The 133832-nt window shown below is 31.9% G+C and overlaps 10 protein-coding genes and 2 long non-coding RNA genes across 12 annotated transcripts; 5 read left to right on the plus strand and 7 right to left on the minus strand.

The window, feature by feature from the left end:
• Positions 1 to 6772: 6772 nt before the first annotated feature.
• LOC122591130 (probable beta-1,3-galactosyltransferase 2) lies at positions 6773 to 10886 on the plus strand. Its single transcript, XM_043763345.1, has 11 exons — positions 6773 to 7147; positions 7805 to 7901; positions 8009 to 8076; positions 8166 to 8374; positions 8787 to 8850; positions 9254 to 9326; positions 9413 to 9533; positions 9793 to 9880; positions 9970 to 10095; positions 10195 to 10304; positions 10394 to 10886. Exons 1-11 carry the CDS (start codon positions 7011 to 7013, stop codon positions 10540 to 10542), a joined length of 1242 nt encoding a protein of 413 aa, XP_043619280.1. The 5' UTR covers positions 6773 to 7010; the 3' UTR covers positions 10543 to 10886.
• Positions 10887 to 31577: 20691 nt separating this feature from the next.
• On the minus strand, positions 31578 to 33364 carry LOC122593564. Its single transcript, XR_006322842.1, has 2 exons — positions 33257 to 33364; positions 31578 to 31957 (listed from the first exon to the last, which is right to left on the minus strand). It is a non-coding gene; the product is annotated as an uncharacterized LOC122593564 (long non-coding RNA).
• A 16765-nt stretch (positions 33365 to 50129) lies between these two features.
• LOC122593969 (transcription factor MYB97-like) lies at positions 50130 to 52244 on the minus strand. The gene is made up of 3 exons (XM_043766445.1): positions 51824 to 52244; positions 50892 to 51714; positions 50130 to 50655 (listed from the first exon to the last, which is right to left on the minus strand). The coding sequence occupies exons 1-3, from the start codon at positions 52166 to 52168 to the stop codon at positions 50357 to 50359; spliced, it is 1467 nt and encodes a 488-aa protein (XP_043622380.1). The 5' UTR covers positions 52169 to 52244; the 3' UTR covers positions 50130 to 50356.
• Positions 52245 to 56213: 3969 nt separating this feature from the next.
• On the plus strand, positions 56214 to 60403 carry LOC122594185. Its single transcript, XR_006322948.1, has 2 exons — positions 56214 to 56417; positions 60042 to 60403. It is a non-coding gene; the product is annotated as an uncharacterized LOC122594185 (long non-coding RNA).
• A 5104-nt stretch (positions 60404 to 65507) lies between these two features.
• On the plus strand, positions 65508 to 68357 carry LOC122592591 (L-ascorbate oxidase homolog). Its single transcript, XM_043764860.1, has 8 exons — positions 65508 to 65796; positions 65915 to 66024; positions 66271 to 66541; positions 66647 to 66749; positions 66883 to 67228; positions 67320 to 67685; positions 67781 to 67859; positions 67960 to 68357. Exons 1-8 carry the CDS (start codon positions 65662 to 65664, stop codon positions 68170 to 68172), a joined length of 1623 nt encoding a protein of 540 aa, XP_043620795.1. The 5' UTR covers positions 65508 to 65661; the 3' UTR covers positions 68173 to 68357.
• Positions 68358 to 71581: 3224 nt separating this feature from the next.
• On the plus strand, positions 71582 to 78728 carry LOC122591892 (glycine-rich cell wall structural protein 1-like). Its single transcript, XM_043764118.1, has 2 exons — positions 71582 to 72203; positions 77710 to 78728. The coding sequence occupies exons 1-2, from the start codon at positions 71582 to 71584 to the stop codon at positions 78726 to 78728; spliced, it is 1641 nt and encodes a 546-aa protein (XP_043620053.1).
• A 2865-nt stretch (positions 78729 to 81593) lies between these two features.
• On the plus strand, positions 81594 to 83580 carry LOC122592423. Its single transcript, XM_043764640.1, has 2 exons — positions 81594 to 81978; positions 83041 to 83580. The coding sequence occupies exons 1-2, from the start codon at positions 81702 to 81704 to the stop codon at positions 83421 to 83423; spliced, it is 660 nt and encodes a 219-aa protein (XP_043620575.1). The 5' UTR covers positions 81594 to 81701; the 3' UTR covers positions 83424 to 83580.
• Positions 83581 to 87849: 4269 nt separating this feature from the next.
• Positions 87850 to 89235, minus strand: LOC122594297 (mitogen-activated protein kinase kinase kinase 18-like). Its single transcript, XM_043766774.1, has one exon. It carries the CDS (start codon positions 89167 to 89169, stop codon positions 88120 to 88122), a length of 1050 nt encoding a protein of 349 aa, XP_043622709.1. The 5' UTR covers positions 89170 to 89235; the 3' UTR covers positions 87850 to 88119.
• Positions 89236 to 97917: 8682 nt separating this feature from the next.
• Positions 97918 to 99331, minus strand: LOC122593961 (mitogen-activated protein kinase kinase kinase 18-like). The gene has a single exon (XM_043766437.1). It carries the CDS (start codon positions 99179 to 99181, stop codon positions 98075 to 98077), a length of 1107 nt encoding a protein of 368 aa, XP_043622372.1. The 5' UTR covers positions 99182 to 99331; the 3' UTR covers positions 97918 to 98074.
• A 2525-nt stretch (positions 99332 to 101856) lies between these two features.
• Positions 101857 to 103175, minus strand: LOC122593715 (mitogen-activated protein kinase kinase kinase 18-like). The gene has a single exon (XM_043766162.1). It carries the CDS (start codon positions 103102 to 103104, stop codon positions 101983 to 101985), a length of 1122 nt encoding a protein of 373 aa, XP_043622097.1. The 5' UTR covers positions 103105 to 103175; the 3' UTR covers positions 101857 to 101982.
• Positions 103176 to 109340: 6165 nt separating this feature from the next.
• LOC122592365 (cyprosin-like) lies at positions 109341 to 113455 on the minus strand. Its single transcript, XM_043764572.1, has 13 exons — positions 113100 to 113455; positions 112933 to 112993; positions 112764 to 112858; positions 112574 to 112686; positions 112320 to 112488; positions 112172 to 112211; positions 112032 to 112096; positions 111610 to 111723; positions 111383 to 111453; positions 110956 to 111112; positions 110364 to 110483; positions 110128 to 110216; positions 109341 to 109515 (listed from the first exon to the last, which is right to left on the minus strand). Exons 1-13 carry the CDS (start codon positions 113445 to 113447, stop codon positions 109431 to 109433), a joined length of 1527 nt encoding a protein of 508 aa, XP_043620507.1. The 5' UTR covers positions 113448 to 113455; the 3' UTR covers positions 109341 to 109430.
• A 4156-nt stretch (positions 113456 to 117611) lies between these two features.
• Positions 117612 to 120339, minus strand: LOC122592475 (WRKY transcription factor 6-like). The gene is made up of 5 exons (XM_043764714.1): positions 119989 to 120339; positions 119642 to 119740; positions 119007 to 119525; positions 118736 to 118849; positions 117612 to 118631 (listed from the first exon to the last, which is right to left on the minus strand). Exons 1-5 carry the CDS (start codon positions 120190 to 120192, stop codon positions 117930 to 117932), a joined length of 1638 nt encoding a protein of 545 aa, XP_043620649.1. The 5' UTR covers positions 120193 to 120339; the 3' UTR covers positions 117612 to 117929.
• Positions 120340 to 133832: the final 13493 nt, after the last annotated feature.

Here is a 133832-nt window from a genome sequence, read left to right on the forward strand (position 1 = left end):
ATTTAAATAGTAGTACTTTCTATAAAATAAAATTATAAATGTGTATAAAGTATTATTAATATTTATATAAATAATAAAAATATTATAAAAAATAAATATTTTTATAAAATAATAAAACTTTTATAATCTAATAATATTATTTTATAAAATAAATAACTATTTATTTATTAGTTATTTTATATAAAATAAAAACCTTTTATAAAATAGAAGAAAATTTATATAAAATACTGACTTATTGCCGAATAATAATAAATATTATTTTTATAACAATAATGATATTAATACTGTTATATATTAATTATTTTAATAATATTAATTAATACTACTACTACTACTAATAATAATAATTAAATTATTGTGTTATTTATATTTGTTATTATTATTATTATCATTATATTTATTATAATTATTACAAATTATTATTATTTTTATTATATTATTATATTCATCATATAAGTAGATGTTATTTATATTGATAATAATTATTTTTATTTGTTATAATACTAATTATTATAATATTAATAATAACTGTTATTTTAATTAATATAATAAAAATAATAGTGTTAATAATAAATAATATTTATTTATATTTATTTATTTGATTCTAATAATAATAATTATTTTTATTATTATATAATACCTATTATTTTGACTAATAATAATATTATGTATAAATAAAATTTTATATGATAAATAATAATAATAATAACTGTTTAATATAAAAATAATAATAACTAATAATAATTATTATGATATTAATTTTATAAATTATAATATGGATAATTATTATTTTATTCTTATTATTAATAATAATAATATAAATAATAGTAATAGAAAAAATAATATCTATTAAATAAAACATAATAATAATTTTATAAGAGTTAAATTGTGAATTCTTTTATATGATGGAATTCAAAAGATTCCAATTACAATTCCTTACAAACCAAACAAGTCATGGAATTGAATCTGAATTTCATTCTGTCAACCAATTCCTTTGAATTCTAACGAATTTTGCAAACCAAACACCCCTAAGAAGCGAGAGGGAGAAAATTAGGTGGGTGATAAATTATGATAGTTGTTGGAGATAAAGTACTTAGGTTTATATCTAATTATATAAAACGAAAGAATTCAATTCAAATTTTTGGAGAGTTAGCGGCAACTGAAAAGTTTCAATCGAATTTAATTTAATTTTCATGGATATAGAGACCATTTAGTCAGATAAAAGCAGACCTCTATATATCAAAAGTATAGAGACCAGTTTTTATCTATCAAACAGGTTTCTATAATCAATTTTAGTGGGCCCATAAATAGAGACCTGTTATTTTAGTGTGGGTCCTATTTCATTTGACATAAAGACCAGTTATCATTTAATGAACGGGTCTCCATGTAAAATATCGGTCTCAATTATTTAAATTTTGTAGTAGACAACTTAAACCCTGTATAACAACTAAGAGGTTACATGTGTAAAACGTAATACAACCGGACGATCAAAACCTATACTGATGATGGCTGCGATGAGATGTGAAAAGTGAGTGGTGACTGATAATAGTAGTGGCAATGGTGATGACAATAAGGACGTGTATTTAAGGGGTTGAAAAATAAATAACGTATGATTAACAAATGAGAAAGGTATTTTTTTTTTACCTTTTAAAGTCTTAATTTGATGATACAAAAATAATAAAACCTCAAAGACGTACTTTTATATGTATTATAGATAGATACAACATTTAAAGATACACAATCACTTTGCACTAGTCAAATAATATCTAGTAAACTATTAGCTATAAGCAAACTGAATATCTTTTAGAAATGATGCAAAACAGAAAGTTGTATATACGTAAATAAGGGGGTGTTTGGAGTTGCGTTTACAAAATATATCTTTCATTTTCAAAATAGATTATGCGTTTTCAAAACTGCGTTTTGAAAAAGCAAGTAGGTACATGCTTCTCGAAAACTGCGTTTTCATAGCAAATAATCATTTTTTCACACAAACACTTTTTTAGATTATTTGCGTTTTACAAACGTAATAATCAAATAATCACTCTATATCGTAATCCCAAAAACCCTCTAAGTACATAAATCGAGAGGTTAAGCATTGACGTGCTACTTGTAAACAAGCCCACTACTGCTTACATCTCTCGGATTTAGAGGGTAGCCAATGGGTTCGTCCCTGGGCTCGTTCGACATATAGGGACGAGTCCACACCGTTGGGTGGAACTCGTTCCACGCTCGTCCGCCATGCTCGTCCGGTGCTCCCGTTCCTGGAGGGACGAGTTGTTAATTACGTTTTTTATTTTTATTTTTTCTTTCCTATATATATATATATACACACACATAAATATATAGATATATGTGTATGGAAGAAAGTTATTTTGAGAACTCCTAAAAAAAAAGAACTCAGGAAACAATCTGGACCACTCATTTTCTTATATTTTCTCTCTCCTCCATTAAATAAGAAAATTCACCCAAATCAATTAAAATGCTTTATCTCACAAACCGTAAATCGTTAGATGAAACAAAAAACATGGGTAGTCTTATAATTTCATCCTCTTTCATTAGAGATCCAATTCGATATAACTTTGATGACTTTTTAATTTTCATTTTTTTTCCCATCACGTTCATCCTACACATGTGTAGGATCATTGTTTTCACATGTAAATTAGTAAATGAACATATGTACACAACAATGAAGGTCAAGGGCGGAGCCCATCAATTTATGGCAGAGCCATGGTGGCCAAGGACGGAGCCCGTCAGTCTATGGTGGAGCCATAGCGGCTAAGGGCGGAGCCCGTTAGGTAGATCACCCCTCACTGGTCACCCCCTATGACCTATCAACCTCTATGACCTATTACCCTATGACCTATCACCCTCTATGACCTATCACCCCCACTAGCTTTGGTTTATGAATATCCTTAAGGGCGAAGCCCATTCCGAATCATAATTTTTGTTCAACCTACACATGTGTAAGTTCAATCTACCCATGTGTAAGTTATGTGTAACAACAAAAAAAAACGAAAATTAAAAAGTCGTCAAAAGTATACCGAATTGGATCTCTAATGAAAGAGGACGGAATTTTAAGACTACTCATGCTTTTTGTTTCGTCTAACGATTTACGGTTTGTGAGTTAGAACATTTTGAATGATTTGGGTGAATTTTATTATTTAAATGAAGAGAGAGAAAGAGGGAAAAAATGTGTGGTCCAGATTGGTTCCTGAGTTTTTTTTTTTAAGAGTTCTCAAAATAACTCACCCCTATATGTATGTATTTAACTATAAAGAAAGATGGTGGCTTTTCAAAATTTTCCGGCGGTCGGAAAAATGCAGCAATGCAGTAGGCCGAAGTAATGAAGAAGAAGAAATGGGTTTTATGCTTTTTTTTTTTTTTTTTTTTTTTTTTTGTCTTTTTTCACTTTTAACCTTTTTATTTTATCATTTTTTAGTTTAGGCCCTCATATTTTTTTTAACTATAAAAAGCTATTTTTTAAAATTATTATCATCATCATCATCATCATTATTATTATTATAAAAGTAATATAAATAGATATTTAAAAGGGTAGAATTAAATAGTTGGTGGATCCAGGACTAGTCCTTGAGGGATGAGTCCATTGGGTGCATTTTGAGGATTAGTTCTTGGAGTGTTTTTTTCTGATGTGGCGCTGACAAGGACTAGTCTTTGGGGGATGAGTGGTCACCATTGAGTACCCTCTTATAATGTTTACAATCAAACTCGAATAGACCAATTGGCTTTTAATACTAACAACTTTTAAGTACGTTTTAGACTGAATCTATATTGAGGTGTTATATCACATATTAAACGCGTTCTACATGCACAATGTAGTATGTACTACTTACCTTATAGAGAAGTGCCTTCTCCACAAAAGACTTTCAATTCCAAATATGGCATTATGTGTTTCACTAGGCCACGCAACATTTTAAAACTTCTACCACTTATATAATAACAATAAAAGTATATTATTGCTAAGTATTTAAATTTAAACATTTGGTTAGTGATGAGTGATAGTGTAGCAAATAAACATAGAGGGAACAATATCCATCAATAAGGACCACCATATAGAAAGTGAGAGCTTAATATACCCTTTAATAACATTACAATATTATACTTACTATTTGCACGGACTATTAGGATTCAATATCTATTAGAGATCGAGTTAATTATATCAATAGTTAAATGGTAATATTAACTTTCCAGTTTTGAACATATACACTTTTTTTAGGACTACTCGAAAAGAAAAGATGGACACTTATTTGTGACAATAGACTCAACCCGGTCTCACTCGGCCTGGTCATTTCGGGACGGAGGGAGTACGAAAATGGTATCTATTTTCTTGCTACTCCAAAATGAAAATAGGATTAAAAAAATAAAAAAGTATGAGGTAAACATGTAAGATGTATATTTATATAGGGACTAAATATGTAACTACTAAGGTCGACAAGCACTGGGTAACAATGAGGGGCGGACTTTTGCAAAACAATGGGACACATGTTGCCATCTGGACCAATAAGCCAACACAGCATCTTATTTACTAAGCTGTCAGAATAGCATCCCCTGTCTACATAACTGTTTAATCCTTTGGACCTATAGACAGTTACGCCATAACTATATTTATAAGACTTACCCCCAATATAAGTTCCATTCATATGTATTAAATCCAGGCTTAAAGTAAGAGACATCAATTAAAACAGCTTATTTGGTTTAATAACAATCAAAACATGTCTGACTTAATTAATTAGTTAATGGGGAATAATATTGCTATAACAATATTTAACCATTGACAACAATATCTACATTATATAGTTGTATACGTTATAATAAAATTTGTATATTTATTGTAGATGACTAATTTATGTTGTAACAATATCATTTTTTTTAATTAATTGCGAAACATGTACATTTTGTTTATATATATAAAACTTTATATTTATATATGTCAAAATAAAGACAAATGCAAATTTTCTTATCTTAATTTATTCTTTCAATGAGCATTTGCAAATAACAAACTCACATACGTACCCTGTGATCTTTGACCCGAAGTGAACTTCTGTTCAAATTTCCTACTACTAAATATTCGAAAGTATGAGTTATACTTCCAGTAACCTAGTGGTTGTGGACTAAAAAAAAAATCGGTGAAGACTTGGGTTATAATCTCCACCCGTGGTGGCCCTGAGAATTTTAACACTCCGGTCGAGCAAATAAAATTATGCCCTCAACTTTAACCAAATTCAAATATATAAATAACTTTTTTTTATAAACGGTAACTAGCATTATAACAAAAAATTATATATGCATAATAAGATCATAATTTTAGAATTACATACCATAATAGTTACTTATTTACCCGATGAATCGTGAAACTTTCCTAGCATTCTTCATAGCAAATTGATTAATTAGCTCTTCACAGTTTATGTTCTCTAAGATTTCGTTCTCGATAGCTATCATGGTCTACTAAATCTTTCTTGAGACATTGTTGATCGTAAATAAGATTTCAATAATTTTTAACACATCATTTAACAAATTATACATTTTATATATAATACATACATAAAAAAGATTCCAAAAATTTATGCCCCTCAAAAATTATGTCTCGGCCGGAAATCGTGTTTGCATACCCTCTAGGTCTTCCCTGATCTCCACATGTTACAACTTTAGAGTTACTCTCTAGACATGTGGCTTATTTAAAAAGTAAATGACACCACGGATTACAAAAATAGACATTTAAAAAAAGTTTAAATGTCTTCTCTCCACCTTTTTCAACTCTCCACCTTGGCGTTTTTGTGGGTGATTTGGAAACTACGTAACGAATGCATCTTCTCCAGGAAGCAACCATCCCTCCGTTTCGCTTTCATTGAGCTCAAAAGAACAAGCTTCCTTTGGCTATCTAATAGATCGTCCTCGGATATTTCATGGTCCCTTTGGAACTCCTTTTCAATGTAATTGTTTACTTTGCTTGTTTTCCTCTATTTATTTTCACCTTGTATGTACTTACTAGCTTCTTGCTAGAAGTTTCATATTAATAATACATCCTTTTAATGTTAAAAAAAAAAAAAGTTTATGGATGAACTACACTATCCTAAATGGGGTGTCGAGTGAGTCTCAACATCACCTTTTACATGTTGTCTTTGAGGGGAGAGGTAAAACTACCATTAAAGATGTAAAACTACTATTAAGGGGCTGTTTGGTTTAAAATTTTCAATTGAAAATACAAAGAAATTTTAATTTTCTTTTATTGATGGTTAACTTAACAAGACGACGAAAGAAATCCAAATTCCTTTCTATTAAATTCTATTAAATCTTTAAATTAGTTAAATAAAATTTGAGTATATGATTATTTTAAGAAAATTTTTAAACGAAGTTTTTCGAGTTTTACTTAACGTGCATAAAAAAATTATACATTTTCATATCAAAAATCCAACCCTGAATTTTATGTTAAGTGTATAATTATTCAATGCATTTTAACGAAAATACTTAAATCTTAAGACCTTTTATTTTAGTGTATAAATAAATAAAATACAATGTGATTCCCATTTTCTCATAAATAAGTAGATTGAAACTGACCCTTCAATAAATGAGGGACCATTATGTACTTTTGGAATTGTTTAGGGGGTAGTAGTTAGTGGGTCTTCCTTCACTTCTGTTGGAAGTCCCTTCTCTGCAAAGAGAAAAATATACATATACATATACAAAATTTAGAGTATATATGGAGTATATATATATATAACTATATATATGTGTGTTAGAGAGAGAAAAAAATAAATAAAAAGAAACCAAAGAAAGAAGGAAAGGTACAAACTAGAATAAGTACATGGCACCTCTTTATATATTCTCATAACACATATCTCTCTTTTTCCCTCTGTTCTTTAGACCTCAAATTTCAAATAAGTTTGTTAATGAAGTAAACAATCTTGTATGTTTCTTCTTGGTCTTTATGAAATGGGTTTTCTTAAATAAATAGTACTATTCATTGGGGGCACAAAAGTCAGTTTCTTCAAGATATGAAAGAAAAACTAATTATGAAGAACAGAGGAGATCATCATCAGCAACAACAATCTTCAAGAAGCTTTATATCACAAAAATGGACACTTTTATTATGTATTGGAAGTTTTTGTGCTGGTTTACTCTTCACCAATAGGTATTATTTATATATCATCTCAACTATTTTCTTTATTAGTACCCAAAAAGTCATTTTTTCATATCATATAATAAGGATTATGCTAACACACAATAAAATATTTTAAATAAAATAACTCCCTTCTAAAAATGGCAAGAGCCAAGAAGTTTTATTCTTAGAATAAAAGTTTATATAAAAAAATGCAATGAAAGTACGAAATTGGATGTATTGAATATTGATGTTTCTATTGTTATGGTAACAGTTTAATTCAAAAGGAAAAAAAAAATGGTAGTTGAAACTTGAAAGTGTACTAGTGTTGTTTCAATAAACATTTTTGTGGTGTAATATTGTATGAATCATGGGCTTTCTATATTTAGAAGTTTTGTGATATATTCTGTTACATAAGTCCCATTCCTTGTAACAAATTTGCAGATCTAATTTATGATGCTTTTAGTGCTTTTGGTCTTTGATGTTTAGTACTGTAATTTGTTTATGAAGAAACTTTTTCATGATTGGTTTCTGCCACTTGATCATTTTGTGTACTTTTTTCTAAAACAAAATTTACCTTTTGGGAAATAAAGAGATATATGGGCAGTTTTGTATATGGTGACTATTTTGGAAGTATGTTACAAATTATAATGATGTTGGATTTATAAGTTATTAAGAAATTGGTTACAGAATGTGGGCAGTGTCTGACTCTAAACTTATTACAAGACCAACTTTTCTAGAATCCGAAGGCCTAAAGTTAGTATCGGAAGGATGTGATCTAAGTAAGGTATGTGTTAATCTCTTTAAGAAATTTTGAAGTTATATTTACCCCCCTTTTTTTTTGTTAAAGATTCATTGTTGTAAATTTGATTAATTTGAGTTGTTTGGTTACAGATTAAGAATGTAAAGCGCGATCCAAAAGAGATATTTGGGGAGGTATCGAAAACTCATCAGGCTATACAGTGAGTCGTAGCTGCATCAAATTTTATTTTTTTTAGCTTTTGTTTTTTGTGAAATATATGTGTTTATGATGACTGGTTTGTTGATATAGGACATTAGATAAAACAATATCGAGCTTAGAAATGGAGTTAGCTGCAGCACGGTCCATTCAGGAATCAATTGCGAATGGATCTCCAATATCAGAAGAAGACACAAGGAGTTCAACTGAGAAGAGAAAGTATTTAATGGTTGTTGGCGTTAATACAGCTTTTAGCAGTCGTAAAAGAAGAGATTCTGTGCGAGCTACTTGGATGCCTCAAGGTTCATAAGACTCTGATCCGGAAGAGGGAAAATGGATGGGTTGGGTAACGGGCCAAGTTAGGGGTTGACCCGAAAACACCACATCTCCAAAAAGAAAAAAAAAATAATAATAAAGTGTGTCCAGGGATTACAGAAACTAGTTTCATTTCTAAATATAATCTATTTCTTACAAAATAAAAAGTTTTAGGTGTGTTTATGAACTAAAGATACATTTTGAGATACTTTCGACATGTTCAATCTATATGACTCATTTGCAACTGATTTAACTTTTACCATTTGACCCAATAGTCATAAAACAAAATGTGAAACGATAAGGAAATGGCCCCAAATTGGCCCATGTAATTTGCATGATTATTGCTTTACTTCTTGGTTCATAGTCTAACCTCATTATCTTTAACTTTGGAATGTGTAGGTGACAAAAGAAAGAAATTAGAGGAAGAGAAGGGCATTATAATGCGTTTCGTCATTGGCCATAGGTACTTTTTTTTTTCCTTAATCACATTTGTAAATAGTAATTAACATTATAATCTATTGTAATTAACTTCCACGTTTGTTTGCTAATTTTTGGATACAACGTTGTTGTGATATTTCAAAACAATAATAGTTTGTTTGTAACAATGATGGACAAAGTCAGGTCCCTCCAACTATATCAACCAAAGAGCTTTTGTAAAAATAAAGCATGATAATGTTAACTTTTCAGAATCTCATGTGCCTAGATTTTGATACTGTTAATCATTTGAGCTTCATGTTTAAAGTTTATCAGATCTAAAGTCATGCTATCAATTTTTATTTATTTGTGAATCAAAAAAAGTTATGGAACTTGAAAAAGTAGGTATGGGTGCAAATTAACCCAATAATCTGTATGTTTGCTTTTGCCAGTGCAACGAAAGGGGGCATACTAGATCGAGCTATTGAAGCTGAAGATAGAAAGCATGGTGATTTCTTGAGACTGGTGCGCCTTGTTGATCTTTTCTTAATACTTCGTAATAAATTGGTTAATCTATCTGAAATTCCTAAAAACTAATTGCGTATGTGCAGGACCATGTAGAGGGATACCTAGAATTATCCGCAAAGACAAAACAATATTTTGCAACCGCTGTTACTATGTGGGATGCTGAGTTTTACATCAAAGTGGACGATGATGTCCACGTGAACATAGGTAACTTTGGTCTCTCCATACTTAATAGTCCATGTTAGATTCAATTGTGACATATTATTAACAACTACAAAAGGTTTATACCGCTCTGCTTACAAATTACTCGTATTACTTTGCTATTAAGAGCTACTGTATATAAGTGCTTGATTTGCATTTAGGACGTTTCAGTCCTAAAACTAGCATGCTCATAATTTGACTATACTGATTCTAACGTGTATCAAGTCAATTATGCAACCTAACCCGTGTTGAATCTTAACTGCAGCCACACTAGGTCATACTTTAGTTAGACATAGGAAGAAAAAAAGGGTATATATTGGATGCATGAAATCTGGTCCAGTACTAGCTCAAAAGTAAGTCAACTAATCTTCTTGTATATTAAATACATTTATTGAAAGCCTTCAACTTGTTGCATTGTATTGATTAATGTTTGATGTAACAGAGGAGTAAGGTACCATGAACCAGAACATTGGAAATTTGGCGAGTCAGGAAACAAGTATTTCCGACATGCCACAGGACAATTATACGCTATATCAAAAGATTTGGCTACATATATATCATTGAACCAGTTAAGTTTCGCTTGCTCAAAACCATTATTAACTCATTTAAGTACTCTATAATCTATTCCTTTTGGTTTCTAACATCTGTTTTAAAACAAACATTTCAGACACGTATTGCACAAATATGCAAATGAAGATGTTTCTTTGGGTTCTTGGTTTATCGGTCTTGATGTGGAGCATATTGATGACCGAAGATTATGTTGTGGAACTCCCCCTGGTAAGTTGAGAACTTAATATCTAACATTAACAAATGACATAAACGACGTTTTCTAACTTTGGTTATATTGGTAACATGTTGGTCTATAGATTGTGAGTGGAAGGCACAAGCGGGTAATGCGTGTGTAGCATCATTTGACTGGACTTGCAGTGGCATTTGTCGGTCTGTCGATAGGATTAAGGAAGTCCATAGACGATGTGGTGAGGGCGAAAACGCTGTTTGGGCAGCTACATTTTGAGACTTGACCAATGAGTTACATTATCTTTCTAAATTTGGAAAGAGTGTAAGATCAAGAAACTGAAGGGAGGTTTGTAAAGAAGGAAAAAAAATGTATATTTTGACACCATTTGGAGTGGAAAGTTGGGAAGCCAATTGAAGAGATGCCCTGCTATGCAATATTTCGTCAAAATATTACAAAGAGGAAATCAAGCAAAGCAAGAGGCTCTTTGCACATTTGTTTCTCTCTATTTTTGGTATTAATAATTTCACTTGAACAGTTTTAAGGTAATATGGGTTCAAGTTGCAAGTGCATAGTGGATTTTGATTCTATATATGGTATATTAAGATCAAATTATTTCGATCTCTTAACTATTTGTGATGAGTGGCAAACAAGTTCGGATTAGAAAGGTTAACGAACACAAGGGTCATTATCTAGATATAGTACATAGTAAAGAAATTAATCCTTTCCATTTTAAATGAATCCGACGAACCATAAAAAAAAAATAATAGAAAAAGTAAATAAGTAACTCCTAATGCCGTCTTTCACGGGTTTTGGGTCCCAATACCGTCTTCGACGGTGTATGGGGGAGGTTGATATGTAGACAACGTTACCCCTACCAAAGGTAAAGAGACTGCTTCCAGGTTCTACCATAGGTAAGATAGGACCTCCAGCCTTGCTGGGCATGAGGATCGAACTCATGACCTCTGTTTTCAGAGGCATGGGCTTCAACCACTGATCCAACCCAGTTGGTTAAAAGAAAAGTAATAGGTTTTTGCTTATTAAATTTGTAATACATAATTAATTTTCTAGAAAGAGATTAGTTAGAAAACTACTACTATTATTGTTAAAAAAATATGACGACAAAATGGTTTTGTTAAAACCAATAATGACAATTAAAAATGGAAATAATAAAACTACGTATAAGTCAATTTATTTGGCGGCAGCAAGAGGCAACTTATACACCTAATTAAAGTACCAGACACCATAAATTTTGTCTTATGAAGCTTGTGTATTTGGGGTTTTCCTTTTGACTTGGTTAGGTCGATCCACTAAATTTTAAAACTTAATATTTAGCATTCATTATATAAATTTAAGAAAATTAAATTATAAGAAAATGATACTATATATTATACTTGCATAAAGTGGGACTTGAAAGTCGAATTCAAAGACCAACTAAAGATGAGTTTGGTGGCCAACAATTGCCTGTGACATGTGACCTAAAATAATAGCCACCAAATGGTTAGTTGAACATTTGAACCCTCTCTCGATTGAAAGAAGCATTTATCACCAAAAAACAAAATAAATATCAATATATCATATTAAAAGTTCAGATAATTATTTCATTAATAGAGATTTTATTTTGTCGCCATTATTATTTTGTTTTTAAAAGAAAGCATTTTAAGAAGGGATTTGCTAACTATTGCCCCTAGTGCATCAGTTAAGTAGCATTTAATGAAGTTCAATCTTTATAAAATATGAAAATATGTATTAATTATTCATTTAAAAATAGAAATTGTTATGTTAAATTAATACACATTAAAAATAATTTTTGATTAATAAGGAAATAACATGTTCATTAAGTATTTCTTAACTAGTGCATTAGGGGCACTAGTTAATTATACTTTTAGCAAGTCCCTTTTAGGAATAATTGGTCCTATTCCGAAGTTAATTATAAGAAAGGAAAAAGAAAAAACATGAGACTTGTGTGAAATATTGAATTACTAAAAGTATGTTTTTAGGCACTCCAATTAATCACATACGTCTTATGTCTTATTTTAAGTGTCTTAGTTTGACTTTCAAAGTCATTTCTTTAATCTTTGACCGTAATTATAATTTGTTGTGTTATATAATACTTAACATAAAATATATGAATGGATTGAGTTTTCACTTTATTTTTCAATGATATAAGTTTTATCAATTATTATAAAATACATACAAAAATATTTACGGTCAAAGTTGAAAGAAAAAGACTTTAAACGTCAAATTAGGATACTTAAAATGAGACGGAGGGAGTATATGAATACTCTAATTCTTACAACTTTGATAACATAGTGCATGAAAAAAAATAAGGCTTTTACATAGGATAACAATGTTCACTTGATCGGTGGATATATCTTTTTTTTTCCGATTTATTTGAAGTGGATGTAGATTAATTAGATTAAATGCATGTAAATATTCACTTATTCACCACCTAAAATTTTTTTAGTATCTATTATAATTAAACTTATTTGTGATGTTTTTTGTTAACGCTTAGTTGATACATTGTCTTCTAGCATCTTTTTGTTCAATAAGTAAAAATACAAACAAACAGGGTTAATCCCATAATTTACAACCTAAAGCTACCAACAACTTTTATTAGATTTATGTTTATAAACTTAAAAGCTACCAACACTTATAAGCATCTACTATAATCCTTCCAATATCAAAAAGTCTTTTTTTTTTTTACATATTGAATTTTCTTTGTTATTTAAATGTTTAGCATAAAAAGTCTTTGATTAGAGCATTGAGGATGCTCTAATGGCAAAGCACATTTTTTTGTTACTAGCACATCTTTGCGTCATTGCGTCTACATATTCAAAAACTGGTATGTAGTAATCAGATACATTGACTGAAGTTTATAAACATAAATATATCTATACTATATTATAAAGCATATATTATCTGTCTACATTTTAAGTTTCAACATTTACTTTCTCAAAATGCTTATATATCAATTCTATATTTACCTAACACATTTTCTCTCTCCCCAAATCTCAACCCATCATTTGTTTTCTCTTCCCCATAAATCATTTAGTCTTCTAATTTATTCAAAATATTTTATCTCAAAAACCGTACATTGATAAATTATAAAAATTATATGGGTGTTCTTAAATTTTCATGCTCTTTCATTAGAGATGTCATTCGATATATTTTTGACGAATTTTTAAATCCAAGGACGGAGCCCGTATGGCTAAGGTATTTGACTATCACATTTTATGACCTATCAACCTAACCATCTCACCGCCGCAACGCACGAATACTTGCTCTCGTATATTTAAAAAAGAGATAAATGAGACATAGCATGATCGAAGATGGAGATGGGGAAGAAACAAAAATAATAAAATCCATGTGTCAGTAATTAGTTAATTTAACATGTTTTAGCTTATAAATATTAGGTCTATTACGTATCATACTATCATTAGCGCTTGCGAGTTGCTTACTGTAATATTATTCTATTTTTTTTTAGAGTCCAGGCCCATTTTTCTTGGCTGCTTTAATCAAAAGAGCAGGCTTGTAACATATAAAACCAAACCAAAATCCATCTGTATAGTTAGCAAGCCCAATTCTTTTCTTTTCTTTCTATTTTTTTTTTTTTTTTTTTTTTCTCTTTTTTCTTACCCTTCATTCAAGTCGATACTACTTTCTACAAAAATCATCATAATTTTGAATCTTTATTTCCTCTTCTTTTCCCTCCCTAGCTCTAGCTAGAAAACCTTAAACACCTTCAAAATGATTGTGTTCATTTCATCTTCTTGTTTTCACTGCAACTTTTGCATGCTTTAAAAGAAACCCTGAGAGTCCACCATACCTCAAATAAGACTTGGCCCAACTGCTCCCTTGAGGCCTTGACCCTTCCCATGATTTTGAAAGCCTTTTTTTTTATGGAAATTCTTTTTATAAATAAAAGCTAAAATTGAAAATAAAAGTCAATATTGAAATTGAATATATATTAGCTATTATTTTATTAAATATACATTAACTATTATTCTATTGAATACATATTAGTTATTAGTTATTATTATTTATTTATTATATTAGAATTTTGATTAAAAAGTGTAAATTTGTGATGTAAAATAAAAAAGGTTAAATTAAAATCAACTTTAAAAAATTGGAGAGTTGTGATTGGTTAATAAATTATTAAAACAACTATGCTTTAATATAGTAAAAGATTTACACCATCATTCTCTTTTCTACAGAAATACTTCCACTACCCTTTTAGGTCGATTACATTTAGATGAATTACGCAATACATTGCTGCTTTTGCCACTGTCATCACGGGTATTTGTCTAGTTATTTTCAATTTTTCTTTTTAACGGACATTTTGAGCAACATACCAGCACTCTGAAATCAATAGTTCGTATAATTGTTTATTTTACCGTAAATTGCAAAAAGTTTATAATAAAACAGTTAAAAAAAGTACTGTAGTACCTTTCAACAAAAGAAAAAGTACTGTATTAGACGTGGTGTTTCCAACTGAAATTAAAAGCATACCGTAGTTTGTGTCTATGTCGTTGCATTTTAAATGCAGGAATTTAATACAGCCAAGACATTCCATGCTCGATTTTTTAAAATAATTTAATAAACAAATACTCTCCCGTCCCATTTTAATTGTTCAATTTTGACTAGTCAAGTCTTTTTCTTTCGACTTTAACAATAAATATTTTTGTTTGTGTTATATATTAGTTGATGAAAGTTATATCAATGCATAGAAAGTACATGTAAAGCTCAATCAATTCATATATGTTATATCAAGTGTTATATAATACAAACAAAAATATTTACGGTCAAAGTTGAAAGAGAAAAGACTCAAAAAGTCAAAATAGGACACTTAATATGGGACGGAGGGAGTATATAAATACTTCGTATTATTTAGTTTCTTTTAATTAGTCTATATTAGTTAATTGGGTTGGTAAAATACATTTAACATATTAAATTATATATTAATATTAACGAGAGAAAGGTACCCGCGCGTTGCGGCGGTGATGGCGGTGATATGGGGTGATATTGGGGAAATTCGTGAATAACGAACAGATAACCGGATATAAACAAACTCTGAAAGGCATGTAATCACTTTCAGATTGAATCAATTTGGCGGTTCACCCAAACTATTCAATCAGATACAATTCAGAGAATTAAGAATTTTCTGTGTGTTGATATTTGAGAGAAGAACCAGGAAAAAGAAAGAAGAGAATGATCAGAATTGATTACGGGATGTATTTATCCAAATATTAACTGTCTAAACGATAGTTATTGGGGTTTCACGAATTGCCAATTTTGGTCCCTTAAGTTCCAAAAATTAAAATTTCGGAGGGATTTTTACCACAGCTCGACCCCAGCCAGGGGCTCTGCCCCTTGGACCCTGCTCCCAGGGGCGCTGCCCCCGGACCCCCGTACCTTAGGAGCTTCTCCCCTAAGGTCATAATAAATTCAAATAGGCGTGCACTCCGCACCACCAGTCCTATATGATGTATTATTATGACGTTATTGATCAAACAAGTTAACCCAATTACACTAAAATATCCAACAATCCTCCCCTATTTTAGTGTAATCCATGATTAACTAACAAACCGTCTCAAACATTCAAACTTTTGCATAAATGAAATGTCGTAACGATTGAATTTCACATTAGTACATTACACATTCCGAATATTCGAATTTCATGGTGTTGTAACGATTGAACCATGGGAACTTTAATGAATACACGAAGATAATGTACACAAAAGTTTACACACATAGTAGTTCTATCTTGACATATGTTTTACTAGCCTATGTCCCTATCCTTCATAAGCATGTCAAAGCCAAGTCCCAGCTTCTTGAAGCGGCTAAACTTCATGCTCACATAGGTAGCTCCTTTAATCTTGCACCTACATATGCAATTTGTCAAAAGAGCTATTAAGAATATAAACATTCAACCTCCTTATCTTGCAGGTCCGAACATATACCTTGGGATGAATCTTTAAATGTGTTCCAATCTCTAAACATTAAGCCTTCCACATTGAATTCAGCATCTAGCGTCATACTAGATGGGAATTGGGTATCTCAATGCTCAGAGATTTCTGACGGACTTTAATCCCACCCCTATAGCCGACTTATTCACGAGATCTCTATTCAACCCTTTGGTTAAATGGTCGGCTAGATTGTGTTGTGTTTTCACAAACACCACAGATATCACACCATCAGTGATTAACTCACGTACCATGCTGTGTCTAACACCTAAGTGTCTAGACTTCCCATTATACACTTGGTTGTATGCCTTAGCCAATGTGGCTGCACTATCACATCTGATAGATATGGGTGATATCGGTTTAGGCCACAATGGAATTTCATATATCAAATTCCTTAGCCATTCAGCTTCTTTACCAGCTGCTGCTAATGCCACAAACTCAGATTCCATTGTTGAATTAGTGATGCAAGTTTGTTTCTTTGATGCCCAACATATAGCACCACCACTAAGAAGGAATACCCAGCCACTTGTGGAAGAGTGATCTTCCAAATTAGTAATCCAACTTGCATCTGAATAACCTTCAAGAACAACAAGAAATCCAGTATAAGTCAAACCATAATCCTTGGTTCCCTTCAAGTATCTAAATACTCTATTAATTGCTTGCCAATGAATCAAACCAGGATTGTGAGTGTACCTACTCAGCTTTCTAACAACAAAGGCTATATCAGGCCTAGTACTAACCATGGCATACATGAGAGATCCAATAGCCTTTGAATATTCAAGTGGATTCACTGCAGCTCCCTTGTTAGGCACAAGTTTTAGAGTAGGATCCATAGGAGTATTTATTGGAGAACTATCTTTGTGATTGAATTTATCTAATATCTTCTCGATATAATGAGATTGAGAGATAGTAATTCCATGTTCTCCACGTATGATCTTAATTCCAAGAATCACATCAGCCTCCCCCATGTCTTTCATATCAAACTTTGATGACAGGAATTACTTAGTTTTATCAACTTGATCTTGGTGAGTACCAAAAATCAACATGTCATCAACATACAAACAAATGATCACTCCTTTACCAAAAGTGTCAAATTTGCTATAGACACACTTGTCTGCTTGGTTTAATGCAAAACCATTAGACAACACCACCTCATCAAACTTCTAATGTCATTGCTTAGGGGCTTGCTTCAGACCATAAAGAGATTTCACTAACTTACAAACCTTATGTTTATTACCAGGCATGACAAATCCTTTAGGTTGTTTCATGTAAATCTCTTCATCCAATTCACCATTTAGAAAGGCCGTCTTAACATCCATTTGGTGAATTACAAGATTATGTGTAGCAGCAAGTGCTAGCAATAATCTAATGGTGGTAATCTTAGCAACAGGAGCATAGGTGTAAAAGTAATCGATACCTGCCTTTTGTCTAAAGCCTTGGATCACCAATCTAGCTTTATACTTGTCTATGCTTCCATCCACCTTCATCTTCCTTTTGAAGATCCATTTACTACCTAAAGGCTTACACCTAGGTGGTAAATCAGTCAGTTTCCAAGTGTTATTGTGCATGATAGAGTCAATCTCATCTTGGATTGCCTCTTTCCAAAATGCAACATCCCTTGAAGCCATAGCTTCACTGTAGGTCTTAGGATTATCATCAACATTAAAACAATATTGATATTGAAAATCAATTCCATCCCTTGATCCTTCCACCAAATACAATTGGAAATCATCCCCATAAGACTTGGGTTTTCGCGCTCTTTCACTCCGCCTAGGCTCAAGAGGTGATTTTGTCACTTGTTCATTTCCACCAGTGCCACTAGAGCTTGCCACTGTGTCTCCAGGTCTAGGTAAAGATGTGAACCTATCCTCATTCTCAAAATCAACATCCCTTGACTCAACAATAGAGTGCACGGATACATAGTCATTAGGTTCTATGACATAGAACCTATAACAAACAGAATTTTTAGGATAACCAATGAAGATACAATCTAGACCTCTTTGACCAATGTTATGAATTTTAGGTTCAGTCAGTCGTACCACTGCTCTACAGCCCCAAACTCTAAGATAACTTAGATTTGGTATCTTTTTATGCCAAAGTTCATAAGGGGTTACCTTGTTGTTCTTGTTAGGAACTCTATTCAATAAATGACAGGCCGTCAACATAGCCTCACCCCAAAAACCTTCACTAAGGCCAAAATAGCATAACATGGAATTAACCATTTCTTTTAATGTCCTATTCTTCCTTTTGGATATACCATTTTGCTGTGCAGTGTAAGGAGCTGTGGTCTGATGTACAATTCCAGTGGACTGAAAATACACTGGATCATAGTACTCGCCTCCCCTATCAGTGCGAAGGGTTTTAATCTTCACACCATGATAAAGCTCTACCTCCTCTTTGTAAATTTTAAATTTATCAAGAGCTTCATCTTTTGAATGACACAAATAAACATGGCAATATCTAGTAGCATCATCAATAAAAGTAACCACATACTTTTTATTACCAAGTGATGAAGTAGAATGGAAATCACACAAGTCACTATGCACGAGTTCTAATACCTTTGTATCTCTAGTGACGTTTTTAGTGAAAGGTTGTCTAGTAATCTTAGTCAACATGCAAGTTTTACACCTTTCATTATTAACATCAAAAGAAGGTATTAGACTCATCTTTGACATGTCAACTAATCTCTTGTAATGTACATGTCCTAGTCTAGCATGCCATAATTCTGATTTGCTAAAATTATTGCTAGAAACGGTAGAAGTCATGCAAATAGAATTATCAAAAGAAGAAACATCCAAATTTAATTTAAACATTCCATTCAAATATCCAAATCCAATAAAGGTTTCATGTTTCGACAAGATATACATGTCACTTTCTATGACCTGCTTGTATTCACAATTATTCAATACAATACCAGATATTAAGTTCTTACGAATTCCAGGTACATATAAAATATCACTTAAGAGTAAAGAGTTTCCAGAAGTAAATATTAATAGAACAGATCCTATTCTCTTAACAGGTTCAGTTGCAACATTGCCCATCTTCAATAAAGATCCATCTTCAATTGGTTTAAAGTCCTTGAACCATCGAAGATCCTTGCAAACATGACAAGTTGCTCCTGAATCTGTCCACCACGAAATATCATCATCCTGCACATAAAATGCTTCAGATATTACAGATATATAATAAATCTGAACGGAATGATCACATGGCACCAAAAACGAACCTGCTTGTTTTTCTGGATCCTTGGATCCACTTGAACCAGCCTTGTTTTTGCCTTTTCCTTTACCCTTACCAAACCTGCATTCACGCTTTAAGTGTCCAGGTTTCCCACACTTCCAGCAGGCCAATTTTGGTTTCTTATCAGACCCTTTATTGTTATTGCCTTGAGATTTTCGTTTCCTTTTACCAGCCTTGGAGGTTTCACCCTCCTCCATCATGTTCACAGAAGAACCAGTCATGGCTTTAGTACCACCAACAGATGCCTTTTCCATATCACGTATGGATTGTTCAATTTGGAAACAACTTCCAAGTTGAACCATATTCATATCCTCTTTCTTATGTTTCAAATTATTCTTAAAATTTTTCCAAGAGGGGGGCAGTTTATCAATCACACTACAAACAGAAATAGATTCATCCATTTTCATATCGTATTGTGCCAAGTGTCCTAGCATCCTTTGCAATTCATGATATTGTTCCATGACAGGCCTAGTATCTACCATCTTATAATTAATGAAATTACTAACGATAAATTTCTTACTAGACATATCTTCTACCATGTATTTGGCTTCAAGGGAATCCCATAATTCTTTTGTAGACTCTACGTTTTGATAGACATCAAACAAGGAATCAGACATACCGTTAAGAATATGACCGCGACAGATGTAGTCAGAATTTTCCCACTTTGAATGAGCGCGAGTTTGTTCCAGGGTTTCATTCTCAACGGCCTCAGGGCATGGGGTACTCAGAACATATACCACTTTCAAATTCGTCAGATAGAAGTGCATCTTTTTCTGCCATTGACGAAACTCCTGCCCAGTAAACTGCTTCAACTTCTCAAAGGGTTTCATCATATCCTTCCCATAATCGTTGTTCATCATCTTCAGTAAATTGATTCAATCTTTATTGAGGAAATTCGTGAATAACGAACAGATAACCGGATATAAACAAACTCTGAAAGGCGTGTAATCACTTTCAGATTGAATCAATTTGGCGGTTCACCCAAACTATTCAATCGGATACAATTCAGAGAATTAAGAATTTTCTATGTGTTGATATTTGAGAGAAGAACCAGGAAAAAGAAAAAGAAGAGAATGATCAGAATTGATTACGGGATGTATTTATCCAAATATTAACTGTCTAAACGACAGTTATTGGGGTTTCACGAATTGCCAATTTTGGTCCCTTAAGTTCCAAAACTTAAAATTTCGGAGGGATTTTTACCACAGCTTCACCCCAGCCAGGGGCTCTGCCCCTTGGACCCCGCTCCCAGGGGCGCTGCCCCCGGACCCCCGTACCTTAGGGGCTTCTCCCCTAAGGTCATAATAAATTCAAATAGGCGTGCACTCCGCACCACCAATCCTATATGATGTATTATTATGACGTTATTGATTAAACAAGTTAACCCAATTACACTAAAATATCCAATAGGTGATCTACCTGACGGGATCCGCCCTTAGCTGTACGGGTTCCGCCATCGGATTTAAAAATTCATCGAAAGTATATCGAATGACCTCTTTAATGAAAATTTTAAAAATACCCATATAATTTTTATAATTTGTCGATTTACGGTTTTGAGATAAAAATTTTTGAATGAATTAAAGTAATAAAATGATTTATAGATGAGAGAAAAAAAAAATGAGTAGTTAAAATTTTAGGATAGAAAAAGGGTATTATAATTATATAGAATAGATAGTAAAGGCATTTTCATAAAGTAATTGTTTGAAACTTAAAAATTTTAAACTAAGATATGACGATGATATTAATGTTAAGTTTAGATAACTCAAGTTATATATTGATATAATTAATTAATACGAGTAATACTTTTGTGTATTTTAAATTTCATAAAGTCAATTTATTCTTATAAAGTATGTTTTATGTAATTTCATACAGTAATTGAACGCAATAAATTATCTTCTTGGTAATAAACTAGATTTTAGGTCCGTGTTGAATACATGGGCTTACGATGTTATCAATATTTGAATTTAATTTATTATGGTTTAGAATTTAGTTTATTATTTTTAGTAATAAAAATTTGTTTTTATATATTAGAATTTTGAGTTTTATATTGAAATAGTTTTTAAAAATATGTTCATCGAAGTTGTTTATTGTGGGCTTGTGGCATGTTTAGCGATATTTGAATATTACAAAATTATAATATGTTCATCAAAATTGTAAATTAATTGTGATAGACTTTATGATATTTGAATAGTAAAAAAAACATAATATATAGGTCATTATCAATTTATATATTTTATTGTTACACATGGTGTATTACTTTTTTATTTTACACTGTTAGAAATAGAATATTATTTTTAGATGAAAGATATCTTAAATATTAAAAGTTTGAATATGACATTGCTATATGTGTTTCCTATGATCATTATATTTATACATGTTTTATTTTCTTATACATGTTATCACAATTAATAAAAAAAATTTAAAATAAGGATTATAGTTACTTTTAAAATCCTAATATATTTACATTAAGTTTTATTTATTTTTAATAATTATTTATATAATAGAACATAATATTAATATGTGTATCAACTATTATTCTATTGAATATACATTAGCCCACAATTCTATTGGTATATATTACCTATTGTTCTTAATTTATTATATTAGAATTATTATTGGTTTAAAAATGTAAATTTGTGATGAAAAATTAAAAACTATAAATTATTCTATTGGATATGCATTAGTTATTATTTTTTATTTATTATATTAGAATTATTATTGTTTATAAAGTGTAAATTTTTTATGGAAAAAAAAAATTATTAATTTAAAGTCAAAATTAAACACAAAAGTCGACTTTAGAAATCTTGGTTCATTAGATATTAGATCAATTGTGTTTTAATATAATATAAGTTTTTTAAAATATGTTTGTCGAAGTTGTTTACTGTGACATGCTTAACGATATTTAAATATTACAAAATCATAACATGTTCATCAAAGTGGTAACTTGTGACATACTTAGTGATATTTAAATATTTTAAAATCATAATAACTCACTACATTTTATTTATTTTATTTTACACATGGTGTATTACATTTTTAATTTTACACTATTATAAATAATATCTTAATTTTAGATGAATATTTTAAATATTTTAGTTGTTTAATTAAGTAATATCTTATTTAATTATTTGTTGAATATAAATTATTTAACCACATATATCTTACTACGTAAAGAGACAATTTAATTGAGTTTTAATTATATTATAACTCTAACTTTTTTTAAATTATTTGTTGAATATAAATCTTTTGTCCATATATATCTCTTATACTACGTAAAGAGATAATTTAACTAAGTTTTGATGATAAATCGTAAATAGATTAATGATGATATAAGCAAATTTCAATTTGATAAAATTAAGTATTATGATTAGTCGATAAGTAATTAGGTCAGTTGTCTTTTAGTATATATAAAGAAAAGATAAAGATAAAAGATAAAAATATAGATGAGTCAATTATAAAAGTAAAAAAGCTTGACTAATTGTATAATCTCTATATATAATAAAACAAGATTATTTTTTATAGTATTATTAGAAAGTTTATGATGTGGCAAATCCATATTTCACTTAAAAATGCTTTTTATTTAATTATGATGTCATATATATAAATAAATTAAAAATAGCCCTTTACATGTTTAATAAATATATCAATCATTTGTTTAAAGAATAAAAAAACTCTTTTATATAATATTAACTATATAATTATTGTTTTAGTTGAATTATTAGATTTATATCAAGTTATAATGTTTTAAAAACAAACATTACATAAAGTTTTTTAATTTATTTTAAAATTTTAATTAACATGTCTGGGTTCAACCCGGATTGATTAACTAGTTAAAATATAAATTAGAATTTAAGGTATAATATAGGTATGTATGCTTTATAGAGATCAAACAATTGACATCTTTCTGAGTGTCCAACGTCTATATATTCGGTCATAATTATCATCTAACTATAATCTATGTTGTAACATATCTTTGAGGTGATCTTTGGAATGTTTAATCACTTTATAGAAATTAAAAAGGTGTAAGCTTTTAAAATATAAATTCTTTATAATGTATTATAACCTGAAATCTAGAATTACCGATAATCATGTACGAAATCTTTATAGAGAATTGTCGTTAAGTTGTAGGAAATTAAACGCAAACATGTACGAAAGTAGATTCAAATTTTTGAAAAGGTATGTAAGAACATCAAACGAAAGGGTATTCTATGTTTTTTATCATACGATAAATCAAACGCAACAATATATGCACATGCATGATAAACATCAAAAATGCGCAGATGGGTACTTTAATTGATAATCATCTTAAACCTTTTTGTTTGATAAGAATATATTACAAAGATTCTTTATCTAGAGAAATTAAACATTACGTTTACTTTGATTACGTATATTAGTAATTAGATAGACTAAAGAAAATACAATTTCAAAAAGCATTGAACCCAGTAGTTAAAAATGTCACTTTCCAAAGGCAAATTAAGTTTGAATTTATAAACACAGTTTATAAATAAATTGTGAACAATTTTATATATATTTACTGAAAATTAGAAATAGCTTCTTAATTTAATTTTTTTTTCTTTTTTGTAAAATTAGTTTCGATTTAGAGGAGACAATTTTAACCAACAAATCGCTAGACCTTCAACCCCTCTTCATGGAAAATACCTTGAGATGAAAAACCTAAGACTCGAAACCAAGACCTTAGGGAAACTCACATCCAGGACCCACATAGTATATTTAGAACATGTATTATATAAGATTGTCTAATTTATATAAAATAAAAAAGGAAAAAAAAATTGAAAGCATATTGAATAATAATCTTTTATTTGTAGGTGTTATAGATATACCATTTTTAATGAATATTAATCAACTTTAATTTAGAAAAGACTGCTCCGTCAACAATTTTCATTTTGTCTTACACAAAAACCATATAGTTTCATTTTAATTTATATACAGTATATTTTTTGAAAAATTTACTGGTAATATTATAAAGTTGCTGACTAATTAATCCTAGCACACGAATGTCTTTTATGAAACAGATTAAAAATAGTTTTGAGTGAAGATTAGGATATATCATATATGTGACCCTTGACCATCACTATCACAGTCTTTATTTTCAATCGTCGTCACCATCATACCGCTATTGTCACCGCTAAACATAACAAAAAGGAAAATAAAAACATATATATGATTTAAAGTTAGCCAAATGTACCTTCTCATAGTTGTAGAACAAGCAGTGAAAGAAGGAATTCAATTCATGGAAAATAGAAGCAACATGCACGTGATATTGGCACGGCTCAATCAAAAAGCAACGTTCAACACATTATTTGAACATAACGTTCTTATTGAACCGAACCAATATCTCGTTCAACTGCTTCACCATGCATAAATCAATCAAAAAAATATATATTCATTCTCAAAAACGTATGTACATAAGTAAGTAATATGTATATTGAAAAATCAAGGTATAGATATTCAAAAGTGATGAAGGAAATAAATAAGCAAGGAGAGAATAAGAAAGAGAGCTAGAAAGGAAGGAAGGTGGCATTAAAGGAATGGAATTAATGATTTCCAACCACCTAAAAGATGAAATATTATGGAAAAGAAAGATGGGGAAGTTGGAATCTGAAATAAATGAAGGAGCAGGAATTGCGAAAATATGTCACGGGGACAATTCTTTAACATTTATTAGGGGTCGGTATGGTCATGGCCAGAGGATGTTTTTCCATTTTTCTTTTTAACCGAGGTTAAATATATTTATTGTAATTGTATAAGCAACATCATATTAATTATCGACTAGCCTTATAGGATTGGACATATATCGATTGTGATTGAGAGGCATACATTTTGGATTATTTGTATTAAATGGACTTAGACAATTAATACATTTGAGTTGGTGTATACGTTATCATTTTTCGAAATTTGATTGTTTGTTTTGCTTTGTTTAATTTGGTTGAAGATACGTTTAAGATTGAACTATATCCAACAAGACTATAATTGAACTCATGCCCTCAACAAGATCATAGAAGATAGCCTTCTAGATAGAATTGGTACATGGTGGAACCTGAGGCTGAGAGGTCTTGAGTTCAAATCCTGGTGTGAGCAAAAATGCTCTCAGGAATAGAGACATGGGTTTTTTCATAATAGGTTTCCTCTAGAATTGGAGTTGGGTATATGAATAGACAGGCAGCTGAGCCTAAATTTACCGTTAAAAAAATAAAATAAAAATATTAACACAAAGAACTCTACTATTTTTTTAGTCCAAAACAAGAACGTACTCTAGCATTAAAAAAGGCTTCCATAGCGTTTGTCTCGCGGCTAATTGGGCAATTTGGAATTGGAAAAACAAAATCATTGTTGCAGATTCGGGTGCGGAAGTTGCAAAGCTTTTGGGTGAGGACTTGCATAGTTGCATGTTCCTTTCATTTAAAGAAAAACTAGCTATGCTTTGGATTCAAAATAATCGTGTGTATTGAATTGAAGAGATTTTGGATCGATATATGTCGTCCTTGGCCATCACCCTCAATATATAGAGTATAGATAACAAAATATTTTGATGTAACACAATTGTAAATATTGGTTAGTTGTTCTTTAAGGCATTTGATTGTCTAGTTGGTAAGAAAAGTACTCCTAACGCCGTCTTTCACGGGTTTTTGGGTCCCAATACTGTTTTCGACGGTGTATAGGGGAGGTTGATATGTAGACAGTCTTACCCCTACCAAAGGTAGAGAGGCTGCTTTTAGGTTCTATCAAGGTAAAAAAGAACTTTCAACCTTGCTGGGCATAAGAATCGAACTCATGACCTCTGTTTTCAAGGGCAAGAGCTCCAACCATTAATACAACCCAATTAGTTATTTGGTTGGTATTTGGCATAAAACTCAGGCATTCAGCTTAAAAAATAGGAGAAATAAAAAAATACATAGAGAGAATTGAACTCATGTAGACATGTAGTCATGCCGGAACAAATCAATAACTCGTAGTCCTTTAAACAAGTGGTTTTGAACTTTTGATCACACAAATGTTGCTACACAAAGTACTGAAAGTAGTGGTCAGAATTCAAACCCCATCACACTTGGTTTTTTATTTTTTTTTCTTATTATTTTAGTTAAATCGATCTTAAATAAAATGAATGAGTAAAAATAAGACTATGCTAAAAATGTTGTATCAGACCTTAGGTAGAAGTGACGGATCTAGAAATCCGTTATTGGATATTCACTTTTCGATAACAATTTTCTTTTTGCGTAATAGGGATTAAAAAAAAAACTTTTTTTTGGGTTAAAAGGATATATATTTGTTTTGATAAACAAATAGACAAGATCAAATGATTTGTGTTTGTTGGATTCGTCAAGCTTTCTATAGAGTTCTCAAATGTATAAACATTTTTCTTGAGATAAAATATTAATTATTTTGACAACCATTTTTAAACAAACATGTAGATAATACCAAAGATATATATGTTTACACAGAGAATGGTTTTAGTGAACATTGGTATATTGTTATTTATTTGACGTATCAATTAATTTTTTTTTCCCAATTATTAAAGAACTCGAGAATGCAGTATTACAATTGTGATACTATTAGGCCGGTCGTAGTAAGCCATTGACTCGGCACCAGTTAGCTTGGCAATGGTTAGTTCCAACTATGCAACCTTCTATTGCAGCTATGTCACGTACTGTTGGTCAAACATTAGGATGTCTGTCCAATCTAGGAAGTTCTTCGATTTCGGTCGTGTAAGCACTGTTTCCGTCATCGTGCTGTTAATCCAGCCCCCACGTCCGTTCTATGTTTGTCATCGTCTAGCATGTGAAGCTGCATCGAGTTTTTAACCTCAAACAGAGTCATGTTTGGCCTATAGTAGGGATCTATTTGGGTGTTTGAAAGTGTGTTTTGGTGTATAAAGATTGTTAAGTGTAAGTGAAGATGAATATGTGTGAGTTGTAGTGAAATGGTAGTGTATATATAGTGGTAAAAAATAGTCGTTAAGAGCTATTTTTGCCATATTCTAAAAGTTGAAATTCGAAATGGGGGCCTATTCTGTCAAATTTGAAATTTATTAGTTTTAAATAAAAGTTTTATTTATATTTGGGATAAAATAAAATAGAATAAAAAAATTCCTTAGGGGCAGCCTTATAATAAGACTAGTCCCCAAAATTACTAATCCTGATCAGCGATACATCAGTAAAAAACCATATAAACACTAATTCCCATGAAACCAACCCAATACTAAGGATTACTATTGGACTCACCTTTTATTTAATTATATATTCACAAATTGTTTTTCTTTTTTTTAAAAAAAAAAAGAAAGAAAAAAGCTTAAACAACTTCTCCCTAAGGGAACGAGTGATGGAGGATGACTCGAACCTTGTGGTGTTCACTCGTCCTTGGATGGAGAACGAATGGAGAACTAATGGAGGACGGAGCAGCTTCTTAGTGTGAGGGGTAGTTTTTTGGAGAGATAAAAACTGATGCGACAGTGAGGAAGATGTGAGTAAGAGATTTGTTAGTAAAAAAAAAGCCTTAGTGTTAGTTTTTTTTGGAACGACATTCTAATCTACTTCTACTCTTAAATTACATGCATGTATGGGATGAATCTCAGGACTCTCGAAAAATCCATATTAATCCACCCACACAAGTGTGAAAAATAAGACTCGAACCTAGGTGACCAGATGGATTCCCCCAAGTCAAAGACCTTACCAATAAGTCACCAACCTCATTGGCGGCCTTAGTGTTAGTTATCATCACGTCGTTTTGTGCAGTGCCACATCAAAAATAAAATAAAAAAAACTCTCCGAACCACTTCCTAACCAATAATCTTAACCACACCCACAACCTTTTTCTTTTTATATCCATAGACTTTAAATTAAAAATATAAAGCACCAAGACAACTCGTTACCACAACAATAAACGCCATTATCAATCACCACCAATGAGACCTGAAGACTCACACAATAATGTGGGCTCATGCTTAACCGATTGCGACTCTAAGAAATAAAGAAATGAGTAATACATAAGTTAGACTGTTAGCGAGTGTGACAATTGATGGGTACATGTGGTGGACTTTAAAAAAAATAACGAGAAAGCACTTAAACACTAGAATTAACTTGAAACTTCTTGTCATCTATCTAGCCAGTATACATGACTGTTTTATATGTGTGATTATAATTAAGAAGCATGAATATCATATCATGCGTACGTTGGCTTGATGATCGTTTCATGTTTTCGATCCATTTCATATACGAGACTAGTTTATCTTATATAAGTGGCTTTCTATCAGAAGAGACACTTCACGAAAATTGAATCTAACTCTGTTGTTTGATATTCATTATTATTGCTTAAACGACAAAGGTACATTATAACCTGCTAAGTTTGTTCATTCATATAAAATCTATATGAATCTCCATATGACTACAGAAATACGCACTTCATTTACAGACCCTAAAATCAATTCCATTTTCAACAAGAAAAAAGAAAACCATTCCTTCATACATATTAAAATTGAAACATTCAATTCAAGACCAAATTTTTTTAAAAAAGTTAAATTGAATCAAATGCCACTTGAAGTTTTCGGTTTTGTCACTTTTGTAACCTCACATAATCACATTTGGATAGAAAAACTTTAAAAAGTGAAAAACCAATAGTATGTGCCCAAGATACAGTGACTGATCAAGGAGTTTAGTGGGCTCATATGTCGTATGCTTTTACATCTTTTAGAAAAGAACAACGCAAAAAGTCCAAATCTTGTAGGCCCAATAAATTTAATATGTTTCAAGTTTGGCGTGAGTCCTCTGAAATGACTACTCAGTAGCCCAGTAGCATCACACGACCACAAGCTTATTCGTGAAAAGGGTGTGTTTGGTTTTACAGGTTTAGGAAGTTAGGAACTTTGACACTCAATTGCGTCCATGTAAGGCGTTGGCGGGCTGGGCAACGTTGTTACAACTTGTTAAACGTGGTGTTACCCCGACCACGTTGTCATGTCCTTTTTGCCAGATGTATGATGAATCATGTGATCACTTGTTCACGAGTTGCTTATTAGCTATGGATGTCTGGAACAAGGTCGGGAGATGGTGTAGAATAAACCCAATATATGCCTTCGAGACCCGTGATCTACATATCTTACATAAGACGTTGCCCGGTGACAAAAATTGGAGGAAAATCATAAATGCAATCATTCAAGTTTCTACATGGTGCTTATAGAAGAAACGCAACGAAGCGGTACACGAAAGTACTTCTTTCTCTCCCAGTCTTATCTTTGAAGAGATTAGATCTATCTCTTTTCTATGGATCTCAAATAGGGCTAACTTGGTGACGAACGATTGGGTTAATTGGTTTAATTTCAACAATTTGTTGTAACTTAAAACTTTGATTATGTAATTTCCTAACACCTTGCTAGCATGTGAAATAAAAGTTCATCTTTGCCCTTCAAAAAAAAAAAATGTAAGGCGTTTGCAAGATCGATTTAAACCAAATTGAACAACAAAGACACTTGAACATCCCCGGTGTGTGAAAGATTGATCGTGCATTAGTATTTTTTTCCAATAAAGCCTGCATTGAGTTCATTATTGGTAAAGCTGGAAATCAGAACTAGCTCGGGATAATAATTAAATTCTGCATCTTCAAGTACATACATGGTTTTCACACCCGGATATTTCTTTTACATGTTACAACCATCATCTTTAATATTTACAATGTCCACGTTACAACCATCTTTAGAAAACTTGCTGATTTTTTGTAGCAGCGTAAAAAATTTATGCGTAACCAAAAACTGTTGCATTATACAGAATGCAATAGTAATATATGTATGAAATTATATAAGAAACACAACATTTAGGATCATAAGCAGATGGGGTAATGAACTCAGGTCGACAAATCAAGTCACAGAATAGTTTGCCCTCATCTATGATCTCCAGTATGCTATATATGGTTTTCTAGTGGCCGAGTCTTGAGATGGTTCAGTCTGTTTTTGAACCCGTGTACAGGAGTAAGACAGATAGCGAAACCCGTGTACAGGCCTAAGCTGAATGGTTCAGTCTGTTTTGAACATAAACATCAACCACAGTTTATTCTTATTCCTTTCAAAATAAAGTAGTTTGACAAGGCAATCATTCCTACATCTATGGGAACAAACACCGCCAAAAGTTAAATTATAGCAATTCATGTTGCTAAAATTACTAATTATCAATGCAATGCATACATGCTATAATGCTTTTGACTCGTATCTGCAGAGCATTTTTTTTCCCTTCATTCCGGCAAGATACATGCAAACCTTTCTGACTTTCTCTACACACATCTGTCCCGGACAAGACATCAACCCTCACCACTTGGCTAACCTAGTAACACCCTAATGACTTTACAAGGAGTAAGGACCTTTCATCCAATACATGTCAGGGATGCTTATCCTAATCAAATGCAATTTTACCTAGGTGAAAACCACGTTAGATAACATACGATAAAGGCATGCTGTTAATTCTTACTACCAGACTGACAGAGTAATTAAAATGATGCTCTAGAGAAAAATGATAAAGTAAATCTTATGAATCCAAATCCAAACCTCAATTTATTTACAAGTCACAACCATTATTATGGATGCATCTAGAGTTTTGAGAGGAAAAAAAAAAACATTTTAAATTTTATGAAGCCTGTCAAAATGTCTACAATTTTCACAGCAGATAGATCAAGCCGTACCCCATTGGACCCGCCCACAACTTTCTCAAACCATCTATATAACTCTGAACTACTTATACTAATTCATGCCATCTCTTATAACATTATAAGCTAATCTATCTCGAGATTCAGGCCTTACTAAAGATAAGTTCAGTGCAACAAAAAAACTATTCGGAAGAAAAAGGATGATAACGAGGGAAGAAAGACGCAAGCGAAAGGGTTCAAGCCCTAGAAAGAGGTGTGTGGCTTCAATGAAAGAGCATCACTCAAGGTTCTATATACTTGCAAGATGCGTTGTAATGTTACTTTGTCACTCTACTTAGATATACATATAGCATATAAATGTGTGTATGCACCGTGCATGTTCTCATTATATATGGTAATAATTTCACGTATGATGAAATTGTAGCAACTCCTGAAAGCATTTTACATGATTGAACAAAAAAAAGATTATGTGAAAATTGGACTAATCATTCATTCATGTGTGTCCTGCAATGTACACTCGATAAAACCATTGTAATCGGAAAAAAAAAAAGTCATTTGATATAAAACCAAGATAGATCAACATTTTCACTTAGAAGAAGAGCATTTGCTCTTGATCCATTTAAAACCAGTTGAGGTACCTTTCTTCACTTTGTGTGCTCCAACAATCGCAGCAGACTTCGCTTTCACCAATCCAGTGGATGCAACTGCTTTCAGCTGCTCCATCTTCTTGTTGTTGCTATCATTGCTCTTCTTATTCGGCTTTTCATGATTCTTTTCTTCATTGTCAAAAACACCGTTTCCCCATTGATCAGACCAGCTATCATTCTTGCTTCCCATACTGTGACCTGAAATAACAAATTTCTAATCAAGGTTAATCTTGTGTCAATGAAGTCCCTCTAAGAACTAGTCAAGGGGTGGCCGTTCATATCAAGTTCGGGTTTGGCCAGTTGGTATCGCACAACCCGAAAACGACACAATTAATTAACCATGTAAAAAAACTCAACCCTAAACTGGACAAGCTTAACCAAGTACCTGGACATTACATATGTTCCGGTTTATCTAAACACATCAAAGAGTTTGGCAGGTTAAACAGATTGTAAACATGTTCTTGTTAAGTGGATTGTAAAAGACTCGATATATAATTTTTTACTTATAACAATTTTTTACTAATTAGAAATTTAACCAGGATTAGCCCATTTATCTACAACCCAACCCGAACATGACCCGCTAAGCAAACAGTTAGGCAGGTTGGCTTGTTTACAACCCGAACCAGACTAGAACTTGTATCGTATTAAGAATTCCCAACTCTGAGAGGAGCTACAAGCAAATCAGGAATCAAAGACGTCTATGTGATTACTGATTACACAGAAGTAGAAAACATAATTTTATCGTAAACTTAAGTGATAGATGCATCATTTGCAACTACTTAAGGTATTGCTATCTTCGTTCTTTGTGATTTTAACTTATGACAGATTGACAGGGTGTTTTGCATTGCGTTCCGAGAATGACTATTACATTGTTGTGTTTTCAAGTTTGAGTATAGCAAAACTTATACCGATTATTTAGCCGTCACGTTGCATGTAAATCTTTAAATAACCAAAAACTATCAAACACTTTAACAACTAAGTAGCTGATTATCACAACTTCAAACACTAACCCCCGAAAATCCTTTTATTTACAACTTAAGGGGTATTCGACATTTTTAATCGCTTATCGCTTACTTTTGTAACAAAACACTCTTAGACAACCGTTTTTATCTTCTCAGTTTACCCGTAATAAGCACTATAAAACAAGCAATCTTAAACACTCAAATTTATCATTAAAAGATTCTAAATAATTCCAAAATCACAAAATCACTTTCATATCACAATGCCAAACACTCCTTACCAAATAAGATTTTTATATTTTCATTTTTTTTTTTTAGTTTAACTCTAAAACTACAACTAATTCATTAGCAGATACAAACTGAAATAGCTTTGCAAATAAATAAATTAATGTTAAAACTACGCAAAAAATAAATAACAATAAAATAAAATAAATAAAAACCTAGTGTCCAAAAACTCCTTTTTCTGCATATGTCTAAAGCTGGATAAAAGAAAATAATAATAATAACAACAACAATAATAAAAGGAAGAAAATGAAACCCTGTGTATGTGAACCGGTCCGACCCGACCCGTATAGAGAGAGAATCGAAGGTGATGATGACTTGTGTGAGACCTAGGCAAGAAAAAGATATATAAAAAGGGCCGGATGATAATAATAGTTTATATGGATTAATCTATATTTATATATCCGTCTATGTGTTTTGTTCATTTGAGGCCTAAATTTTCTTTGAAAACTAGGGGAAAAATCTTGACCATTGAATTATCCCCTAAAAAATAAATCTCAACCCTTGATATCTCCCCTTCCTGTCGTCTCCTTCCTCCCACCACACACACAAACACACACATAGATTCTCTCTTTCTTCCCCGTTTTTCCGGCAACGGCTCCGGCGACGGGATCTTGAACCACGACCATCTCCACCTTTATCTCTGACCGGCGACGACGACCAACTCCTCCTCCTTCTTCTCAGGCGATACAACAGCCGGAAAATGCAACAACTTCGCCAGAAAACTTCAAATGCCGATAAAACCTTCGTTCCTTCGAATTAGAACATCACACTTACACCAAAACACTCACAATCACACCGTGAACAAACCCTGACCAGAAATTAATCCGATCTACACTCGCCGGAAAACTTGAAAAACTCACCGGAAAACTTAAAAACGCTATGGCTTTGTTGTTTCTTCGAATTAACGCATGAAACTTGTACCAAATCACTCAAAAACACATTCCGCACAAACCCTAGCCAATAAACACTGTTTTCGAGCTCGCCAGAAAAATCACAGTGTCGCCAGAGAAGATTCGACGACGTTAGAGTCTTAGTGATTACCAATCAAGCTTGATTTGGCTTGACCAATCAAATATGATTGGACAATGTCGCCGGAGTAATTCACCGGAGTAATTCGCCGGAGTAACCAATCAAGTTTGATTGGTTTGACCAATCAAATATGATTGGACAATGTCGCCGGAGTAATCCGCCGGAGTAACCAATCAAGCTTGATTGGCTAGACCAATCAAATATGATTGCACAATCGCCGGAGTAATTCACTGGAGTAACCAACATGTTTGATGAGATTTTGATGATGGTTGATCCAAGGGCTGAGATTAATCCCTTGGTTTCCATCATTTTTAAAGGATTCATATGAATACAACCCATCTGTCTATACCTCTAACAATATCTATTTTTGTCAACCTAATATCAACTAGGACAATTTTGCATAGGCTTTACTCAAAGTCTACGCTTATTTTTTTAAGAGAAACTTTAATTACATTAATAAGTGTTTTAATCTATATATTATTAATTTAAATGTATATATATTTATTTATGGGGGATATATCTTATATGATGTTAACATCATATATTTATACTAGTCCTAATAACCGTACGATATACGGTAGCTATATAGATTTGTATCGTAAAAAAATTTGAATATATTGTAGTTAAAGTAAACCAATGATATATCGAGGCTATATTATAATAAACAGTAATGATAAATATAATATATGTTTAATTAGAGTGTTGGATTTACCTTAAATTTTTACAATCACATCAAAATCGAAACCTATAAGCATCGTGGATGACGGCAAATAGCCTTGTGATTTCATATCGTAAACTCAAATTTTTAAAGTATGCATGTTAATAACTTATTATTATAAGTAATATAAGTAATAACAGTTGAAGAATGGGAAAGAAAAATTTTATTAATGAAAAAACGATTGAGAAAATGATTAATAAAATAAGGTTATACGTGATATGTTTTGTATATAAGTCAAGGGTTACAGTTTAATTCTAAGTCTAATATGGAAATTGAATCTATATACAATCAAAAAAGCTATTTAATAAAATAAATAAAAAGACACGTGTCGATCAATAATTACGCCACATGTCGTTTCTAGAACATGTCAATCATGTTTTAGTTTATTGGTAGATAATGTTTCTCTCACAAACCTTTAATTCAGGGGAACCGTTTAGCATGTGTGAAAATTGATATGAGTGCAACACCATAATATTAATATCATATAACATTTTTTCATATTTATATTATTTAAAAAAATATAATTATTGAATATATAAAAAAACACATATCGTTGAAATAGAACATCATATTAGGACCTTAATCCTATATCTACCAATATATATATAACAAGGTGCTAAATTCATTTCTAAACAAACAAGAACCTTTCGATAGATTCCATCTTTGATTTAGTTACATTAGATCAAATTTAATTATTTCATCTGTATTAAATGACAATATTAATACTTATATTTTTTATAACTACAAAAAAAATCCCCTTTTATATTTAATTTACACTTTTTAATTTTTAATCACAAATTTACACTTTTTACCCAATAATTCTAGTACAATATATTCAATAGATTAATAACTAATATATATCATAATAATAAAATAATACTATCTATCTTATATCTTATCCAATAGAATAATAGTTAATATCATATAAAAAAATAAAACATATCTTTGATTTAGAACCATTAAATCAAATTTAATTATTTCATCTTTACTAAATGACAATTTTAATACTTATACTTTTTATAACTATACAAAAAAATCCCCCTTTATATTTAATTTACACTTTTTTGATTTTCGTTCACAAATTTATATCATTTATCCAATAATTTTAATATAATATATTCAATAGATTAATAACTAATATATATCCTAATAATAAAATAATACTATCTATCTTATATCTTATCCAATAGAATAATAGTTAATATCATATATAAAAAAAATAAAGCATAGTCAATAGTCAATAATGTTTAATAAAGGAATAATTGCAAATTTTCTAATTTTTATATATGAAGAATACATAATCAAATAATGCAATAATAAATGAAAATGACGCAATAAAGTAGTTCCACGTTGACTATATATCACATATATGAGAGAAATTGATAAGAGAATGAGAAATAAAGTTATAAACATATTAATGTATTTAAAGCTCTAAATAGATATGATACAATCAACTTTTCATTTGCTTTACACCTTCGAGTTCAAGAAATGAATTTTCTTTATGAAAATTGTTATGATACTGTCTACGAGGAAAAAATCATTATTAAAGCTAAAAATCTTATAAAATACACACAAATTCAAAATTATATTCTTTTAGTTAAGCTACAATTTAAAAGAAATTAATATTTAAGCTACATAATGATAATAATTAATAACTATAAAAAAAATCTTGGCATGAAATTTGTAGTACGAAGATTTGCTAGATTTGTCATTTATGAGAGCTATATTAATTTGAAAAGAATTTAGTTTCCAAATTAAATTAAATTATAAAAAATCAAATGAAAAAAAAAAATCAAAATGAATTATGATGTCATGATTTTTTAAAATACTTGTAGGAAATAATATGAATTTGACACATAAGATTTTTATTTTAAAAAACTTATAGAATCAATCTTCTTTTATTTATAGAAGAGATAGTAAGCTATATTTTAAACCATAATAAAATATAATTAAATATTAATAATGTTGTAATACTCTGTATCTACAATATATATATATATAATAATAATGTCGGGATTATAAATTATCAACGATAGTGTTGAGAAGGCGGAGTTTACCTTAGGTGAGTGATAAATTTGGGAATGTCAATCTTTAACATTGATCTGCAATTTTGGAGCATGTGATGACGGAAAAGTTGCGCTTTATTAAACAACATAAAATAAATTATCGAAATTAATGATATATAAATTAGCTTCTAAATATGCATGACTATTGTGATTACTATTATAAAGGAATTTGGAAAAAAATATAATGTTTTTACATGCAACTATATTATCAATGTACTGTACATTTACCCAAACAAATAAAAAACCCTTTTTACAACCTTTTTTTTCTATTCTATTAAAAATAAAACAGCTTAAAATTTTTACTCTACCAATAGAGAGGTTTATCTCTAAAATAATGTTTCCAACCAAGTGTTGTATTTTCAAAGAAGAGGCCTATGACAACAAAGTCAATGTTTGTATGTATTCTTTATTTATTAATATTTTGTAGGAACAAAATTACAAAAATACCATTAAAAAACTTTACATTGTACCAAAATTGGAGTAGGGACTCCATTCATGAGTATATTTCATAAATTTTTCAAAGTTATTATAGAAAAATAAATCTAAACTCAATACTAATGCGTTGTAAATGATGGATTATAACTCGACAATTCAAAGTATTTAGGATATATTATTTTTTCTCTATTTCGATTATTTCTATTTCATAATAAGTGTTTGTGAAATTATCAAGGTAAAAAAAAACAAATGTTAATAAAGTGAAATTGAATATTTTAATTTGTTAACTATTAATTAAGAAAATAGTATTTTAGATATATATAAATATAAAAATATATTTACCTGCGTATTACGCGGGACAATAATCTAGTATATATATATATAACAAGGTCCTAAATTCTTTTATGAAAAAACAAGGACCGTTAGATGAGTTCAAACTTTTAATTACAACCCTTAGATCAAAATAATTGTATCATTACCAAATTTATTATTAAGAAAGCACAACATTGGTCCTTATAGTTTAAATAATCAACGATCTATATATTTAACAAAATCTTAATTCTAATATTACTATTAAATTATTATTCTTTAATTATGACAATACGCAAGATTCTTTTTTATTAAAATCAAAGTTTGCATCATCATTAATCTATTATGACAATACGGAGATAACTTATATTGTATAAACTATTAACAATAAACATATTTTTCAATAATGTATGACATTATGATCATTATTCTATATATTTTCAAACAATAACTATTATTTTACTCTTTATTCAATTGGATAGATCATTATAAAATGACATCTACCAATAAATATATATATATATATTTAGCAAGGTGCTAAATTCATTTCTAAACAAACAAGAACCCTTAGATTAATTTTATCTTTGATTTAAAGCCATTAGATCAAATTTAATTATTTTATCTTTCTTAAATGACAATATTAATACTTATACTTTTTATGATTATACAAAACATACCTCTTTAAATTTAATTTACACTAAACATATATATAATATATTTAACCAAGGTAACAAGTAAACCACTAGAAAACATAAGTTACATTAGCCGTTGATTAGATTCCACTTAACAGTGACTAGACGGTTCGCTTTTATGCACGAAGTTCGCTTTTGTAACAAACCTTAGTCATTGTTTCTCATATATATATTTGTGCATTATTTAACCACAGTTTTGAAAAATGGATACATCATCTATTAGAGTTCTCGCTAAGTAAGATTTTCGTTTCTTTGGATGTCTTTCATTGATCCGGATATGTCTGCATTGTCATTGCACTTGGGTTTTAACGTTTTGCTTGAATAATTTAGTTATACACTAAAATTGCTAACCACTTTAATTATCAATCTATATATCGTATGTTGTGTTAATCTAAATTAAAATTATGGATAATATCATTGCAATTTTCATACAATTATTTTTTTGATATATAATTGTGATAGCTTACTATAGACTCCATAATTGTTTTTTAGTTTTTTATTAAGAAGGTTGGTTTGACTCCGCTCTAGTTTTCAAAACATTGATTTAATAAAAATATTATATGATAAAAATCCTTATAACGGAATTTTATTCGTTATAACATAAAAATCCTATACAAAAATTTAACTTAATATAAACGTATTACATTAACAAAGAAAGTTTTATTGTAATAACATTAAAAACTAATTTTATAGATAAAAAATGATGCAAAATAAAAAAATTTAGTTTTCATAATTATATCATTAAAAACATTAATTATTAATGTCTACAAATTTAAATAAGGAAGTAATAATAACTTAAATTTAATAAAATAAAATCTAAAAAGTTAAATAAGGTATATGACACCATCATTTGATCTAATGGGTCTAAACAAAAGTTAAAATTCATCTTAGGGTCTATACCTATTCAGTTATGATATAAGGTTTCTCTTTAATATATATTTAGAGATAATAAAATAATACTCTTTATTTTATATCTTATCAATAGAATACTAATTAAGATCATATATATATATAAAAAAAAACATGTTTAAGTTGAAATATTTAAGCTATGTTTCATTTAAAATATATAGATCAATTTTTTATTGATAAAAATAGTAAGCTATATTTTAAACCATAATAACATAAGATTGAATATTAATAATGTCGTAACACCTTGTATCTACAATACTGAGTATTATATATATATATATATATATATATATATATATATATTGTCGGTTTAGTCAAATTATCAACGGTAGTGTCGAGAAGGTCGAGTTTAACTTAGGTGAGTGACAACTTTGGGAACATCAACCATTAACATTGATCTGCAATTTTGGAGCATGTGGTGACAGAGAAGTTGCGCTCTATTAAACAAAATTAAATAAATTATCAAAATTAATGATATCTAATTTATCTTGTAAATATGCGTGACTATTGTGATTACTATTATAAAGGAATTCGAAAAAAATATAACGTTTTTACATACAATTATATTATCAATGTACTGTACATTTACCCAAATAAAAAAAAAAGAATTTTTCCAACCTCTTTTTTTCCCCCTATTCTATTAAAAGTCAAAACAACTCAAAATTTTTAGTCTACCAATAGAGAGGTTTATCTCAAGACTAATGTTTCCAATCAAGTGATGTACTTTTAAAGAAGAGACTTATAACAACAAAGTCAACGTTTGTATATATTATTTATTTATTAATATTTTGTAGGAAAAAAATTACAAATATACCCTTAAAAAGTTTACATTGTACCAAAATTGGAGCCAGACTCCATCCATGTTTATATTTCATAAATTTTGCAAAGTTATTATAGAATAATATCTAAACTCAATACTACTGTGTTGCCTATGATGGATTTTAACTCGGCAATTCAAAGTATGTATGATATATTATTTTTCTTTATTTCAATTGATAAAGACCACAATTTCAATTTTTGTGTGGAAGGGGTAAGGGCAGGGGGATCGAACTCGAAAAATGAAACGTAATGGATCAACTGGAAAGCCGTCATCAGGTAAAAAAATAGGTGGTTTAGGTTTTGGTGGTCTAGAGGCTCTTAATTTAGCATTGATATGTACAAATGTATATGACTTGTGGTTCAAAACTTGGATGCCGTGAGGTTTAAAATGATCCATGTGATTCATGGTTATGAGTTTGCGTTCCTATGTAAAACAAATGGTAATAATATATGGGCAAATATATGCTCCTCATTTTCTGGGGATACTCGATTGTTAGCCCCCTTAAGATGTTATTAAAGAACAGATAGAAGTGAAAATAAGACATAATTCTGGAATGATCATTGGCTTAATGGTGACACTCTTTTTTTTTTTAATTTTTTATTTTTTTTATATGTGAATGCTATTTTGATCTAAGTGGTCTTATTTTGTGTCCCGTGCTAGGAAGCATTATTCTTCTTTTCATTCCAAAATCAAGAATGCGACTAATACGATTGATTGGTCTGTACGCCCCGAAGAAGGTCTTTATAGCGAATGGCCACGTATATGGTGTTGCTAAATCGTTGAAGAGGTTCCAGATAAACTGCTACTTACTCTGAGATCGCTCCAGTAAGGTCAACTACGACAAAAACGTAGTTATTCCCCCCTTGAATTTAAGAGATAGGGCAATCGTCCTACGAAATTTATGATTAGAAGGTTATATGCCTTGGCACCATCTAAAGAATGTGTCATGTGTGATATTGTTTATGATATGACATGGAAATCCGAATGACATCGAGATATCTGTGATGAAATGGATAAACAATAACTTTTCGCATTGAATAATTTATTGAATTAGTAAGACTTAATGAACAACACAATTAAATTTTGTGAAATTATCAAGGTTAAATTTTTTTTTTAATTCGTTATTATTACTTAAGAAAATTGTATTTTTGATATATATATATATATATATATATATATATAAGTATAAAAATATATTTACTCGCGTATTATACGGGACAATAATTTAGTTTATACCCTATACTAAAAAGGTATATGAATTTACAAGTACTTTATGCGTGAAATGTATAAGTTCTTATAACATATAATAATTTTTACTATTTTTCATTTTAACCCCTATACTTTTTATCTTTTAACTTTTGCCCCACATCAAAGTTTTTTTTATTTATTTTGTTGACACTAAATTTTTGGGTTCTCATTTTTCATCAAATAACTTGCACATGGTGACGGTTTTACTTTTAAACATTTGGTTTTGACTATTTTTATTCGTCATTTTATATATATAACGTTTTTAAATTTGTTCCACATCAAAGTTTTCGTTTTTATATTCTTGACACTAAATTTTTGGGTTCTCATTTTTTCATTAAATACCTTTCACATGGTTACAATTTTTTTAAGCATATTTCTGACTATTTTTATCCATTGTTTATATATATATATATATATATATATATATATTATAACGTTTTTAAATTTACTCCACATCAAAGTTTTTGTTTTTATTTTCTAGACACTGAATTTTTTGTATCTCATGTTTTCATCAAATAACTTTCACATGGTTACGATTTTACTTTTTAAATATTTGGTTATGACTATTTTTAACCCCTCTTTTTATATATATAACGTTTTTAATATATAATAACTTTCATTATCGTTACGTCTTAGGTTTGTGTAACATTTAAAACATTAATATAGTTATTATTTATGTTTTTACACAAAAAGTCTATACAAATTTACAAGTCCTTTATACCTGAAATGTACAATTTCTTATAGCATATAATATTTTTATCAACTTTCATTTTAACCCTTAAAGTTTCTATCTTTTAACTTTTGCCTTAGATCAAAGTCTTCATTTTTGTGACACTAAATTTTTGGATTTTCGTCAGACAACTTTCACATACAGTTACAAATTTACTTTTAAATATTTGGTTTTGACAACGTTTTTAATACTCGTATATAATAACTTTCAATATCGTTATGTCTTACGCTCATGTAACATTTAAAGCATTAATATAGTTATTGTTTTTGTTTTTATACAAAAATGTCTATACAAATTTACAAGTCCTTTATCCCTCAAACGTACAAGTTCTTATAGCATATATAATGATTTTTACCAATATTTTATATCTTTTAACTTTTGCCATACATCAAAGTTTCATTTTCGTGACACTAAACTTTTTGATTTTCATCAGACAACTTTCGCACAGTTACGCATTTACTTTTAAACATTTGATTTTGATTATTTTCATGTGTTTATTTATATAAATAACGTTTTTAATATATAATAACTTTTACCGTTATTACGTCTTACGTTCATATTATATTTAAAGCATTAATGTAGTTATTGTTTATGTTTTTATACATTTTATAACTCTTTTATATATATATATATTTTTTTATTGTTATTGCTACATGTTTAATTGTCGAGTTCGAATATTTTACATAAATTTGGGTCCAAAATTTTTCGTATAGAAAGCGTACCCCGCGGCAACGCGCAGTACAATAACTAGTTAATATATAAATATTTATTTATTTATCTATTTTTTAAAACCTCATGTTAAAGTTCTTCTAACTATAAAATCCAGGTACATAACAAAATTCAATATATGAAATGCCAAATGGGAGCAAGATAATAATAATGGTTACTAGAATTTCTAAGTTTATCTGATATTAGAAAGATTAATAAAAGAAAATTTTAGGAAAAAAAAAAGTTTCATTTATCTTGTGAAATTTGTTGTTTGAACTTGATCCCTCTTAGTCATATGTTAAAAAATGATTTTTTCTGAAATTTCTATATTTTAGAGATTAACACTGTTGACTATTCAAGTGTCTTGACTAATTAGATTCGAAACATATACCTGACATGTTTTCGTCGTGCATCATCTAATCATCTATGAATAAAATGATAAAACCAATTTAACTTTTAGCTAATAATTTTCCCGAAACATTAATTAGTTAATTACTTATGTTATTTTGGAGCAAGATAAATAAATAAATAAATAAATAAGTCTATGACCCAATGCAATACATACTGTAATGGGTTGGGCTCACATAGTTAGTTCTGGCCTTGTTTGAAAGTAAATTTTACATCTTTTACAGAGGTCAATCGCAGCCCAGTCTGAGTATGAAATCCAAGCTAAGGTTGATTCTTGATATAGTTAATACTGTAGCTAGCATATTATTTATACACCATTATTTTTTTTCTTGTAATATATAGCTAGTAAATCGTGGTGCAGTTCTAATCTCATGACTATTTCTTAAGTTTTTTTTCTCAAGTGCAATAATGTTGAAGTACAAAACCCATAGATGAGGAGTACGTTCATGGAGGGATACGTTATATTTAGCTAATAATGACTTGAGGTTTATTATTCGTGTATCTCGAATAATAGTTTTATTTTTAATATTTTGTTTAGAGTGACTTGTTGTTTTTTTTTTTTAACGTATTTTAGTGATTTTTGGTTTTAACTTGAAATGTCGTTGTTGATTTCAAACTTGGTCTTATCATGGTTTTCCTATAAATTCGGTGTGTTTTCATTCTTGTGAATTTGGTGTGTTCAATATTATAGAATTAAATTTGTTAGTTGTAGGGAAAAAAAAAACAAAACTAGAACGGGTTCTATTGGTCAAGGAGGTTGATTCTATCATTTTAAAAGGATCCGATTGCTATTATAAAGGACTCGTTTGTTTAAGGCGGGTCTCATTATCACTTAAATAGGACACCCCACATATGACGCGTCTATAAAGCGAGTTCCATTACACTTTTTAACTGGGACAATTTAAGGAGCGTGTAGTAGTGTATATCTATGTTATCTATACTACACTAAAAAGCATTTAGTTCTTCATTTTCTTAAACTAAGTGATAAACTTAAAATGTCTCTCCCCTTTAATCTATACTTGAAATGTCTATTATGTCTATTTGAAGTACTTATAACGCTTAATGAACTTAATTTACAACATATACTCTTAATTCTTATATAGCTATACTACTTCTTTTACATCATTTTATTTTTACATTAATAACTAAGCTATTACCATAGTCGTCACCACTACAACCGTCACCGCTATCACGTCACCACAAGCTTATAGCTAGTATATTCATATAAGTTTATAGTTTCACTTTGACATAATATATAATACTATATAACTTTTTATATATAAAAAAAAAACCCAATGGAATACTGCTCTACTAGTATAGTGATGTTGTCTACGTTTCAACACGGAAATACTTTTTGACATAAGCAACGAAAAAGGAGAAGCTAATTTGGCTTTCGGCTGGTATTATATTCTAGATTAGATTCACACATTCTGTAGGGCTGAATGAAAATATAAATAAAAAATATAATAATCGAAAGTTACATTATTATTAATAACTTATGACATTATAAAATACTGTCAGATGAAGACGGATGCAAAGAATAAAAATTATAGTTTATGGTAATATGATATACATCAAATATATTAAAACATGACTAATGAAAAATAAATATTTATAAATCATAATAATCTTTTTTATAATCTATATTTAATATATATAGAAAGTACTCTTTAAAAAAATAAACATAATATAATAAATAATCTAATTTGAAAAAAGATAATTATCATTGAGTTAATAAAAAAACTTTAGACTCATATAGAAAATAAAAAATAAATATTAATGATTAAGATTATGATTAAGATTAAAATTGATGATTAAGATTATACATAGCAACAAAAAAATAACAACTTAAATGGTATAAAATGATGTTTATAATTATTCATAACTTATGATAATATAACGACTGATGGGAGCAATAAAATTATATTTTATAAATATTAGATATACGCCAAATATGTTAAAATCCCCTTTCAGTTATATTATAGATTAGAGAGATATAGATTAACTAATAATAATAAATACACATTAAGCCGTTAAGAAAAGTAAATAATAGATGTACATTAATTTTAGTTTAATAGTTTAAAAGATTGCAACCTACATATATATCCAAAAAAATGCCATAAATTGAAAGATTACAAATATAATACAATCTCCGTGAATAATTTAAAAGATTCAAAAGAGTAAGAGATATATATATATCCACCATATATTCGACTTGTTATGATGTAATTTTATTTTATTTTAACTTTTTAACTTTTTTATTACTTATTAATGATGATTAGGATAAAAAATAATTTTAAGGGAATGCTTAAAATTAGGAAATTAATGTAACCATGACACATAATGAAAAATCTTACATGACATTATCTCATAATTGTCAACTAATCAAAAACTATCATCTCTTAGTTATATAGAGAGATTACGAGTAATTAATTTGCGGGAAAAGTAAGTATAGGGCTGTTATGCACTCAACTTGGATGGAAAAACCCCTAACATACTAATTTTTTAATATTTTGGATAAATACTTGGGTCCCATGTTTTTTACCTTTTAAAAAAAGGTATGCGTGAAGTTTTTTACCTAACTTATATGCCAAACAGCCTCATATTTTCCCCCCCTTAATTTGCCGGTATTTCTTAATAATATTTGGAATTTAAATGACAATTTTGCCCTTGAGCATATAGTATGAAACTATATATGAAGGGAGACAAAGTTCCCAGTTTAAGTGAAAGAAAATGATGGCATGAGGGAGGTGCATGTATGTATGAAAGACATTCACAATAATAGAATATGAATACATTTGTAATTAGATAAGGAAGATTAAATGGCATAAAATTGGGGTGCATGTACATGTAGTGAATCTCTATATATGACTTTAATTCGCTTGCATAATATATACCCCCCTTGTTCCTTTAATTTGCTCGATCATGCAATTTTTGTGTTAATTTTCTCTCTATCAAGAACATTTTAATCAAAGTTAGATAACTAGACTTAACTTATCTAATAAAAATGAGCTGTTGTGATCGAATTACGATTAGTAAAACGTGATATTCACAAGAGGTAGTCTAGCTAATTAATGGTGTACGTGTTTGAATCATTGGTTTACATGAGTATATAACATGGGAAAATAATTCGTACTTAAGTACTGCCATGTTAAAAAAAGTTATAAATTAAACTTTTAAATTTTACATAATTTCCCTGAATTTTACATAATCCCCCTAAATTTTACATAATTTCCCTGCTTTAGCTAACGTTTATACGATTTAACAAGTTGATTAAATCATCACAAAGTTGATTTCCAGATTTCGAGTTTAGTTTATACGATTTAACAAGTTGATTAAAAAAATTTTCTATAATTAATGTTCCATGTTTATTTCTCCAATCTAGTAAGGGGGAGGGAGTCGAAGAGGAGGGTTGAGCGAGATGGGTGCGAGCTGGGGAGGGTTGAGTGAGTTACGGTCGCAACTCACGCGAGCTCGATGACGAGATGGGGGAGCTAGCTTGGAGCTCGCAGGGAGATGAAGGAGTGGGGTGAAAACAGGGACCAGAAGTGGCGAGTTCGGAAAGTTTCATTTTGACCGTTAGAGGACCGAAAGTGGAAGAAAGAAAGCGTCAGGGACCAAAGTTGCAATTATGCTGAAACTTTTGTTTTTCTTTTTTTAGTTGCATAAGTTTTTTATTTATTTATTTATTTATTTTTGAGCTGCTTATTAATAAAAAAAATAATAAATCTTTTTTAGTTTTGTTGTTCAATTATGTTGGGAATGTTTTTTTTTGGCATTATAAATATATATATATATATATATATATATATATTATTGGTAATACTAATATATATTTTTTTATAAAGATTTTTAAATAAAGTATCACTTTAAAATTTGAGACGTTACAAAATCTGGAAAAATGAAAGATGGGTTAGAAATAAAGATTAATATATATGTAAATTATTAAAAAACAATAAATATTTTAAAGAATTACAGTCCACTTAAGCATCAAGTGTTGACATGGCAACTTACGTGGTGAAACATGGTGGGTGACATGACACTTAACGGTTACAGCTTGAAAGTTAACGGTAACATACACCACATAGCCCAAAAAACAAAGATCCATACATTACATAGTCAATCGACTAGGTCACTACATTACATAAGCTTTTGGTCATAGTTGGTTACACTCCGGTGTCATTATCCCTAAAATGTAATGTGTTTTAAGTGTTATGTAATGTGTTTTGTTATTAATAAAAGATATAAATTAAAAAATGGTTAGTTATGTAAAGTTTATAAATGTTAAGGATGAATTATTAAAATGTGAAGAAAAGGTTGGGAGTTTCGATTGCCACTAAAAAAATTTGAAAAAAAGATTTGAGGGTTAAAATGAGGTGGAGTAATTTGATTGGATAGTTGAAGGAAGATGAAAAGGTTGAAACCTTCCACCCCCTCCCCCTAACGTACAAATTAAGTAATACTCCGTATATATTATCTAACGTCAGGATACTCGAAAAGTTCATAGTAAAGTTCGAAAGGGGATGGACGCACAACATGAAGCATGGTCGCGTACGCATTAATTTGGATATCGTCACAAAGTTGCAGTAGTACTTGTTTTTTTCTTCTTTATCAACTTGCTTTTGATGTCAAATATGTGTAGAGATGAGATCGGGAAAGGTATGGTATGTTGAAATAACACTTGCAATTAACATTATTGCTAAAAATAGCAACAGATATAGATATGCGTCTTGATACTTAGGATTCAACCTGAAAATATTTGAATTCATCTTTTTAATGATGTACGTACATGAGTATAGCTAGTAGTATTATAAAATTTAAGAATAAGAATAAGAATCGTATATATATATATATCTATACTATATTATAAAAGAAATAGCCCCTTGTAATATTTTCACTTAGCACCCCTTAAAATATTTCTACATACACCACCCATAACATTAATGATTAATTTACACTACTAAAATTTTTATTCTTTAATACATTTTCATTAACCATTTACATCAATTATTCACACCACTCGACGCTGTCTCCACCACCAACACTCGACCCCCCACTACAACGGCATTGTCACTACCACCGCCGCATTGCGCGGGTAACGTGCTATATATAGAAATAAAATAGCTAAAATAGCTAGCTTCTGTATTTAGAATTATTGCGAGATTTCGGATAAAGTATGGCGCAATTTACTTTAACTTTTCTTATCGTGAAAACAAGCTTATCTTTCGTGTGATCCCATATTTTTAATATTATTTTCCAAAAGCAGAAGGAATATAATGTCTAAAAATAGAAATCATTTTTGTATGAAAGGCAAAAATAGAAATGGTTTGTGAGGTCAACTTTTTACTTTTTGGTATATATACTTAACTTAATAAATACTGCTTAAAGACTATACTTAAGCTGTATAAAATAACTAAATATTAGATAATGAACTTTTGATATAAAAAATACAATTTTTTTTTACGTATATATCATTTTCCTATTGAATATTTGAATGTATTTATTTTTAAGAGTGTTTATCGATCCATTCAAACGAGTCAGATTGGAAATTTTAAGTTGGCTTGCTTGATCCAACTGAATTGTTTAAATCCAGTCTAGTTAAAGTTTGAACAACTAAATATATTTATATTTATACTTTATGCAAATTGCACACATAAAAACAGTTTTAAAATAAGCTAGTATACAGTGAGAACACTTAAAAACTATATTTTGATGCATTAAAAGTCTATAAAACTAACATAGTGTATAACTAATTATCATTATTTATGTTTAACAACACATTGGTCTATCAAAATCGAGAAAATCATGTTTTTTGTTTTGTGCATCCATCTTGGATGCATATTCATCAAAATGATGCATCCAACAAAAAACGTGATTTTTTCGATTTTGACAAATCAATTTGTTGTTAAACACTTAAATAATGACAATTAGTTATGCAATATGTTAGTTTTATGGACTTTTAATACATCAAAATGATGTTTTTAAGTGTTCTCACAGTTTTTATTTTAAGATTGTTCTCACCGGAGTGTTACCCTATAATATGGTCAAAATAAAAACGTCCAAATACTTAAAATTATTTTTATCAAAATTAAGATAGCGATATTCCTTACATCTTGTTTTGTTTGTGTATTATTGTTGCTAAAGCCTTTGCATCAAACATGGCAAATAAAGATGAGTTTTTTTATTAACTTAGATGATTCTAAGATGGAACATATATTGTGTTTTATTATTTGTGATATGTGTTCTAATTTTGAATGCTTGTTATATCTCTTTTTAATACAATTTGGGACAAATATACAAGATTAAAAAAAAAAACAATCAAATACCAATTTAAAGACCAAATACAACTAAATTTTAGTTAGGGTGGTGCCGTGGTGTAATGGGGAATTTCGGCTCCCTCATCACCAGTCATATCGGTTGTGTCTTTTAAGTTTTAACCGATGTCACTGAGTCATGTTTTAAATAGAAGATAGGTTATTAATTAGTTTACAAACTTGTATAATAAGATTTTACGGTTTTTTCTAAAGACATAGTCAACAACTAAGAACGCTATCTTGCAATATTGAATAATTTTTTTGTATAGTTTTTCTTAGAAGAAAGACTTGCACCCATGTCAAAATTTATAAAGATTTTATATGGTAAGACACCGGTTATTTTAATTAATTTGTTCAAGACTTAAGTAATAATTTGTGAATAATACTGCATTTGTCCATACTTTTAGTGAGTGTGAATAAATTAAAAATTTTGTCACGCTTTTTTGCACGTGTGTAAAAATATATAGAAATAAAAGTGTGTAAAAATTTCTCCCCACTAAAAAAATATAATTTTAATGTGGACTTTTATAATTATTTTGTAACCCCTTGTTTTTCCATAAGTTTTCACTCATATGTTAAGTAGACCTCATCACATATTAAGTTCACTCACATTATATTATACGAGTACCACATTTCATTAAACAATTACAATCAACCATTACATGTGAACAATTGAAGACCCAAGAAACCTTAATTAGTTACCTGAAAAATATTTGTATGCTCACCAATTAGTGTTAATATTTAAACAACATATGTCAGCTGATTTCCAAACACCAATCAACCAGCAGATTGGTTTTGATCACACATAGACTCAGCTCCAAGCTTTAAACACATATTCTGATCAGAAGTAGCACTACATTACAAATCTTAACCAAACTATGACCATTAACATCAGAGAGAGCTAATTAATCATCCACTCTCACCTAATTAGACCAACCTAATTAACCCCAGATATTAAATCCTTCAATTAACTAAATCCAGGCATGTTGTTCCAACAACATGAACCCATGGTCCAGTCATGATCCTGATCCTGGTCTTGGTCTGTCTCGGCTGTTGCATCAGGAGAGCACGGTATCTCGACTTGATTCTCTTCTCCAACCGTGTTCACATTTGAAACATCAACGGGCAATTTCTCATTTGATGCATCTTCATTTCCACCATACCAATCTTGCAGTGACCCCGTTGGGAAATCAAGCCAGCTCGAGAAATCATCATCCGTCACATTTATCTCATCAAATGTGTCATTTTGGGCGTTTGCTCCATTTTCTAAGGCACCAATGAATCGTATTATTAGATACAAAACATCTTAAAATTTACTAAAACACATCAAATAGAATGAAAATGCTAAATATAGCCCTCAACGTGCATTAAATAATTGTATTTTCCATATTAAAATTCTTCCCTGAATTTTATGGTAAGTGTACAATTATTTTATATACATTAACTACAGTTCAAGGGCTGTATTTAGCAAAATTCTTTAGTGAATATATTTGACAACTAACCAATGGATGAATGGCCCGAACTTGAATCCTCCAGAGGTGTCTTGTTAGTATCATCCCTTGGTTCAAAAACCGATTCTAATGTCACATTTTCGGGCTCTTTCATTAGAGAATAATCATCATGAGTGATTGTGTCTTTACCCTTATCGGTTTCTGATGATTTACTTTCTTTTGATAGTATTTGAGAGTTGATTATAGCCCGAGATTCACCCAAAACATCCTCTAATAAACCACTATTTTCTCTAGGACACATATAGGGTGAAATTGCATTATCTGATCCATCATTTGATGGCACCATCAAATGATCATTCACCGTGTTTGAAGAACACGTCGGTGTGATCACTTGAAATGATGATTGTATCGAAGGAAGATCGTTTTCTACATTTTCAAACATCTTGACATCATTATAAGATGGTTCGGTTTTTGGTATTTGCAGCATGGTATGGTTGGATTGAAGGGAGCTCGGGAAACCTTGATTGAAGAAAGAAGGCGAGTTATTTTTATTTGAAATTTGGTTGTTTGAATGACCATTAATCTTGAAATGAGATTGTGAATTTTGGAGATAGAAAGGCGTGTTAATCACCGGATAATTCATGGGATCATACAACATTTGTGAGATGGAATTTAGACCATCATTCGCATGATTTGATGATGAAGATGAAGACGAAAATGGATTTTTTTGGTTTTGATGTAACGATTGTTCTTGATGTCTTCTATGATGATGTTGTTGAAAATCAACAGGATAAATTGGTAAACCAGCACGTAAACGTCTTTTTAACCTTGTGTTCCAGTAATTCTTTATCTCGTTATCTGTCCTTCCCTGGAGCTAAAACAAACAAATAAAAAGAACTTATGTAAAACATGAAGAGAAAAAAAAGATACTCATATCTAAACATAAACCAAATGCAAAACCAAATATTAATTATTATACATACATGAAGAGCCATCCGAGCCCATTTGTTGCCAAATTTCGAATGAAGTTCAATAATTTGTCGTTCTTCTTCGGGAGTAAACGCTCCTTTCCTTAAATTTGGTCGTAAATGATTCGCCCATCTTAACCTACAACTCTTTCCACATCTCATCAACCCGGAATTCCTTTGAACAGCATTCCAATTTCCTTCACCATGTTTCTTCACATACTCCATTAAAACCGCATCTTCAGCTGCGGTCCATGGACCTTTTTTCAAAACTTGTCCTCCAGACATTCGTGCAACGCTGCCGCCACCACCACCAGCTGTTGTGTTCCTAGACATAGATGTGGCACCATCTTCTGGGGCCATTTTAATTATTTTGTTGTTCTTCTTTTGTATATCCTTGATCACCAAGCTTGTAATTAATAGATATTTTTCATATGTAAACAACACATGAAATTATAGTTCTAATGAGTTTAATTATGATATGAAAGTTATGGATGTATGAAATTAGAGAAGGATTTGAATGAAAGGATGGGGATGGGAGTAGAATGGGGCTGAAAGTGGAAAGGGTGGTTTTGTGTGTGAGTTTTTATAGGCTTGAGATTGTATTTCGGAAGTACCTTTTGTATTTGTGATGCCTATTTTCCTTATTTTTAGTTGCTTTTTTTTTTCCTTTCATTTCTATCTAATTGAGTATTTGAAAGTATTAAAAAAAAGCCAAAAGTATTAATAGTTTGTGATGAAAGACATAATAGCTATTTTTAGAATAGTTGAATGCTGAAATATTTGTGTTATTTTCATAATTTTTTTCGTGGATAATATTAAGTAACAATGTGACTAACAATTATTTCATTAGCATGTCACGTGGTATAACATCACTAATATCCATAAAGTTCATTTTCGCGTAAACTCTGCGGCAATATTCGTTTTCGTATTTACCCAAAATTTAACTTATTTTAGTATGGTGTTTCTCTGGCCTCTTCAGTCTTCATTTTTAAGTTTGCCTAGTTTGATATCACTTTACAAATAGGTTTTGTGGGTTATATGGAAATAATCAGATCGATCAGATTCAAAAATCTGTTTCAACAATAAACCATCATATATGCCTGAATGCATATTCGATGAAATTGCAGGCTTTTGTTTTTAATTGGGTCACTAAACAATAACATAGCAAAAGTTACACATTTAAATGCATGTTTGATTGGACCTTTAAGTCCTGTCTCTTGTTGACTCTGTTATCTAGATAAAATTGATGTTAAAACAATAAAATACTGTGCTTAATCTTCACTGATGAAAATGTAATACAAATAAGGACACATTTACAGATTAGTTGTACATATTAGAAATAATATGTTGTAAAGCTATTTTAAACAATGAACATTTTGTATGCTTAAAAGAAGAAAAACCAATCATGATCAATATATACAAAGCGGTCCACGCCATGTAGGCATTGACGTAAACCTACTATGGTCAATCTATGGGCCACTTCATCATGAGGGGTAAAAATGGATATTAAGGAATGGCTAGCTAGCCACCATAGGAGTGGAGTGAGCCGGTTATAATTAGATATTCTTATAATCTTATGTAAATTAAAACCTTCAAAATTTATCAAATTTAATTCAAGATCAATCTGGTATATACAAACAATATATACAACCAGATTAAATTTATAAATTAATATAATTTTGAATATAATAATATTGATACAAACAATTTTCTATAATTTTCAAATATAGTATCTAGTTGAAAGTAGAAAATTTTAAAACTTAAAGATATATACGCATATAAAAATAAAAAAATATATATGCAAAAGAAAAAAAAAACAGTTTCAAATAACACTAAACAAACTGTGTGTTTACACAGACTAAAATCTAGATATTAAATTATAAGCATTGGCGTAAAAAACGGTCTAAGCCATGTAAGCATTGGCGTAAAAAACCTACGATGGTGTTCCTATGGGCCACTTCGTAAGGGGGGAAATCGGGTTGAGTAATGGCTTAATGTAATAAGGAAAATAGAAAATGAACCAGTTTACAACTTTAGATCATGCAAAATTTGTTTCATGGGATTACTCGTCTTCAAACTTTATATCATACACATATATTTTCCAGTTAAATTAGGAACAGTGACGCAGACAAAATAAAGATAAACAATTGATTCTGATGATTTTACGAATACCTAGAAATAATTCTTCTAAAATTCGTTGATTCTAAAAAAGAATACCGAAATTTAGAGATTTTCACACAAACACGCACATGTGTAAGGGGAAAAAAATGAATTTTTGATTTAACATGAACTGATCATTTCCCCATGTCCAGATACATATAAATAAAGCTGCAAAATTCGAATGGGCCCTAAAATACAAGTGGGCTGAAAGTTATAACCAAAAGAAAGTAAAAAAAAACGAAAAAACATACAAAATGGTCCAAAACTCATAGAAAATGGCCGTTTTTGTGGTAGCTTCTTTTTGTCTCGATTTTCTAAAAACAAAAAAGTCTGGTCTTAATGGTTGGGCTTGGGAACAGGCATGGTGATTTAGTTCGGTTGTTAGCCAAGCCGAAAATATAATAAATCTAATAAATTGAAATCATTCGGTACGAATTTCATTTGTTTGATTTTTTTTTGTTTTAGGACCAGCGATGGTGCCTTTTCGATCTTTCAGATATTATTTCGCAAATGTAAATATGGGCTTTAAAATGCGCGTCTAATAAAAGCTTTTGGGTTTTTGTTTTGGGTTCCATTAAAATGCTATTGGGCCATTTACAGACAAAATCTCCGACCTATTATTTGTCTCTCGATTTTTAAGTAGACTAGTAAAGTGTACAGATGGTAAGTGGATCCATATCACAATTATGGGTTGAATGTCTGATTGTCGAGGGGAAGCAGTAATAGACTTACAGTTCATTTGATTTATTTTTAATTTTTTTTACCTTTTCATATGGATAAATTTTACTCGATGCATACATACAAAAGGTTATTAATTAGAAACTACATAAGGTAAAAATAATTAAAAGAACGAGAATTCTTGAAGCCATTATTGTCTCTGTCAAAATAGAATGTCACAAAACTTTAGAAGTTAGAACTAACAAGTATTTTAACCTGGGCGTTGTCCCGGGAGAAAAACAAAACTCTCATGACAAAAGTTAAAAAACATTAAGCCGAAAAATACAAAAGTTAAAAAACGTTAAGCCGAAAATTAAAATTTTCGTGGCAAAAGTTAAGAATAAAAATTGTGGTCAAATGTAAAGAGAATTAAACTTTGGTAACAAAATTTGGAAACCAAAAGTTAGGTGGTAAAAAGCAGATAAAAAAACTTTCGGAGCGAGAAAAAGTTTCCGTGACGCAAGTTAAAAAAGTAAAAGTTATGTGGTAAAAAAAAGAAATAAACTTTTGATGAGAAAAGCTTAAAACCAAAAGTTATGTGACAAAAAGTAACTAAAGCAAAACTTTAGTGGCAAAAGTTAAAAACTTAAACTTGAAAACAAACTCCGTTAAATACCTTTTTGTAAGTACCGTTAGTTAACCAAACAATACTTAACGATCGTTAAGGGCGTTAGTTATTTTAGTTGTGCAATAAGTACTTGTAACTTAAGCATGTAGGGGTGTACTTTTAGCTACAGTACTCCCCTCACATGTCAAAGTTACATTTTAGTGTATATATATATATATATATAATATAATTAGCCATGTCATGTACTGAATGTCCAAATGGTGAGCCAAAGGCCCAAAACTTAAAAGCATTAGTTAAAGACTTATAATTCACATAGTGAAATTTATGATAAAACTGTCCTTTATTGTTTGTTCAAGATTGAACTTTCTGTATGAATCTTGCGGGCCACAACTCTATGAAAATTTTATAGACGCAAAGCTTTTTGTGGATGTACGCGATGATGAACTCAGGTCCAAATACATAGTTCTTTTAAAAAGACCACACTCAACAACAAAAAGCTACCTACAATATCATATAGAACAATTAATGAACATCCATCTCTGTTTATTTTAAGGGAAAAAAAAAGGTAATATATGTACAATATTATATAGAACATCATCCATCTCTAGGTACGTACAATATTTTATTAACATCATCTCTTGTTGATCTCTATCAAATACCAATATGAAACGTTTTCTTGTCCGCGCTCTCTTGCCGCCAACGACCTCCAAAAATAGCTTAAACGGCGAAATGACTAAAAAAAAAAGTCATTTAACGTTGTTGTACGCATTTTGCGAATATCATGCTAGCTATAATTGTACATAAATCCATAATTGAAAAAATAAAAATAATTATAATTAGTTGGTGAAAAGAAGATAATATTTATATATTTTGGAGCGTAACCTTTTGGAAAGGCACCATATATGACACATATATAGGTTTTGACCTCTAACTTAGTGGTGTTTTAGTGACCAGGTTCAATGAACCCTTTTCCTCTAAGCATAAAACCTCCTTCCTTATTTAATCAATTCCATTATGCTCCTCATTTCTTCCAAATTTTCTTCATATTTTTGACAAATTGTCATAGTCATTAATCTAATATATGTCATATATAAAATAAAATGGAAGGAGTCTCTCATTTTCAACTATCCGTGACTTATCTTGTCATACTTCTTCTATCGACAGGTATCTTCTGCCCCCATGTACTTTGTTTATATAATAATAATAATCATACTGTATTTTTATTGGTTCACCTGAAAATGATATATTACAAAAATTGTTGCTTGTTTATTTATGGTAAATAAGTTAGACTGTCGTACGAAGGAATGCGTGTCTCTTCATCATCGATCATGAAACTTTTAAAGAATAATGTTGGTCTGGCCGGGGGCAGAACTATAAAGCTAGCTTTACTCATTTTATGATCTTTGATCTGCCATATGGGCAAGATTTAATTTGTGATAGTGTTCAGATGAGTTTTATCTAGTATGTATATATATATGATTCAAGATTTTCAAGTTTAAAGTTTGATAGAGTTTAAGGGTTAAGTTTGATAAGTATCAAAAAGATCTTAATAAACTATATATAAACCTTTTGGATGTGTAGTTTTGGTGGTGTTTTTCATAACAAAATGCAAATAAGCAATTGCATATATATTGGATATAGACGGGCTATTAATATTTAAACAAAATGTTTCTTTTGTGATCCTCAATAAATATCTCAAGGAGCTAAATGAGTGATTTTTACAGGCTAGCTATATGCTATTATTAGTTACTTAATTATCAATTATATAGGTTTTTTATTTTTAAACGGCCAACGAAATCAATTACATCATATAGCTACATGCATGTTTCTTCACATGTTTTTGGTTTTGAAGATCAACATAGGAAATAATTAGATTGCCAATAATTAATGTATATGTCACGTTGTATATGTGATATATAGATCGACGACATTACCATGTTAAAAAGTTCATGCTATAATTATATGTCGTTGTTTATACAGAGATTGAATATATATCTTTCAAAAGTTAACACATAATTTAAATCTTCTTGAACAAAATTTATAAATGCATGGTCAAGATTCAATTCATTATCCACGTACAAGTATCTACAAGACTACAACGTCTACATAAATTAGAAATACTCGTATATACTTTTTGGAGAGAAGTGTAAAAGGTTACAATTAATCTCTCGTACTTTTTACAAGTCTCTTAAATGGTGATCGATCTGGCGTGCTGTCACCATGTTTTGCTTTTAGATATTTTGAGATCATGGGGAGAACGAACGAACGGTGTAGTGAAAAATCTAGGAAAAAAGTAAGCAAGTGGAGAAAAAGAAAAGAGTATAAAGTGGAGAAAATTAAAGAAACTTTACCTCCTAGCTAGCTAATTCAATCAAAATTTTAATTTTTTTTAAAAAAAAGATTTCTCTAGATTCGTGGTAATCTATGATTTTTCTTTCATTGGGTGTACTTGGTTAAAATTAGTGGTGAAATTATATGACACGAAATACCAATTAACTTCGTTGTGTGATGGGCTTCCCAAAAAGCCAGCCCGGGCCGATGAACTGTGAAGGCTTACTTTATGAATGACGAGTATGGTACCCGCCACGTAATGTGGTGCCGAGTCGGTGATGACAGTGGTGGGGTATCTATTGGTGTAGGTAAAATGTAAAAGTATTTGATTTAAAAGGTTAGTAGAGACATTTTATAATATAATGGATTAATGGTGTAATTTAATATTGGGGTTGATGGTGATTTAATTTATTAAGGGTATTATGGTCAATTCACATGTCCCATTTATGTAAACTCACTCTAGTGAAGTAGTGGGAGAGAAGAATGAGCATTCGATCTGATCTTACCTGCATATAAAGGATAGCTGGGAAGACGTAGCGAGAGAGTGAAAGACCATCGGATGGATCTCTCCGAGGACTTCAATATAGGGGTTATAATTTTTATATAGTATTATAGATTATAGATATAGATTATAGATATATAATTAATGAATTTTAACAATAAATTTAATAAGTTATTTGATACGGTCTATAAGTATATCAAGTAAATGTGTGTTTTGAATATGGAATTATATATATAGATTGGTGCCCGCGCAATGCAGCGGCAGTAACGGTGTGGTTATTAACGTAAAAATGATTTCATTGCGGTCGACAATGTGATAAATTTTTGCGGTGGGATGTAAAAGAGGTGGGGGGGGGGGGGGGGGGGGGGGAGGGACGAATTGTGAATTAGGGTTTTTTTCTATTTATTTCTATGTGAGAGAGAGATAAAGGTTGAATTTTTTTAAGGATATTTTAGTCATAGTCTATAAAATAAAAATAAAAATGTATTAAAATGGAGAATAAATTAAACATACCAAGTTCTTAAATTTAAGGGAGAAAGTTGAATTTATTTTATAAGGGAGTATAGGTGGGTCATAATGTTGTACATATCTCATATTGTAGCATATGATAAAATCTGTATATTTATCTCGGATAACTTAAAGTTATTGTATACTTATGAGTTATGAGTAACTACTAGATTAAAATATCTATATTATCTGACAAACCAACTTTTTTTTTAATAAATTTTTTATTTTTAAAAAACCAAAAATATCTTTCTTTATTATTTATTAACTTAAACATTTTCATATAATATACTTATAATACTCTTAATGAAATCCTCCAACACTTAAAATAACTACAATACTACCTTTAACATCAACTATTTTTACATTCACCACAATCGTCGCCCCCACTGTCGTCCCCACTGCCGCCTCCACCACCATCACCACCACCACATCCGCCATCACTGCCCCACCATCGTCGCATTGCGCGGGCATAAGTCTAGTTTATTTACGTACGAAAGTAATTTATTGTGAATGGTTAACTTTTCCCAAAAAAACAAACTTTACATTATCATAAAGGGAATTAATATCCGTATCACAACAAATGATAAATCTACCACATATATCCATTACTGGCTTATACTGTGTGTTATAAATCTTATATATTGTGGTAAATAAATTAATTAAAGATAGTGTTATTATTATCATTTCCTTATCATAAAAGCTAAGTAATAACATTCTCGGTGTGCAGTCAAATAAGACATTAATACTGTCTACGGAGTATAAAAGATAAAATTAATTTTGTAATAATTAAATAGATTCAAATTTTCAATAGTCTTGCCGAATATATAAAAGTGATTCCAATAGATGAGTTATGCTAATTATATATCATTATTATTCCTTGTTTGAAACTACAAGAGTCTTTTGGCATTACAAAAGAGTCAATTTTCCATAATTTAAATCGAGTGTCCATTTATATTTCCGTTTTTTGCTAATATTAAACTAGAAAACCACTTTTTGTTTAATTATTCTTAAATCATCATTGCACCTCTATTAGCAAATATTTGTCTACATATGCCAGGGGAGGTATCAAAAGAGGGAAAAAGTTGTCAATGTCTCCCTCAAAATTTAAGTTTTATAATGTTTTCTTATATCTTTTATAGATTTTGAAATTCTTCATATAATTTTAACATTTTGTTCTTTTCTAAATTTAATTTCCAAAGATTTTTTTAATTTTGCTTCCTGAGATTTTTTTCAAGTATTGACTCTCCATATTACTTGTATCTAATTCAAATAAATTATTTTTAGTTTTTTGTTTTTTTTTTCTATACTATACAAACTAGTTACCTTGTTGGATTGTTCTCAATTTGTGTAATGTATGCTATCAAAATTTCGAATCTGTATAAACAAAAATGAATCTCAATGTTCTATAAGCCCGATCGAAGTTAACATAATTTGGTTGTTATTTTCAGGTGAACACTACTATACGCATGGAAAGACTAGTATGCATATTATTGAGTTGCAGGAATCGGAGCCTCGTGGCTCTGAAGTCGATTGAGACGAGACCATGATTGGCGTTTGAACAATACAAGTTTCCGAGTTCCCCTTCTAAACTTCAAATTTCCCGATTTCATGATTGCTTCCGATGTGAGAAACCATTTGATCAATATTATAGAGTATATACAAAATGTACCTTTCAAGTTGATACTAAACTGATGAGACCCCTTTGTGAAAAAAAGACAGGGTCTCTTTCATGGTTTCGTTTTTATTTCAATAATTTATCCATCATACATTCTTATATATTAGTAAGACAATATTGTTAGATTGTTTTGTATGTGCAATTTGTCGTGTTTATCTAAGATTAGTTGGAAAGTTAAAACCAATTTTGCAGTAAAACAAAAACATTCAAATATTGTTGGGCCCAAGTACTTGATTGTTTAGCCCACTAGCCTAGGTCCTCTCTTGTCATAAGGGTGGACGGAGTGGCTAGGGGAGGGGACCGGTACCGGTTGGCACACCACGCCGACCCCCGGTACCGGTAGAGTGGGGAGGGAGTTGGGGAGCGTGGTGCCGGTTGTGGTGCCGGATTTTTTGACCGTTTGAGCTTGAAAAAAAAAAAAGAAGAGGGGAGGGGAGGGGTGGCGAGGTGCTCCTAGCATTTGGGGAGGGGAGCGGAGGAGAAGAAAAATCGGGGAGGGGAGGAGTGGGGAAGCTCTCCCCCCACCCTAAGTAGTCTAGTACACCAGTATAGTCGAGGGATGAGGAAAATAACAACAACGGTATAATCAATAATTTGGTTAGTTTAAGATACGTATAAAAAATTAAATCTGATATTAATATATGTTACTGTTAATAATAAAAATTAAGAAAAAAGATACTCTTTATCTATTGAATGATTTTAAACATTTACTTTGAGTTTAAACAAATATACTATAGCTCTTTAACTAAAAGATGTTACATGTGGTATTTTATATGGGAAATGTAAAATACAACGTTTATAAAAAAAACTTGTACCTTCCATATTAAAAGCACATTCCCTGATTTTCATAATAAACTAGATTATAAACCGCGTGAAACGCGGAAAAAAATTATGAAAAAAATCTATAAAAAGTTAACATAATGGTATAATAAATACTTAAAAGCTATTAAAATTTACAAAACAATAAATAAAATAAGAATAATGAAAATAAACCATTTGATTTTTTCATAAATTAACTATACTATAAATATAATTTCAAAGACTAAGGTTTGACATTGGTTTCCCATCCACCCGACAAGTATTTTTTAGTTTTATGTAGTATCACAAATGATTATATTTTTAAATATTACAACACACATTTTTTTCCAGTGAATTAAAAGCTAAAACGGTTGGTCCAATGCATGGAGGTAGTTAACTACGTATAGTATAAAAAGTTATAAGGATTCACGGTATCCACAAAATAATTCGATACACAAATAGTAGTGGTTTTGTAGAAGCTGATTTTATGTCTATGTTCCACAAGCATGTAATCTCCTTCATTGAAGCTATAACGAAGTTATTGATTTCCCTAACGCCTCCTTCATTAAAGAGGGGCTCGAATGGGACACTTTTTTGGTTGTACGTATACGTCTGCTTCCAAAGTAAGACAATTTTAACCTAGATGTTCCAAGATTCCTTGAATGCATCGATGTCAACCATCCTATCGCACAAAACTTGGTCAGCTATGATATTGTATATAATGATATGGAAGCAACTATGTAATCTTTATTATGCTAATGTGTAGTTGATGTATAATACTCATACATTTTTCATATCACGGTAATGACTGTTTGTCACAATATTTCAATTCCTACCAGCTCATTCAAATGATTCACTATAAACAATAACAACCTTATATTTCAACCTTAATCATATATTATCAAGTGTTTAGTTATACTTCATAACATAAGGTTAATTTAAACCATACAATACAAAATTAATTGCTATTAATTATTTGTAAGTAAATCAAATACGAAAAATAAACTATAATGGAAGATGGATCATAATATTACTTGACACAAGTTAAGCAACTGCAAATATAAATGCTAATACTTATTAAAAAACCAATTATCAAAAAAGTTATAACATGAATCGACATAGCTTTTTGAAACAATCATTATTTGTTAACAAATCAAAAAAACGTATTATTTTTATAAATAATTTTAATCTATAAGAAGATTTATAAGAAAATCAATAATAAAATCAAAATAAAATTAAAAGAAAGATAGATGATGATGTGAATAAAAAAGAGTATCTAAAATGTTAGACATATTAAAATTGATATGATTAGTAGAATATTAATTATTAGAATATTTTATTCATAGTTGAAGGATTAAAAGAATATTTGATTATATGTTGTGTTAATGATGATGTCATCATATTGATCTAAGGGTAGAGGAATAAGAAATAAATTTTATAAAGGGTTTAGATTACTCCATTTTTGATTTAAGGGTTCTCTTTTAATATTTATTAAAGATGTACAAATAACTCATCTTTAACTCATCTTTAGATTGTCGGTGGCACACTGGCACTGTGGCACATAAGTTATTGTATATAAATAATACTCCGTAGTAGATCAACTTGGTTAAGTTCTGGATTTTATTATGTTTTATTTATAAACAAATTGGTTAGCTATTTCACATGGCTATGACTTCGTAGTTTACTAGTTTATTCGTTGAAACTGCAGTTGCATTATTCATTTTTTGTCAAAGGCTTGTGGCCAAATTTAATTGGCTTTGAAAATAGTCTATGATCGAATTAAATAATCAATAATGTATGAATATTTTTTCATTTTAAGCATGAAACACTTTGACATATCGGCCAGTATATATCATAACTTACAATTTATTCCACTTAAGTTAAATTTTGAATATTAAAAATTGCTCCCATTTTATCCGAACTTTCTAACGCCAGGGTAAATGTTGCCCGCGTATGGCTACCGCATTAGTTCTTTGGGGGCCACGCTAGCGAATAACTAAAAGGAATTCTAGTGTCCTAATTATAATTATGTGCTCATCTAGTAATTGTTGTAAGGGGTATGAATTTGTGGTTATGTCATATGTGGATAAGGAGAGTTTTGCTTAGTTATTTCACCATATGTAAAAAGTAAAAACATTGAATTTCTAACTATGATAAGTAAGTTAAGAACGAACCTATTAAAAGGATCTTGAATTCTTGATGTCATTTTCAAGCAATCAAGCCTAAGGCATTTTACCTCCATGTCCTTTTCGAGAATTTGGTATTTTTGAAACCTTAGCTGGCATTCATTTCCAGAGCTATCATCAATATTTAGCCCCCTCCAACAAGATAGTAAAATTTATTATTGATCATTATTAATACTAAAATTTAGTTATATAAATATTGCAATATTATCCTTACTTTTCTTTACAAATTAGTATTATTACTGTTATTATTTTTTTATAAAATTGTACGTATCAAAGACAATTAAAATATTTTGGAGTATTAGTAAATGTGAACAGAGATATGCATTCAGATAGATCTGATATTATATTGTTAAAATCATACCCAATATTTAAACCCATAAATCAATATAAAAATTTGAAATTTATGGTTAATATGTTGTAAAGTTTATTATTATTATTTTTATGTGTCAATTTGTTTTTATTTTTATTTATATTTCTCTCTCTCTCTCGAAATTGATGATAACGACCGTTGACCAAACTAGATGTTTGGTTTCGGTCCAATGTCGGTTCGGTTTGTAGGATTTTTCGATTGATATGAAAATGGAAATATATTGGAGTTGAATGGTTTCTAATAATATTTATTTACAATTTAATGTATAACTTTAAAATAAAACATATCTAAATATAAAAGTTTTAAATATTTTGCTAAACTCTACATGATATGTAAGTGTTGCATGCATATATTAAAATTTATAAATTATAACGTTTATTTTTTAAAAGACTCACGGTCTTAATATATAAATTTTTTTATTTTATTAACCACGTTTTTCGCAGAATATACCTTTAAATCTTATTTGATTAGACTTATGTCCGCGCAATGCGGCGACGGTGGGGTAGTAATGACAGAGGTGGTGGTGATGACGGTGGTGGGGGCGACGGTGAGGGAATCAGTAGGGAAGATGATGGGGGTGACGATGGTGGTGAATGTAAACGTAATTGATGTTAAAGGTGATATTGTAATTATTTTAGGTGTTGGGGGATCTGTACTGTAAATTATTTTATTAAAAGTATTATAGGTATATTAGATTGAGATATTTAAATTAAGAAATAAAGCTTAAGGGTATTTTTGGTTTTTTAAAAGTAGAAAGTTTAAGGAAAAAAATAGTGGTTTGTTTTAACACATAGTATAGATTAAGTATAAACTATGGATTACAATTCCCTCCTCATTTTAAAATTACATTTTAAACTCTAATTAAAAAATAATATAAAATATTTACTCCAAACAAGTCGTAAAAATGAATTTTGAACTTTGACTTTGAAAATATTAACTATGTTAATGGTAATTTTACTCAATACAAAAGATTATGTTTTTCAACTTAAAATCAAACATTATCTGTACTTTCTGCTAAAAGAGAATAATCACATTTATACAAAAGTTGTTTACAACGAGACATGAACCAACTACTTTTTAGTAGGAACTAGCAAGTGTTGTAAACAAGGACGTATAAGACCATCTGCATCATTTTAGGTTGTTTCTTTTATGAATATCTCAGTCGCTTTTCATACATTTTTTTCACAAACATTTTTTAACTACAACAATAACATATTCATCCTTCATACAAATATCCAATTAATATACATACAAATATTATATACATACACATAAACACACATTCTCTCTTCATCTTTCATAATCCTTCTTTACAAACATTCATGGATGTACGTCCTTTACGTCAACACTCTCTTTACAAATATTCTCCACTTACAATGGATTTCTCACAAATATCCCCATTGTGAATGGTCTAAATAAGTGAATATGAAAGACAAATAACAAGATAGACGGAATGAAAGGCATTATAATACGAGTAAAAACATTTCCAGCAATGAATTATAGACTCAAAATACAACTAAATAAATGCCTGTAAACAAACATGTAATGTTTTCTTTGATACATAGAATCCAACAAAAATGCCTGCTTATAGTCAAGATCTAAAAACTATTCTACGAGTAATAAATAAAATAGTAGTTGATAGTATTAAATAAAAAACTATACAAGGCAAAGTTCAAAGTTAATTTCAAAATAGTCCAAAAAATATATAATTTATTGAGAGTGAGATGGTGCAAAGCATCCTACATACAACTTGCAGAGAAGCATCTTGTGCTAGCTAGCAAATTAAATCTCAAAATCTGATCTGAACCAAGTTGGGCTTTATCTCTTTTTTCAATATATATCTCCATCTCCATTTCCATTTCCATTTCCATTTCCATTTTTATCTTTATAGATTCCATTCTTTACTCATATTCTTCCTCTACTAGACAAGAAACACAAAAAAGCAAACCAAAAATAACAAGCCCATAATTCTTTGAACCACATATTTACTAAACTTGCAACATTAACCAGCTTTACTTACCTACATTGATTAAGTAAAAATGAAGCAATGGAGTATGAAGTTGGCACTTTTGTTGTTAGCAATTGTAGAGATGATAAATGGTGAAGACCCATACAAGTTTTTTAACTGGAATGTTACTTATGGTGATATCTATCCTCTTGGAGTTAAACAACAGGTATCCATACATGTATCTTTGTATTGTATTGTTCTGTTTTTTTGGTTTTTCTTGTTTTGTACATTGTACATGATATGGATCAAAGTTTAAATGCTGGATCATTTACATTGTAATGCAGGGAATTTTGATAAATGGCCAATTTCCGGGGCCACAGATTGATTCGGTCACTAATGATAATGTCATTGTTAGTATTTACAACAACTTGGATGAACCTTTCCTTATTACATGGTTAGTTCATGTGTTTTGCATTTTTCATCTATTTCCAATGTTATGTTTTTGGTTCATTTCCATTTGTTTCTATCCAATTCTGTGCAACTAATTTTCAAATGATTAGTTTTGTCATATACTATTATGATTGGTCCCTAAGTTTTTCCAAAATGTGACATTCAGTTTGTTAGTTTTATGTAATTGAGAAATATTTGCTTAGTCATAAATTTAGTTTCAAGTTGTATATTGATTAGTACAATGTATTAGGAATGGGATACAACAAAGAAGGAATTCATGGCAGGATGGAGTTTATGGCACAAATTGCCCAATTCCACCTGGTCAGAATTTCACATACATTCTTCAAGTAAAAGATCAAATTGGTAGTTTCTTTTACTTCCCCTCACTCGCGTTTCACCGGGCTGCTGGAGGTTTTGGTGGCATTACGATCTCTAGCCGACCTATGATCCCCGTCCCATTCCCTCCACCTGCTGGAGATTTCACCATTCTAGCTGGTGATTGGTTCAAGCAAAATCACACTGTGAGTACTATACAAGTTAACATTGTCCAACATAATAACCCAAACATATATTACACGTACGTTTTGATGACCTTTTTTTGTAATACATTGATGTGAATTGTCTAGGATTTAAAAGCAATATTAGATGGCGGTCATGATCTTCCATTCCCCGATGGTCTTCTTATCAATGGTCGTGGATCTAACGCATTTACATTCAACGTTGATCAAGGTATAGTCTACTAAATCCGTTTTATCTACTTATGACATGTTGATACAACAAATAAATATTTTAATTTGTCACACTAGCACAACTAGTTACTTTTTTTTTTTCAAATTTGATTAATTTGGGAAATTTTGTCTAGGGAAAACTTATAGGTTAAGGATTTCGAATGTGGGGCTTACGACATCGATAAATTTCAGAATCCAGGGTCATAAGATGTTGTTAGTGGAGACTGAAGGAACTCATACTCTTCAGAACACATATTCTTCTCTTGATATACATTTAGGCCAGTCATACTCGGTTTTGGTCACTGCTGATCAGCCACCACAAAACTACTACATGGTTGTGTCAACCCGATTTACCTCTCAAGTCCTCACTGCAACCTCCGTTCTTCGTTATACCAACTCTCCAGGAACTTTTCCAGCTCCTCCACCTGGTGGCCCGACCATCCAAATCGACTGGTCTTTAAATCAAGCCCGATCTATTAGGTAACATTTGACCCATTATCCATACAAGTAACTATGTTACATATTTTGACTCTTTTTTTTTTTTTAATAAGTAATGAGTGTTTTTCGACAGACAAAATTTGACCGCAAGTGGACCAAGGCCTAACCCACAAGGTTCATACCATTATGGTATGGTTAACTTCACACGAACAATAAGACTTGCGAACTCTGCTCCAGTCATAAATGGCAAGCAGAGGTACGCTGTCAACAGCGTGTCATTTATACCAGCAGACACCCCTTTAAAGATTGCTGATTATTTCAAGATCTCGGGTGTGTTTTCGCTTGGAACCATTTCTGACAGCCCCAATGGTGGTGGTGGGTACCTCCAAACTTCAGTCATGGCTGCTGATTTCAGAGCATTTGCTGAGATTGTGTTTGAGAATTCAGAAGATACTGTCCAGTCATGGCACATTGATGGTCACTTTTTCTTTGTTGTTGGGTAAGCTCAAGTTCCATTTTCTAATCATATTGGTGCTATTTTCAGTTTTTTAAACGGTATACGGGCTTAGTACTAAAAATGGGCTCAATGTACAGGATGGATGGAGGGCCATGGTCTGCTGCTAGCCGAAATAACTACAATTTAAGAGATGGGATTTCCCGGTCTACAGTTCAGGTATCTAATTTTCATTCGATGGATTATATGATACACGCTATAAATAAATGTTATGAAATAACACTTTTTAGCTAAATGTGGATGTGTTTTTGTCATATAGGTATATCCACATTCTTGGACTGCATTGTATGTACCGTTAGACAATGTTGGAATGTGGAACATAAGATCTCAAAACTGGGCTCGACAATACTTAGGTCAACAATTTTATCTCCGGGTTTATTCACCTGTAAACTCATGGAGAGACGAGTACCCCATCCCGAAGAATGCTATTACTTGTGGTAGAGCAAGTGGTCGCAAGACTCGTCCTCTGTAATTTTAGGGACGCGGCGTAGAAACAGTCACGAAAGGGTGACTAGTTCCACATATTTGAGGATTTAAATTAAATTTGTTTTTTCTGATCATATTATTATTTAGTTTTTGCAATTCTATAAATTCTTGTCATTTTATTAGTAATTGCACTATTTTAAAGAAATGATGCAAGATATCAGTTTTTGGTGATTGTGGTGCATGGTCAATCTAACGGAAAGCTAAACAAAAAAATTACATACCAGAGCTTGAAACATGATTTTAAGTGTGCATAATTAGTTGCTCCTGAAAGAGCTCGATGATAACTGATTAAAACAGAAAGTCGTTACTAAGAGCATAGACTAGCAACACGAACAAAAATACATCTAACGTATACGACCAATATCTGGATCCATCGTCGACAAGTGTGTAAATATTAAAAACAACTATGTGCCCTGCCCCAGTTTCTATTGAATAGGGACCAAAATTTGTTCTTTTCCCACAAGAGATAAGAAACAAACATACCTCATTATTAAACATTGTAGAGCAAGTAAGTGAAGAAAGAAGGTGAATTCATAAGGAAAAAGAAGAATACTAAACCAGGCTCCATATCCAGTATCTGATTAGCATGCTAAACATGATTACAAAAATTATGCAGTTACAAAAAAGATCTTGATTATATATTCAAAACACATCGGATGAATCTCAAGCTGTTTGACCCATTAGTTAAATCCTTCGACTTAACACATGACCCATTTAGATATAACGTAACCAAAAGTGAACCAAATTAAGTGAACAGATAGAAAATGTAACCTCTACAGATGAGTGTGAACCATGAAAATAAAGTGTCCTCAACCCTAAAATCTGTGGGAGTATTATAGTCTCCAATAGTAAATATAATCCTACAGAACATGTAACCTCTACAGATGAGTATTGACTATGAACTCAACGTAAATTCACATGTTTATACTAAAAGTATGTGTATGTATCAAACCAGCCTAATTGCAGACTCCCCTTGCTGAGAAGACATAGTCACCAATTGTGTGAATACGTTGACCAAGTCATGAAGAGTTGTGTCCTTTAACTAGCCAATTGGATAATTAAAAAAGAAATGGGTCGAAACCAGCCAGCAGTGCATGCAACTCCTACGCTTCATTTTTGAGTTTTTTTTTTAAGAGAAGAAAATGAAAAGATAAGAATTTTTACCTTTTTGCCTTTTTAAGTTTTTTTTTTCCAAAAGAAAAGAAAGTGAAGGGAAGGAAAAATCAGAGCTTTTTCCCCCAAAAATTTTCTGGCCATTTTGGCCTGATTTGGATGGAAAAGAAAGTGGAAGGGTGGTTGCAGGTGGTGGTTGCGTGGAAGGAGTGGTTGCAGTTGGTGGTTGCGTCGTCAAGAATGCAAAAAGGTTGCAGGCGTTGATTGGATACACACACAAGCAATAAAGTAATTATTTTCTTGCTTACCCATGTTGAAGTTTTTTTTGGTTTTCTTGTATTCGGTGGTTGGTTGTATTTGCAGCAATAGCAAAGAGATGGCAGGAGGATATAGATTAGGGTTTTTTTCTTTTTTTCCTTTCTTTTCTTTTAAAATGGAGAATGAGTTTTTTTTATATAATTTTCTATCATTTCTTCTCTTATCCAATCTTTCCCATTCTTTTCTCTTACTAAAAACTCAAGGATGCAGTGTTATCATTTGCCTATATTTATTACTAAAAAATCTCATAACAAACTTCCATAGCATAGCTTTTTATCATATCTACAACATCAATATATTTTTAAATGATATGAATTTTTTGGGAAGAACAATCAGATTTAACCTGTACAGACTTATTTCATATTTTGACCCACTACTCATCCTAACCCACCCGTTTTTCCACTTTTGATATTCTGTTTTTACAAAATTCCTCATGAAGCAAGTGACTATAATTCAATCCTGCGTAGTTCAAGACATTAAAAATTTAATAAAAAAGGGACGTATATGTCATGTTGAGTTTTGTTGAAAAATAATGTTACACCTAGTCTACAAACCTCGGTCCTCAAACTGTTATTTAGATAGTCAACCAGATAGTTCAATGGGTGGTTGTCTCCTGTCTCAAACATTTTTACTTTGGTTTTGGGAATTGTATACATTACAGCTGAATTAAGCGCGTGGTAAGATGATAGCTGCCAGCGCTTGGATATCCATATATAGTTGGATCATTAAAAACTGATGTCCTGTTTGCCACTGGAAACACTAAAGTGAATCATGTCTCCGTACAATAGACCATTAAAAACTGATGTCCTTCAAGCTAATTAAAGATTTCAATAGACCACGGGCCAGACCCTGTTTGTTGAAATTGAGGAATTACTACATATACTTTAAAAAGTACTAGAGTTATGCCTGCGCAATACAGCGGTGACGGGTTTTGGTGGCGCGCAGAGGTAGTGGCGGTGGCAAGTGGTTTAGGTTATTGATGTAATGAAGTTTTGATGAATCGTTGAAACTCAAAAGAGATTTGCATTATAATATAGTATAGATATAGATTTGTGAGATTGATGTCTATATGTACGGGCAAGTTGCACGTCCAATACGGAGGGAATGGTGGCAAGGGGGGTGGGGCGACGGTGCCAACCGGTGGTGCGAGATGTGGGTATGAATAAATTGAAAAATTCTATTTCATAAAGATAAATCTATCATTATATGTGAAAAACAATGCAATGAGCCAATGATATACTAATAAATTATTGGAATTTCAAATCTAACATTGTAAGTTGAAAACCAACAAAAGTGTTTTAGAGACAAATATATCATTTCTTTTTACAACTCGGATTGAATATCAATGGAGCGTTTAGACTATGTTATTTTAACTGGGTCCATGCTAGAGATTTAACCCCCTCACTGAATATGTAGCAAGAGCAAATTGAAACGCCCTAATAGTCCGCATAAAAGCACAACAACGTATAAGGGGAAAACCTTACTCCCTTAATGAGTCTCGAATCTGGCTCTCCCCAAATCTAAGCCCTTTTTGGTTGAGACAAGTATATCATCATTATTAAAACATATAATTCACTTTGTATTACGAGTAATATTTGAAATTATTGCTATATATTACTCGTATTAATTAAGGTAACATTCATATATAAGCTGGTTACATCTTGACTAAAACTCAGGTTTTGGTATGAAATAAGCGATACGAAAATTTATTGCTACATACATACCACTTTTATATAGATATAATTAGCAGCATCAACATCTTTGACTATTGGTGTTATGTGCATGTTATGTGTTTGATAATTAAGGTCAGCTTATGTTGTTAATATATCCCCCAACGGTTTAACGCGGACATATGCATTAATGTCTCATGCAACTTTTGTTTCAAATAACACTATATATATAACTAAATTACTGCATGAAAAATATATAAGAAGATCATTATACATTGAAATTAGTAGTTATATATGGGGGTTTCCAAAAAATGGGTTTGCATGGTTCTTCTTTTGATAGCCATTGCTTCTCAGTTGAGCGTAATGTCTCTTGGAAATATACTAGGCGGTAATGATTGTGGATTTGGTAGGAAAGGTTGCGGTGGCGTGAGAGGTGGTGGTGGGTTAGGAGGCGGAGGTGGTGGAGGTTTAGGGGGAGGTTCTGGAAAGGGTGGTGGGTTTGGAGCTGGAGTGGGAGGTGGAGTTGGTGGTGGTGGCGGAATTGGCGGAGGTGGTGGCGGCGGAAGTGGTGGGGGTGGTGGTATAGGGGGAGGGTCTGGGAAAGGTGGTGGATTTGGAGCTGGAGGAGGCGTTGGAGGTGGTGTAGGTGGTGGAATAGGAGGCGGTGGTGGCGGAGGAAGTGGTGGAGGTGGTGGCTTAGGAGGCGGGTCGGGTAAAGGTGGCGGCTTTGGAGCCGGGGGAGGAGTTGGTGGCAGCGGTGGTGGTTTAGGTGGTGGTGGCGGAGGAGGAAGCGGTGGTGGTGGTGGTTTAGGGGGAGGTTCAGGCAAAGGTGGTGGATCTGGAGTTGGGGGAGGCGTTGGTGGTGGTGGTATAGGTGGTGGTGTAGGAGGTGGTGGTGGTGGAGGGAGTGGTGGTGGTGGTGGCCTAGGAGGAGGGTCAGGTAAAGGTGGTGGATTTGGAGCTGGAGGAGGAGTTGGTGGTGGTGTAGGTGGAGGTGGGGGAATTGGTGGTGGCGGCGGAAGCGGTGGAGGTGGCGGTTTAGGTGGAGGTTCTGGTAGTGGTGGGGGATTTGGAGCTGGGGGAGGAGTTGGTGGTGGTGGTGGTGGTGTAGGTGGAGGTGGTGGTGGAGGAAGTGGAGGTGGTGGCGGTATAGGAGGAGGCTCAGGAAGTGGTGGTGGTTTTGGAGCCGGTGGAGGAATAGGTGGTGGAGCCGGAGGTTTAGGGGGAGGAGGAGGAGGAGGGGGAGGAGGAGGAGGTGGTGGTGGTGGAGGAGTAGGACATGGTGGTGGTTTTGGTGCTGGTGGCGGTCTAGGGGGTGGAGTTGGCGGAGGGTTTTGATGTTATATTGATTGTACCGTGTAAAACGACAATTTAAAAATAAAAAATATTTATAATGTAAACTTGTTGTTTTTGTATTGATTATTATATATATCTGGAATCAAATAATATTTATGCATTTCAATTTGATTTTGTTTTAAGATTAATCTTGATCTCTATATAAATCGAATAACTATTAATTTTAATATTCATAAAACTTTTTAATTGAGGAAAACACTTCACTTACCGGCTTTAATTTTTAAATACTAGAATACTATTGTTAATCTAAAACTTCCAATACATATAATGTAAAAGTTTCATCTCTAAATATCATTAAATAAATAACAATTTAAAAGATTATATCTATACTATATTATAAAGCAGATTTTCTCTAGATTTTTAATATTGAACTTAAATTTTCAATATTGATTTTAAGTACCTCCCCAAAATGTCCCTCCTATCTATTCTATATTTACCTAAAATAACTATAATACTCTTTCTCTTTCCTCAAATCTTAACCAATCATTTTTTTTTCTCTCTGCTCCATAAATCATTTATTCCACCAATTCATTCAAAATCTTTTATCTCAAAAACTGTACATCGATAAATTATAAAAAATATATGAGTGTTCTTAAAATTTCATGCTCTTTCATTAGAGATGTTATTCGATATACTTTCGACGAATTTTTAAATCTAAGGACGAAACCCGTACGTCTAAGACATTTAACGATCTCATGCTCTATGACATATCAACTCCTATGACTTATCACACTTTATGATATATCACACTCTATGACCTATCACCCCACCATCTCACCGCCGCAACGCACGGATACTTACTCTCATCATAGTAGAAAATGTTTTAGTTAAAAGGAAAAAAAAGCATTCAAAACCATGTCATGTTTCTTAACAATCGTTAATTAAAAATTAATTTCTCTCTTTCATTTATACAACCCAATTTAATTCAAAGTTTGACCCTCAATCAAAACCCAACCTAAACAAATTTTATATTATTATTATTATGTATAATAAAACTATGAAAAAATTATCAGTCAATAGAAACATCACATGTGGCATGTAAGAGCTTGCAATCCGGTTTTTCCACTCGAGCAGATCATTGCTTGCAATCTCCACTATCATTTCTTTTGAATATTTAGTTACACAACTTTCATTACTTTTGATTATTTTATTGAACGATCTATGATTTTTGCTCACCGATAATGTTAGTTTATGAATAATATTTCATAATGTTTGTTGTTTTAATTATCAAAACAGACTTTATATAAAAGGGGATCAAAACAGCTTTCATATATACGGTCTATTAAAAGATATTTTTACTTACAAATATAATGTTGTCAAAATGATGATTATTTACAATTAATTATTAAACTTATAATAAAAAAGTAGATTAACAGATAATGGTAACTAATTATATTAAAATTAACACTTGATTTAGAAAGTTTAATTTATATGATTAATAGAAACCAGAATCATTTTAATGATCTAACGGAAAGAAAAACAAATACTCAAAAATACATAATTTTTGTTTTAAATACTATACATAAACAAGTAACATACAGTGATAGATTTATAACAAACTTTTATATCAAATAGAACAAGCACTGCATAATGTGTGTATAACTACTTATAATAAATAATTGTTGTATATTATGAAAATGTATGAATTTATCTCTATTCATAGGATTTGATTCATAGGAATTTTCACGTACGAGTATACATGATAAATACTTGCGTGATCATACATATATATGAAAAATGTGATGACTACTCGTATATATTTCTGACATGGCTAATTACATGACAAAGACCCATCTTTAATATTACCTTTTAATTGTAGGGTTCAAACACTATTACTATCGAGTCAGATGAAATTGAATTTTAAGTTTATAATAATAACCCATTCCTCCAATGGGGTAGCTCTGTTCATATACATTTAATCATGTTGACCTTTTGCACATGGATCAACTAACTAGTTGTTCTCTCTTGTTACTTTTCTAACAAATTAAATTGAATACCCCTTTCAATTATTTGCCAATTACACAATCATTTTAACATATATATTGTCGATGTTTATTGTAAAGTTTAAGCTATATCTGTATTAAATTTCAATTTATAGTGTGTATGTATGATTTTATAATTAGTAACACTACTTCTTTTACGACTATTATTACTCGTACTTATTAGTTGTAAGTGTATTTCTGAAAATTAGTTGAGTACATGATCAATAAGAAGCAAGTGTTAAAAGTGATATGCCAATAACCCTCAATTCAATAATATTTGAGGTAGCTAGGAGTAGTGTGAGACGCAAAGTAGTTATAATAATATAATGAGGGGTTATGAGTTCAAATCTCATTTACGTCATGTCATTAGGATTTTTAATTACTCCTCCGGAAAGTTTTTTTCCGCTTACTAATAAATCACATCTGCTTTTTATAAAAAAAGAAAAGAAAATTTGTTAACTGATGTTGCTGTATATTAAAAAATATAAAAGCAATATTAACATTAAAATATAAAAAAGTTTGAAGAAGTCTTCCATGGGACATGGTGGATATAAAAGCAATATTAACGTGGGAAAATGATCCGTACTGCAAACTTTACCTAAAATTAGATACGGCTATGTTAAAAAATGTTACAAATTAAACCTTTGAATTTTATAAACATACATAGCTCCCCCTGATTTTTACATTACCTCCCCCTGATTTTTACATAACCCCCATTGAATTTTACATAATCTCCTACTGCTTTACCTAAGATAGGTACTGCATGCTTTACCTAACCTTTCTCCTATTAACATTGCTTTAAATGCCCATGTATCTATTCATTTCTCGTTTCACATCCAACCCATTTATCTCGATCTAATCTTAATCATGTTTATTATATGTTAGACCCGTACGAATGTGCGATGCGACGATAAAATATAACGTGAGAAGTGTTGTTAATTTCAAACCAAACTTCAAACCAAACACTTAGTATGAGAAAATTATAACTTGGTATTTATATAACGTAAATTAATACTGTACATTAAGAGACCAAAAATGCATTATGGAGATACGTTGAAGGCTAGCTAATGTAAAAACTTGACTTGAATTTCAATTAAATATTTCTTTTCTAAATCTATATGTAAATTTTTTTATTTAATTGTAAAAAGGTTTTAAATGTCAAATAAGGATATTTAAAATAAAACGGTAAGAAAATATAAATTAGTATTTGTCTAAGTTTAAATCAATATTACATTTATGTGTTTAATCACTGGATGTACCATGTATTTTAATTTCTTTCTTGTACAAAATTGCATAATATCAAATTTTATTGAAGTAGAACACCCTTATATTTTCATTTTTTATACATGGTTGCATAACGTACATGACCGACTTTAGCCTGTAAATTCTATTTTTGCACTAGACCCAATTGACTTTTAAGTCAACATAATATGTTTCAAGCTAGCAACTTCGAGATCGAATAACTTGTAACCGAAACACGATCCAACCAAACAGCTTTCACACATGTATTATCTAGACCCCAATCTATATATATCAACTAAGCAACAACCTTAAAACTTGCACATCAACTCGAAAACCTTACGAGAGCACAAAAACTAACTTTCATGCGAACGATCAGATGGTAACGAAACTTCACCAAACTTTACACATAACTTAATGAAACATAAACGAACTCATAGAAACTTTCGTTTCTAGTTGTGTAGTTGTTTATTTTGTAAGTTATAACGTGACCCAATTAAACTTTCGTTTCAGTTTCAATTCAAATTTTCGATCATTATTGCTTAAATTCATTGTGTTTCTCTTAGTTAATGTTATTAAAGTCATTTGCAAGTTACGGTTTGTGATTTGGTTGAGTATATCTCTCGTTACCCTTTTAGTGTTCTTAAACTTTAGATATGTGTTGCGCAAAAGTTACACGTTAGAATTTTGTTCTGAAAGTTTCTATGAGTTCGTTTATGTTTCATTAAGTTATGTGTAAAGTTTGGTGAAGTTTCGTTACCATCTGATCGTTCGCAAGAAAGTTAGTTTTTGTGCTCTCGTAAGGTTTTCGGTTTAGTTTTCGGGTTGATTGTGCAAGTTCTAAGGTTGTTACTTAGTTGATATATATAGATTGGGGTCTAGAGAATGCATGCGTGAAAGCTGTTTGGCTGGATCGTGTTTCGGTTACAAGTTATTCGATCTCGAAGTTGCTAGTTTGAAACATATTATGTTGACTTAAAAGTCAACTGGGTCTAGTGCAAAAATAGAATTTACAGGCTAAAGCCGGTCACGTTATGCAATCATGTACAGAAAATGAAAGTAAAAGGGCGTTCCACTTCAATAAAATTTGATATTATACAACTATGTACAAGAAAGAAAGTACATGATGCATCCAGTAAATAAACCCTACATTTATTTGTCTCAACAAGCTCGGAGTGAGAGGCAATTAGTCATTTGACTTATGATAAATAGAAGTCAAAACACTTAAAAATCACCCCAAGCAATTCATCATCAAGTGGATTTTAATCATAAATATGTATGCATTAACCACTTAAAATGCTTTTTGGCGACAATTGGATCATATCATCATCGATCCCTACCAGTTGGCTCATATCCCCCAACGGCTCCACGCGTTGGCATGCAATAAATCTACCCACCAAAATGCAAGCATTCAATTCATTTGCGACCAGCTAGCTACATGTATGGTTGTATGCAAGTGGGCGGGTATGAACAGTTACATACATGTCTATATCTATATAATCTCACTTTCTGCACCACTACATACATAATCAAATTAATTAAGTAATTTTAACTACTTGAGATATATTATGGGGTTATCTCATAAATGGATTTGTGCGTTGCTACTTGTCATCAACATTGTCTTACACATGAGTGTAATTACGCTTGGAGATAAAGGATTCAATGATGAAAAATGGGATTGCGATTATTGCCAATTGCGCCCAACAAGCCCAAGGTGTCGTGGTAGAATATGTCGAGGAATTGGTGGTGGTGGTGGGCTAGGCGGTGGAGGCGGATTTGGTGGAGGTTCGGGAGGAGGACTCGGTGGTGGTGGAGGGCTAGGTGGTGGTAGTGGAGGCGGACTAGGAGGTGGTAGTGGTGGAGGTGGTGGTCTAGGTGGAGGTTCAGGAAGTGGTGGCGGGTTCGGGGCTGGAGGTGGAGTAGGTGGTGGTGCTGGAGGTGGTGGCATTGGTGGAGGAGGAGGAGGTGGAAGTGGTGGTGGTGGCGGTTTAGGTGGAGGGTCAGGTAATGGTGGTGGATTTGGAGCTGGAGGAGGAGTAGGTGGCGGTGGAGCTAGCGGTGGCGGCCTTGGTGGAGGCGGTGGTGGAGGAAGTGGTGGAGGTGGTGGTTTAGGAGGAGGTTCAGGTAAAGGTGGTGGATATGGAGCCGGAGGAGGAGTAGGTGGTGGTGCAGCTGGAGGGGGTGGCCTTGGGGGAGGTGGAGGTGGCGGAAGTGGTGGAGGTGGTGGTTTAGGAGGAGGTTCAGGTAAAGGTGGTGGATATGGAGCCGGAGGAGGAGTAGGTGGTGGTGCAGCTGGAGGGGGTGGCCTTGGGGGAGGTGGAGGTGGCGGAAGTGGTGGAGGTGGTGGTTTAGGGGGAGGTTCGGGAAGTGGTGGTGGATTTGGAGCGGGGGGAGGAGTTGGCGGTGGTGCAGGAGGTGTTGGTGTTGGAGGTGGTGGCGGTGGTGGTAGTGGTGGGGGTGGTGGTCTCGGAGGTGGTTCAGGAAGCGGTGGTGGATTTGGAGCCGGAGGAGGAGTAGGTGGTGGTGCTGGAGGTGTAGGCGTTGGCGGGGGTGGTGGTGGAGGTAGTGGCGGTGGTGGTTCAGGCCAAGGTGGAGGGTTTGGAGCTGGGGGTGGCGTTGGTGGAGGAAGTGCCGGGGGTTTAGGTGGTGGAGGTGGAGCTGGTGGAGGAGGAGGTGGCGGCTTAGGTGGTGGCGGAGGCTTGGGGAAGGGTGGTGGTCTTGGTGGTGGACTTGGTGGTGGTCATGGTGGTGGTGGTGGAGTGGGAGTAGGGGTCGGCATTGGAGTTGGAGTAGGAGTGGGTGGCGGTAGTGGTGGAGGCGGTGGTATCAGGGCAGGGAGTGGCTTTGGAGGCAGCGGAAACTAATTGCTATGTTTCAATTGTATAAATTTATGGCTTTTTTTTTTTCCTTTCTTTAAATTCATGTTGTATGCATGTATTAATATTGATATTGTAGTTTTATTGATGTTATATAATAATTGTAAGTATTTTATTTTATACGAAGTAACATATATGAAGAGAAGTTTTCCTACAAATGAATAAATGATGTTGAGTATTCTCGATATTTATAAGGATTATATTTGACGTGATTTATGATTAGCTAATAACTAACAACATGTTTTCGTTAATATGGGTCTACTAGCTTATCTGACCAACATGCATGATCTATTGATCGTGTAAAGTTATACGGTTATATATAGTTAGAATGTGCTAGTATTTTCAGAACAAATATATGATATATTTGTACTACAAAATTATTTACATATGTATTGTATCAAACTCACAAGTCACAAGCTTTTAATTAGAACGAGAAGACCCAATTGTACAGTCATTAATCACCTATACTACTTATGAACAATAAATTATAGTATGAAAATCATATTATTATTGTAAAAGAAAACGTATATATATCTTATGATACACAATTGTTGTAATAATATATCTTATGATTGTAAAAGAAAACGTATATATAGTTAAATGAGATAACTTGTAAGATTATTATCATAGATAGAAAACATGTTTAAGATAAATCATATGATCTGATGAAGCTTATTATTGTACGTACCGATTGTATCATATATAACTTTGTTGTGATTAATTATTATACATTCCCTTTTACATTCATTATATAATTTTTACATTAATACCCACACCGTTATCACTGCCGTTGCCACCATCCGTTGCTGCGTCGTTACATCGTCACAACACGCGAGCTATTCATTAAAGAATACGTGTTGGAACCACGTTAGTGTGACCGTCACTGATCATGTATCATTCATGATATGATAATTGACGATAACTGAAATCCCTATGTCTAAGTAAATATATGATGGGCGCATTTACTCTTAGAGACGTAGTATAGGGTTTCCCATTAGGTGATTGTAACTAAGAGGACTAATAATGCACACATTAAACACCAAAGGGGTCTAAAGTGTAAATGACTCTCCTTATATATAGAGAGTCATTAACCCTAAGTTAAGGTTAATACACACATACACCTTATACCCTAATTTTCGTGTGCCTCCTCCCTCTAAATTCGTTCATCATGTTCTAGACGAATTTCCCATCCCATTGTTACTCAATCACCTTGTTATGGGAACCCGAAATCAATAGCAATTATGCTTTATGTTCTTACAGGTTCCACAGGACGATTGAGGATGTTTTATTACTCGAATCGAATCATGTTTATTCCAACACTACGTACTTTAAGATAAGGATTATGAGACAGCTTTTGGTATCAATTTCATTTACATTTCAATACACAGTGATATGGCCCACGTAAGACCTCTGGCTTATAAAGCTTGCTTGGTCAAGTATGCTCACTAATATGCCCATTTTATTCTCATATTTGGATGTGGCAAGGCTATCAAACACCTAACGGTTCGTTTCTTTTTTTTTTATAAGTGTTTGAATGTGTATTAAGTAGTTGAATTCATTATGAATGTGTGTATGTATTAAGTGAAATATAAGTATTTGACGGTTATTTTTATTTTTTAAGTCGAAAAAGAAACATGAAATTTGACCGAATAATTAAGTTCTTAACTATTAAGTTTATTAAAGCTATACGGAGTGGGGCGGATCTCCCCCCATTTCGTCAAAAAACTTGCCTGGAACACCACCCCCTCATCCGATTGCGCCCCTTGCCCCCTCCAGACGGAAAATATATTTCGCTCAAAAATTTCTTATGGGTGTGCCTTGTTTTCCGTGTGGCCAATCAAAAGGCTAGATTTGGCCCCATTTCGCCCCTATTTCACCCACTACACCACCCACCCTCTTTTTTTTAACATATTCTTGATGATGACATGACGTCACATGACGGATATCCCCATCCTCTGAATATGCCCTACTTCGGATAGCCTAAGTAAAAAATAAACGGGGTCTTAGTGATATTCGTTTTAAAATTTGTCATTTTTGATGGATCTTTTGAAATGTATATGTTCTTATTGCGGCTCCGAGTTTGACAAAAAGAAGGATAATTCGTTGATCCGTCTCATTATATAGGACATTTGGATCTAAATTATTAATTTACCCGTATCCGAAATATCCAATATTGGATATTTGTAAGGTTACTTTACCCAACAGAAAAAAACATCGTCATTATTTCTTGCCAATGAACTCTTTTATTGCTTAAAAACTTCGATTCAAAACCATATAACCATCTTTATTATTAACAAACTACCTACTAACATGTTGAATAAAAAAACAATAAAAATATATATATACACTGTCTAATTAAATTATTCCTTATCATTTTCAAATCTTTTTTAGTAAAAATATTCTTACATTTATAAGAATGAATTATTAAAGGATTTGTCGGTATTTCAAATGCAAACTATTACTCGTAACTCGTTAAAATGAAAAAGTTCAAACCTTGGAGAGTATATACGAAGTCCCTTTACGAGGGCTTGGTTTTGGTATACTAAGATTCAAGTATGAGGTAACAGAATTTACCTTTATTAGTTTATGTGCATTCAGACGGATTAGTAGGGGGTTTTTCTCTATCAGTTACTTAAAATAGACATTTTTTACTTCGAGTGACCTCTTTAACGCGAACCAATTAAAACAACGCATGCTACAAATCTCGCTATTAAATCGTGACACAAAATTTTAAACGAAATTTTAAATAAAAAACGAAAATACCCAAGACCAAAATAGTCAAATAAGGCCCCCCCAGTCGGTAACCAAAACCATGTCGGCAAATCAAAATATCATAAAAAGGTCACCACTTTAGAAAACCTATACATACATAAATAAATACGTATATATACATACAATCCAAACACACTCTATCAAATCGATCCATTTCCATATTCCAATCAAACCCACAACCCTCCCATCATGATTTACCTCTTTTTTACCGTTTTATTCATTGAAATGATGACAATTTTGTTACTATTATTCAAAACCCCACTTCGAAAACTATTGATTATCGGTTTAGATCGTGCCAAAAGAGGCAGAGCACCGTTAGTCTTTAAATCCGTTGGTGCAACTGTTCTCGTCATCATGATGTATAACGTTTATAGTGTTACTGAAATCCAAAGCAGGCCAGCTGACGTCATCAATCCCACAGATCAGATTCTGCTTGCTTATCATATGCTGGATGCTTCCCTTATGGGTATCTCTTTTATTGATCTATTTAGTTAATTTTAATTTGTGTAAATTATATATATATATAATACCGACTCTATAGCCATATTAATACCGACTCTATGCCCTTTAAGGAGAGTGTTCTCATGAACCAACCAATTGAGCTTTGCCCGAACTATGTTTTTAGTACATTCAGACATACCTTAAGTGAGGATAGTCGATGGACTTTTAAGGTCGCTTTTGTTGCAAGAACCTTTCATTTGTTTCTCAAAATCTGGTTAATATAATTCCAAAATACCAAAAATTAGATTTACTACTTGGCTTTGTTGTAGATCCAAACACCTCTAATATTGCATTCCGTTTCAGTATTGTTTACTAAGGTTCACAATAAGGGAAATAGTTGGTGGAGGGGTGAGTGAATTTTTAGAATGTTTGTGAAGATGCAGTATGAACAATTCTTATTCCGAAGAGGCTCATATATTTTATGCTAATCAAGATATACTTCTGGAAATATGTTTGACTGTTTGGAACCTTTCTTTTTATAATTATGAAACTGCAGTGGTGTAGCAGCCTAGGAAGTATCATTTTTGTCGGAGTTGTTTCTCATCGGGATGAAACCTTTAGATATATTCTTTCTCCTATATACGTTTTAATGAAGTTATCTATCTTCAGTGTGACCCAATTGGACAAAGATAAGAAAAACCCATATTATGAAATGATCTTGCACCTTTTTATAGTATCACTGTTTATGTGCATACTTGCCTACTTGGACGATATTTTGCATGCGTAGAAGTGTTTTGTTGCAGATATGTTTTAAGCTGCGGTGTGCATATCAATAAAAGAAATTATGTTCGTCTTCTTATGAGAATGGTTGTGATACATGGCATATTATTTCTCAAGAAGTACGAATTAGCCCTGTATTTCGTAAACAATACTTAATTGTTTTGGCTGACTTGTACCATACGGATGTGGATTTTGTTATGTTTGACATGCTTTTCAATTTGATGGCTCCAAGGCTTATTTGGGCTTCTAGTGGACCTTTTTATGTTGCTGGAATAATTTTTGGTTAAATTTTAATTATGTGATGTAGGATTCTCTCTTTTCCTTTCACTGATGATAGACAGACTACATCATTACATAAGGGAACTTCGCATACTTAGAAAGACCATGGAAAATGCAAAGAAGCAGAACCGAGCTGCTGAAGAAACGAAGAACAAAGGTGCAGATGAGGTTAAAGTTCTGAACGATGAATTGACTAAGCTGAGAGAACATGCTAAAAAGTTGGAATCTGAATATGAAACAAAGGAGAAAGAGATTAAATCTGCAGAAGCCAATTCTGTTGCCCTCAAAAATCAATCAGAAGGTTTTCTTCTTGAATATGACCGTCTTCTAGCAGAGAACCAAAATCTTAGAGATCAACTACGCTCGATTGATGAAAGTGTGTCCCATTCCAATGGAAAGAAGAATACGTGAGGTAACAATACGTGCCAGAAAAGGAGATATGAATTAACATGTTACTGTAGATCATGTGGATTTTAATATTTGGCAACTTCACATTATGGATTTTTGGCAAAGTGTTCTGTTATATACATGTGTCATTACCTCTCCTTAAAAAGAATAGTTTCATCTATCTCTTCTTTTTTGTATTCACCCTTTTCATCTTGTCCCTGTCCTACTATTCAAGCAATGCCAATGTTTGTGAAATACAATCATGAGTCCCTAGGTTCTGGGTCATCAATATATGAAGGTAGTTTTTCAGCTATTACTAACCTTTGCCATGGCTTTAGGTTGATTTACCCTCATTGTGTCCTGTTTGCTACTTTGGTGTTAGGCATTTGGTGCTGAAGTTATATACCATGTATTATGTACTATTTACCTAGATGTGTTTTGATTCAGATTCAAGGATTATATGTAAAGGAAAAAGGGTTGCATATGTGAACCGGGTCCAACCCTATTAGAAGTGCATTTAGATGTATAAAACTTTCAAAATAGTTAGATTATTTTGATAATAAGGTCAATCTTTATGTAACCGTATTTCATATATTGAACACAAGTTATGGAGATCGAGTTATATACTTTTTCACAAAATCTCACATTGCTAAGCTATTGTGGAAGATCATCTCCAAACGGTCGGGCTTTAGGGAGTTAATTAGGATAATGGGAGAGGAATTATCGATGCAAGATCGTTTTTTGTACCAGGAAAACTAGAAGAGATAATAGATCCTCTACTTTTAACTGTTATCTATTGAATCATTATGGAATTTGATTTGACAGTGCTGGTTCAAGCTGCTCTATCAGATCAATATGTTCTTTTTGTAAGAAACTGAATGGTTTCAAAAGACCTAATAACGATGTTGGTCTTTGGTAACATAGCAGAATGCTGGTAGGTGGAAAAAAGTGATAAGTAGATTGGTTAAGACTTGGCTATGTAGCCCCAATTCTTCACAGCAAATTGTCGTAATCTGTTTATACTACCTTGTTGCAAGCCTCAGAGGCTCAGATTAAAAAATCGATGTGTTTCAAACATAGAATGTTAATAATAACCAAATGATAAAAGGGGCATTCCGATTCACTCTTTTTATTCTTGATTCCAAAGACACACACCGAAAGACTTAAGGGCATTAGTATAGTTTTTACTTTTTAGCTATATCGTGTTTTAGTATAACTCCAAAGAATTCAGAAACCACAAATTCAATATGATAGCAATCGATGAATCCAATTTTAAACCGATGACCCAATAATCAAACGTGCCACCCAGGACTCGGCCCAATTATCCCGAGCCCATGGCATATATATGGACATTTGCATTTAATGGATCCATACCACATGTCCACATGTATTGAATATCCATATATTGTTCACAAATCACAAACAATGAGTTTGGCAGTGTTTGGTGAATTGGTGCACTGAAATTTTGGTTAGCAATTATGTAAGTTTGTTCATCTTGAATTTATCAATATCCTACTCGATCATTGAATCCGCTATTGTCGTGTTGCATTAAGGACTAACTAACTAAGGGACTCACTTTTACACATTGTTTGCCAAAATATGTATTTGACATGCTCTGGCTAACTAAACAAACCTACGTTAATTCAAAAGGCACTGGCAGATCTTGAAAGTACAAGTGGAGGGGGAAGTGTTTTTCAATCCCTATATTTCAGATATTATATCTGAGTCATTCGATTCGGGTCGGTTATGTAAAGCTAACAAGATATAATCAATAATTAAATTACCAGAACTTTGAATTAATACTAACCAAAATGTGTAGTCCCCAAACGGATGCAACTGTAAATTATTAAGTTGAAAATATAAGGTGAGCCAAAATTTTTATAAAAATGTAATCGGAGAGAATTGGCTTAAAAAATATAAATATTTTTCAAACGAAATACGGATAATATTATACCATTGAGCGAAAAACGGGGTAAAAGGGCCCCCTTGGGCCCAACAAAGATCCGCCATCGCTAACATGGTTCTTTTTTTTTCCTACGATTAATTGCATATAGTCGGCACCGTGCATTCAACATTGTAGGTAGAAAAAGTGTTGTAAACTTGTAAAGTATCAATTGGAACTAGAGGGTTTCAAATGGCCACATTGCTTCCACACGAACGCGCCAAAAAGATCCCCATTTATTTTGCTCCCTCTTTACTCAATTATGAGTAGTTGCTATCTCCTATCGGTCTATTTTGGACCCCTTACAATGATTGCATTCTTCATAAAATAACAAGAAAAAAGTATACGGTCGTTTATGATCCATATGAAAATTATAAATCTTAGATTTTCAAATAAATGCGTGAGGCTTAATTATAATGTTTTAAGGATCCAATAAGTTTATAAGCAAAAATTTTAGCATAGTCGATCTAGTTTTGTAATAGCGAGAAACACATTACAGCTCGTTTTTAAAAAATATATATTGCGAATAACTTTAATTAATTCGTGGGTCTGTTTTAAAATGAAATCCAATCACCACTCAACCGACTAAATTATTATTTTATTTTTACAAAATTATTATTACTCGTATTTCATAATAAGCACATGTACTATTATTATTCTTTATTTCGTCCTTTGTTGCGGCTGAGGTCCCTATATAAATGTTGTACAAAAAAACAAGCACATGGATCTCGTTCTCACCATTTAAAATGAGCAACATCATTTTGAAATTTTACAAGTCAAACCATCACCACTCTATGGCACCAAACTCACTATTACTACTTTTACCCCTTTTACTTTTTTCCATATTTCAGCCCACCCATACTCAACCAACAAAAACCAATAATCTTTACATTCAAGATAGGTCTTTTGGCCTAAACTCCACCTTGGTCCCGGTTCATGTTAGTTTCGACAATCATTTTCGGGATACTACGGTTCTTAGGGATGTAGCTAGGGAGAAACCGGCCGTTAAACATAATATTTTGAGACGCAAGCGAGTACCAAATGTATTTAGAAAACAGTCCAAGTCCAGGTCTAAATATTGGTCTAGGTCAAAGAAAGTTAGAGTGTCTAAGCAAAAGCAAGTATATCATATCCCCATTGTTGTACATATATTTTTATTGTATTTCTTGAAGCTCTTCTTTGGTGCCAAAAAGTCATCGCGAAAAGATGATGCAAAATCTAATGATGTGATATATGCAAGTTATTCGCGTAACAAGGTCAAGAAAGAATAATGTTATACTACTCTCCATGTCTAGATGACATAATCACATTATGTAACACATTGAAAGAGTTTTGGAGGATGATATATATTGGCATATCCATGTCATGATTTCTAATTGATATGATATTTTTTTTGAGAAGTGATAATCGTACTATATGATTTGATATTTTACCACATCAATACACTCTTGACTTATACAGTCTGCTACATACGTTGTATCTAACGGTAGATTGATTGAAAAAAATGGTACTAATTTCATATTTTTTTTTAACTATTTAGTATTATTGTTAAGAACATGTTCGATTGATGCAGTCTACGTAGCCATTGCATCCGTTTGCCATTTACATACCTTAGAATCTTAGATGTCCTTACATGTTACTCTATTAGAAAATTCGAATTAGATGGCCAGGTTTTAGATCGGTTGTGTCAAAGAATGATATCAATAGATCGAATTTAGCACGTACGTACCCATCCAATATTCTATGCCAATCCTTAATATGACAACTAGAAGATAAGTAAGTGATTAGTCGATAATTTTCTAACTTTCAATTTGATTACTAATATTTACGTAGAAACTTTTGGTCTTTTAAAAAGGGTTTCCAAAGGTTAGGAATGAGTTGCACAACCACTAATGCAAAGTAACTTACACGTCTCATATTTTTCACCATATCTAACCTAAAGAGATATGATTTGTTTTAAATACTGAGATATTTTCACAAGTTGTAATTTTAATTTGCTAGAATAATAGTAGCTGGTAACATTTTAGTAATTCAATATTAATTAGCCAAGTAACCAACTCTGAAATGGATAACTTTATCTACATATGTATTTCTAATAGATAATTAATAACACCAAAATGTAACCAACTAGTAAATGTAGTTATATTGTGTAATAAACTATTTATTTGTTAATTAATTGTATTTAATAAATTTTCAAATACCGATTATTAGATATACTTGGTCAATAGCATCAGACGTGACAGATTATATGGTTTTCACATAAACATGGTAGATACAATTAATAACTGGGAAATAAAGACTCAAATAGTTGAGTATTTATCCATAGTTGTTATTACATTTTGATGCAATATATTATCCTTAATTTCTACAAAACCTTTGAACTTAACTTAGATATGTGTTTTAACTATAGTCGGGTAACAAATATCTATTCACAACCGAATTAAGTGCGACTATACAATACTACTACAATTTAGAAATCTTAATCGTTGCATTTAAAATTCTCACTAATTAAATATATCCATATCAACTCATCGAACATCTTATATACATGTTAGATTTAAATGAAAGTAAATTCAAAAACGGTGCCGCTTTTATGTCTAGGACAACATTTACAGCTAATATAGATTGGTCTGCTACAACTAACTTTGGTAGTATCTAATATACATATGTACAAGTCATTATGATGACCAACATCGATCTTCAATATATATGTAAAATCCAGCTGCAGGTCCATCTCAACAACGTACACCTACACTACAACCTGTCACCGCCCCCACTTCATTCATTCATTCTGATGGTCACCCATTTTTCACTTTCTTCCTTTTCACATTCCAATTTTGACATTATTGACTTCTTGCTGCTGGCTAACTGTTTTATTCTTTGCTTTATTTTTAATGAACTACTACTGCTTCTTTCTATACATAATAATGTTGATGACGAATTTGGTACCTCTTCTTGATCAATGTAATTCCAAACATCTTGGTCTAGTACACTTGTTGGTGATGAAGTACTTGTGTTAATCGGCTTTTTGTAAATCGTTTGGTTTGAATTATTGTCGTCGAATTGTTGATGAATATAAGGGTGATTTAGAAGTTGTTTCGCGGTCCATCTTTGTCTTGGATCACGAACAAAACACTTGCTAAGAAAGTCTTTTCCTTGATCACATAGTTCATTTGGAATATTAGGGATTTCATTACAAAATGCAATTTTGTAAAGAAGTGATACCGGATCATCTACATTAGACCATGGTAAATCACCCGTCGCCATTTCTATCATTGTGCATCCAAGTGCCCATATATCTGCTGGAAAACCTTGTTCTTGGCCCTGTGCAACTTCTGGGGCCATGAACATTGGCGTCCCATGAATTTGGGACGCCTGGTTGGCCCATTTAGCACAACCCAAGTCTCCAATTTTCACACCTTTTTCTTCTACCAATATATTTGTACCTTTGATATCACAATGCACTACGCCACACGAATGAATGTACTCTAGCCCTTTGACAATCTGTCTTGTATAATTTGCAATTTCCAAATTGCTTAAAGCACCACCATTTCGGACACTAATTGAATCCATTATTGAACCACCAGACATGTAGTCCATAAAAATGTTGTAGATAATGTTGTTACCTTCTCTAGTAATGTCACACCCTTTGTAGCTTACAACATATGGACTTTTCAAGATTGACAAAAATTTTTGCTCCTTTTTCAAATTCTCCGAATGCGCAAAGTGGGCGGACTTGACTGCAAAAACATCACCGGAGGTGGACGTGGCGGCAAAAACGGTAGCGGAGGAACCACGGCCAAGAACATGGCCTCTAGTCCACTCCATGTTGTTTTTGTTTTTTCTTGTATGTTAAAGAAGTAGAAAGAGTGTGGTGTGAAAGATTTGTGTTGATGTATTGATTGGTTAATTCTTGAGGGGATTTATATATGGTTGGTATATATAGTGGTGTGTACGTGTATAAAAATATTTGTAGTTTTTATTGTTGAAAAGGTGTATAGGAGTTGTAGTTATTTGGTTGGTGTGAAGTGTATAGGTGGTAACTTTGTGAGTTGACGATTTCTTTAACAGGAGGATTTAAAAAAGTGGCAAAATATTGGTACGGATTAACGACTTATTGGGCAGGCCATGACGGCAGCTACGTGGCACGGACACTTGTCATCAAAGATACATATACTCGATCGTACATGTCTTTGTTTTATCATTGGAAATAGATAATACAATAATATCCCTAACTAGTGGGATTTTGTTTTATAATCTAGAGGCCAATGATAAGTAATGATATGTCAAATTGTCAAAATATCTTTTGAATAATATAATATTCCGTATTTGTATTAGTTTGTCTAATGGATCGATATGTATATAATAATAATAGAATAAAATAATGGTTTAGTTTGAAACAAGAAGACGATTTGAAGAGCAATTATGTATCAAAGAGAACTACATATGATCGGTATTTTCAACTTAAATAAACATGAAACAATATGTTGTAAGTTATACAGCTACAAATTAAAGAATTATGTACTTAATTAATTAATTAATGTGTAAAGGATACACTTTTATGGATGATAAACCTTTTTAATTATGTTTGTGACTCGAACCAACAATTACTTATGAGTCATCTAACGTATATATATTAGACATTGACATGACGAATAATAGACGTCTAATCTGATTTCATTATAGGTTAATGCCTTTAATCATATTACGAAGTTTATCATCCAAGGAGTTGTAAAATGATTGGATTTGAGAAGGATATATATTGTCTTGAAGACTTGAAAAATAAGAGTTTGAACTAACCGTGAAAATTTAGTGTTGGATCCCCTACTTTGTATTTGTGTTTGTTGACTTTGAAAATCAAAGAAGTTTTGGGGTTTATGTGGTAAAAGTAGGAGAGGGTTTGGGGTAATGGGTTGAACCACTAAAGTAGTTGGTATCAAATATTCCACTATTTGGTAGAATATCCTCTCAAACTTTGAGTAGTTTTGACACGTACTATGGTACAAAATGAAAGTCTAATTGGGAATGTAATCTTCCAATATTTTGGTTATGTTTGAAGTTAAACTAATTAGCAACTAATTAATAATCCGATCCTCTTATTGTTTGTTAGAGTAAATGACCTATAATTAAATCAGAAGGACATGGGGTTTTATAGATGCATCATATAAGACCTATACGGTATACATATGGAATTTATATATGAGCGTTAAATTATATGCTAATTGTTTGCGAGGCTATATTGCGAACACGTACGGTTACTACATGCGAACATATAATAAAAATGTTTATAAACCTTTTTAATTAAATATATGTACTCGTGGTATGTCTTTGGTTTTTTACATTCTTCTAGAAAAGGTTGGTTTGGTAACTTATGGATGAAATGTTGGGTGATATTGTTTGGTTAGTAGATTAGTGGTTGTAACTTCTAAATCAAGATTACAAATATAACGATCCTTTAAGCACTTTTACAATCTTAAGTTGCAGTTTATACACTCATGAAAAGATACTTAACTTAATTATTACTTTCTAAGTAAAACATATATTAGAAATATACACACGCAATAAACGAGGTGATGAATTCTCATTGCAAACTTCAATTTGTAGAAGTGGCAATGAGTGACGGTGGATGATGATTGGCTTGTCAACCGTCGGCTTAGATAGTAAAACACACAAATACAAATATATATATATATATATATATATATATATAGGGAAAAAGGAATATTAGGCTGTCCGACACCAAAGCTTAAGTGTGGAACCCCTCACATACTAATATTTTATTATTTCTTCTTTAATGAATAAATGCATGGGCCCTCATGATTTTTATAAATTAAAAAAACAATCTGTGAGTGTTCCACACCTAAGCTTAGATACCCGACAGCCTTATATTCCCATCCCCCATATATATAAGGGTACAATCAAATAAGAACAGTTTTAAAACAAGAACAGTGAGAACACTTAAAAAAATCATTTGATGCATTAAAAGTCCATAAACTAACATAGTGCATAACTAATTATCATTATTTAAGTGTATAACAACACATTGGCCTGTCAAAATCAAGAAAATCATGTTTTTTGTTTTGTGCATCCATCTTGGATGCATATTCTTCAAAATGATGCATCCACCAAAAAACATGATTTTTTCGATTTTGACGGATCAATGTGTTGTTAAACACTTAAATAATGATAATTAGTTATGCACTATGTTAGTTTTATGGACTTTTAATGCATCAAAATCATGTTTTTTAAGTGTTTTCACCGTTCTTATTTTAAAACTGTTCTCACCGGAGTGTTACCCTATATATATATATAATACATAGATGTGTAGGGTGTTATTCAAATTAATCTAGTTTTCAATCTAAATTTTGCCAAATCGATCTAATTCTTAATGATTATTAGCTATCGTTATAAGATATTTGATGAATTTAAATAATTTGTTTAAGGGTATCGCTAATAATAGCCCTATATGATGTTGTCAATAATTTACACATTATTGTGAATGTGAATAAAATATTATACTTTTAACATAAATTTTATAGATTGGCTTTTATACAAAAAGTAAATTTTTTTATACATATATACTAATGATAGCATCCAAAACTTTGTTTAATAATCTATATAAATTTTTATCTTTGTGCTCCTTAGCATCACTTCTACATATGTTTAAATAGTTACTCTATTAGGGGCAAGGATATAGTGTCATAAATTGACACTTTAGTAAATAATTTAACCAATAAGATCATGCCATGTGGACTTGAAAAAATTTACCAATTTTTACCAAGAAAAACCAAATTAAAGGGTGTAGTGAGTTATTGGTACAAATTGACAACTATATATCAATAATAGATAAGATAATTATAATAATATAAATATAATATAATATGTATACATACTCACACCCACCACACCACACCACTGGAGTTTGATTAAATTTATATCTCTCCGTCTATATCTGCCCACACACCGACAAATCTTCAACTCTGATCTATATGTATACTTCAACTCTAGATGTATATATATTCTTTCTTCGTCGGAAAGAATAAAAAGAGGAAGGATACCAAGGGAGTAATTGCCTATTTTCGCCAGAAAACGAAAGTGTCGTCGTAAAAAAAGGAAGGAACAAGAGGTATATATATGTGTGTGTGTATTATATATATATATATATATCGATTAGAAAAAAAAGAAGAATGGTCAAATCACTTTTTCCAACACACCCAATGTTCACATGCATCGGCTATTCTTGGCCGATTGAAGTTTGTTTCGGTCAAAAATTACCTAAGATAATTTTAGAGGATTTTAGACAACTCATGAACCAAAGATTTGTGAGTGGGGTTTGGTGTTCGGGGATCTTCAATTAAAAGGGAAGTTTTCTTAGCAATAACGACTAAAACTAAGAGTTTTAACTTAAAAGAGTTTTGAGAAACCCTTTGAGACATAAATACTTTGAGTGTCACACCCCACCTTAGGCGGAATCGTAGGATATGACGAAAAGATATAGCAATAGCACATGGACTTTATAATAGAGTCATACTAAATGAAATCCAAATAAATGTGATTTCCACAAGCGGAACGTCTAGGCAACACGCCTCAAATAGCAAAAGAAGTAACAAATTGCAAATAGTGTTCAATGTTTCAAATGCAATCTAGGAGTCCATGAAGGATCCCTTTATTAGTCTTCCTTAAAGTCCTTATGCTCAATCTTCTTAAGCATTATTATTACCTGAAAATGAATGCTCGAAAATATCAACATAATGTTGGTGAGTTCGTAGGTTTATAGGAATACAAATGAATTTGCTGTGCATGATAAATGAGGTTTGGACAATAGTGTAAATATAAACATGTAGCAGCCTGTATGCAATCCAAATACTGATCAATGCCATCATAGTTATCCAACAACACAATCCCCATCACTCCTGCCAACAACTCAATCACATCACTTGCCAACAACTCAATCACACACTGTAATACCAACAACTATCAGCTGGAGTATATAGTTGGTCGATAGATTTCAAATAGTCTTCAATAGATATCAACAGACATCTATTGCATCATAGAATCAACACAAACAAGCTAGCATACACATTTCATAATTACACGTATTTGTCCAAGAAAACAAACAAGTTTTGGCACAACTAGTAAAGAAATGAAAAGTGTTTTGAGCATCATTTTCCCCCAAATAAGTAAAATAAAAAGGGGTCACGAAACTCACCTCAATCAGCAAGCAGTTGTGCAAAGTCCAAAAGATCACTAGAATCTACACAACATATACATGTACAAGTTACAATTATGGACATGGTCAATAACCGTCCATTGTAACCCGCATTTGATGATATACATATATGGCTACTTTCAAAATATTCACAACTGATTTGTCATGTATTATTAAGTTACAAGTCACATAACTTAATATAGTGTATTTGTTTTAATGATATACCATTGGTTTCTACAAGTTCATATTCATTGAAATTTTTAGTAACTTTATCTATTTTTTATTAGGACGAAACGAAAAATTCAAGCTTTCAAATCTTAACCATTGTAACCTTAGAGTGCACTTACATGAATTTTTACTTAATTTATTTCGCACGTTAACTATTTTTAAAAATTCCATAATCACATACTAGTCAGAAAATTCACTGTTTGCGCGCAGAAAAGTTTTTATAAAAGTTAAGAGCCTTTGAAGCTTCAAAAAAATCCAAATTTTTTTCCTGTACACTCTTAACATCTTAAAAATGTTTCTGAAAAAAAATAATCTTCCAGTTCATAAAATCGACCAAGATATGACTATTTGAAGTCGACCTAAATCTGTTCGGAAAACTCAGCTTTGCGCAGTTTTGTTATAAAATTCGTTTGACAACCTTAAACTTCATATTTTTACACGAAACCAATTCCACCAGAAAGTAGATTTCCTGAATTTAATTTTAGACACCAAAAACGTGACTTAACCATCTTCCATGACCAAGATACGACCTTTCAAAGTTAACAAACCGAATTTGTCCAGATTCTGAAATAACTCAAATTTACTGTTTTAAAGACTACTACAAATAAATCTTTCCAACACCTATTTAAATCTGTTATTAAGATTTCCGTCTTCATAATTTGATTTCTTAGATTATATTAATTACTACACTAAAATTAATACGTAAACTTTTAAGACTAATGTGATCTATACTTTAAGCTCTTGATTTAACCATAAAAAGACATTCATTAGTTATTACAAATTTTGCCATAATATATATATTCATCAAATAGGCTACTTATAATAAAAGATCAATAAAGAAAAAGATATAGTTATATATGAAAAGAAAAGATAAATATATTACCTCAAGATTGATAATCACTCCTTAAATACCTTAGCAAAATAAAATAAAATATAATCTATAAGGATTTTAACCATAAATTATATATAAGATCTTTAAAAAAAAATAATGTAAATTAAATTTTAACTCACCAAAATCCAAGAATTCCTTAAGATAAATTGTTTTGACAATCAAGTGATGAATAAAATTTTAGTTTTTAGATGGTGTGTTTGCTCAATTGAATGGCAATAGGAGAATAATCTTGTGATTTGGTTTGTCCGTAAGTTTCAAGGAGTGCAAGAAAAGGTTTTTCTTATCTTGGTGTTAATTATGTAGTGTTTATCTACAATTAGGATTTATGGCTTTTTTTTTCTTTATTAACATAATATAAATTGAACTTGAATGGAATACCATGTCCCTTCGCGATCGACTAAGCTAGGAAGATTAGTCCAACTCAAATTCAAATTCTAGCTTTCTTGTTAGACACATATCACTTATTTGTTATAAATATAAGTACTTGAATTTACATATAGTTAGGATATATATCATTATTATTATGATGAACTAAAAATTCAAATGGGATGGGATAAATCCTGTAGCTGTAAATTCCATTTCACAAGGTTGGAATGATGTACTTTGGTATTTGATATAAACTTTATTTGAACTTTCTAGTTGTTTTATAAGTTAACATTATAAAACTATTATCTTACATTGATGGTTATAGATTTTAACTCATTACTATAATGTATAGAGATTTACCAATGTTTAGAAATGAATATGACATGTAACTATATGTCTAGATATCAATGGAAATAACTATAACCGTCTATGTTTAGAAAATTGAGTGACTAAATCATAAACTATTGGAATTCAAGTAATAAGAGTCACATATTAGAATGATTACAACATCTCTACGCTTGTTATACTATGTAGGCACATTGACTTGCCAAGAAATTTGAAATGTAAGCTAGAGACTATAATAAATTACCAGTTTTTGTGACGGATGTCACATTGAGTAACTAAGAAAACTATTGAAGATAAAATAGAGTATTGCGAATTAACACTAGGATCTTAGAGAAATATAGAAAAGTATAACGACACCAGAATTTTGTTGACGAGGAAAAACCTTGATCCAGTTAAGTGATCTCAGGTAGAAAAAACTTCCTGCTGTTCTATTATTATTACTCTTGTTTGTGAATAGTTACAATGAAATGAATGAATGAACGAACGAATAAGAAGCTAATAATAGCTAAACAAATGATTTGTTGTTGTCGAGTGAATGAATGCTTGTATGATGATTGCTTATGTGTGTAATGTATGCGATCGAAACGATGTCTTCCTTTCTGAACGAGATCTTCTTTTATTTATAGAGTTAGAAGTTGAACCATATCTCCGAAATATTTGAGATCTTCCTAGACTTGCTCTTTACGCTGAAGAAATGGCATAGATGACCGTTGAGTGTTATTCTTCACATGGTAAATCTGTTATCAATCCAGATTCTTGTGGATGAAGTGGTAAACTATCCATTGAAACACGTTTTCTTCATGTGACACGCTTTGACTTCGATCCTGCATATAATATCTACTATACTAGACATATATTCGTTAGTAAAATCATGGATCATGAGGATATCAAGATCCTTTCATATCATGATAATAACATAACATAGTCTAAACTAATAACCGGATTTAAGAATCCCTTAAGACCATAGGCGGAACTACATGGAGTCTAGTGATAGCCTGGGCTACGGGTCCGCTAGATCCATGTAGTGTATTTTTTTTTAAAAACGATGTATTATTTATTAGTGTTACGGGTCAAATAAATATGAGATACCCGTCAATGTAACTAATTCTAAAATTTTGAAAGATTATCCTAATAATAAAACTTATGAAGACATACTTATGCAATTAAATGATAAATCGAAACTACCAAAGTGCCAAAAATTTTTGAAAATCATTAAAAGTAGCCAAAATTTTTTAAAAATCGTAACAATATATTTAGTCGGTATCGTTATTTTACGTCGATAAGGTTAGCTATAAAAAAATTTGTGCTACCCGTTCCTCTCAATCCTGGGTCCGCCATTGTTGGCGCCGAGATGCCAACAAGGATTCGGGGTTTGGATCGAGCCTGCATACCCTGTGCTCTAAGTACCATGTGCTCTAAGTACCATGTACGCAGTACACTTGTAAAACAATAGATATAGATTTAGATGTGTTATCTTTTGCCAGCTGTATTAATTTATCTACACGTAGGTATGTTGCAATAGTACAAAGCTACAAATGCAATATCAGTGCACCTTCCGACCCTACCCAAAATTTCCAGTAAACTTTATAATGTCCAAAAACGTGTTGCGTAGTGAAATTAAAATAGTTCCAAGTATCATTTGTTTGATATGGTATCCATACAACGAATATAAACTACGTGTTAACCATATTTTTTAAAGTTATGGTTTACTAATGGGCACACTTGGCATACTTATTAAGGTGTCCGTAAGATTGTAAAAAATACCCCTACATAACTCAAAAGCCAATTTTCAACAGATATTCTTTCACAACCCTCACACAATATTAAAGATAAAAGCTCTTTAAATTAGATTCAATTTTAAAGATGAAACTAGAACAAATTTAACCTTAGAATTTAAATAAATGGTTGATAATTGCCTAAATTTATCTCTAATGTTAGTATCTTTTTATTAAGTTAAATTAAAAGAAAAAAAAAAAAAAAGAAAGATAGATAAAACTCAAAGAAAATAATGGATTCTTTTAATTAAATAATCTAAAAATTTTCCACATCATAAGATGATAAACAAATGACCAAATGAATGGATAAAATTAAAAAATAGAATTAGTTAAATCCACATGTCATAACCTTATGATTTCATGAATGTTTTTAAACTAATTTTTTAAAGGATAAATCAATTTTTTTTTAAAGGTAAATTTCATTAGAAACTTTGTGTCGTGATTCGACAACGAGAGTTCTAGAATATTATACGTTGTCTTAACTGGGTCCGCGCTAGAGAGCTCTCTCGAAGTAGAAATGTATATTTCAAATACCGGATGGCCGGGAAAACCCCATACTAATCCGGCCGAAGGCATGATGATTAATAGGGGAAAACCCGCCCCCTTAGACTTGAACGTATACCAAACCAAACCATAATAAAAAGACTTAATTCATATTTCCTTTTCAAGGATTAAACACAAGACCTCAAACATGAGGTATGGCCTTACAATTATTGAGTTAAAACTCAAGTACAAGGATATATCATTTTTGAAAACTAAAATGGTCAAAAGCTCAAAATATGGTATTTTATCAATATTCATATGTACCAATATGTACAAAATAAATTGTATGCTTGTTTCACAACTATTGGTCTAAAACTAACTTTGTTAGTATCTAAATAATTAATTATTTACAACTCATCATAATTTTCAGCTCCACTAATGAAGGTGCAAATCCACCTCCATCTCATGATCACCTACCACATCTATCACCTGATCCACTTTTCTGATTGTGATCCATTCATTTTCGTCTTTTTCATATGCCCATTTTGGCATCATCATCCTCCCTGAATTGTTAGCCAAGTTTTTTATTCTTTGTCTCAATATGTTTGTTGCACATATAGATTCTGAAAAATGAGTACTCAGTACTAATGATGATGATGATGATGATGGTTCATCCATTGAATCCCAAACATCTTGATCAAGTATACTTGTTGGTGAACTTGTAACAAATTTCTCGCAACTGATTTGGTTTGAACTTTCGTCGAATTTTGGTTGTATATACGGATGATTTATAAGTTGTTTCGCTGTCCACCTTTGTTTTGGATCACGAACCAAACACTTGGTTAGAAAATCCCTTGCTTGATCACACAATTCATTTGGGATATCCGGAATTTCATTAGAAAATGCAATTTTGTAAAGAAGTGATACCGGGTCATTATTAACATTAGCCCATAGTAAATCACCAGTCATCATTTCAAGAATTGTGCATCCAAGTGCCCATATATCTGCCGGAAAACCTTGTTCTTCGCCTCTTGCAACTTCAGGGGCCATGAACATTGGAGTACCACGAATTTGGGCTACCTCAGTGGCCCATTTAGCAGAACCCAAATCTCCAATTTTTATAACACCATTATGATCAACTAAAATATTTGCACCTTTAATATCACAATGTACTACGCCACACGAATGAATGTACTCTAGCCCTTTGACAATTTGTCTTGTGTAGCTTGCAATTTCCAAACTATTGAAACCACCACAATTTCGGGCCTTTAACAAATCGATAATCGAACCACACGCCATGTAATCCATAAATAGATTGTACATCAACTTGTTATTATTATCTTCTCTAGTGGTGTCACACCCTTTGTAGCTCACAATAAAAGGACTTTTCAAGATTGACAAAAAATGTTGCTCCTTCTTCAAATTCTCCGACTGCGAATAATCAACTGATTTGACTGCGAAAGTATCACCAGAGGTGGAGGTAGCGGCAAAGACGGTGGCGTAGGAACCGCGGCCAAGAAAAGGGCCTTTAGCCCACTTCATATTGGTTTATGTTTTATGGAAAGAAATAGAAAAAAGTTGAGGGGTAAAAGAACTACTACTGTTGTATTGGTTAAGTTGGTTATTGAGATTTGAAGAGCTTTGATAGTTTATGTATATATAGTGGCGTGTGTCTATGTATATATGTGGATGTGTGTGAAAAACGAGTTGTCTAGTTATTTGGTTGGTTGGGTGTGAAGTTTATAGGTGGCATCTCTTTCTCCATTTAGAGTTGGTGATTTCCTTAACGAAAAATTGACAACGTGGCTAAATATTAGTAGTAGGCCGTGACAGCATTTTAGGCATGGCCATGACGTACGGAAACTAAGTGGCATGGACACTTGTCACTAACATTTGTGTGTTAGAATAGGAAATAATGATATAGATACAACTTACTTGTGGGATTTTATTACATACGATTTGGGGAAGTAAACATCACAAAATTTTAATTGTTTGGAACCGTGTACATGTGGATGATGAGAATTAAGGCGCATTTGTGATTTGATGCAGATAATGTTTAATCATTTTTTTGACAGTTTATGCAAGATTATTTTTACTCACAGGATCTAGAAAGTACTATATGTAGTTACGCAATTGATGATGGAATGAAGTCAAAGGCTTTATGATTTTGTTTACCTTTTTAACAAGTATAGCATCTTCGTTACCTTTTCGATAATTCACCGGTTTTAATTTCCACCTCATCTTTCTATATATACACACATCTCAAAGTATAAGAACTTATCCAAAGGGTATAAACAGTAGTGGTGAAACTATATGGTGACCAAGATGGTCTTCATAACCCCATAATGTTTAAAAATCTATATATATCTAGTATGTTATTTTTATGTATATATTATTTTTAAAAGTAATTGGCAGCATATACTTGTGTAATTTTAAATTTTAAAACTTGTAAGTATCATACAAATTATTCGGCGTCCCCGCAAGAAAATTGTTCCACTATATAGAAGGTTGTAAAATCAAAAAAATTGAATAAACGATATAATTGGACAAGTTATCTTTCAATAGTCTATATATGATGTCATTTTGAGAGGTAATTATAGGATAAGGATATGTAAATATTAAAAGATAAACTTTGAAACTAAACTCAAAATTATGGGTTGGATACCTTCCTTTGTATTTATGTTTGTTGACTTTGAAAACAAAACAACGTGACAATTATGCGGTAAGGTAGAAGAAGGTTGGAGGTAAATTGGGTTGAACTACTAAAGCAGGTGTACTTGATATCAATCATTCCACTTTTTGGTAGAATTTCCTCTCACACCTTGAGTTATAACTTGTCTAAAAACAAAGTCTTAGTCATGTACTTGCTAACTTGGCCTATTCATTGGCCATTGTTAAAGTTAAAATAAATATGATTAGTCCATTATGCTTTTGCATTTATAACTAGATGTGCTATAGTTATTTTCCTTCCTAATTCAACAGCAAACTATACAGATTCTTTTAAAGCCTACGAGCTTATTGTTCGTTAAAGTGGACTACTCTGAATCAATACAATGCACATGTCCACATGGGTTTATAAAAGCTTGTGATATGACCTTGTGTCAAGATATATATAAGTTTTTTTCTTACATATGAAACTCATGTGAGTGTGAAGCTACAATACATATAAAAATTGGCAACGACTACAATATATACGGTGGCTTCTTTTCACACATACATTTTTGGGACCGCCTAATAAATAGTTTGTGAGGCTAAATTGTGAACAACGAGGCTACGTGCAACACTAATAAAATGTGGTAAAGGTTTTTATATTCAACACGTGTTCATGGGTTCTGGTCTTATTACATCACCAAATACGAAATATAGCTTCTAGAAAAGGTTGTTTATTGCTGATCGATGACTTGCGGATAAAGTGAAGTGTTGAGTGCTATTGTTAATTTGGTGATTAAGTAGATTGGTGGTTGTAACTTCTAAATCAAGATTATCTGTTCATAACGGTCCCCTAAACATTACGATGTTAGAAAACGCTAGTCTTATTTTGCGCTCAAAGGAATTATTACATCATGTAAGCTCGACTACGTGCTATATAGTTATACTTTCAATATAAATGATGATGACTCTTAAACTACCTACCTGAATATATAATCCTAAATTACCACAAGTCAGAAATTGAACTCGGCCTGTAATTCATTCTAATAATTAAATAAGAGCATTTTCTCATTTATCACGTCTCTGTATTTTGTTCCAGTTATCTAAATCATTATATAGTATAACCAAAGATATATAAGTTTTAGCTAAAATAAATTAAGTATTAAAGTAAAATAAATAAAATAATATGTTTTTTTTTCCAATGAAAATCAACGTGCATCATGAAAATCATCATGCATCAATTGCTTCGTGAATCTTCGTGCATCAATTTAACCATGATCTAATGGTTAAAATCTTGTCATTTTTGTTTTACTTTAATACTTGTTTTACAATACCAAACTCAAAGATATATATTGTTTAATTATTTATTTTTAGGTAGTATCTAATATAATATTAATACATCTTGACATTAACTTTTAGTAAAGTTTAGTTTATCTACATAGTGGTGCATGTACAACAGTTTAGTTTAATCGTAACAATAGGTGGAAAAAAAATAGTATATTAAGTAGTTAAATACATTGGAGATCGATGTCGGTAAAATAAAACAAAATTGATGTACATGTGACAAATGTTGTCTCAATTAATAACTCTTGAAAATTTTACACGGATCACAAAACTGTTAAAAGTCAAAAAATTGTTGTTTCGAAGATATGGTAAAAAGATATATGTACTTGTTTCACATACAACTATCGTTATTATCTAAAAAATAAACTGCTTATTCTACAAGTACAAGTCATGATGTTCGAATCACAGCCACATATGGTGCAAAAAACACCCCCACTATTTGTTTTCCTGTCAACATCTTCATTCAATCTGATTGTGATCCATTCATTTTCCCCCTTTTCACATTCCCACTTTGGCTTCATCTCATACTTGCCCGCTAAATGTTTCATTCTTTGCCTTACTGATTTTAAAGAACACGTAGATTCAGAAAATTCGGTACTCGCCAATGATGCATCCATTGAATCCCAAATATCTTGATCAAGTACGCTTGTTGGTGAGCTTGTGACGAATTTATCACAATTGATTTGGTTTGAAATGTCATCAAATTGTTGAATATACGGGTGGTTTAGAAGTTGTTTCGCGGTCCATCTTTGTCTTGGATCACGAACCAAACACTTGCTTAGAAAGTCCTTTGCTTGATCACACAACTCATTTGGGATTTTCGGGATTTCATTTGAAAATGCAATTTTGTAAAGAAGTGATACCGGGTCATTAACATTAGCCCATGGTGAATCACCTGTCATCATTTCGATTATTGTGCATCCAAGTGCCCATATATCTGCTGGAAAGCCTTGTTCCTGGCCCCTTGCAACTTCGGGGGCCATGAACATTGGGGTCCCATGAAATTTGGACCCCTCATTGGCCCATTTAGCACAACCCAAATCGCCAATTTTAGCAATATTTCCATCTACCATAATATTGCGACCTTTAATATCGCAATGCACTATGCCGCAAGAATGAATGTAATTTAACCCTTCAACTATCTGTCTTGTGTAGCTTGCAATTTCCAAATTGCTTAAACCATCACCATTTCGGGCACTTAATAAATCGATAATCGAACCACACGACATGTATTCTATAAACATATTGTACATCATCATCTTGTTGTTGCCTTCTCTAGTAATGTCACACCCTTTGTAGCTCACAACATAAGGACTTTTCAAGATTGACAAAAAATGTTGTTCCCTTTTCAAACTCTCTGATTGTGATAACTCAACTGATTTGACCGCGAAAATATCGCCGGATGTTGAGGTTGCGGCAGAGACGGTGGCAGAGGAACCACGGCCTAGAATATGGCTTCTAGTCCACTCCATGTTGATTTTATTTTCTTGACAGAATAAAGAAGAAAGAGTGTTGTTTGAATAATTGTTGTATATTGTTTGGACATATTTTTGAGGGGTTTGATGATTTATATATATATATATATATAGTGGCGTGTCAGCGTGTGTCAAATGTCAAATATGTGGATGTGTGTGTAAAATGAGTATTGTACTTTGTAATTTTCTTGTTGAAAAGGTGTATAAAGTTGTAGTTATTTGGTTGGATGTGAAGTCTATAGGTGGCATCTCTTTTCTCTTTCTAGAGTTGACGATAGCTTTAACGGAAGTTTGACAACGTGGCAAAAACATTGGTACGGAGTGACAACTTTTTGGGCAGGCCAAGACGGCAACTACGTGGCATGGACACTTGTCACTAGTATTTCTGTATACATTTGGATATTATGTGGAAGTAAATTAAACATCGAATGACTGTTTTTTTCAGTGATACAAAAAGCGTTGTTATAACTAGTATTTAAATAAGATATACGAGTAGTTAACTAGTAATTGTGGATTAAATAAAAAAAAAAGTTGGGGTGGGGGTGGGTGGATGTTTTAAGGTTTTTGGGTTTCATTCCAGACATACAGACATGATTCGAGCTTCAGATATTGCCCAATTGTATATAATCGTGGTATTTAAAATGCTAACTACTAACTAACAACTCACTGTTTAAAAAAAATAAAATAAAAGTAACAATAATATTAATGTAAAGAGCTCAATAATACAATAAACAATGAAATTTTAAGCTGATATTATAAATATATGAATCATTACTCTGTTTATAAGTTTATATATGTATGCTATGTAAGTACATACTTCATGTTTTTGGAGTCTTATGTTAATATATATTTTCAACAAGTAAACATAATGAATACTTAATTATATGTCATCGATATCTTATACGGAGTATATGTATATTAACGTAAATCTAGTTGCATCACGCAAACTTTGAAAGGAATTGTTGAAAAAGGAAAGATGGAGTAAGGCATTTTTCAATAGTATATGTGATTGTGTTTCGCAAAAGAAAAATGTTATATGATGTGGTCTTGTAGGGTCATTTGATAAGAAGAATAAGTAAAACTTGAAAGCAAGAGTTTGAAACCAAACTCAAATTTAGGATTGGATACCTTCTTTTGTATCTGTATTTGTGTTTGTTGGCTTTGAAAATCAAAGAATTTGGGGAGTTTGTGTGGTAAGGTAGGAGAAGGTTGGGAGTAAATAGGTTGAACCACTAAAGTGGTTATTATCAAGTATTCCACTTTTTGGTAGAATATCCTCTCAATCTTTCAAGTAATTTGACATATACTTTTGTCCAAAGATAAAGTCTCGAGGCATATACTCTCTTCCAATTCATGGGTTATGTTTTAAGTCAAGATAAATATCTAGCTTTATTCCAATAAGTTTTGTCCATACATATCACACGTGTGCCACAAAATATTAATTTTTCTAATTAGAGTTCGATGGAAATCTTAATTGTACATATGGAACTATGGAATTGAAGTCATGTTAGTGATATGCTACTCTAAGACCACTGCCAATGGTCTCTTCGGTTTCAACGGAGGAGCTCGTCGGCTTTGTAAATGTTGGCATGGGGTTGTCAAAGAGGCTCATCCCTCGGGAAGTCTAGATAACTGAAGAGGAAGAGACGAGGGGTGTGAGTCTATGTGTAGGAAAAGTATCATACATGTGTATGGAGTACACATATACTGGGAGTGGTCTATTGCTGACATGACGCGGATGTGACAAAACTGTGAGAGAAAATGAATCCGATACATACTACTGGGAGTGGTCTATTTAAACTTGTTTCCGAGCTTAAATTGTATCAACTATACGTGACGATGACTATGATAACGGCTTTTATATTTAAAATGTGAGGTGTGGTGTGATGGTTTTATTGCATCACTCAACATCATATATATCTTCTAGAAATTAAAAGGGTTGGTTTTCGTGGCTTGAGAATAAAGCATTGGGTGATATGATTTGGTTAGTATAGTAGATTGGTGGTTATGACTTCTAAATCAAGATTATATGTAAATAATAACGGTTCCCTAAGCATTACAAGGATGGGAAATAATCGTAACAGAGTCTAACTTATAATCATTCTATTGTATTAACAGGGTATATATAATATATTGAACAATAATTGAATATGACTAGATAAAGAACACTACTAGTTCCAGTGTTTTGTCCGGTTTCAGTTTCTAGATATACTTTTGTTTGGCACAAACGCTTGGAGTTGAGGCTGTAGTTAAGGACTTGGGGCTGGACTGCTGGAGCTTGACGTTGGGGTTAGGGGATGGGGCTTTTTTTCAACTCTTTTCCTATAAGCTTTTATTATAAAGACTTTTTGGGGCTTTTAGGAGTTTTTCGGGGTTGGGGCTTTTGATTTCTTATGTATTGTCAAACAGGGCTATATTTTTCAAATGAGCTTATTTTTAAAAGCTAATGGCTTTTAAGCCATTAAAAACCCCTAAAAAGCTCTTGCCAAACAGTATATGCGTACTAACATTTACAATAGCCTGTTTTCGGTTTCAGTCTTGGTACAACATGACAACAAAATACCATTATTTATGTTTTGCATCATGCGAGATTTCTACTTAATTATTATATTTTATCAATCAGTGAGTTGCGGAGTAATTAGGGGTGAACAAAAGCCGAACCGAAAAACAAAAAAACTGACAAAATCGAACCGGAACCGAAAACCGAACGAAACCCGTTGGTTTCATTTTCATTTTCTAAAAATCAAACGAATAGGTTCGGGTTCTGGTTTTCTAAAACCGACAAACCGAACCTAACAAAAACTGAATCCAATGGTTTTGGTTTTCTAATACCGAATGTATCGGTTCGGGTTTCGGTCTTACTATGGTATACTATAGTAAAATTATCAAATTTATTTCAAAAAGAAAAAAGTTATAGTAGTGTTTATTGAATATAATTTGTGAGTTTGAATTAGGGTGTTATAGTTTGGTACTAATGTAAGTATTAAAATGCATACATTAATTAAATGATGGTCTACTAACTTCCAATTAAAGCAAAAGTCAAATCAACTATGCTAATACACTTGGTTGAGAACCATGCCACACTTCCCATACGTTGATTATAGATGTTACAATATGTAATATTTGAGTTGTTTAACCTTACATTTATACGTCTCATTTTTTTTTTTATTATACTTATGCAAACAAATAGTGTTTGATCATTCAAAAATCAATAGCAAGTTGAGGATTATATGCAACAGGTATTTTATATGGAAAATGATTAATATTTCTAAAGATCTTTCTAAAAATCTTCTTAAAAACTTCAAAACTGTCATATGAATTCTATTAATTCTCTTACTAAAATTCATCTTTTGATCATGTCACATGTCATGATTTTGTAATTAGGATGATTAATCGTTTCCCAATTTATATTCAGGTTCAAGAAGCGTTTAAGGTTTCCAAACTCTTTCTATGACTACACCGAGATTTTTATCCGAGAAGCTTCAAATCTACTTAGAATGTTAGAGGAAATATATAGATCGAGGAGGCTTTTTTTTTTTTCAATCAGATCATTTGTATTATTGTATTGCAATTTTCCGTGTTAAGCCCAATGAATTTATTGAATGTAAATGAAATTTTATGGTCATCGAGAGAAGAAAACTTAATAAGTCATTATTGAACATTTTATATGAGACAAAGATGGTATATAACTATAATAATTTTTAATCAAAAACTTTATATATAAAGTCATGTTAGTATGAATTCAAAGCAGGATAACATAACTTGTATTCTTCAAAATGCTTTTAACCCTTAAAAAAGGGAAGGGAAATGCTAAATACAGCCCTAAGGGGCTGTATTTAACGTGCATAAAAAATTTTGTACCTTCCATATTAAAAGTTCGTCCAATGATTTTCATGGTAAATAAACAAACAATTTATGCATTTTAAACACAGCCTTAAGGGTTGTATTTAACAAACTCCAAAAGAGAAATACACGATGGAGAAATAAGACACGTAGTGTTGGTAGTTTGGGTAAGTGAGGTGGGAGTTAGGGACAATCATAACAAGTTTACAACCACGTTTTTTAATACTAGATCATTATAAACGTGTACTTCTTGGTCACTTGTCATTATTATATTGTAATTTTCTGTTGGAGTAAATGCAATATTTATGTACCTAGCTAGCTTTCTTCTCAATCTTTTTGATTTTTATACTTTGTGTTCAAGAAACGTGATCCATGACTTTTATGAGCTAATCGAACTTTGGAAATTTATATATGAGAAAAAAAGTTTGATGATTGAGTGAAAGAAATTGTCACATACCCAGATTAAGAGTGTGTTTATTTTTAATTCTTTTAGTGTTTGTCATTTTAACGTATGTGTCTAGATATACATTTTTTGTTTAGATGATTAACCAGTATTATTGTTTATTTATATATATGTTGAATAATCCATTAGTAAAAAATTATTGAAAATCGGTAACTTAATTGATAAAACAGTATGTCTATAACCTTTTGTCAAATTTACCAAGTTTAGCTCATAACAAACACGCTTGTGATGAGTTATTGTATTAAGACATTTATACATTAAAGTTAATTAAGTACTAAACAAACACCAACTGAAGTTAAATATATCTGAAAACATGAGCAGTTCTAATTAGCTCATGGAATTAAATCATCGTTTTGAAGTCAAATGTAGAAGTTAAATAAAAGTTGTTATGTTTGCAAATTTGTTAAAAAGTACTCCGTCCCATATTAAATGTCCAATTTTGACTTGTTAAGTCTTCTGTTTGCAACTTTGACTATAAATATCTTTTTTGTGTTATATAATAGCTGACGAAAGTTATATCAATGAAAAGTACATTGAAAAATTAATCCGTCCATATATTTTATATGAAGTGTTATATAACATAGACAAATATTTTTACGATCAAAGTTTAAAACAGAAGACTTAACAAGTCAAAATTGGACATTTAATATGGGACGGTGGGAGTAATTAACGTTGAATAGATCAAGATATAACACGCATTAAACTTTAAAAGTAACTAACGTTGAATAGATTAACTAGATCAAACAATGTCTTTTTACATTATATTAAATTATACAATATGATATGTATTTATAGTCCGATGGAAAACTAAAAAAACTTACAAACATCGGTACGTAAATAGTAATTGGATAATAAGGATATCAAGAAGAGTGAAATGTTATAAATTTTTGCTCTCCAAATTTTGTTATACGCTTGACAGTATGATGTTTCATGGGTATTATACGCTTATATCAGTATTTGTTTCATATATAGTAAATATTATATTCTATGTAAACAATAAAAAATTATTTGATAGAAAATTTTCATTGGTGAACCAAAAAAGGGAGTGCAATCACTATGGATAATTGCAAAATATTTAAAGGGACTTTATTTTCAATGAAGTAAAGAATGGTTAAAGGTGATTGGAATAAGATCTTCAACAGGAAGTATATGGCTGACTTTCTTTTGGTTCAAGCAAGTACTAGTCATTGCCATTGGTGTCAACACAAAGCATTGTTTTCTTCCTTCGAACAATTTTTTTTCTCTCTGTAGACTAATGTAGCTTCATTTGGGCTTGGGCTTTTTAGTCAGATTGTTCCTTATATATAGGGTGCTTAATATCTTCTGATTTCTAATTGACTAAAGTGCAAAAAAAAGTATATAGATATATAATAGATGATTAAAAAAGAAAATTTTAATCTCAAGCCTTAAACCATTCTAGCTAGTTACATAATCATATTGCTGAGGATCAGGATCGCAACATGTTCCGACATGTCAATACGACATACATTCCTTCCTGAATCACAGAAACTTCAGGTTTCTAGTCCAATGGATTACGAAGCATCAATATAAAGATAATGTGGAAATAAAACCAATATGTCAAAGTTAATCTGAAACATGTACTTCTTAGGTCAATATAGGTTACATTTGCTTTTCTTTTGGTTTGACTAGTACCATACTACCATTTGGTCCCAGCTAAGATCAGTAATTCCGCAAAAGATCATATTTTTGGCTTGGTACGCAGTTTATAATTGCATGATTTGCGTTGTCGTGTTGGTAGGGTTGTGAAACATAATGCATACAACATGATTGATTCTAACTCGATATTAATGTGGATTAGTTGCTTGTATATTGCATGGAGGTGACAAATGATCCAATTTGAAATATAAATTTGTATACACACATTGAATAATCACAAACATAAACCTGTAGTGTTCAACAATTAACTGATCATGAGCTAAGACACATTGTATATCTTTGATATATTTATTGTAACATTTACAGAAAACAAGTAGGTTCATGCTGATAGAGAAAGGTCTCAAGCTGCTTCTGCAAACCCAACTTGTAAGTTACCATAGTCAAACACCGTATGGTATTTACCCATAAATATATCTCCCAGGATCCTGCATCAAAATCCCCATAATATTTCAGCTGTTAGACCGCAAAAACACATCTAAAACAAAACAAAACTGTGTGCAGCAGATGCACACAAACACACAAAGTCGTGGACCTAAATACCCCTTTGAAGTTTGTCAGACTTTGTGAAAACTGATATACGAGTAGAAGTGACAAAATGGGCGAGTCACTTGGGTTAGGTAACAGGTTCATATGGGTTCGAGTCAGATTGGAATTGACTTTGTCGGGTTGGTACACCAACAATTTATGTGCCTTTACTTAACATGTAATAAATAACTAATATATCAAATATCGTATATAACTAAAATTATTGAAGAAAGAAATTTTAGTATTATTTGGGTCATTCTGAATCGTCCGACCCATTTGACCCATAGGATTTTAAATAAAGCTTTAAGGTTTACCCGCTTCGCCTTCTAGATATCAAGTATAACAACAATCAACAAATTTCTAATGGCTCTAAGTTTGTCTTTTTAAAAACACACATATTTACAAAGTGTCCACACATACCACAAGAGCTAAATCCCAAGTGTCTAACGGGTGTAAATAGCCTTCTTAAGAATGAAGGAAACATAGATGGTAGCAAGAGCGAGTGATCATACCATAGAGGTCCACGAGGAGGTGCCATATCAAATGCAGTAAATCCACTGATGCATTTCGCCGCTGCTCCCTCACCAACTTTCAGAATATACTAGATGAAAATGGGACATTTAAGTGTTCAATAAGGAAAAATACATTTAGTCAAATCAAATCATAAATAAATATCCTCAAACGCAAAACCCAACTATTAACACAACCAAATGGAAAAGTATGAACAACTTTCGATAACAATTGTTACCTCTGCAGGGGAGAAGTCGAAAATTTTACCACCAATTGTAAATGCAATGTTTGGCAAGGAGGAAAGAGTATTACAGTCAACTCCATTTGCTCCCATTGGACTTGGTAATCGATCACACAGCTGAAAAACAAGAATTAACTTCTTACAACTTAATTGCGCATGACATTATTAATAATATACGTCTTTTATTTCTTGTGTAAAGCTAGCAAAATGACCAGGTCAGGCGGGTTGAATAACATGTCAAAAAGTGGTAATTTTGTACGGGTCGAAAAGGGACATGTTGTCCCCAAACACTTTTGCATTAAAAAAGTTTGATGTTTGCAAGAAATGAATGTGTCCAACTGTCCAATATTGTTAGAAAAACTGAGTATCTAGTTATAAACAAAACCTTTAAAGGTTTATGCATTGAAACTAGTCTTTGGGCGAGTTTTGACCAATATGGCCCGTATAACTTTAAGCGAACTATATTTTACTTGGTTGACCTGTTGGAGATAAACATAACCTGAATCGACCCAGTCATACATGTATATATGATATTGCCAGCTCTACTTTTCATTCATTTTATTTTTGGTTGATGCTAAATTCCTTTCACCTTATCGACATAGTTAATTATTTGTTCTTCAGTAACATTTCGCCTGATCTGATTTTCCATCCAAACAACAGCCATCTGACAGAAATTGCACATCTCATCATCATCTACACCAGATGATCTTCCATTATTCTCGTCAACCACATTCTCAATTATCAAGCTGTCAAATCATAAAAGTTAGCTAGTTCTGATATAGAACGAAGAGGAAGAGCAAAAATCGCAAACAAATCAATTGGAGAAGTAATAAACACACCACGAAGTTTAATCATTCGCCCCAACTAGGCATCAACATGTTTTATAGTTTGCGGAAAAAGTTGTAAAATGTGGTGTATGAATTAAAAGTCAGTGGTCTACATATCATGACCATAAGCATAATGTTATCATAACCCAGACACAGGCAGTATCCAAAGTAAAAAAGCATGAAACTAACTTGCTATCAGCTGAACCATTATTCATAGAGGGGCATAACATCATCTGAGAACAGATTCTTTCTGGTTGTGTCTGGAAAACATAAAAAAAATGAGGAGTTAGGAAGGTTGCAACTTTCAGTGTTGCATTCGGGCTTTTCAGTCCCATCTTTAACACGATTTACCAAATGCCAACACAATATGATAGTGCAAAAGGAAAGCAAAGAAACAAGAGAACTACGAAAATTACCTCAGTTAATAACATATCAATGATAGTTCTCCCATACTCGTCAACAAAGGTCTTGCATTGTTCGCTCATAAAACCAGAAGCACCAATTGCTTGATTAATTTCAGTGATAACAACCTAACAGAGTTGGGATTGTTCAAAGGAGGTTAATCTCTAGTGGCAGAATAAATGAATATATAAAATAAGACTTCCCAACAGGTCTATATATATATATATAAATATACTGTATCTATAACATAAGCCTTCCCAAAGCAAAGAACTTGTATTGCAATGTTTTTTTCACTCAAGATAATGTACTTCAAACAAAAAACATCACAAAAAACTGAATCATTTTTTTATTACATAGCAAACGTTACAGCATAAATCAAATATTTTGTTCAGTATACTAGTGTAAAGGATTATATTTGCATAAAAGGCATACATACCGTTGGGCCAGCCAACAAAGAGGTTCCAGAATCAGCAATTGCAGAACAACCACTGATGCAAAATCCTGAAGTAGAAACATTAATAGTCAGAATTCCTATAAAACTCTATTGTTTGACTATGTCTACCAAGGCATACATACCAGTTGAGTTATCACCAATCAGGACATCACCCATTTCGAACTATGACAAGAGAAAGAACAAAATCCGGTTTACGTTTATGAAGAACCATCAATATGAAAAATAATTAGGCATATCTATCAGCGAAAAATAAATTCAAAGAATACTCACCTGCCAATAGCCTTTTCGGCTCACTGGGACGTATGTATGCTCACCCTTGAAATGATGAGTATCAACCCCACCAAACACAAGCTCCCCTCCTTCACCCTCATCAACATGACGATTAAGCCAAAATGAAAATACAGGTTCTTGTACAAGATTTTGTACAACCATGTTGTACCTAATGTGATTTGCAAAATGCTAAAGAGTAAATTAAGAATATTCAAACAAAAAGAGTTAAAGTTTAGTAAAGATACGTAAACTACCAAACAGGAACCGCATCCCCAACAGATATCTCTCGAAACCCAAGGCCAAGTATACCATCAAATTTGGCTGCCAAAAATGTGAGGCCAGGCTCTTTGGTTGCCTCTATAAAATCCTGGAAACAGGGAAATGTGAAGATCAAAAGCCTCGTTGAAATCATCACAATATAATGCACAAGTTCTTAGGTTTTACCTGGTCTTTAACAACAAGACTACCAAGTTGGACAGAATCTTGACTAAAGAAACCAGTGATGGAGCCACTTCCATAATGAATTGCAGCAGATTTCCCTAAATCAAACAAGACGTAACAAAAACTATAAGCTCTTGAATAACAAAGTGGAAAGCAGAAGAGGAAATTATACCGTTTTTCTTGTAGGATCTTGATTGACTAGACTTATACTTTGAGTGGAAGATGCAAGCTGCCTGCATTCGTATCAAGAGTGATCAGCACCTGACAATATATACTACGTATATACTAAATCGAAAGGGACAAAAAAGGGAGTGATACAGAGAGATAATAAACACTCACCGAGAAAAGGCACTTTGAAGAAGGCACCCACAGATTGGAACTTCCAGTGTCGAAAATCACAGTGAACTTTTGAGGTGGAGTACCGATACCAATCACACCATAATACTGAGCATCCATGTAGTTTTCTAACGGAATAGTGTCACTAGTTGAATCCCCTTTATTATCACGAATGCCATAATAGCTTCTAGACCTCCCAAAAATAGAGCCACCATATCTACCAAGTCGGTTGATTTTCCTCTTCTTAAGTCCAACTCTAACCAATCTATCATTACCATCCGAATATGCACTAGTTGCCAAAAGTAAAAGGGAGACAAACAAGAGCAAGCTCGCTTTGATTAAAGATCCCATTTCTAACACTGCAATCAAAGTTAGAGTTTCCTCTTAGATACTAATTATCAATATCAACAAACACCAACATGACAGAACAAACCAGACAGTTGAAGTCTAGTAATCATCATATTTCAGTTCACAATGAAACCTCAATATGAAATAGATACAAAATTGATATAAAAAACTATGAAAAATACTCATACATTTATGGTCTAACAAATACTTAGAGGGTGACTGGGGTTTTATTCTGGAAAGATTATGATCAGATTATTCCGCTTGCAAAATGAGCTGAATAAGTGTGTGGCGTAAAAGCGATTGTCTTTTTGTTTTCCTAACAAAACACATTTTTTTAAAATGCAATCCCAAACACTATTCGTTTAGATGAGATGGATGATTTGTTTGGGACAACATGGCAACGGGAAGACAACTTATCATAGAAAACTTGAACATCTCAAATGTTGTTCATGATAATGTTGGATAGTAGAGCAAGGTTTGATGAATAGATGTAACTAAGATATTAGAATTAGATTGATTAATCGTTTTCTTTAAACATATAGATATATCTTATAAACTGTTAGCATGTTGCTGTTCTTAGACTCTCATAACTTATTAATTCCTCCCATAAGAACGGGATACGACATTTGTTCAATATTCTAGAATTTAACTATATATATTTTGCTAAACTCGTCTAACCTGGCAACAATGAATCCTGCATTCATAGCCTAAATGTAAGAAAACTGGAGCATAAAGTACTAACCTTTGGCAATATTCCAAATAATCAGTAAGAATTAGTTAAAAAACAAAGATACACAATCATATATATATGAACACGAATAGTACTTTGAAAACGGCAAATAAAAAGAGGCGTATACTGCATGACAGAAACAATGTGGAAAGCGTGAATATATAGAGAGAGAGCTATGCGTTACATACAACTACAAACAATAAAACAGTTGCTACTTGTTACAATTATTCACATAAATTGTCTCTCTTTTTATATATGCATGTTAGTGTTGATAAAGAGCCCTTTCCTATGTTGTCAGTACCTATATATCAAAGTCGAAGAATAAAATTCAATATTAACTTACTCCTTCATGCGATTACCCTATGTCAGTACCTATTTCTACTTTTTTAAGACATATTAGTAATTTTCATATCAATGATAAGGTGGTGTAATGGGTTTGGAGCTTATAGGTGTCATGTTCGAATCTCCATTCCACCAACTTTGAGATATAAGTAGTTCTTTTATGATGGTTTGACTTGGGTATATTCAGGTTCAAGCACTAAGAGGGCAGGGTTTACCCCTATTAATCGTGGACTCCATTGGATATTTGAAATAGGCATTTCTACTTCGAGGGAGCTCTCTAGCACGGACCTGGTTAAGACAACGTATGCTAGACTTCTTGCTGTCGAATCTCAACACGAAGTTTCAAGCGAAATTCACCTTTCAAAAAAAAGTAATTTTCATAATTAAAAGTAAGTATAATGGTTAAGAATTGGTCAGGAACTTTTATTCTTCAAAGTTTCATGTTTGAACCTTGAAAATATGGTTTACTTGAAAGTTTAAACTAGTAAGGATCACTAGGATATCATCATGGGCCAGTAATACTTCCCAATTATATTTTTAATACTAAAAAAAACTCACCATAAATTTTTTTCTTAAAAGGAAAAAAAAAAAAAAGCTAACCCAATTTCTTTAAGAGTGATATTAAGGATACACCGTCCACTGTTCATAGAAACACTAGCAAAATGTGCCGTTTTATGTAAAACGTTCCGTTAGTTACCACGTTTTACATTAAACGCCACGTGCCGTGTGTAGATAGTAAAATTGCATAGTGGAATTACACGTGGTCTGACACACATGTCAGTCATTCCCCCATTTTAGGTACCGTTTTACATAAAACGCTGCGAATTAGGTTAAATGGTACCTAAAACGGGAGAATGGCTGACATGTGTGTCAGACCATGTAATTCTCCTTATAGCTTTTACTATTTACACACCGGCCAAACGCGACGTTTTATATAAAACGGGGCGATAAATGCAGCGTTTTACGTAAAACAGACTATTTCGGTAGTGTTTGCTTCAAACAGTTGATGTCTGTAGGTAGCGCTTCCTTCTTTAATCAGTAGATTACGTACTGGATTGTTGAGAATTATATTATATATATATATAATACTAAAAACCAACTTTGGTTTGTGAGGGGGAGTTACTGTAGCTAAAAGTACTCCCCCTTTAGCATAAGGTACAAGCCTTTAAAGCATCCAACATAATTAACGGACTTAACGACGGTTAGGTAACAGACTTAACGACTGTTAGGTGACGGACTTGACAACCCTTATTTTCTTTTTCTTTACTGTAGCTAAAAGTACTCCCCTTTAGCATAAGGTACAAGCCTTTAAAGCATCCAACATAATTAACAGACTTAACGACTGTTAGGTGACGGACTTAACGACCTTTATTTTCTTCTTTTTTTTATTACATAACTTTTACTTTGTAAACATTCCACCAATTTTATTTTTTCTTTTACATTTCCCCTTTTACCTTTCGTCACATAACTTTTGTTTTTTAAACTTTCAACATACAAACTTTGTTTTTAGGTATAAAGTTTATTAACTTTTGTACTTTTTTTCATATAACTTTGTTTTTAAACTTTGCTCTGAAAGTTTTCTTTTATTTTCTTTTATGATATAACTTTTGATTTCTAAATTTTATTACCAAAGTTTCATTTTCTTTACTTTGAACCACAACTTTTATTTTCTTAACTTTTGTCACGCAAATTTTGTTTTTCGGCTTAATGTTTCACCAGAGTTATGTTTTTCTCCCGGGATAATGCCCGGATAAAAATATTAGTTCTATCCAATAACCAAATCGTTACTTATAAAAGTAAACAATATGAAAACAACGTGTCCTAAAACTTTTATAATACTGTTACCTTTTATTAGAGGTATTGTCTAAACTCTAAACAATCTTATCTTGAATAAAAACAGGATCGAGTAACATATAGAAAGCGTTGATATATTCAAACTCAAAACCCCACTTGACCTCACGTTCACTATTATATGCGAGAACGACAATTATGGAGTTGACTCCCGTTGACTTTTCTTTTTGTCTCACGCGCATTCATTAGTCACAAAGATATTTTTATTTATTAAATAAACAAATTAATTCACTGATAATTTTAAATCTAAATTAATTCAAATTCAAATCATCCATCGTTTAAAATGTGTAACCATATATATAACTATAGTTATTTTTATTGTTATTGTTATAGCAACAATTAAGTACAATCTTTACTCCCTATTTTATAAAACAAGCTATCCCTCCATCATTTTCACCTTTCGAACCTTAAAAAACCTAAAATACCTTTTAACTTTCAACACATTCTCAACCCATAAACTAAATCTATCCAAAATATCACTAAAGTAATTTTTTTCAACTCTATCAACTCAAACCATCACTTTCATTTATTCACTAATTCAAATATTTTCATCTTATATACCTATAATACTCTTAATGAAATTATTTACAATATACATTCTTTTAACTCTTAATATAACTACGTTACTTCAATATTTACGTAAATTACTTTTACATTAATAATCACATCGTTATTGCTACCACTATCACTATCACCACCTTCTCGTTTCAATATAATAATAGTAACAATAATCAATGATATTAAAGTTGTTCGGTTATGTTTGCGGGTTTTAATAATGATGTGCTGTTATTAATGTAGTTTTTATATTAAAATTTAAATGTTAAAGTTTTGATAAAGAAGGTTGTTTATTCAAATTAAAGATAATTCTTAAGGTTGTATTTAAAAATTTTTTTTCCCTTAAATCGTGACATTTTTACACACCCACATGGTTTAGTTAATCTTAATCACTCTCTTATTAAACCATTCCTCCCAAATATAGAAGAAAATCACATTTATTATATTTTATTGTTTTTATTAAATAATATTGATTTTTATGAGCTCATATAGACTTTTCATATCTAATTGTATTTATTATAGTCGTCATGTTTGTAACAACTTCTGATGACATTGTTCACAATATAATATACATATAAAATCAAAGCAAAACAACAATAAATCCCTGTTACTCACCTCAATAATCTTTATTTATCAATAACTGCTCCATGTAAGATAACATAAAAATGCTTAAAATATAAGTAACACAAATACGGTGAAAAAGAATGAGTAAACTTTTAACTGGTTTTCTTTTAATATCTTATTATTACATAATTATTGTAAGAAGATATATATGATGAAAAAGTTAATTGCCTGCCTGGCTTAATTAACTATTCAAACAACAAAGAATGAAAAAATCTAGCTACCTTACCCTCATTCTTCTTAGAAGAAGAAAAAACACTCCAAAATGAAGAAGAAAAAGTGTGTCTAGTTTAATGACCAAAAGATATTAAAAAGGGGAAAGAAAAAGTATACCCTCTTTATTAATTATGGCTAATTAATTGCCTTGAAAACTTGAGTTGTTGACTCTATTTATCTCCATGGCTATTATTGTTGGTAGTAGTTGCACTGCCATTGTTGTTGGTGACATTTCCATTATAATTAGCACTGCCACCGTTGTTTTCCGGTTGTGAACCGCCACCAAAAACCGACGTAATCGCTGCGGCTAGAGCAGCCGAGAAATTTGGATCAGCAGTAAGTGCAGTCACAGTATCAGCCAAAGTGCCCGGTGACGCTCCTTGGTGATATAATTGCGGAAGACCGAGTAATTGTGTGCTAATACCACTGATCTCATTATCATTTGACATTTGTAGCCCCGAGAATTTCGACTGGTTATATAAAGCCTGCCCGAAAATCTGGGGCAGTAGCGCAGCATTTGGGCCAGTGAAATTCTGCTGGCCGCTAGAGTTGGAAAACGGTACTTGAAATTGACCTTGACTAGTCCGTTGCATCTGCAACGGGCTTGGAGTCTGGGTCAGGTCTAATGAGACTGTAGGAAATGGTGCAGATGCCGAAATTGTTGCCATGCTTGAAGAGGAAGAAAGCAAAGTTCTAGCTAGAAAGTTGGAGTTCATCATTCCATCCGAGCTTGGCATAGATCCCGATAGTAACATCCTAGCTGCGGATGACGTGGTTGACGCCATCGCCATAGCTGCTGGAGGTAAAGGGTGACTATGAGTCCCTTCATATGTGGTAACCAAAATCGTCCTATCTTCCGCACATCGTTGCACCTATATATACCATATATATATAATCAGTTAATAATATACTAAAAATGTCACAATTAATATCTCAATCAAATAAATTTCTTATCATGTCACAATAATGATCATACTTGTTTCCTAACTGGGCAACCCGCGGCCATGGTGCACCGATAATACGCTCTTGGACATGGATTTCCTTTCGCCATTTTTTGTCCATATTTTCTCCATTGACATCCATCCGCAATCTAAATTGTAAAAAAAAAATGTTATTCTCTAGTACGTAGTTACATAACAAATTAATACTATACCTTTTTTTTTTTTTTTTTGAAGGCCAACAAACAGAATCAATCAATCTTATATTTATACCAATAATTAGCATATGCTTATTGATTACATTCATACCATGGGAGCTTCTGATCGAGCACGAACAGAAACCCTAGCTTTCCGAATAGTAGCTTCGGTAGCTTGATCAATATTAGTAGTATTATTCGTGGAGCCTAATCTCGGAGTCTTATTAGCATCAGTCTTATTAGGTTGTTGTAATTCGGGGCTTTCCTGATCCCTAATTCGTTCTTGATTATCATGACTTCTCCCTTCAGACGATGATTGTGAATTCGAATTTTCGTCGGTTTCAGCTACCGCAGCTAGACCTAGATCCATAAACGGTCTAGGAACGACCGTAGACATAAGTTGATCACCTCCACCTCCACCTCCATCGTCTTTAGTACTCGTTTTACAATCATTGATTTTTTCGATATACGGTTGTTGCTGATGATGTTCGGCTTTTTGTTTCTGTTGTTGCATCATCAATACGACGTGCGTTTGTAACGCGTTGTAACTAAGCGTTACTTGATTCAACACTTCTCGTAATTTTTTGTTCTCCATGTTCATCCTCTCTAATTCAGCTTGAACCATTGCTAACTACAAAATTAAATTAAATTATCAAACATATAGTTTCATATTTTTTAAAAATATATACAAATCATCATACATATATATAGAAATGACGATTTTTACGTCAAGAAATTTATACTAACCTCGGTTTTCACTTGTTTATCTTCGGAATTCGGAGAGAAACCGTCTTCAACTACCGACTGATCGCTGCTTGTGTTTCCGGTTACAAGGTGTAACCCGGTCTGTATATATGTATATAATATCATGGAAAATCGAATTTTGTTAACGATATCTTTTCATACCAAATTATTTAATAAGAAAAAAATTATAAATCAATAACGTACATAGGTAATTTTTGACGAATATATATGACAATAGACTCAAAAACATATAAATTTTTTTCAAAGGTCAAATAAAAAAAATAAAGTTATAAATTAAGTGCAACTATGATACCAAATTCTCTATACATGTTGTATATATAAATACGTACGTTGATATTACAGTCTAATTCGAGATCGGAAGGATTTGAGGTTGAGGTAGGCAACATGGAATGGTCTTCTTGATGTTTCTTGTTAGCAAAGAAATCCATTTCGTTAATTTGGCCGCCATTAGGAAGATCATGGAATTGTATGGTGGTTGGTGGCGGTGAAGACGGTGGTGGTGGTCCGTTGTTGACTTTGTCTAAGGTGTCCATAAGTAGTGTGTGTGTGTCTTGTGGTGGGTGGTGTGAGGAAATATTAGTAATCTGATGGGATCTGAATCAAAGGAGAGTCCACTGGCTGATGATGCCATTAAATATATATAATGTAGATATATAGAGATAGAGATAGAGAGAATTCAAGTCTCACAAAGGGCCAGTTGACACGGCAATAAAATGGGGAAGTTGAAGACCCAAGACTTAATAGTAAAAACTAATTAATTTTACATGTCTCTTTGAATGTTTCTGATCATCGAGATTAGATTTTTATATCAAAAACGGTAAAAAAAAAAAAAAAAAAAAAGATTTTTATATCAAAAAATTTTCATCAACTACTTGGTGATACGAACTCGTGGCTAAAAAAATGGACGGAAATGAGCATTATCTTTGATTGACTACATACATTAATTTGTTGCTAGAATCGATCATGCATGAAGATATTTCTCTTAGAGAACATACATTTGAGTCATATGACTCATCATATTTCGATATATTATATATGAAAAAAATTTCATTGACTACCTATTACTCTTTATATGTGTAACTATGATTTTATTTTTTAGAACAGCAAGGGTCAGATCACGGGTATCTGGATTGGATACTGTGAATCTACTCGATCCCCTCTCCCCCGCCCGCCCCACCCGGTAAAAGCTCCACGAAATTCAGGACAAAATCCTAACGGGCAATCGCAGATCGAAAGTATCGAACCTGTCATCTCTTGGACAAAAGTCCGGGTGTCCAACCACTGAGGTAATCAGTATGAGAACAATTTAAAAACTTTAAAATTGTTTAGATAATATACGTGTAACTATGTTTTTTAATTCATGTGATTAATTAAAAGACGTAAATGTGAATTGATGTAATCCTTGACCATTAGTTCAATAGTTAGAAGACTATCCTAAATATATACCTCAAGAGGTTTTGTGTTCAAGCTTTAGGAAGACCTTTATGAGGATTTGGTATATGTGAACTCAGGTCCAAGTCTTCTGAAGGGACAAGATTTTCCTCATTTGGGTATTTGAAATAGGCAAATCTACTTCGTGGGGACTTTCTAGCACGAACCTGGTTAAGACAACGCTTGTTAAACCTTCCGTTGTCAAATCATGACACGAAGTTTCCAAAATTCATCTTTAAAAAAAATGTGAATTTATGTTACTCTCGCATTTCGCATGTGATTTGAATAATGGAAAATATATATTTTTTATTTAACGAGATGAGTATCCGCACAATGCGGTGACGGTGGCGGCAACGGGTGGTGCTAGTGGTGGTGGTGGTAAAGATGTGGTTATTAATCTAAAAATAATTGACGTAAATGATAGTGTAGTTATTTTTTGGTTAAGGGATATATATTTTGTAAATTGCTTTATTATTAGATATTTATATTTTTGCACGAGAATTTAATTGGATGTGATTTTGGATTTTCTTTTCTAGAAATTTTGTTTTGTATTTAATTAAGTAGTCAGCATTGGACAAGGAAAGATTGATTAAAATAAAAGATAATATTGAATTTGGAAGGAAAATGTGGAGAAAGAAAAGGGCAAAACAATGAAAATGGACCACACAACTTGTATGTAATCGATTTATTCAACGAGATAACCAATAAGAACGGAGAATTGTTGTGGTTAAATTTTATAATTTCTATTTAATTAGTATTTATAATTTCTATTTTATCAAATAAAAATATAAAAGCATCATTTTCCGTTGTTATCATGTAACTTTTTGTCAATGCAGATTCTATATGTGTGATCGAGTTCTTTGAACATTTACATACACAATGCAACGATGATTTTGTAATGTTCTCCCTTGCATTGAAAGTGGGCCATTCATCTTCATCATTTGTAAATTTAATAACAAATTTGTAAAACCTTTATATAATCTTCAATTTAATATAATTAAATATTTTAGACATTGTAATTAAATATATACATCTTTAAGCTGTATAGCAGGTAAAAAAAATGAGAGAAAAATATTACAGTTTTAAAGGTTCAAGATTCAATTCTAAACATTTCTAAACCACGTAACTATGATTCAAGTATGATTTTACTGCTTTTTAAATAGCTGGAATAATTGAGTTTAATTTATCTTTTTGGTAACAAAAGTCCAATTATTTACTAAGGTCAAAGTGCCGAATCAGATATACCGGGCTAACACTCGCCAAACACCCCCTCCCATGCGGTAGTGAGTGGAACGAGAGTATGGAGGTAGCCCATTTACGCTCTCGCCCTTATTCCTCTATGTTTTCTTATCTATTATACTCATCAATTTAATAGCTACTATCCTTTTCTATTAAAAAAACTAATAAAAATGAAAAGATGGGTAATGAGTTAGAGAGGCACGTCTTAAGAAAATCGAATGAGGTAAAACTAAAAAAGAATGAGGTAGGTGAGGGTGGGATGTGACCCAGGATACTCTCGTGATAAAATATTAGTTTTACTCTTTAAAATTATATGTATACTTCATTTAAGATTAATCAAAGTGCATTATTGATAAAGTTCATGAAATAGCTGTTTTTTACCACAAAATTTGGTGACTTTTTTACACAAAATGTATAACTTTTCACACCCTTTAAGTGTGATAGTTAGCATTAGTTTAATCATCATCAAATGATATAGTGATAATGAGGCTTGTTTCTTCAAACAAGATCTCAGATTTGAGTATTAACCTAAACATTTATGAGAAAATGATCCGTGCGGCAGATTTTACCTAAACTTGGTTAATGTCACTTTAAAAAATGTTACAAATTAAACTTTTGAATTTGATAAACATACATAGCCCCTCTTGAATTTTACATAACCTCTCCTGAATTTTACATAAATACCCCCTGTTTTGTCTAAGATAGGTACTACATGTTTTACCTAACATTTTTCCTAATATTTATATTAATGTTCATATACATTTATTTTTAAATAGGTTTAGCTAGATAAGTTTTTCTTTTAAAATTGTGGCTGATGAAACGAGACCTAAAGCTGAACTGTTGAAAGAACCTCTTTCCGTTTTCTCATCACGAGATTTAAATTGAGACCCTATCATGCATGGAGCTCGCTAACGGACATGAACTTAGTTAAAACAATGTTATTTGATCTTATGATATTTAAGTAATTTATGGCTTACCTTTCAAAAAAAAAAGTAATTTATGGCTTTATATATTGAGAAAAACAAATATGATTCTAGTAGTAGGGAAGAAACATGTTTCTTCCTCACAAACTCCTCCATGAAAATTACATGTATAAATACAAAAACTTTTCCCTTCACAAAATCATGAAAGTATGATACTTCTAACAGCATACTTGTTACCCCATATATTTTTTTATATATATGTTCAAAAAGATAAATATTTTTCATTTACCATCGGAAAAAAATAAGGAAGATCGTTTATTATTACAGGTGGCATGTGGACCCACAAAAGAGTAAGCGAAAATGACATTGATTGCGTCTGAGATTTGTCAAAGATTGACGCGTTCCCAAAAAATTCACCGCCCCAAGCGGTCCGGCACTTCCTCGTGATGACTGATTGCTTTTATACACATTATATCCATTTTTAACCCCTATGCTTTTCACTATTTACACATTGACTTTCACTAATATCGCCACTCTATACTTTTCTAGTTAATTGGTTTAAAAATTGATACATGCACTTCTAATAAAAAAGATGAACGAAACTCATGCTTACATCATGACTTTCGTATAGCCTGTTCAAATATGTTATCACATGTTTCTATATATGTGGCGATATATCAATTTTAGAAAAAAAGGGTTCGTAGATTTGTTTTAGACATCTAGTTCGTCAAAAATTTTGTTTCATTTGGGTGGATCAAGCATGCTGTCAAACTATACCTTTCAGTCACATTTTTGCAAAGGTTCCAGTCAATTGAGTACCACATCTTCATCAAAGGAAAAACTTGCAAGATCGAACAGCCTAAAACCATTTATTGGATTACATTGAATGAGAACGACATATATATATGATGTAATGTAAGACTAGAATGTGTTTTGATCGCGTCAAACATGTAATAATGGTGTACCATGAAAATCATATAACTTAGTAAATAACTAAAAGTTGTCATCAAAACGGGAAAACCGTTGTCTTACTAATAACTAATTATTAAATGATTTCAATTGCAATAACTAAATAATCAGGATGATCTATATATATTTGATAGTTCAACCTAATATTTATGTTAAAAATAATTATTGCACACAAGTAATACTTTATTTCTGGCAGGATAATAACAAGTCTATATATATCTATTACATCTCATCACAAGTTTTTACGATTTACAAGTGACCAAAATAATTTTGTAAATGATTAAAGTTCTACTGACCAAGACTACAAAAGCTCAAAGTGTAAGGAGGTAATAAGAACTTTGACCTATTTTTAGAAAGGAAAAAAAAAACAATAAAGAGAGAAATCAACTCTCGTCCAAGTTTCTTCTTGTGAATTGTGATAAATGATATGGAGTAAAGCCACGAGTCAACGAATTTCAGGGACTGACTAAAACAGACCCACAAGTGGGGCCCAATGACGACCTTTTGGGGCCCGTTGTAACTTTCTTTATTTTAGGAACTTTTGCCATGCCACCTAAGATAAGTTTATTCACCGCCTTATGCGGTCATCCATCACTTCGTTGACTCGCTATATTTAGGGTATGTTTGGCACAAAAGCTTGAAGCTGAGGCTGTAGTTAAGGGCTTGGGGCTGAAGCTTGACATTGGGGCTAGGGGCTAGGGCTTTTTTTCAACTCTCTTCCTACGAGCTTTTATTTTAAAGACCTTTTGAGGCTTTTAGTAGTTTTTCGGGGCTGGAGCTTTTGATTTTTTATGTATTACTAAACAGGGCTATAATTTTCAAATTAGTTTATTTTTAAAAGCTAAGGCTTTTAAGCACTTAAAAGCCCCTAAAAACCCCTTCCCAAACAGTCCTTTAGACCAGAGTACTTGGCAACCACTACAAAATGTGATATGGTGATCAGCTCTCGTATCTTCTCAGAAAAAAAAAAGAAAAAGAATTTGAAATCTACATATATTTATAATCATTTTTTCAGTGGTTAATTAGACAAAATGTTCATAAACGGTTACAAAAAAAATGTACCAATCATAGAAGTTTTCATGATTAAGATATGCTTGAATTAGCGATGGTTTGGTGCAATAAACCGTTTCATATCGAAACCGGTTACCATCAAAATAAAAGGTGGAAACCGAATACCATAGGAAAGATATGGATTTTGTACCGGTACGATACCGGTACTTTCAATACCATATATCACTTGGAACATGATCACATGAAATTTATTTCAATATTAATAAAAATAAAAGCTAGTTAAATTTACTTTTTAACAAAGCTTTCTTTTATTGTAAAAAAAATAGTAAATAAGAAAACCTAACTCTGGTACCACAATTAAATACCCATTAACTCACCCCGTATTCGTTTTATTATGAAATATGAATATCTTGTTACTATACATTTTAAGTGAAGTTATGTATATACATATTTATTAGACATTCCAAATAAAACTTAATATACATGTTAACTAGGTTTTATCAAATCATTAGCTGATGTAAACTTGATATACAAAATGTTGGATACTACCAAAGATGTAAAACGAGAAAAATTTACTTGAGTTGTTTAAATGTTTGATGATCGATGATGATAATGAAATTGTAACATCCCATCAATGGCGGAAACGCGAGATGCAACTGAAATGAGCTTGCAAATACAATATTTAAGTCCCATAAAAGGGAAACAAACCGAGGCATCGTGACCGAGTCTAAAGATCTAGAATGCAATCAAATGATCTTTAGGTCCATCTATAAGCATCAACTCCTAGCTTGCAAGCGATTTCTCTTATACCTAAAAAGATACTCAAAAACGTTAACACTAGGTTGATGAGTTCGTAGGATCACATAACATATTCATACAATCAATGATTTACAACGACGAACATAAATGATTATATAACCCTGATACGAACATGAAACGATCATATAACCTTGATTCCTTGATTTGATCATAAAACGATCATATAATCTTGATTCGATGAATGCACGATCATATAACAATCATATAACCTTATTAGGTCATAACGAGCATGTAACAGACTTGTAACCCTGGTTTAATAACCAACAATCATATATAACGAGCATAACGAAACATAACGATCACAACGAACATATAACCTTCATTTGGTTATAACGAACACAACGACCATATAACGAACATAACGATCATAAAACATACATAACGATCATAACGTACATATAACCTTGAAACTTGAAACCTTGATTTGGATCATTGAATGATCACATAATTTGGATCGATAAACGATCACAAAACCTTGAAACCTTGATTTGATTATAAAATGATCATATAACGAACATATAACCTTGAAACCTTGATTTCATTATAAAACGATCATATAACGAACATATAACCTTGATTTGATCATATAACGAACATATAACTTTGAAACCTTGATTTGATCATAAAATGATCATATAATGAACATGTACACATTCAAGAAGGAGTATACTTTCCAATTTATCTAAATAACTAAATGGACCTAGGTTTCCAATATGCCCTTTAGGTATTGGTCAGGTTTGTATACAGAGTGTACCAACGGCTAACCTTCCACCCAACCATTACCCATCAAGCATACCAAAAACCTACCAATACATAATCATATAAGCACATCAATATCATATACCACATCAGGAGGTCATCCTAGTATAGGCTACAACGATCTTATACGTTCAACTACATCCACAACGTTACAATCACGTTACATGTCTACCTATGACATGTTCTAACACAAAAATGTATGCACGTATAATCAACCTAAGCCAAATCCATGGCATAACACATAAACACATAGCGAGTATCTTTTCACCCCAAAGCGTACAACATATAGTAGGGGCTACGAAACTCACCTGAGATGAGCAACTATAATCTCCAAAGAGTGATGAGCAAAGTATCAACCTCCACGACGATCACGGCCTATTCAACAACATCAATTCATCACATGATATTCCAATTGGTAAGGTCTAGCCTTCCATACTATGTCACATTCCCAAAAGATACTTTAGAAGTGACTCAAGAACGTTTAAATGTTAAAGGAAGAGTTTTGGTTAATTATGGTTCAATGACTGTCACACCCCGACTATCATCAAGATCCTTTAGAAGTGACGAAACACAATGGTTGGTGAGTTCGTAGGTTTTGTAACAAGTATCAAGTTTTGTGTCAGGTCGAAATATCATCAAGATCCACACAGCAATATGGCTATCAACTTACTTAGGATAGCAAGAATCAAGTATCTATATGCCACCAGCACTTACGGTATATCAGGCCTAAGGTGCAAGTAGCAAGTATCAAGTATCTAGTATTTGGTGCCTCCAACTCCACCATAAGTATCAAGTATCTGGTGCCTCCAACTCTACCATAAGTATCAAGTATTTGGTGCCTCCAACTCCACCATAAGTATCAAGTATCTGGTGCCTCCAACTCCACCATAAGTATCAAGCATCAAAAAAATCAAGTATCTAGTATTTCCAATTCCACTACAAGTATCAAGAATCAAGTATCATAGTGCACATCATACAATACAGTTAAATAGCCATAAATGATGATAGACACAAAGGCACGAGTTTCCAAATTTGGTAGTCAAATATGTATCCAAATATAAGAAATCATATGTGTATCCAAAATAAGTTTCTCCAAAATCATCATAGCATAGTTTCCAATAAATACGGTTTATTAGAAAAACAGTTTGTATCCTTTTAGCCCCATGAAAACATGTGAAAAGGGGACTACGAAACTCACCTGAGCTGTAGCAACAAGATTAAGCTACACAAGATATCAGAAAGCAAGTAACCGGCACGCAATCAATCTGTTACAAGTTATCACAATTAAGTATTCATTCAACATAGGTAAACGTGCTCATAACGTGTCGTCAAGTGTTGACTAAGTTGTCCTAAAGCGTAGTAGTTTGACTTCGACACAATTTTATAAGTTTGACCAAAGTTGACCAAATTACAAGTTTGACTAAGTTGACCAAATCGACTAAAGTTGACTAAACCGACCAAAGTTGACTAAAGTTGACCGAAGTTAACTAAATCGAGGTAGTAATTGATATTCGAGGTCTCAATTGAAAGTTGATGTCTTAAATTGAATTCGGGGTCTTATTTCACTAAAAGACAAAACTGAAATTAAAAGGCTAGATTTAAGAGGCTAAATTTAAAATGCTAGTAAATCTGGGGTCTTATTTTGAAAATACGAGGTCACACATGAAATACGAGGTCACAAATGAAATACGAGGTCGCATTTGAAATACGAGGTCACAAACTGAAATACAAGGTCACATTTGAAATACGGGTTGCAAATGAAAATACGAGGTCACATTTGAAATACGAGGTCGCAAATGGAAATACGAGGTCATATTTGAAATACGAGGTCACATTTCGACGGGGTGGTAAACTGGGTTGTTCTCTCCTAAAATTCATTCTAGAAAACCCTAATCGTATCTTTCGATCTGGAAGGTGTTTTTATCATCAGATTGTACTTTTAGACCCCCAAATATGATGGGAAAAACAATCCTAAAGTCGGAAACTCGAAAAACGGACTTAAACTCGAAAACCCATTTGAACAAAGTTTATAAAAAGTATATAAAAATCCTTAATTCTCAAGATTTTGTTAACGAAACCACATGAAACTTTGACAAGAGTTGTAGTATATGATTCTAAACGTTTTGGACGTAAAAAGTTTGTTACTTGGAGGGTGTAGTGTGTGTATTAAAAGAAAAACCGAAAATACCAAAAAGAAGAGCATTAAGTGGGTTTTGATTTTATACCTTGAATATGTAAAATATGAGTTTGTAAATATGTTTATGACACAAAAACACTGTTGTTAAAGCTCAATTTAAACAAAATAAGGTTTGATTTTTATAAAACTTGATGTAAAATGGGGTAATAATGGTGAGGTAGTAAAAGTGGGTTTGTAAAGTGAGGTAGCAATTTGGAGTAGCAAAAGGGTGGTGGTAAGGGTTTGTGTGTGTTTTTCTTGGAGGCTAAGTTGATGGAATGAGGGTTTTGTGAGAGAATAAGACTATTTATATGTAGGGTAAGATAGAGGTGCTTCCATGTTAACTCAAAAATGCGATGCCAGACTCGAATACGTGGCCAAATCAAAATACGAGGCTGGTACAGAATTACGATGTTGATTCATAAATATGAGGTCGTGTTACAATTACGATGTCGATACAAAATTACGAAGTCGTTTTACAATTACGATGTCGACTAATAATACGAGGTCATATTTTCAAGCTTAAAATTTTAATTTGACTAAAAATCTTTCGTGGTCAACTCACGGGTGTTACAATGACTTAGCAACCAAAATTTGACATGAGAATCAAAGTGTTTGTATTTGTGTTTTAACAAGCCATTTGACCTTTATTTGATGAAATAAAACTCCCCTTATGAGTTACAAGTCTATTGAATGTGCAACAAAGAGGAAACCGAAAAAGTAGCCAAAGAGGGTAGTGGAGCACGGCTCTTGCACAGGGCAAAGGCCGTGCTCAGCCTCTCAGAGGTCGTGCTCCCACTAACAAGCACTAACCCCATTTTTCAACTCAAAACCTCAATTTGACCTCAAAATCGACTAGGGGAAACTTCAAGACTCGAACATAAGCATAAATGGACATAACCCACATCATAAACTCAATTCATAACAACAATTCCATGTCCAATTTCGTTCTTGACCCAATTCAAACCTTAAGAAACCCTAATTTGACTCCAATTCGTTTTTGAACCCAAATTGACCAAGAAACATGATTAATAACATAAAAATGATGAATTTGAGGTAGACTTTACTTACCAAATCTTCCTCCAAGATGTAAAACCCGAAATAGAGCTAAAATGGAGGATTTCTTGCACTTTGAAAAACCCAAATTTTGATATGTTATGAAGATGATGATAATGATGAAGATTCCAACAAAAATCTAACTTGAAACACATTTTTGGTGTAAGAATTCTAGATAGAGAGAGATGTGTGTCTGTGTGTGTGTGTTGTGTTCTTGCAAGAAAAAAGAGAAAAGAGGGATAAAGAGAGAGAGTGAAATGAGAAATGAAAAGAAAGAGAAGGGAGGGAGGGGTTTTGTTCCCCTCAAGCACTCTCGCGACAAGTCACGGTTTCTCCCAACAAATGATTCATTAAGTTAAGACTTTTCACTTGAGACTTGTTCAAATATTTCGTTGACATATTATTATCTATTTTGAAATTACGATTCTATCGACAATTCATACGCCTACCTCTTTACTACAAAAGTTTACTTATCAAAATTTGACTCGTTTCAAAACTACTAGTCCCGTTATGTTGACTGGTCAAAATGACGGATGTTACAGAATTCTTGAGTTTTGAATGTTTTGTTGTTTTATGTTTTGATTGTTGTTAAAAATAGAATATTATCTTTTACAACTATCTTAAATTTAGATTTACTTTAGTTATAGGAAGAACATGAACACTAAACTATAAAGCACCCTATCATACTACAACCGGTATTACCGGTACAGACGTACAGTACTAATATTGAAAAGGTTATCATCGAAAGGAGGTCCCGAATACCATATCGAATACCAAAGGATATAGATATATTTCAGTATTGATACCGGTTCGATATTCAGTACGATATCTATATTTCGTTACTCCATATCAACTTCACTATATTCACTCACTTTCATCACTTTTCAACCCACTTTCCAACGTCTAACATATATCACATGGTCAACGCGACTTAATTCTTTACCTGACTTACTTCTTACTTTCACGTTGGTAATACACCGGTGGCAGTGTACCTATGAAGATACTTTACTACCCGCATGGCCACTGGACACCAGTGCACCACACTAAGTAGCCTAAGAGAGATGAGAAATAACTTTATATATATGGAAAACTAAGTAAAGTAATGTTTTCCTTTTAAATGAAAATTGCTTATATGAACCTTTTTTTTTCTTGGACGTTCATGTCACGGGACGGCTAGCCGTTACATTCAATTGGGCAGGCAGTCACTAGCGACCGATCCACAAAGTCAGGGAACCACAAGGGAGGGAAAACCACACCAATTTAGACGCTACAGAAGACACGGCGCTAAATTGGGATCAAATCTTGCTTGCTCGGATTCGAACCTTGGTCTTCCAAGGCCCAAACTTCATTGCAAGACAAGGATGTCCAGTTGTCCACGGCGCTATCAAGGAACTATTAGTAATTTTTCTCGCAATAAAAGAGTGATTATTTCACACCAATAGAAAAAAGTCAATAATTGATTAATTTGAAACCATATGATAAAGTATAACATTGTTCAAATTATTATTATTATTATTTTTCAAAATGACATTGTTCAAATATGGTGGTTACGATGGTAGTTTTACGGTATTAATTTGTTATATATTTTAGATTGATTATTGAATTTTTTATATTATCTATCCTAAAACCAATGTTACCTAGTGATCGCCTATTTTAAACGATTTAGCCCTCTTTTTATTATGCCACAAAAAAGGAGGTAGTGGGCTCATACCCGCAAAGTCATAAATCTTGTTGATCCATTGTATATATCGTTGGCCTATGGCAAGTTTCTTGTGACTCTCTTTAATGTGATAGCTATAATTTCTTTTTCTTTCTTTTTTTTTATAATTTATGAACCCCAAACTTAGGGCACGTTTGGTTCACCGAATGTTTTGGGAATGAATGGAATCTTTCAAAGTAATTGGAATTCAAAGGAATGGAATTTGATGGAATGTTTTTGATTTTTTAAAAATTCAAGTGATGGAAGGAATGAAATTCCTTCCTCCATCCCCAAGGAATGAAGATTCCATCAAATGATGGAATGTTTACATTCCCATGGAATGAGATTCCCTCTTCTTTGTGCAACCAAACGCATTAAGGAATGAAATTCAATTCCAATTCCATCAAATTCCATCAGATTCTGCGAACCAAACGCGACCTTAATGTCTAGATTCCATCCTCTATATCGTTTTTTTCAAGTATGCATGTGCATATACATCTTAATCTTAATTCGAATATAAAATCAATATATAACTTTAAATATGGATACATCATTAGAAAACCCATATTTTCATCTTCGACAAATAAGCATACCTTTGTTTTATTTATAATTTTTTTGGTAAACAGTGATATAAATCCACAACTTATAAGTTAATGGCTTATGGATAACACTTCAGTAATAACCTCCTTAAAATAAGAAATATTTAAAAACATCATTTTGATGCATTAAAAGTCCATAAAAATAACATAGTGTAGAACTAATTATCATTATATAAGTGTTTAAAAACATATTGATCCGTCAAAATCAAAAATCACGTTTTTGTTGGATACATCCATTTTGATGAATATGCATCTTAGATGGATGCATAAAACAAAAAACATGATTTTCTCGATTTTGACATATCAATGTGTTGTTAAACAATTAAATAATGATAATTAGTTATACACTATATATGTTAGTTTATGGACTTTTAATGCATCAAAATGAAGGTTTTAGATATTTTCACCGCATTCTTATTTTAAGAATGTTCTTATTTGATTGTCCCATATGCTATGAGAGCTAAAACCCAATAATTGCTTTATCATTCTTTTAGTTTTAGTGGCCGAAAAGTTTGACACAAATGGAAAAGGAGAACTTTAATTGTGTTGCTTGGGAAACTACTTCCTTTTTTTTTAACATCAACTTTTATTAAAACATTCTAGCAAGATGCTAGCAACACAAATACAACATATTAAGCAAAAGATTATGTAACCATCCTATTCAACTACAACTCAATTACTTCTAGCATTACATCAATTATACGATAAAAATAGTAGTTTACTTGGGAAACTACCGTCCTTACATTATAATTAATGCCTTTATAAAATAACCCTTCTTTTTTCAAGATAATGAACTACTTACAAATGTCAAGAGATTTATCATACATTTTTTCCGTGTTAAGGTGTCTTGTGCACATAAAAATCCCCATTTAAACTTACGGTGGAAAAAAACCTAGTAAGTCAAGTCTCACAAATGAGACTGTGGAGAGTACCCCCTCTCGGCCCACCTAAAAGCAAACCAATAGTCAACCCATCTAAAAGATCTAATATCTAAAATTATGTTGATTACGGTTCAAATAAATTAGTAAACTTAGAAAGTTTGACCCGAGCAATTGAAGATAATGGAACACTATATATAAAAAAATTAATTGCAAAAATAAAGTTATTATCGACCATCGCTCTCAATTGGATTGTATTTTTTGGGTAAAGGGTTATCGAAGTAAGCATGTTATCTCACAAAATAGTTCAGTACAAATGATGTAGTTGATTACCATATTAGTTTATATATAAGAAAATGTATGTCGTTTATATATGTAACATCACTAAAATAACCTAAATAGGGGTTTTAAACAGACCTAGAACCCCTCTATTAACATGACCACAATCTATGTAAAAATATGAATTAACAATACACGACAATTAGACTCATATATTATCATCATCAACTTGGCAGTGGGATCATTCACTTCAATTCATGAACTTTGTCTTTTGAATATCTGAGGCTTTTTTCTAACATGGGGAGCTAAAGATACTCACCTCATTATCAAGCTCG

The sequence above is a fragment of the Erigeron canadensis genome, chromosome 3 (genome assembly GCF_010389155.1).
Source record: "Erigeron canadensis isolate Cc75 chromosome 3, C_canadensis_v1, whole genome shotgun sequence".
Taxonomy (NCBI): Eukaryota; Viridiplantae; Streptophyta; class Magnoliopsida; order Asterales; family Asteraceae; genus Erigeron; species Erigeron canadensis.

Excerpts from the sequence above, each read along its gene's own strand:
- LOC122594297 (XM_043766774.1), bottom strand. The coding sequence starts at position 89,169 with ATGGAGTGGACTAGAGGCCATGTTCTTGGCCGTGGTTCCTCCGCTACC.
- LOC122592591 (XM_043764860.1), top strand. The coding sequence starts at position 65,662 with ATGAAGCAATGGAGTATGAAGTTGGCACTTTTGTTGTTAGCAATTGTA. Across the intron at positions 66,542-66,646 it reads GGTTCAAGCAAAATCACACT|GATTTAAAAGCAATATTAGA; the intron begins GTGAGTACTATA and ends TGAATTGTCTAG. Across the intron at positions 67,229-67,319 it reads AATCAAGCCCGATCTATTAG|ACAAAATTTGACCGCAAGTG; the intron begins GTAACATTTGAC and ends GTTTTTCGACAG.
- LOC122592365 (XM_043764572.1), bottom strand. The coding sequence starts at position 113,447 with ATGGGATCTTTAATCAAAGCGAGCTTGCTCTTGTTTGTCTCCCTTTTA. Across the intron at positions 112,687-112,763 it reads GTCTTGTTGTTAAAGACCAG|GATTTTATAGAGGCAACCAA; the intron begins GTAAAACCTAAG and ends CCCTGTTTCCAG. Across the intron at positions 110,484-110,955 it reads TAATTAACTATGTCGATAAG|CTGTGTGATCGATTACCAAG; the intron begins GTGAAAGGAATT and ends CTTGTTTTTCAG.
- LOC122591892 (XM_043764118.1), top strand. The coding sequence starts at position 71,582 with ATGGGGGTTTCCAAAAAATGGGTTTGCATGGTTCTTCTTTTGATAGCC. Across the intron at positions 72,204-77,709 it reads TGGTGGAGGGAGTGGTGGTG|GAGGTGGTAGTGGTGGAGGT; the intron begins GTGGTGGCCTAG and ends GAGGCGGACTAG.
- LOC122592475 (XM_043764714.1), bottom strand. The coding sequence starts at position 120,192 with ATGGACACCTTAGACAAAGTCAACAACGGACCACCACCACCGTCTTCA. Across the intron at positions 119,526-119,641 it reads ATAAACAAGTGAAAACCGAG|TTAGCAATGGTTCAAGCTGA; the intron begins GTTAGTATAAAT and ends TTAATTTTGTAG. Across the intron at positions 118,632-118,735 it reads GTTGCCCAGTTAGGAAACAA|GTGCAACGATGTGCGGAAGA; the intron begins GTATGATCATTA and ends TGGTATATATAG.
- LOC122593961 (XM_043766437.1), bottom strand. The coding sequence starts at position 99,181 with ATGAAGTGGGCTAAAGGCCCTTTTCTTGGCCGCGGTTCCTACGCCACC.
- LOC122593715 (XM_043766162.1), bottom strand. The coding sequence starts at position 103,104 with ATGGAGTGGACTAGAAGCCATATTCTAGGCCGTGGTTCCTCTGCCACC.
- LOC122591130 (XM_043763345.1), top strand. The coding sequence starts at position 7,011 with ATGAAAGAAAAACTAATTATGAAGAACAGAGGAGATCATCATCAGCAA. Across the intron at positions 8,851-9,253 it reads CGTTTCGTCATTGGCCATAG|TGCAACGAAAGGGGGCATAC; the intron begins GTACTTTTTTTT and ends TGCTTTTGCCAG. Across the intron at positions 10,096-10,194 it reads ACATATATATCATTGAACCA|ACACGTATTGCACAAATATG; the intron begins GTTAAGTTTCGC and ends CAAACATTTCAG.
- LOC122593969 (XM_043766445.1), bottom strand. The coding sequence starts at position 52,168 with ATGGCCCCAGAAGATGGTGCCACATCTATGTCTAGGAACACAACAGCT. Across the intron at positions 51,715-51,823 it reads GGGCTCGGATGGCTCTTCAT|CTCCAGGGAAGGACAGATAA; the intron begins GTATGTATAATA and ends TGTTTGTTTTAG. Across the intron at positions 50,656-50,891 it reads TTCGGGCCATTCATCCATTG|AAAATGGAGCAAACGCCCAA; the intron begins GTTAGTTGTCAA and ends TTGGTGCCTTAG.
- LOC122592423 (XM_043764640.1), top strand. The coding sequence starts at position 81,702 with ATGATTTACCTCTTTTTTACCGTTTTATTCATTGAAATGATGACAATT. Across the intron at positions 81,979-83,040 it reads GCTGGATGCTTCCCTTATGG|GATTCTCTCTTTTCCTTTCA; the intron begins GTATCTCTTTTA and ends TATGTGATGTAG.